The sequence below is a fragment of the Lonchura striata genome, chromosome 1A (assembly GCF_050655825.1).
Source record: "Lonchura striata isolate lonStrDom1 chromosome 1A, ASM5065582v1, whole genome shotgun sequence".
Classification (NCBI taxonomy): domain Eukaryota; kingdom Metazoa; phylum Chordata; class Aves; order Passeriformes; family Estrildidae; genus Lonchura; species Lonchura striata.
This window is the reverse complement of record NC_140741.1, coordinates 48,596,234-48,712,611: the sequence shown is the minus strand read 5'-3', so window position 1 is coordinate 48,712,611 and position 116,378 is coordinate 48,596,234. Positions and strand designations below refer to the sequence as shown.

The window sequence follows — 116,378 nt, the reverse complement described above, 5'->3', positions numbered from 1 at the left end:
CCTACATCCCGGACTCCATCCCTCTGAACCATTGGATTTGGGCCAGAAAATCCAGAAACATTGGTTGTATTAATGTGATTAGGCAAGACACAGACATAAGCTGAGGCTAATAGTTCAGCCTGCTGTTAGCAGGCTCCCTGATGTGGTTTGGGCCCACACAGCACCCGTCCCAGTTGTGTATGGTGCTTTAATGTGTAGATCAGACACTGTTCCTCAGATAGTTTATGGACAAGACCATTCTGCTTTAGAGGAAAGAGGGATTGGAGTGAGTGTGTGTAGCTACACCTGGATGATGCTTTGAGGGCAGACAAAATCCCCAGACAGTTTAATTCATAGTCCAGCAATAGCTGCCATGTCTAGAGGCAGGTGGCAGGTTGTGTGCTGGGACTCTGGAGCCAGAGGAGCTCACAGAACCAAGTACAAGCCTCCTGGCTTTTTGCTGGATGGAATGGGACCCTGGAAATCTTGAGTACCCAAAATGCTGAAGAAGGGATCCTGATGCCTTTTGCTGGAGGTAGCAGCTGGGCTGCAGGCACTGCTCAAGTGGTCTTTCTGCTGAAGCTCTGCAGTGCAGCCCACATCTCTTCCTCTGAGCTAGCATGTCAATCTTCCCAGGACTGTAGTGTTTAAAGAACAAGTATTTAAACAGTTACATAGGGTGAAAGAGGGGATACTTTCTTAATACAATTATTATTTTTCCATAAACCTATAGAAACTGTGGTGGTGGTGATGGCAATTCCAATCTCCATTTGGAGATTCCAACCTGACTGAGCAGTCAAATGTGTGCAGATGGAGGTACTTTCTAAGACATTTCTGCTTTTGAGGAGTGGTCATATGTCCTTACTGTGATGTGCCCACCACTGCAAGCATTTAGGTTGTGCACATGGAGCAAAGTCAGTTGCAGTATTGACCATCTCCTTGGCTTCTCCAGCACACTTTCTAATGTCCCACCTGCTGTATGATTTTGGAATCATGAACTGTAACACATCGATAGATTCAGGTCATCCCTGTCCTATCTTCAGCCTTCCAAGTACCCTAGATTTAAAGCTTACCTTTTTAGATAGCTGAAGAAAACAAGAATATGGCCTTTCATAAAATAATAAATACATAGATATAAATAACAGTGTCAATAATTTCCTTGATTTCCTGACCATTCTTCTGTATGGACATGGGAGTCTTCTGCACATGATTTCTTAGCCACTGTTTTCCCAGATCTGCTCGGCTGGGGTCTGTTTTCTTTGCCTTTGACTTTCCCGATGTAATTTTCCTCATGATGATGAGGATGCTGATGAGATGCTTTTCTCTTATAACGCTGGAGTTCTTTGATGAGTTTATCAGTTGATCTATTCTTTGATTGTTCCTCTTCTGCATGTGAAAGGTTTTGCTGTGACTTGCAACCACCTTGCTGATCAAGGATGCTGTTTCAGACTGGAAAACCATGGAGGCTGAAGGGCTTCTATTGGCAGCCTTTTGTCCATCTCCACCACCACCAAGGCAGCAGAGGCTTCCTCAAATCTGCACGGGGAGTTTTCTCAAATTGTCCCTCTGAGCCTTTCAGAAAAGGGAGGACTCGCTGAATCAGAAACTGTAAAGGAATGTTTCCCAGCGGCAGTGAGGCACGCGTGGGCACATGGTGGCACTAAGTGCCTGGCAAAAAAAGGCTGCCGTTCTCTGTCCAAGCAGTTAGGGCTGTGACCTCAGAGCTGCATCCCTGATGCAAGAGGCAAAAGGCTGAGTATTGCAGAGCAACACAAACTAAGAAATCTAAGCTTCCAATAGTATGTCTGGGAATACTCTCTTAGCAAGTATCTTCCACTGTCTGTCATCTGTCCTGCGAATTCTGCTTCTGGTCATATTACACTCTCAAATCCCTTAGAGGAACTTTCCTGAAGTGTTTTCTCATGTCTCCCTTGCAAATAAAGCCAGAGCATGTTTCTGCTACCTTATTAAAACATCTATGACATTTATTGAAAATTTTACTCACATTTTAAAAATACATTCTTTTTAGAAGGTGATGGCTTACTTTTTAGTCTGGATCCTTCTTCTGAATATTTTAATGGCTGGTTAACATCACACTGGCAGCCTAAACTTCTGAGCCATAAAAAGTGAAACTTTAAAATTTTTTCCTTATGACAGAAGTATTTGGGGTAGAAAATCTGAATGACACAAAAGGAGAAATTTGCCAGGGAGCTCTAAGGGGGAAACAGAGCTGAACAATCTTTTTCTAATTATTGTAATAAGAGTGCCATTATCAGAAATGTTCTGTGCTCTACTGGGAAAGAGAACTATGTTAATAGAAAACAAAGATATTTGATCCTTCATAGATGAAACCACTTTTAAGGTGCTGCTGTCATTATGAAAGGCTCTTGGTGTAAGAATGTTACTTAGTGGACAATAGCTCTATTGTTTGTCTTATATATAAAAAAAAAAATAGACCTAATGTTTTATTTATGAGGGCCCAGATTTGATGAGAAGTGCTTCCCTCTACCATAAAGCAACACTTTTTAGGAATATGCTGTAGTTCACTGCCTACAAACGTGAGAAATTCCACTGTGCAATGGGAATAAACATTTGCTGAAATCCACTGAAGTGAAGAAATTCCTTGGAAAGCTTCTGAATTCTACACTGCAAAGGCCTGTGGCCTTTTAACCCATTTTTCTGCTTTTTCTTTATACTCACTTGTGTTCAGGATATATCTCTGAGAGCTTCCAACTAGGATTTTTCTTTTTGTGCTTTTGTAGTGCTTAGAGCAGATACTGGTCTGAGACCAAAGCTCCAAAGTGCTCTCCTAACACATATAATAATAAAAGTAGAGAGAATTTGATAGTGAAAACAGTTCATTTATGGCTCACAAAATTGATTTCTTATTGCTGTTAAATCCTCTGGAGGGTGGGGGGAAATTGCTTAAAGACCTGGAAAGTCCTACATACACCCTCAGTTAACATACACCCACAGTCTTGTATAAAGAATAGTGTCAAGAGAGATAATTTTTTTCAAGGCAAAGCCAATCAGTTTTTGTAGGTAGAAAAGCAGTATTCAGGGATAGAAACTAAATTATAAATACTGTTGTTTTACTTTGACCTGTATTTAATTTCTGTCCAAGCTGGTATTACCTATTCCTATTTAAGTGGAGTAAATATAAGTGTAAAGCTATTTGAATTTTGAATAGTCTGTCAGTTCACCAAACTTAACACTTGATGAACCCAATAAAACACAATTATTTATTGTTTTGTTTTCTACCATTTCTGTAATACAAATAAAAGGTATAGTACAATCCTCCCCTGTGTCCAGCATAGGGCCATACACAGTCTGCCCACTGTCATTTTGGTTCCTCTTAGCTGCTTTTTTGAATGAGAAACTTGATGACTGGGATTTTTAAGTGCTTTTGCTCCAGCATCTTCAAAGCTCTTTTCTTGTGGGTTTTTTTTTTTTTTTTTCCCCACAAAAAGAAACTCAATCTCTATACAACCTCTCTGTGTTTGCTCCCTTAGAGATGGGCAAGCTTATGTTAAATGCTTTGCTTGTGGTACTTTTAAGCCCAGAACAAGGAGGGCTCATGACTTTCAGTTGTAAAGTGGCTTTTTTCAGGAAGCCACAGAGGCTGCTTTCAATTCCAGAGGTGGCATTTCCTGAGGCAGATATTTTGGCACCACTCATTGCACAGACAGAAACCTCTCACTGGAGAGCTTGGGCACTTTCTCTGAAGAAAACTCCAAAAGAATATTTTTCTGATATGAAGTCTCTATTTGTTCTAAGGTAATTGCACAGGTATTTTGATCCATGGAGATCCTACAGTTTCCAGTCTGTTGTGACTTTACCTCCCTACCAAATTAAAGTGTATTTTTCTCTTGGCAGAGCACATTAACTCCTTGTCTTTGTGGTAATGAATATATGCCAAACCCTACTGTCAGTGTTCCTAGCTTCCATCCTGCGTGCTTTATTGACGTATTTCAGCTCAGCAACAATGTCACTGTCCCTTAGAGACATATTCTTCAATGCCCTAGGACTTGGTGTCTTTAGCTCTCCAAGTCCTCCAGAACAGGATGGAGAAGGCCTCCTGGGTGGCCAGGTTGAGCAGGACTGGGTATCCAGGGGAGTAGAGGCTTTTCCAGAATATGTCCTGTTGTCCAAACCTACTAAAAAACACAGAAAAACCACAAACCCCAGCAAAACTCCCCTAACAAAAAACTCATGGGAAATTCCAACAATTAGTAGGATTATCAGTATACTGGGATAAATTCATTTTCATAGCCAACCAGTAAAGAGACCTAGAAGGACTTCCCAGAGAGCTGTGGCACTTCCTATAAAAGAAGAAACACCTGTTTTGAGTAGAAAAATCTCCCCTATTACTTTCTTCTTAGAAGGCTGGGAGAGCTCCTTCCTCCAGGAATAGGTTAGCTTATGAATGGAAAATGCTGATAATAACTGCAGTGACCTCTATAGATAGTCCTGAGAAGCTGTTATGTATGGAACCAAATTAATAACTGCAGACACCTGTCAAAACAGAGACTGCATATAGAGAATGACACCAGATGCAGAAGAAGTTTGAAACTTGCTTCAAGAATTAGTTTTGGAGTCCTGAGACCTTCAAGGCTGCCTGCAGAAGACTCTGGTATGTGCATGTATAAAACTTAGCGGAAGTATGTAGATTCACAGATGGACAGTTTTCCTCTTGTAAACAAAGCATATATTTTACTTGACAAGTGGAAGTAAAGGTGACAAGTTGCCACCTGTGAAAAAATTAAATAGGGATTTTAAGTGGACTCTTTGTCTGTGGGTAAGTTTTTTAGAAAGACTGGTAATGGGCCAGCTTTCAAGAGGAATATTCTTAATGTTTGTTTTTTCTTAGGACTGAGATTGGAGCTTTAGATAATTTTGAACATGTCACAACAAATTTTTTTATGGAGAGAACATACTCACGTTTCCTATGTCTCCAGAGTCACTGGAGCACAAGTCTGTGATTTTCATTATATGAACAAGATGTTCCTAATGTTGATACTGCCTTTTCTTTCCAGTATATTTGCTGGGGTTAGGTATAACACATGGAATCTCTTCTGCTTTATATATTAGCATGGGTAAATTTGCATTTTCCTTTAAAATTTCTAATCACATGTAGCTGGGATTCTGTTCAAGGACATATAAAGAGATCAATCAGTTTTCTAGGCTAAGCTTCACATTATTTTTCACAGTAACATTGTTGCAGAAGGACAGACTTATCCCTTGTTTGGCACATGTTAATGAAAGAGAACATGAGGTGCTTATTATACCTGGTGGAGATCCTGGTCCCTCCCTTGCTGGTGGAAGCAGTACAGCTCTCCTGGAGTTTGAGAGCTGTCTTCTGCAGCACCTGAGCACAATTACTGTGCTTCATGGATCTGGAAAGAATTTTGACACTGCTGCTGCTGCGATTCTGTTTTTATATTGTTAGCTTTTTGCATCCATGTTCTTACTCTTCTGTCTCCACTACCTTGTCTTCCAGTGTTTTCCTAAGGAAAACATTACTTTAGCTACATTTTAAATTATTTGAACCCTTCATAAGTGATCAATCAATGAAATTTTCCACATCTTACCTTTCATATAGCAACCTAAACTATGACAGAGAAATGTCTTATTATGATATTTTTATTATAGTTTTACACAACAGTAACAGGAAAAAAGTGGTGCCCCTGACAAATTGAAATTCCTGTTGCAGATGATCTGGAGTTTGGTACTTTATATGGTAGCAGCTTTCTTGCTGTCTAGTATATATAGGTCACTACTACTGTATAGTACATGTACATCACACAGATAGGAAGCAAATACAGAGCAGCAACAACAGCAAGGACTGCACAAGTGGCTGGTCGCCATTTGAGATGACCAGATTAGTCAGGGATATTCTCCCCTCTTTTGGGGGAAGAGACTGAAGCTGCATGTCCACCTGGTACAGCACTGCTTATGTGCTGTCATTCTCTGTGCTTCTCTGCTAGTGTCTGCTAAGGCTTAGCCTTTATCCCCATCCATTATTTTACAGATAATCCCATCTTCTTTATGGTTTTCACTGTATCTCTGACTAGCTCTTTTTTCTTGGCCATCTGCAACTTCTCTGAGAACTGAGTTCCCAAATAAAACTCAGTAATGTATCTAGTGAGCCAGAGTAGTGGCATGCTCTGTCTGGTCTCCCTAAATAACCTGTTGCACAAACCTGCAATAAACTCTCCTTCAGTTGTTACTGCAGAGGACACTACACCTCTGTGGCCCAAGTGCTTTCAGAAAGAAGTCCTCTGTGCATGTGTGCTAGCACATTGCCCAGAACACTGATACTGTGACCTCAGGCACTACTGCTTACTATTTGGTACATAATTAATAAAAGCCTTTCTTCCTTGTATCAAGATGTATAACCTTGGTGCCTGTTTTTCCCTTCTGCATCAAGGCTTTCACCACCCAGCTCATTCTTCCTTTGTAGGTATTCTCTTTCTCTTCATTACTCAAGTTGTACTAACTTCCTCCTAAAATAATGCAATTTCATTCTTCTTCCTTATGGTTCCTGGCTCTAATATCACTTACACTGGTGCAGACATGCATGTGAAATCATCTTTACTTGCTTGTTTTTTTACCATTTCAATGTCCTTAGCCATCACAACATTTCCATCTTTTTGTATCCACTCTGAGCTCCCCATTTTTCACAAAACTCCTTTATGCTTCTTAATATCTCAGAAAACTCCACCCATTTGCATCCTGTCTTCTGAAGGCCTTTGTCTTCCCTGAGTTATGCACTCCCATATGCTTTGTCATACTTTTGTTTTTTTGCTCCTAAAGATAATGAATGACTTTCTTATTCCCATTCTCTGCTGATCCTGTCCTATCCCAATAAGACAATTCTAAACCTCACCCACACAGGCCCTTGTGGCTGAAATGACCTTCCCCAAAGTAGCCTCGTCTATCATGAGAACTTGCATACTATTCTAAAATCTCTTTAAATATAGGACAATTCCACTTTCTTTAAAAAAATCTTTGCAATTCATTACTTGTCATATGAATTCCTGATGAAACAATTGCTTTGAGAATTTTTGCTTCATTAGCAATTTACTTCTTTCTTTTAAGTATTTAATAGAAATTACCTACAATCACCATCTCCAAAAACCAAGCAGGTGTAACTGTTCCGTGCTGCAGTCTCTTAACAAGAATGCATGCCCTGTTTCACCTGTTCTTGTTGCCTACAAAATGACACAGCTGTGCTTAGCTGCTGCCTGCCTTTAATCCAACTGAGCTGGAAGTTCTGGTGCAGCCTGTGCAACTTGGCTCTTGCCAAGTCCCCTTTTAATCCCCAAGTTTCATTTGCCCTTAGCACCTGCATCCATGTCATACCTGATGGTGCTGCTGCCCCTCTGCCACGTATCAGATGAGCTCTGCCAGCTGTTTGCTTATCCCCTCACTGGCTTCACCTGCCACATTAGGGGTCGGAGAGAAAATAAGAAATGATGTGGGAGAATTCGCTGTCTTATTAGAAGCAGCAGTATTAGAAGTGCAGCTGAATTGCACCTCTCTTGTGTATGGTCTGCAGGTTGTAGGTGACTTGTGCCTGACCTGATGCTCACCCTTGTCACACAGCTGGAGGTTGCTGGTGTCACCTGTGGCAACTGTGAGAGGTTATCAGTGAAACACAGCAGTGTGCACAGGGAGCAGGATCTCTTCATAAGGGTCTGTGAATGAAGTTTTGGTAAAATATTTAGGTATTTAGTCTGTGTTGAAATGAAACACTACTATTCTTTTTCATTTTTATATATATTTTTTTTTAAGGCACAGAACCTGTAACTTAGATTTTGTCAAGAATTTCAGACACATAGGGAGGTTAGTTTAAGTATTGCAATAAGTTGGAAAGGATTAATTGAGAATGCACACCATTTTGTGAGGTGTTAGGTCACAATTAAATGCTCTTTACTGTGTAGTTACATTTTATTACAACTTACATATGTTTGGAACACTGATAGAAAAGAAAGCATGTCACCTATTTACAATCACTACACATTTACATTATATTATTTACAGATAATGAATCTAGTAACATATATGAGCAGAAAATATAGCAAATATCAATATGAAACTGTACAGGGCTTAATCTCATGTCCTTTACTGTAGTTGCATTTCACTGTAATAATAAATACAGTTCTATATTTACACATTTTACTTTAAAAATCTGTTAAATGAATTTTAACAATTTCAAGTTAAAAATATCTGATCAAAATATTTCAAACATGCTTATAAAAATAAGACACAAAGCCTTTAGGACCTTCTGCAAGCTAAAAAAGTTATGATAAAAGAAGCTTTCTTTAACTAGTCTTTAGAATTATAACAGTATTTTGCTTCTCAAATTTCTTTACAAACTCCTTAAATATAGCAAGCTGAAAGGAACCTCAATGACATTAAGCAGAGCAGCACAGATGGACCTCAGTTAAATTAAAGCTAAGTAAACACGGTAATAGGTATTGTGCAATGGTTGACTGATCCTCTGTTTAATCCAAAGTGGTTTCAGGCATCGTTTCTGCAGCTGTGTGCTGCACTGCTTCAAAAGCCACAACAGATAAAGGATTAAGATAAGTACCCAGCTGACTTTATCATACATAATTTCGGAATTGGTTCATTTTTTTTTCCCTGAAGGATTAATATGTCAGCCAAAGTCAACTCATGCCATCTGTAACTGCAAAATTAAAAATATGCCAGTGTGAATGGACAAGAAAATTAAGGCATACACATTGTTGGCAGCAAACTCTTCATTGTGAAAATCCATCCTTTGAGTCCCAGGAAGTTTTATATATAGGAACAGATGAACAACAGAGATCATCTGTAATGGATTACCTTAATTGCTGGGCCTTCCTAATATTAAAAAATTAGCCTCATTCACCTGGAGGTTGAGTGGCCATTAACTGAGCAGCAAATACTGGGCTATTAAATGTTACTCCTCAGGGAGCTCTTTTTAGCAACAACAAAAACAGGTAAATTTGTGCATTTTTCTGTCTCAAATGATCAGCTTACTCAAGCAAAAGCTGCCAGCTCTGAGAAAAGAATACTGGGATATCCCCTGATGGCTCAGATGAGGTCAAAGAATTATGTTCTAGGTGGTTCTGTTGTCTGAACTATTTTAGCAGTAGACTTTGCAAGGACTTCAGTCTCTTCTTTCTAACTAGGATGTTTCTGATGTGTAAACAAGCACGCCTTGATTCAGCAAAGTATTAACAGATTTAACGTCAGAGAACTCTGTTAACTTAATCAAGCCTTTTCCTAAACTAAAGCAATCAGAAGTCCCTGAATTTCAACAGCTGCTCCAGTATCTTTTTTGGCAATATATCCAATATGAATTTAGAGATTTTTGGTGACAGTAATTTCACTAGCTAATGACCATCTCTATCAACAATTTTCACCTTTATTTCTATGCTGCATATCCCTAATGTCAATTTCCAGTTGAGCATACCAGATTCTTCTCCTTTCAGATGAGTAGTCCTCTGCCTTCAAACTTCTGTATCCCAGAAGCAGCTAAGTATAAACTGTGATCAAATCACTTACTTCTGAAGTTTTAAATTTATGATATTCATATCCTTTCCAATTTCACAATGTTCTATACAACATGTGAATGCAATAAGTGTTTGAAATATCCCAGGAGTGCTTGCATCAGTGCTAAGAACACGGATCACACAACCTCCTCACTCTTACCTGATATTGCTTAGCTAAGGATATTGGCTATCCTTATCCAAAAGGACACGGTGACCTCGAAACCTTCAACTGAGTAGTGACTAAGAACTAGCAGCTTTCTAGAATCACTGTTTCATGAGACAGAGATCATGCCATGAGCAGGATTACAGGTTTTGTTCCTAAACAAATTACCTTAATTTTAATTAATTAATTAATTAAGTTTCTGAGTGCCTTTGGTGTCCTTTAATAGTTCTCAGCATGCCAATTTTTTTATATTGCTGACTTTCTATGTAGTATTTTCCACCTTCAGATTAAACAAGTCATCTGCCAATTTTATCAGCAGTAATTCTGGGAGTAATTCTATTTGCATGAAAGCAATTCAGGAGCAAACTGTGCAGAACCTCATTAAAAAAATACCCATGCGACAATGCCTTGGCATTTACAATTACATTTTCAATGCTTGACAGGATTTTGATTAACTTCTTTCACATCATGTTAATTTTTTAGCTTTCACTGACAATTAAAAATGTTTTGTCAAGTTAGATGACTTCCAAAATCCAAACCCAGTGCCAGTTAAACCATTTAATCAGCTTTATCAAACATGGAACTTCATTAAAGGGTATTCTAGAGGACTTGAACAGGACTACTCTTCCATTTAGATACCTTGCTGAACAAAGGCCATACACAGATGCTTAGAAAAAACAATCATGGCACTGAAAAACTATTATTAAAACTAAATTGCAATAAACAGGAAAAAACAACCCAACCCCTGAAAATATCAGGTGATGCTTTGACAAAATATTACAAGTTTAATATGCTATTTTTGTTCTTGACAAACTGATGCCCTTTCTGATTAGTACTACTTCAAAAGAGAGCAGCTGATACAACTGCACAAACTTCAGCATCTTTCATTTCCTCTCTTCATCCCAGCATTTCGGGAGCAGGCTGAGTAGGTTCAAGTGTTGAATTTTCAGCCTGCTGCAAGTTTTGTCATTGTCTGATTTCTGAGGCGTGTCATAATAATTTAGAGGCACTCTACACTCATATGCACACATTCACACTTACTTTTGGGATTAAAAAATTTGTAAACAGAGGTATTTTCTGTACTATTTCTGCAACTAGTGACAGGGAACAAATGCGACTGAGGAAAGAGTGCAGCCTTCTGTCACTTGATAAGAGGGTGGCATTAGTGAACTGCTGGTGGGCATATCATATGATATGCTGGCACTTGTGAAGGTTACCAATGCCTGTGTTGAGTCACAAGACTGTTTTTCTATGTCTTCTGAATTCACAGAGATCAAACTGGCATGTTTTGATCTCCTCCATATCAAAGTTTGCTTTCGCAGACTTCCCAAATCCTCCTTAAAATGTGGATTGAAAAGTATATAAAGTAGTGGGTTTAGACATGCTGGCAGTGGGACAATCACTAGAAGTATTGACTTAATCACTTCTGGGCTGATAAAAGTGAGGTTTAGTAAGGAGGAAAAAGATAAGAAGGCCACAGGGCAATAAAGAATGCAATTAGTAAAAAGTAGCAAGGCTATATGTTTGACCATAGAGCAATCCCAAATGTTGTCTAGTTCTCCCCTTTCTAAACTACAGTAGAGCTTCGTATAAGCAATAGTCATTACCAGAAAGCAAAGGGAGTTCAGCAATACCAGTGCTACCATGTAGCCCATAGCAGTGGATTCTCCAAATGGGAGTGGCAAACAAAGCGGAGAAACCCCATACTCACCTCCAGTGAGAAGGGGTATCACTGCAATGATTAGTGCCAACGTAAAGCAAAAGGAAATGGCAATTTTTACACTAGCAGTGGAGTATTTTGTTTCAAACTTTGTGGCATGCTTTGCAGAGAATGCACGTTCGAGTGCAGCTAGGGTAAGGAGGAATATGGAAGCCTCTGAAGCAAAAATAGAGAGGAGGCCAGTTATTTGGCAACCAATTCCACTTTCCCATTGTGCTCCATACTGAGCAAAGCTACCAAAAGTGGATGCATCCACGCTAGCCAGTACTCCACTGGCCAGGCCCATCATGGCATTTACAATGGCCATTAAACCAATCAAAAGTTTTATGGAGGACATATACAATGGAGATCTGAAAACTGTAGCAGACACCAGTGCATTGCAAAGAAAGGTCAAACCCACTATGGTCCACACTCCAACTCGGATCAGCCAGCTACCAAACAGATGGTCACATGGTTTGAAGGGACCTGAAATGCCAAAATAAAAAGGGTAAGGGAAGCCCATGTAAACAAAAAAATCCTCATGCTTTCTAAGACACTAAAGTTCATACTTCTTGCAGTTCATACTTCTTGCACAGCTGAAGTGTGAATTTTAGTATAAAAAGGAAGCTGGAAATTTGATCTGTCTCTGAGTAATCTGAGACCTTGATAACATGCTGCTAAATGTGTGATGCTTATTGCACTAGTGGTGCACATGAGTCTTTGTCCTTCATCACGAATAGTAGTCTATGTGTTCCTTTTTGTAACGTGAATGTCAACTCTTGTAGTTTCAAGAAATGCAGTGATATTTGTGAGTGTGTGAAAAAAGCTGCAAATGTTACCTCTAACTAAATTCAAACAAGTTTCTAATGAGTCCTGGTGGAGCATGATGTAATGGATACAGACAGATGTACATTGGCTACCTTATAACATGTCATTACACAGTCCAAGGAAATTGTGTCTCTCATTTGCATTTGGGAGTGCTGCTTTTCTGGATCTCCTGTGTCAGAATCTGAAGTCAGGTCATTATGACTGAAGCTTGCTGAATACTTGAAGTATTCTCTATATACTGAGGTGCATATGCTGTGCAGTTGAAGCTGAATGCTCTGCAGTCAGAGAAACATTAGGTGTCTTGGTATGAGCCACCAAGGCAAGCCCCTCACAGTGGTTTGTGCTTTTCCATGAAGACATAAACCCTGCAGCTGAAATGACCTCTCTATGACTACACCTGTTGACATTAAGTAAGCATAAGGATCTACTGTGTCATTTTGCAAGTTTTTCTAAGATACTATTTGAAAAATTCAAGCTAAAATTTCCCACAAGCCTGGTGATAACTTACCTTGAAGATAGCAATGTTTTAATGAACTCAAAGCTTTAGGCCGTTGGAGAATATGTGACAAGCAAATTATTCTTTAGCTTCCTGCCTTTTCTATTCCTCTTTATAGAACTTTAAAAAATTTGCTATTAGTTGCTGTTGCAAACAAGAATCATGGCTTAAAATGAATGCTGAAGTACAAGTTGTCACTTGGCGTTTTTTTGTTCATGTTTCACAATGAAAGAATGGCTTGTGAAAACATTTGCTGAATCAAACAATCAAAACTTATGACCATGACTGGCTACATTCTACAAAGAAAATGATAGTGCTGGGTGTCCTTTGTGAGGGAATGAGCACATCAGTGCAGCAGTGATTCGTATTTCCTAGGTATAGACATAAATTGTGTGTTGTTCAAGTTGCTTGCGTGTAAAATAACTCTGTGACATTCAGAAGAACTATTTTAGCTTTGCAAAAGACTGAGAAAGCAAAGATTCTGCTGCCTTTATCACCTGTATCTTAGTAAAAGAGTCTTTCCTCTCTCATTTTCTTGACTGGGTATCAATTCTGGTGAAAATGGGCCCAGAGCTTGGTCACTGGGCAAACTTTTGCTACACTCACAGTGGCTGAATAGTTTTGTGGAATTCAATGCAAAACTGTATATTGCATATTATATTGTATATTATCATGCAATATATTTGTATTACACTCATCATCATGTTGTTGTCCTAGTGTCTGATTCACTGTTTGTTCTGCATCTCGAATATCCACTAACACTGTCCTTGAATTCCTGTCTATCTGGCAGTTTCATACCTGGAGAAGGTGAGCATTGTACGGAATGATGAGATTTCAAATCTTCTTCAAAGTCAAGAAAAAAGTCCTCAAAATCACGTTCATCTATTGGGGAGAGAAAAATTCAAAATGGTTACTGCAATTTTCAGGAAAAGGTTTTTTAGTAAAAGTTGCAAAAATGCCTGTGGTATTTAAGGCCTGGTCTTGTCTCTTTCCCTGCCAAACTGAGCAGAAGCAGACATATGCCTACTTGGTTTTGAATTGTACTCAGGATTATTTTAAAAGTTGGCTTCTTTACTTCTATGAAAATAATCACCTACAGATACATTCTCTATTGCCTAATTTGCAGTGTGATGACTGCTTAGGAAGGAGTTTAAAATATGAATTCTGCTGTTGTGCCATACTATTAGGAATGAATCAAGTTTTTTGTGTTTCTTATGTGTTTCTTATGCGATAACTAGCACATATTCTTTACTCTATTCTTGCTCTGAGACCTACTGGTTTGCAGGAGCAGAGACAGCACAGAAAACAACAGGGTGGTGTAAATGTATGGGTGTTCCTACATAACAGATCCAGTAAGAGACCTAGTGCTGAAGGGGAAGAAAAATGCAGTAGTCTCGTGTCCTAGAGAACAAGAGCACTCTCTGGCAACCTTGGTAATGTGAATAGACTGGGGAACAAGATGCTGGAGAGCAGCCCTGCAGAAAGGGACCTGGGGTCCTGCTCCATGGAAAGTGGAACTGCACAGCAGTGCACTGGCATCCAGGAGGGCCAACCCTGTCCTAGGGGACATCAGGCACAGCATTGCCATCTGGGCAAGGGAGGGGGGCAGTTTTGGTTGCCACAAGATAAGAAAGATATAAAGCTAAAGATATTAGAGAGCTTCCAAAGGAGGGCCACGAGGATGGTGAAGGGCCTTGAGGGGAAGCCATATGAGGAGCTGAGGTTACTTGGTTTGTTCCCTGAAGGAAAGGAGACAGAGGGGAGACATCATTCGAATCCTCAATATCCTCACAAGTTGAGGCAGAGGTGCAGGTACCAAACTCTTCCTCTCATGACCAGGGAGAGGACTCGAGGAAATGACATGAAGTTAAGCCAGGTTTAGGCTGGATATCAAGAAAAGGTTCATCTTTGGGCACTGGAACAGTCTCCAAAGGAAAGTGATCACAAGCACCAAACCTGTCAGAGATCAAGAAGTGTTTGGACAATGCTCTCAGGCACATGGAGTGATTCTTGGGGCTGCCCTGTGCAGGGTCAGGAGTTGAACAGGATGATCCTTGTGGGTCCCTTCTAGTTCAGCAGATTCTATGATTCTACAATTATATGAAAAAATATGCCTAAGTAGCAACATATTTTGGTTATTATTCATCCTGAAGTGTGTGGGTAAACCTAGGATGTGCTAGGATTCTGAGGCTGGCAGGAAACTACATCTTTGCTGGCCCACTCTTGTATGGAGTTAATACCAGCTGAACTACCCTGTCTCTCACATAAAGGGAAGATTTAATTTACCACATTATTATAGCTATTATTTGGATGAAATTATGAGGGCGTGAGATTTTTGAAGGGCAGACCTAAAATAAAGAGTTTGCTAAGCACAGGAATACTTAAATAACATATTATTGAGTAAAAGACAGAGAGGGGCCATGTCTACGACTGTAAAGAGGATTGAATTTATTTAAAAGCAGAGGTTGCTCACAGCCTTCAGGTACACTTAAAAGTCTAAGATGATGGTTACCTTGAATTTGTAACAGTCCAGCATCCTTTCTATGAAAGTCATCAAGGCTGCTATTATCATCTTTGTTCCATTGGCTGGAGATTCTGTAGTGGCTCTCACAAGCTCCAAAGGCACAGCACTGATAGGCATAAGGCATTTCCATGACCCTGCAGAAGAATGAGGCAGCATGACATAATAGTGGTTAAGCACCAGTTACTAGATTGTACTGCTCCTCTACAGTTAACACGGAGTTTTCTTATGTGTTTTCATAGGAGACATGAAAATGGGAGATCTATGTCTTGCTGTTGAGTGAATGTTACTCAGAACTATATTTCTGTGTGAACCAACGATTTCTCCAACAGCTACTTTCTTAATGATTTCTTAAAAAAAATAAAACCACATCCAAAGATTACAACCTGTCTACTAGACAAAAACAAAACACTTCCCAAAATTGAATTTCTCCACTTTAGGAAGAATGAGATCTTTTGGAAATCAAGCTTTATTCACCTCTCTCCACTTCAACTCATTTCACAGTAAGACAGCAAAAATAGGATTGTTTCTTGTGCAGAAGATCAAGAAAGCAGTGCTCTAAACCAAAAGGTGCGTGAATGAGGCACTGTGTGTAAAATGTCACTGAGAGAAAGTTTTTACTTTATTAATTATCTTAAAAAGGAGAACACTCATTCTTAATTCTTTTAAGGTAATTTCTATTCCTAACACTATTACGTGTCAGTGAGTTCCAATGATTATGAAGGCTCCTGTTGTCAGAAAATTGCACATTTCTGATACACTGTGAATTTAATCTTTGGAGATGTGCAAATTCGGGGGGAGCATACAAGAACTACTTTCTGAGTTCTGTAGACTACTTCTATTCCATGGATATATTTTATACTTTGGAAGCAGATCTATTTAACTTGCACAGTTCACCAACAGCAATAGTAAAACCTAACAACTCACCTTAATTCCAAAAGCCCGATATACCAAAAAGTTCAGAGATAAAGAGGTGATTAGAAGTTATTCTGAATTAACTTAAAAGGAATAAAGTAGAACTAGACTCTCCTATTAGATTACTTTCAACAAGTTAATTATGTAAATTAACATAATGAGTGTAATAAGCAACCTCTAACCCCCTGGGAAATCTGCAGAGAAATCAAGCTGAATCAGGCCCAGTGCCAACAGGACTTAGACTTGTGCACTAGCCAAAAGCTTGGTACAAAGGGGAACAAATGGAATCTTTAGTCCTAAAGTGATTTTTTAAATTAGTGCATTTGGGGGCATTTAGGTTCTATAACCTTACATTTCTGTTTGAAATTAACCACAATAATCTGTACCCTTGTACCCAGTACAAAATTTTTAGGGTGCTCAATAGAAGTTCAAGATAATCAAGATCCAACTGAGATCCAAGCAATCTCAGGCCAGCAGATTAAAATATTTAATTTCTAATGCATTCATCTGCATGCCATCCCTTAACATAAGGAGATTATCTTGATTAAACATTTTTGAACACATTTTCCACAAGCCCTTCTTAAATAAACTAGTATCAAACCCATTGATTACTAGACTAGCCCATAGCTAATAATCTGGGATAAAAACAATCCCAATCCCCAAATAGAAGTTCCCTTTTTTTTTGCAACAACTAAAACAATTATCAAAAGTAAAACTGACAGTTCTGCTAGGTGATCCCTGCAACTTGTGGCTTCAGACCTTTGGAAGGACATTGATACAGCTGGGGGAAATGAACAGTTAGTGGATATTTTAGGCACAAGAGACTGATAGAAATGTATTCTATTCTCTGATTATTCAAACAGCTCTATGACAGATTTCCAGATCTTGTGCTTTTCTCAGCCTGCTGGCCTGTCATAAACTGGAAATGTGGACTTCCCACATTGCACTGGTCCACTACTTTGATGATGTAACCAAAAACATCCGTGGCTTTTAAATGATATTTAAAGAGCAAGACTCACATTTCTTATCCTCTCTGTAGGTATTTCTAGCATCCATTCTTAAATCTGGACAGTTTTATGTTTGTTTTTCCCCACAGCCTGTGTTATTAGGATATACACATAATCCTTAAATTAGCAAATGCTGCTTCATCTGTGTGCAAAGCCCACCTGCACACAATGGCTGCAACCCAGAACACAGAGGACAAAACATATCTTGCAAAGCAGGGAAATAAGTATCAGATCTTCTTGGTGACAGAGGAGGTTTTCTTTCTCACAAAAGCTACATTTAACAAAAAAAAAAAAAAAAAAAAAAAAAAGGAACTTTCAGGTGTACAGTGCTGGAGGCATTCCTTTTTATGGCTGGTACTTATTTGATGTGGGTGATTAGATTTGGACTTTGTCAAATTAAACTCTCTTAGAAACACTGCCTAACTTTATTTTTATATACTCCTTATCTTACTAATGATATCTGTATTCTTGATAATTTTTCCTCTAGCAAGGAATGCCTTTTTTTTCTGTTTTTAGATTAAGCAGCAGAGAACACAAGGTCGCTTTCTCCCTCACAAAGGTGTGGAGTTAATGGTGAACAGGAAGGCACAGTTATGATGAATGGAGCAAAGCACTGAGTTCTTTTCAGCACTGAATCAAAGCATCAGATAAAGAAGGAAGGAGTGGCTGGCAGCCTGGCTTTGCCTCCCCAAGGCTTGCTGCAATAGGCTGGGTTCAGATCTGCTGAGTGTACTAGTGCCATTGCTGATGATGGGGAAGGGGATGCTCAGCTCTTTGATGTGCCTGTTTTGATGAATTTAGATGAGTAGGAAGTTTTTATACAGGAATTTGTCTTTAATGTAACCACTGGCTAGTTACAGCAATTGCAAACTGTGAAATTTCATTTTGTTTTAGATTTCTGTTTAAGTTTGGTGCTTTGTATATTTTCTGTGCAATGATCCTGTGTGAGATCTTGACCTCATTTTGATTTATAGTAAAAGTCATGCAGACTGTAGGTCTGGTTTTTACCATATTCTCTCCTGACTGGGTATAATTTGTTCTTACAGATGTTAATTAACTCTAGATATCATACTTTGAATGCATTTTTACAAAGAATTAAGTTAGTTTGACACATCTATGTTAACAATTTGCTCAGATGAAATACACTGTACTTTCATTTGAGTAATGTACACAGTTTTGCTGAAGAGAAATTCATATAGAGTATAACTTTGAGAAAATAATTTTTTAAATCTTATACATAATTCAGTTGAATAATGGATTATTCTAGGATTACTGCAGTACCTCTTATATCCCTAGGTCAAGGTAATGCATCATGATATATTTGCCAGGTTGGAGTAATCACTTTTCTTGTGTTTACATTCTTTTGAAAAAATTTCAATTATTTTAGAATTGTCACCTGCCTCAACATTTGGGCAAAGTCAATAGAGAAGAAGAAGTATGGTACAAGCTCAGTCTCAACCAATCATGATTTTCATGGTACTTGCTCCCTGGCCTCTGACACTTATCTCAAGATCTCTAATGTAAAAGAGGTTTAAGGCCTCTAGTACTTTGAATGTTACTGCTATAGTTTCATGCACTTGATGAAGTCACTGCCTAATTTCCTCTGTGACAAACTACCATTTTTGGGTTGATTAAGGCCTTTAAGGACCTTGGAACAATTTTTTGCAGCTCTTATATCAGTTTGTGTTAACATGCCATTACAGAAGTGTTCTAGGGTGGATCCCTCCAGTGCTGTACACAGAGCCTTAATCAGCTCCACACTTCTATTCATCGTTCTCTTACTGATGACTCCAAACACTCCAGCCCTTTTTGTTAATGCTTACATCTTGAACTGTCTGCCTGCAAGGACTCTTGGGCCTTTTCCAGTGCAAAAGGCAAATCTAGTGAAAACGTAAGGATGGACTCTTCACCTTTGGAGATACTCAAAAGCTGTCTGGATGTGGTCCTGGGCAATGGGCTCCAGGTGCCTCTGCCTGAGCAAGTGGTTAGACAAGACAGCCTCAAAGGTCCCTCACAACCTCTGTGATTTTCTAACTATGTGCACACTGTTTGTTTCATATTTTCATTTTTTCTGATACCAAACTTTTTACAGTGAAACATGATAAAGTATATGTTGCACTTAGCATCTTCCAATTAAAATATAAAAATGAAAGGAGAGTTAGGGGAAACTCCCAAAAATCCTGAAGTGAGAGACAAAACTCTCTTTGCTTTGACCCTGAAATTAATTTAGTTGGTTATAGCATTGTGCTAATAATGCCAAGGTTGTGGGTTCAAGCTCCATACAGGCCATGGTCATCCAGTGACTGGAAGAGCTGCACATGGTCTCTAGAGGACACTTCCTTCCTGTATCACAGAGAACCCACAGAAATTATTAGTATCAAAGTGTGTTAGTAATACTGGCAAAGAATTATCTGAATCTTAATCAAAAAATTACAGAAAAATCATGTTCAAACAGAAGAGGTGAAATCTTTTGGTCTTTCAGCAGTATATTCATCCCTTGTATTTACTGTGTTCTCATTATGTGTAAGGAGAGTTCTGTAAGCACAGTCAGTAGAAGAAGGACATATCACTAAGCTGCCAGCGATATTATTTTAACAGCTTTTGAAACATATCACCAGGAAGCAGATGTGGCTCGTACTAAGCAAGTACTGGGGTTAATATTTCAAAACCTTCATAGTTTCTTCAGTTGGAAGTGAGCATAATAAAAGAAGTCTATCATTTTTATCATATTTGCTTTAGTTTTAATGGCACAGATCAAAGACTGACAATACGAAGTAACATGCGTTACACGCTGACACACCTTCCATTGCACATGAACACAAATGTGGCTTATTAGTTTTAATGATATACTCACTTGAGTTCTGGAAAATTTTCAGATGTTATCAAACTTTGTAGGGCATGATTTCCTGTTAATTTTAAATGAGTTAAACCATGTAGCCCCGTCACAGGAAAAGAGGACAAAAGGTTGGATGACACATCCCTGCATAACAGCAAATAAAAATCAGCTTATGGTTTTCATTTTTTTTTTCAGCACTAGAAGTGTCACATTGAAAAAATAGGTTAAAGTTTTCTAACTCAATAAAAAATGTATTAAGCAGAGGCCCCAGTGACTGCAGCAAAGCTGCAGCACTGCTCAAGAGTACTCACCTTCATGTCTAGCAGAAAGCTAACAATAACATCTAGTAGTTAGTTGGGTCTCTGTTCCCAAGTTTTGACTCAAAACATTCATAGTGCCAGTTTTGAGACTAGCAAATGAATTTAAAAACCTTCTCCCTAGACTGTTTGAATTCAAAGGAGCCGAACAGCTTCCCACAGTTTAAAAGATTAGGTGGGATGCTACAGGGCATGGCTGTCCTGAAAGCTGCCCAAGGAGCAGGTCAGGTGTGTGGGAAAGATGTGCATTTCAGGAAGGGACAGGTCTGGGCTGGAGCAGAGGGAGATGACATTTCCAAGCTGAAGTTTGTCTGAGTGGCTGATGGAAGACCTAACAGTGCAGATGAACACAGATAGGTAACTTGGGGAAGGTAAATCAGGTGAATGAAAATGTGGCAAGTGATCAAGAAGATATGGCAAAGTAGTGAAAGAGGAGGAGTCCAGAGGTACTGTTTTCTATTTTTTTCTCTCTCTCTCCAATTTATTCATGAGTCTTTTCAGTCTTCCTCAGAATTATCTACTCTGCAATACTTCAAATGTCAACAGTCAAGGACAAAGAAGCAAAGTCTAATGCAGTTGAAATGCTTTTATGTACAGGAAAGTCTGGACTATACACTGAATCTAAGGCCTAGGCATAAAATAAGGTATGTTGGTGGACTGGGCTTCTACCTCTCTGGTTCAGTGTGCGTTTTCTTGCACACTGCACTATTAAAGACCACAGGTGAAATTCAGGTCTTAGTGCAATGCTAAAAATGACCACTGACTTGAGGTGGAGCAAGGTTAGAGGTCCACCAAGGTCAGGAAACACTGGCACGTTGTGTTCCTGTTTGTGTTTAAGGCTTTTTTCTTTAACCTCCTCTGACTTTTGTATGTCATTGTCCAAAGCTACAATTTACTGGTCACTTCACAAACTAGGTAAGTTCTGAGAAGGACCCCAAATGGGATATTACAGACAAAGTTGTCTTTGTAGGCATTTGTCAGTGCACAATTCAGAGGACTTTGCACATCAACAGAAAAGAATACCTCTCCGAATCTGGATTTAGCAGCTACTGGATTATCTGTGAGCAAATGCTCAACATCATATTTTTGTGATAACCATGCAGCAAAATTACTCCAGAAGAATTTTTTTCACATCTTCCCCATACAGCCAATGCCTCAGCAAGTCATATCAAAAAAGTATTATAGTGATAGTTGGAAGTAGGAAAAAAAATTAGTAAGCATTGAGAAGTGCTTATGAACAAGGCCTGCAAAACTGGCTGTGAATGTTTTGACCACTAACTGCTCTGGCTGAACTTACTAAGGAGGAAAAGCTATTTCACCAAATGAGGAACAATGAAATAGAGATGAATTCTGGGAAAAGTTTCTTATTTAGTTTTTAATCCAATTCCTGAGACCTGATACACAACTAACAGGAAATCTTTATCACTGCTACAACAGATTAACAGCTAATAAATTGAATGAGAAGAGGCAGATGCACTGATAATCTTCATGGACCCCAAATGATTACACAGTGTTGTATGCAGCTTTGCTGTAATACCTACATGAATTGGGGAAGTACAAGAAAACAGACATTTAGATATGGATTCAACAGACCAGATGATGAGAACAGAGAAACCCTCAATTTCTGCTGGGGCACCAAGTTATTAAATTTTTGTATGCTCTTGGAAGAAAAATGCAAAAATTGAATGTATAAGATATTCAAATACTTACAGTTTGATCAGAGATGGTAAAGAGGAGAAGGCATTGGGGTGAATGGTTTTAATTTTGTTCCAAGCTAAATCCCTACAAGAAAAGTAAGTAGAAAATTACATACCCACTGAGTGAATAGGGAAGCTTTCAAACACTTGATTAAGAGGCCTAAATATAAAAAGGGTGTCAATTACATGCCAATATTTTCAATAAGCTCCTGCATATCTCGTAGTGCAAAGTATTTTTTAATTTTTTGTTAGTCAGTTGTGGTGTTTTTAAACTGGCAACTTAATATGTCTCAATGCCTGCCACAGCCCAAGGCATTTCAGTATGCTTCACAGCTTCCAAAGTCAGCAGAAAGAAGGGTGGGTTATATGGACTAAGTCTTCTAAAATGTTCTCATGTGACTAAGAGCAGCAACCCATGGTCAATAGGTTTAACTTCCTAATCTCAATTTTCATCACCCCCAAAAGAGATAGAAAGCAACTCTCAAAAAAATGTATGGCTTCAATTCTGCAAAAAATTCCAACCATGAGCAATTTCTTGACTCCTCTAGCACATGAGTCTGTGTGAAAACTGGAAACCTGCACATGACTGGACTCCATATCTTAAGATGCTGTTCTCTGTAAGAAGACTCCCCACTCCCTAGAGCTGATTATAATGTGAACCTGACAACAGGCTCTGGCCCAGTAAGTCACTCTACTTCCATCAGAAACATTTAAAAGTGACAGTTTTTATGGCTGTAAGCTTATATAGTTTAATTCATTGCTGCAGGTGCTAAACCTCACGTTTGCTCCTCTTCCACAGTTATGAACTCGTGGTGCAAGACCACAGTGAGCAAAAACTGAAATAAGGATCTTTTGGGGTACATCATGAGCAGACATTATGCAGCCCATATTTTTGAGAACCTGTGTGAATGTCTTTTAGGGGGTACTCACAGAGAGCGAAGAGCAGCCAGCTGCCGAAATGTGTCTGCTTTGATTTCAGCGATTTCATTGTGATGCAAGTCACTGAAATAGCAATAAGGATCTCCTCAGTTTCAAAGACACTTGGAAGGCACTTTGGGGTGTTTTAGATTGTGCTTATGATCCACTTCAATAAAGTGTATCTGGGGTATGTCAAATCAGCCAGCAATAACCAAGTTAATAATACTCAAACACACAGAGATGCTTCTTTTTAAGCTTTTTAGGGTGTTTTAACACTTACATTTTTTGGAGTTTTTTACATGCAGTAAAACAGGGTAAGTCTTCCAGCAGGTTATAAGACAGATCCCTGAATTATACAAGAAACAAATAGATTAACATCAAAGGAATGTTAAAAGTAAAATAGCTTTCATTGTGTGCCTTCATGCTCAATTAAAAATAATTTCTTTTTATCCTAGTCACAGAAGAATAGAAGTATACAAACTCACTTATTTATCATCTGTCACATTATGATTTCTAACTGAAGAGGAGAGAGGAGGGGAAAAGGCAAGATTTATTAACTCCATATCCACATTTGCAAATTCCTTGTATTGTCTGAAGATTTCCTGCCTGAAGTGTAGACTTCTGCTGAGTGTTTTACAGCAATGATATTGATCATCTGGATTTATATCAGAAACTTCATATTTATAATATTTAAATTCTGATAAATATTTTAACAATTTACATAATCTACTAAGCATATATACTCATATTTTTTCACAGAAGATCCTGTATTTTTCTGACAAGAGTCACAATCAGCTTCCTATTGTACATTTTTAATTAAGCAATATTGCCTCTGATCCTTAGGCTGCTACATCTTATAGCTGAAGAAAATGGTCAAAAAATATTGGAACTAACTTTGAAATCAATCACTACATGGGGGGAAAAAAGCCTTAAACAGACTTGAGCCAAAACTCAACAAATTACAGAATAACTGAAACATCTGGATTGATTTACAGTATAATATAACTAATCAAAACCAAGCCCAGGCAATTTGCAGAAACTGAAGGGGGAAAAAAAAGGAACCAGACACCAGCCCCCACCACCCAAGAGTCACATCCAATATATACATATATATGTGTATATATATGTGTGTGTGTGTGTGTGTGTGTGTGTGTGTGTGTGTTGTTCAGGGAAAACTAAATGGGAAAGTTGCATATGAAAAGAATAGAGAAAAAAGCTTATGGCTAGAATTTAAAAAAAATGTCTTTTTTCACAGTTATCCAGAATTATCACAGGAAAGAGATTCAATTTTCACTTTGTGAAATTCTTCTCACTTATCAAATTCTCTAAAACTGGTTCATCTCCACCTATTTAATCCCTTGGTAAAACTGTATTTTCACTGTAATTGTTCCTAGAGGGGCATTTGGACTATTTTATATTTGAGTAGTGGAAGTAGTGCAATTAGTAATGGTGTGTGTCTTTAATGTGTTCTACTCTTATTTTACTCTGGAGAAAGGCAAATATGAATATGTTTGGGTGTGTGTGTTTGTTTGTTTATTTGGTTGGTTTTGTCTGTTTGTTTTGTTTTTGTATGTGTACAAAAATAAGGCACACTGTGGCCCAAATCAGACATTACAGAGGAGGGTTCAAGTGAGCTAGAGGCTTTTAGGCCAAGATAAAGGATGTTTTGTATGTCTGGCAGGCACTGGCTATTCTGTCATCCACAGGTTTATCACTTAGGTCTTCTTAAAAATATGTTACCACCTTGAATTTTGTACATACTGACACCCCCTCCACACACATGGAAAAAAACCCTGAACTTGACACTCTTCTGCCCTCAGTTTCTGTCAGAACTTCAGGAAATATTTTATTTGTTTATTTTTACGGTCTTTTTTCCCACTTTCTTAATACACGAGGCCCTTGGCAGCAGCAGGGGGCGAGTGCATTGTTCCCTGTGTTGAGGTGCCTGCCCAGCTGTGCTGGGACCATGCTCTCACAGACACCTTTACTGCAGGTGAGCACACATCCCGGGAGCTCGTGCACATTAATCTCAGCAGGATGCACAAATTGCCTTTCAGAGCAGTGTTTGCACTTGGATTGATTGTAAGTGTGGCTGAGCCAGGGAGCCCCTGCAAGGTTGCAGTCTCCAAGTAAGGCATGGGTGGGTTCAGTGCACCAATATCCTCGCTGGCACAGCCAGAACTGATGAACTCTGTAAGTTTATTGATTGCTGTATTACTTGTTTGCACTCTGTTTTGAGATTATTTATTGGTTTTGAATGTTACAGGGCATATTTAAACTGAATTCTGCGTGGAGACTTTTTTCTGGCAGCAGACTGTTTTTTATCATTCTGGAAATGATTATATTTAGTCTATTAACTTAAACTTAATTTTTTCTGGAAATGGTCTTGACATTCACTCTGGTATTCAAATAATGCATTATAATTAGTGCTATTTCAATGTTGGCCAGAGAATTAATACCAAATAAATTCCTAATGATGTAATACATAAAGTGCTCTTGGCTTACTCTCAAAGAAGTGGACACAATGATTAGTTTCGTTAGTGATTAAGCAAACTCCAAGGAAATTTCCAAGCCAAAATAATATTGTGTATTTAGTACACCAAATATGCCTAGGTATGTCAAAGAATCCGCTATTTATGTCTGGTTGGGAAAGAAACTAAAAGAGGAGCATAACAAGGATTCAAAACTGCCATCCTTACTTATCTTTTCTATTCACTTCAATGAATCATTTGCCTTAGTAAGAAAAAAATCCAAAATTACTGTAGGAGAAAGAATTAATGAAAATAAGGTAGTTCTATCTTTTTTTAAACAAAATCAAGAACCTTTTTATCTTTTCCTAAAAATATGCTAAGTAACTATCTTTCTCAGCAATGTATGAGAAATCCTGGTTGGTAAGTGGGTTGTTAACTTTTTAAATAATACAGGGGCCAAATTCCTGAGCTGAATTCTTAAGAAGTAATGTGATACACAGAAATAGCAGTAATTGGGTAATTTTGAAATCATAATAGTTTCATTTGTCTATTAATCTCTTGCATTACTGTCATGTTAATAATCTTACTGAAACATACAGCACTTGAAGATTAGGTAACTGGTCACAAGCTGATTTGGGGAGAGAGGTGATCTGTGCTCCTGTGAGTGTCCTGTTGAAAGAATTTATAAAAAACAATTACTTTTTGAAGACTGAAAACCAAAATTTTTTAGCACATTCTTTACAATATGTCAGTATACAAGAAAATATAGCAAAGCAAAAATACTTCTCTAGCACTTACAAACTCTCCAGACTTGTAGTCCCTGTCAGATCAGGAAACTCTGTTAACTGTGAAGCACCATTTAAAGTCCTACAATTAAAAAAAACAATTTCAATAAAATTATGGTGATGGAAGTGTGGGAAAACTCTAGTATTGCAATAGAAAAAGAAAACTAAAATAAAAAGTAAACACATACAGAGTCCTTAGTTCTGGTAAGTGTTGAAAAGCAGATTTTCCAACGAGCTGGATAGGGTTATCATAAAAATGTCTGAAAAAAAGGATAAAAATAAATTTAATGACAAGTTTTTTAAAATATTCTAAATATATGATTATGTTATAAACAAATGAGTAAATTCTCTACGATGAATCACAGACTGTGCCCCCCTGGCTGTAGCAGAGGTGACCTTCTGGGCTTTTCTCACCCTCTAATCCATATTCACCAGTCACATGCCACATTTTGAACATTCAAGTAGCCACTGTTTTCCTGTTTTAATGCCAGAAGCTAGTCAACAAAATATTTTCTCTTCCTCCCAGATTTGCGAAGACAAAATTTCACATAAGAAGAATTTTGTTATGACCTGAGACAAATGTAAGGATAGCACATGAAGAAGTCAGGACTTCTGCTATTCATAACAGATTCCCTTGCTCTTTTGAAGTCATGCTGCTTTTGCTCATGGAATATTACTCAAGATGAATCATTATTTTTCTTACGCTTATTTTACAATTTATTAATTTGAATCTGTCCATTAAGTGCATTTTCATGTAAGAAAATGGGAATTCAGAATGGAGTCCATCAAGAGTAATTTTTACCAGCTTTTATGTTGCCAGTAATGCTAAGAGATTTAGAAGTAACCATTCAAATAAAAGGTCAGAGGCCAGAGACCACTACTTGCTTCCCTTAATCAGGGGTTGAAAACTGCCATTCTTTCCACAAAGCTGGAAAGATATGAGCTTGTTTGGTTGTATGGTGATGTGCTACAAAGTGTACTCACAAAATTAGCCACAAATACGATCCTTAGTTCCACATTCTCTAATACAAAGAGTCATTGAAAAGATTCTTATCACTTACATTGTAATAAGTGAAGGATTACCCACAAATGCACGCTCAGGTATTGACTTGATGTTATTGCTATGAAATCCCCTACAAAGAAAAACCATTTATATGGTAAGGAAAAAAAAGAGAATTCTCCATCTGTAATCACAATGTACAATGATGGTTACTGTTTGTAGTAAAAAAAAGTGTCTGTATGTAAAATTATATCCTTGTTTTCTGGAATAAGACAGAACTGAAAAAAAAGCAAATAAAAAAAGGAAGAGAAGAGAAAAGAGAAAGGAAGAGAAGAGAGAAGAGAGAAGAGAGAAGAGAGAAGAGAGAAGAGAGAAGAGAGAAGAGAGAAGAGAGAAGAGAAGAGAAGAGAAGAGAAGAGAAGAGAAGAGAAGAGAAGAGAGAGCAAAATTGCTGTAATTTTGTGCTTCTCTAAATGAACAAAACCATTCAGATGAAGTAAACTTCAAAATGGCATTTTAAAATTCAGGGTATATGCATATTGATATAATGTAAATATACGCAAGTAAATGAACTAAAAACATCAATAGTTAGATATTAATAATTAAATAGCTAACAATATATTTCCTCCTGTGCTTGTTAAACTGCAACTATTTTTTTTTTCTGGATGGCACAAATTTATCAAGAAAATTATTTTATACACTATATTGTAATGTTGATCCTCACAGCCACCTTTTTGTTGAGATACTTTAAATGTGGACACAAACAAAATATAATTGTGCCTGCTTGATAGAAAGCCAAATCTTTATCTCATCATTAATTACTGGATTTCATTCATATGAGTAATTCTCCATTGTGAAAAACAAAAGGAACAACTAAGATTTCAAAAGAACAATGATGATTTGTGTGGGAAACTCCCATTAGTTCAGTCGGGTATGAAGAAGGCTTCCCAGCTTAAATTTATGCATTACTAAGCCTTCAATTGTTCACTGAGGCAAGAGCTCTTGGCCATTACTTGAACAGGTCCCCCATTATTGGTTTCAGTTGTTTAGGCATTGTGCTACTGGTGATGAGCTGCAGAGCCAGGCTTTACATCCCTGCTTGCCTTGCTTGCAGGCTCTAAGCAGAATGAGCATCTCATCTAGAACCAGTAAACAGACTGGTTTTGAATGGGATCTCTTGCACGGCAGGAAAACCCAAGGAAATGGCATGACTACCTCCCAGAGCAACATCTGCCACTTGCTGTGCACAAAAAGGTCACAGTTTGTGTTTTCAGCCCAGGCATAAACTCTGAGAGAGGCACGGTCCCACCATAAACTGCCTTATGAAGGTGGCCCTGCGATGGGCTGAGCCTCTGTGGGGCTGGGCTCCCACAAGGGTCTGTGGAACACATCCCTTTTTTATAGGATCAGCTCCCAGGGCCCCCACAAAGCACAGAACCACATGGTCTCATGGTCTGCACTGCATTTGGGATGCCAGGTTGCAATTTCAGACCCCAAAAGTTTCTTGCACATAGTTGATACTCAGAGATGAAATCCTGTGGGGGACAGTACATAAACTCAGGCACATCAGGCAGCTTGCTGGAGCATTTGGTGCAAACTGGGTTACCCATTTTTGGCTACTGATGCCAGAGGTCTTCAAAAAGGCAATCTTTTGAAGTCATTGGATTTCATTCCAAATATTTTATGGCATAAACCTCAGCTGAGAACATTTGGGCTGGGAAACTCATAGCCCTGCTGCCTCTTCCAGAGCTGCATTCTAGCCACACTTGCTCTGGTGCTGAGCAGGAGTCCATGGTATCTGGGGATACTTCGGAAAAAATCTCAGGTGGCTACTTAGAATTGGTTTTTAGGTCAGTCTGTGATGTAGCAACCATGTCCAACTAGTATGTGATTACATATTTTTGTTAAAAATCTATGCTAATAGTACCATTAACACGGTAAATAAGTCAAATGGAAAGAATTCAGAGCATACGCATTAATGTGTACATTGTGTGTATGATGTGTGAACATAATTTAATTACTTTCAATTTTTAATAATTCAACCATTTTAAAAAATAAATTTGAATATTTTAATTGAATTGTTGATTTTCCTGATGCAAACTATGCCTGTGCATAGAAATTTTTTTTCCACAACATTATAAACACATGTATTAAAAAAAATTGCTTTAATTTAATAGAGGTGAGGGAGGGAAGTTAGTAAAATTTAATTAAACCTGATGGACTAATAAAGATGTCATGCCTTCTTAGCTAGAAGAAGCTAATACATTGGATATTTTGCAAAATCTAACTCTTGTGTTTGGGACTAAAAGTGAATTAATTGTGTTTGTTATTTACTGTATTCCATAAAGGGAAATCCCAGAAAAGACCCACTGCACAAGGCAATATAAAAATTGCCAGAACTTGAGTGGTATAAACTGAACACTGAAAATGATTTTTTTATGTATGTTGGCATGCTTATTAGCTTTTTCTAGGATATCAGTTTTTAAGGATTACTGATAAAATCACCAGCATTAAAAAAACACTAGACAAAATACTAGACAAAACATCCTTCTTCTTAATATGAGCTCTGTACTTACAGCTCTTTTAGGTTTGTTAGTGTCCTGATAGCAGTGGGGAACTCGTCCAGACTGTTGTAATTTAAATCTCTGTGTGAAAATAGATATTATTATTTCAGTTATGCACTGCATAGCAGATAACATAGCATTGTTGGCATTTGTAATGAACTATCATCTTCTATGCATTGAATAAATACATACAGCAAAAAGACAGGAAATCCTCAAAAGTATATGGATATTTTCCAACAAGTCTATTTAGAGCACATTATCGTTCCTATTTTTTTATCAACATTCTATTTTTAGTTACATTTTAGCTATTCTGTAAAAAAAAAAAAGTAAGTAAATTTGAGTACTACTTAGGGATTTGCTGTTTTATAAATTGCCCTCCATTAGCATTGCATTAAAGTATTAGCAGGGAAAAAAGTCTTTCAAAACAATATTCAATGGTTTTGGTGATCTGTGCCTTACATGTCTACTACATTTCTCTATAAATATTTCTAACTGTATTGTTAATTTTAAGACTTGATAACAGTCAAGAGAATAGTTCTGACCACACAAATTGTAAAAATGATAGTGCACCATAGTGACCTCTGGTTTAAGAAGTGCTCATGCTGCAGCAGTAATTAGACTTTATTTTGGTAGGCTGAATGGATTATAATCCTACTTCTACTCAGCATGACATACGTATCTTTTAGCATTTAGGAGATGGCTGAAACTAAAATTGAGATATGCCAGTTTACTGTGATGCTCTCTGGCAACGCTTTGTGAGGAAAATAGTCTGAAAAACTGGAGCAAAAGCCTTTTTAAACAGGCAGGCAAAACCCAAGCCACAGTTTACAATAGATTGAAATTGAAATAGTATCAGGCTGAAGTAATGCAGGCAGGAAACTGCTGTCTGAACTCAACAAGGCTTTCCTTCCTGCTTGTAAATCTCTCCTGCTTATTGACAAAAAGAGATTACAGGCATGTACGGTTTGGTTTTGCCCTCTAGTGATATGTGATTTCCAGACCTATGCCTCAATGCAAACAAATGATCTTAAAGCTGGCGTCCATCATTTACACCAAGATCTCTACAGATTATTTTGAGACTATCTGGGAACTGCTCTATACATTATGCAATTTCTGTGCTTGAGGCAAGTGCTACACTGTCCTGTTGCAGGGAAGTGGCTGCACCTACATTTTATTCCCAGGTTTGTGACTGTCCTCTGTGTTTTCATCTCTCTCGTGCCAGGTGGCTGGGACTGGGTTTGCGATTACTTATTCCATTGTTCTGTTTTTCCCCATTTGTGACCAAGTGCCATGTGAATATCACTTAAATAAACAAACGAAACCATTACATTTTCCCTCTTCCTTTCCCGTCCCCCTTTCCGGTGCTACACTGAGGAACTTCCTCTCAACTCACAAGCGGCTAAAAGTCCAAATTGTAAAATTGCAATTCAGTGGCAAGGGATCAATGCACTCAAACTGGTAATAAAAAAACCCCAAGAAACCCAAGCCTCCTTGCTTCCTAATCTTAATGACAGATGAAAGTGGGCAGTAAGCAGGTTAGTGGATGGGAAAGCAAATAGTCAACTTTAGACTAGTAATATCCATGTCTGAAACTATTTGCTTCTTGTAACTGGGTTTTTAACCTCTGTCCCAGTTGGGTAAAACATCCAAAATCACTGAAAATGATGCAGCTGACTGCAGCAGGTGTGGGAGGAAGCACATGCAAAGTTTTACTATCCCTGTGGCATTTCTGGGGTCTGGGTGACTCCAGCAGATAACATCTGTATTTGACTAACTGGAGCAAAATAATTTCTGCTAACCATTAGCATTGCATTCCTGTTTGGTATTTTATGTAGATTATGTTTTTGCTGCAAAACTCAAGAAAATTTGAGTTGGTCTAAACAGAATTACAGTGGAAACCTGATGAAGTTTCAGTTTTTACCAGTGCTATTCTTTATCAGAGCTCTCTAAAGATGAAAATTTGGACGTAGGAAACATTTTGCCCACTTGTAAAGCATATGCATAATTTGACTACCTAGAACTTTTGCTTTTCCCAGGTTTTAAAAAATTAACCCATCTCATAACTCTCCTCTGTGGTAAGACAGTTTCTTAATGTTCAAGCTTTTCACTGTGACAATCTCCCAATCTAGCTATTAGCTTTATTGATTGAACAAGACAAATAAATAGCACTAAACTAGGCAACCATAAGTTCATGAATAGTCACTTTTTTTTTCTATGCTCAACACAGTTTTCAAGTCTTTCAAACAATTTATCAATTGACAATGTTTATTAAAAATGCAAACTAATTTTACAGTCAAAAATAGGATTTACTATAGAGTCACTGTGAACTATCACTTAGATCCTGTAGCAATTAGGCAAACCAAAGCCCACATCTGGCTTTTCAGCTATTTTTATTCTTTCAGAATATTAATGAAAACACTCTAAAAAAGAGAAAAAAAATAAGAGGTCAACTCACAATGTCTCTAGGCTGTGGAGCCCATCAAAGCATTTCTTTCCCAGGGAATAGATTCTATTGTTATGGAGATGTCTGCAGGGGAACATTAAACATGCAGTCAGGAAAGCACACTGCACACAGTGGACTAAAGCAAAACATTTTGATGGTTAAATCAAAATTAACTTATTTTCAGGCATGCATTGATTATATGCAATCCTGTTTTTGAAGGAGTATGTACAGGTGGCACCTCTACCACTGGCCACCCATTCTCCAAATACCTCTCCATTTGGTTTCACAGAAGGGATCTGTTTTAAAACCACCTAGATTGTTCAAAAGTGTTATATCCTGTAGTTCCAGGCTGGGGTTTGCATAATGAATATACATATTTTCAATAATAGCTAATTAGTTAAATAACATACCTGAAAAACTGTGTGTGAGGTGTGAGGTGTATATTTGGAAGATGTATATTTAGAGGGTGTTAGAGGGTAGGGCCCAAAAGAGCAGCCATTGAGGAGATGGATAACACAGCAGGCAGGTAAGGGGCATTAGGCTTGCAGAATGCAAAAAGACACAAAGCCATAACACAAAAAGTTGTAGCTCCCCTGAGATGAATAAACAAAGTAATATTAGAAGTGCTGTAACTTGCCTTTCTTTGAAATGATGAAAATCAGTAACTTCTTCCTAAAATATTTAGCCCTTGAAAGTAATTTTTATGTATTTTAACCAATTCTACTGTCTCCTCCCTGCTACCCATCCCAAGATTCTGAGTTCTGCCTATTTCTGTCTTTTAGACTGACATGGAAAAAACCACTCCAAGTGAAGCTCATTAATGTGAGTAGATTTAACTTGTAGCCACTTCAGGTCATTTGATTTAAAAATAATGCCCTTTCCTCAGATTTTTCTCTTTATTTTGTCCTCAAAATCCTACCCCTGTAGTAGAGGGAACTAAGGGAGAAGGGCTTTAAGAGAAAAGAAAGGCTGTGAATGAGTGGCTGCTAGGTCCTTCATTATACTCTGAAAATATTGTTAAAGATCACAGACTCTCTGAATGTTCTGCAGAACCTGGAGAAGTTGAGTCTACCTGTCCGTCAAAGGCAGGGATTCTAACAGCAAAACAAAAATGTTCTGTGGGTTTTTATTTTCTAGGAAGAAATCTAATCAACTCTGTATTTTTAGTGACTTTAATGCTTTAGTTAGCATGAAGAGTGTATCTTCAAATTTCAATTATGTTTAGATCTTTAATTATAAAGGTTTTGGCTTGCTCCAATCAACCATGAACTTTTCCACCATGTTGAAAATTTGCCATACTGTATAGGGTTGCAATCCAATGAAAGTAGGACCACACACAAAGATTTTGATGAGCCAAAAAGATCAGCTGTTGTAGGTTGTGAGGAATGATTCAATTATTAATCACTATGAAGCCCAGAAATTAGAAATAAGCAAGGCAGAGCTAAAATAAGGAAACCTAAGTGAGCATGGCATGAAAATAAATTATTTTCTCCTGCATTTCTTAACTGTCCTCTTACCACTACATTTCTGTCCGGGGTCTAGAGAACAATGTTCAAGACAGCCTCTTTCCTTTTCCATTGCTGATATAAGTCTGGAAGGTCAATCAATCACAAGTCCATCCATTCTTTAACTTGAATGGGATTGATATTTAATGTAAAGAGAAGGCAAAGGCTTTGCAGCACAAGTCAGCTGTTCATCCCCATTTCTAGGGCCCCACAAAGGCAGAGATAGTGACTACAGCTATCAGTGAAGGACCCTGATGTATGCCAGGTTCAATACTTACACTGGGGCTAAAGTATGCTACAACATGCTAAGTGTCTTATGTAAGACCATGGTTTCTGACAGCCTGTACACCTTGACTATGTAATTCTCTCTTTAATAATGTTAATGTTTTCCAAAGCATCCTGAAATTACTTCTCCATTAAGTTTCTCCAGCCAGTTTAGATTTTTTCCACTTCGTACATTCTCAGAAGATAAGAAGCTGAAACCATGACTAATAGTATGACTTCCAGATTTTGGTGCCAGCCGTGCATGTCTCAGTCAGTTGAACTGGTATGTAAACGTAACCAAATACAAACCAACATATACTTTCTATGACAGGAAATGCATATTTTTTCTACTGGATGGCATTCTTTCCAAGTTCCCCAGAAAGATTTCCATTCATTTCCTGTTTCTAATCTTCCCTCTTTCAATCTTAGACAGCACACAATGCACCCCTTCCTGTTTGTTTTGCTGACTAGATAGGGTGATTTTTAATTCCTTTGAATATTTTTTATTGAGATGGAAACTTTGAAGCTAGATCAAAACAAGCGGTTTAGCAAAGGCTAGTCAAACTGTACAAAGATGCAAAAAAATCTGTTTCTCAAGAGGCCAAAGCCCTGCAAGATGACATTGTGTATAAAAAAGCAATCAATAAAACTTACAGAACTACCAGACTGGAAAGGTTTCCGAAGGCATAGTCCGGTATGTAATGAATTTTATTCAGTGCCAGTGTCATGGCCTGAAGTGCTGGTAAACTCCTAAAAGCTTGGACGGGAATTTCTGTCAAGGAATTATCATCTAGCCAGAGGTGTCTAAGGGAGACCAAGCCATTGAAGCAGTTGGGGGGTACGTAGTTGATGTGGTTGGCATCCAGACGCCTAGGAGAAGAAGAAAGAGAGAAAATTGACTTTCAGAAAATAAAAATGTCTTTGCACAATGGCTATAAGAAGTTATCATCATGAACATAACCCCAAAAGATGGACATGGGTTGCCACTTCCAGTTTTCATTTCCTGGAGATTCTACATTCCCCGTCTTGCTTACAGCCCCATCCTTGAGATCTAAAATCATGTTTAGAAGTCTGTTTGTCAGCTGGCTCTGCAGAGACAGCCCTCCTTTGGAGCCGTCAACTCACTGAGAGCACACACTGATAATTTTTGAGCAGAGTCTCTCTAAAGACTGGGTATGCCTTTATTTCCTTTCCCAGTTGTTTGAAACCATAGAACAAAAAAGTGCAAGAAACTCATCCAGAGATTCTCTGTCAGAATCTACAAGTCACTGAGATGCAAGACAATTTGGATTTCCAAATGCTAAACACCCATTCCAAGACCCATATATAGAACTCCTGAGTCTCTGGAGGTTCCTGCTTTACCTTTTCTTTTATACTACAGAGTTATAGAATCACAGAATAACCTGTGTTGGAAGGGACCCACAAGGATCATTAAGTCCCACTCCTGGCCCTGCAAAGGACCATCCACAAGAGTCACATAATGTATCCAAGAGCATTGCCCACACACTTCTTGAACTCAGACAGGCTTGCTGCCGTGAACACTTCCCTGGGGAGCCTGTTTCACTGCAAATATTGTTTATCCTAATGATTCTAATGAGAACTGATGTTTACAACTTTTTAGTAGTGGAACATAATGTTTTTTACCTAGAGATTAGTATTGCCAATGTGATGCATTTACTACTAAATGTACTTCAGCTGCTGCAGAGCCAACAGAGGGAGCTCAACTGCACGTCGTACCTTTGCAGAGTCTGCAGGTGATGCTTTGTTCTTACACTTGCATAATTAAGGATTGAAGCTAGCAAACCTTTTCAGATGTGGTGCTACAAATATAATGTCATCTATTCACTGGCTTTTGTTTTTGCTGTCTTTGCTTTTTCATTGTGATGCTCAGGGAAAGATTTAAAAATGCACTTCAGATTCTGAAAATTTGTGAAACACCCCGCTGGGGATGTGAGCCCTGATAAACATTTTCTACTTTTAATGTATTTCAGTGACTTATACCTTTTCCATAACATGAAAGCTGTGCCCTAAAAATTTTCATGAAATGTTTAGCAAGTAGTAATTAGGTGAATGGTAAAACAAAAATAAATTTAAATACTACAGAATAAACAGCCACACCTGGGGTACAAAAAAGTAATTTTGTACAACCTGAATTTGGTCTCTTTGAGAGAAATGCCACCACTCTTTGTGGTGGGCATACTAATCTCTTTATTTAAAGCTGCTTCCTCATTTACAGTCATGTAAAATGTCAGGTTCATTCTGTCTCCTGTTCCATGCTGGCCCTACCTACTTCATGAGAACAAATAATGACTGCTAAGGCTCCATGCCAGGCTGGCAAATAACTGAGACAAGGTCAGTTGGAACAAATTTATAAGGTTCAGTGTCAAAGCCCTTGTACAATTAAATTTTCAATATAATAACTGACATAGGCAGCAGAGACAGAGCTTCCAAAATAACTCAGTGGTCTGTCAACAAATGGGTAAGGCTGGAAATGTTTAGAAATACTCATGTTTTCCTTCCTCCTTTCCTCAGGCAACAGCCATGTTATGCCTGTGTTTTCAAATAAGGTATAATTTGAATGAGTAGATGAGATTTCTTTGTGTTCAGTCAGAAGTAAATTTCTTCCCTGGGTGATGCTGGTATGTAAACTAAGAAGTTACAGTTGCCTTAGTTTGACAGTTTCACTGATTAAAGAATGGAGGCTTTATTCAAACTACATGTGCTGCACTATTGCAGTTAACATCTCGTTCAATAGGAAGCCTGCCTGTGCAGCCCTGATGTCCCTGCTCACTCCACGGGAGTCACTCACAGGACGCCTGGCTGGGTGGAGAAGCCAACAGTTACTTGTTTGTATGTAACCCTGTGGCTGAAATGGCAATATTTCTGCTGTCATCAGTGAGACCAGGATTTTGAGCTTACCAATATTTCGTAGCAAATCAAGGAACTGATTTTTTTTTAATAGCTGAAGTTTACAAATATAAACCCACCACTGGCTATGTAAACAAAACCCACAGAACAGAAAGAAAGAGAACTGCTGTACTGTAAATGAAATTCCAGGTAGTTGAATTATTGTTTAAATAAAGCTTGGAAGAAACAAAAAAGCTGCAATGATTTGTGCTTCAGGTTCTGTAACTGGATTACATATCCTGCAAGTACTTATAAGAAGTACTGCCTCAAGTGCTCTTTTGTTATCTAATCTTTTTTAAATTTCCAAGAACCGTTTTCCCTCTTGCAGATATTAAAGGGTTTCAGTAGTGGTTATGTTTCCTGTCATACTGTAGGTAATGCACACTGATGTATAAAGGACTGATCAAAATCACCCTTTTCAGCCAATAGTTTTACATGTGTTGATCAAAGTTTTGGCACTTTCAGAACTAAACCCATTAACTCAAAACATGACCCTATTTATAACTGAAAAATATATGTAGATAACATGTGGTGAGTTTGAAAGCTGCTATTATATTCCAGAGAGAGCTAATTTAGGGAAACAGAAAAACTTGGATCTCTTCTGATAGGCAGCATGTAAATAAAGCAGCCACTATGAAATTCACCATGAGCTCACTTAAAATGTCTAAATTTTCAAAGCAAATGCTTGAGCTATGTGCACTGTAACCCACTAGTGTTTCCTGTGACACACTGTGAATTCTGTGACCATGTGCACAAATGATGAAAATATATTGTCCATACAGAATGAAAACCTCATTTACTGATACAGACAAAGACAGTTGTTTGAAAAAGATTTGATTTGCATTTTTAATCAATTTAATATGAATGGATGCTAAGTTTCATGCTAGTGGTAGGTTTCTAAAAGAATATATTTATATATTTTTTTTTTCCCTCAAAAACAGCTACAACATGGGTATATCTCACAACCAAGAAATTCCTTAATATCTTGTTGGACCACCTTGCCCATTCACTCAGGTTTAAATCAAATGCTAGATAGGAGATCAGGAAGGATTTCTCCCAAGCCATTTTTCCCTCTGAAATGAACAGTTATTACATGCCTCATCTTGAATGGATGAGGGCCAGAACACAATGAAAGGTCTGGAAAAGAGGGAAGCTACACAGAAGTCAACGATAAAATGTTTCTTTTGATGTTTAAGTTTAAAGTAGGAGCGGTTAGACCAATGGAAAAGGGACTGTACCTAAGAGGTAGGGGAGGCAGAGGAGCACAGGAGGACTAATTTTGAGCATGGTGGATTAAAGCAGGTGGCACTTCTCCCTCTCGTATCACTTTCCTCTTCTCCTGACTCAGCTCTGTTATGCAGGGAGCCTCGGTCAAGTTTCCCCATGAAGTACTGAGCAATGATGGACAGGGATTGTGGACAAGGCCTGTCTGGGGAGGGCATAAAGGCCAGGAGAGGGTCACTTGCAGCCCAGTATCTTTGTTAGTGTGTCAGCACACAAACTCTCTCAAGGGTTTGCTCACAGGATTGACCGAAGTTTCATTTAAGTAATGGCAAGTGACATCTAAACTAGCTTTAAAAAGTGGATGTAATAAAAATAGAGCTGGCTGTTGTAAGACATGTTTTTCAAACCTGATCTTTTAAGCAGGATATCCCCTTCAGTCCACAGGGGAAAATGCTAGGACTATTGTAAAAAGCTTAATTACAACACAACAATCCAGCAGTTCTCACATCTCAGTTTTACAGGACTGGTACAAAGAACCTTGCATGGCAACAAGAAGACCAGAAAAGACAAATCATGTCACAGTTTAGGAGCATTTGTTTCTGTCCCACTGCTCAGTTTTACTTGAGGAGTTTTCTGCAGCCCTGGGAGTTTCTCAATCCATAGTGTTTCTCTTCACATTCAGATGTGCTGTTTAGGGGTATTGGAAAATCTGCATTCAAGATGATGGATTCTATCATGCTGCATACAGACATGAAGCCACATGCAATACTGTATTTATACAAATGTTGGCTCTGATACTGGGTACTTTCAATCCCTACAACTGGGAAAAAGTGGGGGCTAGCAGCTGTTGGGAACCTGGCTGCAGACCCGGATTATGACCCCACAGATAGACAGGCATGTTTGATGTGTCTGGAGTACCCTCAAGTCCTCAGCCACATGGCTCAGAGTGACCTGTCCTAGCCTCCCAGGCAAGGTGTCACCTGCTGGGGACAGTCCTGGGGCCATGTGATCTACCAGATGAACCCCAGGAATACATTCCCCAGTTCAGGGGAATGTTCTTTGGGATGGGTCAAAAGTGTGCCAAGGACCCTGTTAAGAGTGCAGCCGGATGGGCAGCCATGGCCAGAGGCTGGGAGGGCTCTGGAGCATGGCCTGCTCTGCTCAGCCCCAGGACCTGACTGGAAATCTGCTGTAATCCCCTGCACTGCCAAACACTCCAACAGCAGCTTCTTGCCTCCCACATACCCATGGCTTCAGCCATGTAGGATGATTTCTGTCTAGGAGTTCTGAGGTTGAGAAATTTGTCTGCCTTAGAGATGTGATAAACCCCCCCCTCTTGAGATTGCTCATGAGCCAGGAAAGAGTTGGATTCCTGGTACCTTCTATTGAATTAAAGAAAACATCACCAGGTGGCCTGGAACTACTGATCTAATACAGTGTCTTTGCACCCCACTTTGAGAGCAACTGACTGTTGAGCTGGAGGCTGCACATTAAAATAAAACAGCAGCGAATGCACTTTAGGTAACCTTGCACCTCTGCCTTCCTTTTCTTGGTTATCAATCCAGAAAATGTCTGTGACTGAGAGGGGTGGTCTGATCCTGTACTACTGCTTGATGCTTTAGTCACTCTTCTGTTGCCCAGTGCCCTGGGGCTGTAGCAGCCCAGATGGTGAAGGTGTGCAATAAACCAAGGAAACTGCAACAGTGAGTTTTGAGACATCTTTGTGTATGTGTAGACATCTGCATGGGTACAAACAACCACAATTTCAAATGTGGGACATTCCTCCTCTGCGAGTTTGTGGGTACCTGTTGAGGTACCAGCTTTCTCAAGAAGGATAATACCTTCTGTAGCCTTCATTATCATGGGGTGTGACATGGAAAACCACAACTAAGGCTCCTGTCTTTTCATGAAAACAGTTCTCTGGAGAGAATGCACCTTCATCAAAGTTGTTTGGTCTTTCAACTAAAAATCAGGATTATTAACAGTAGCATCAAAGTGAAAAATTATTGTTTAAATTTAACATTCCTGGGATGAAAAAAGTGCTGCTTTTTAATTTTAAGCCTGAACTGGAAGAGTTACAGAACTATGTGCCCTCAGTCTTCCAGTGCTTTTTCAGGCTAAGTATGGAAACTTCTCTTGAAATGTTTAATACTTGGGAGAGTAGGGAGACAATGACAAATCCATTTGCTAACCTGTTCCAGACAGGCAACTACTGAGAACATCTCAGATAAATTCTAGATAATACTTTGTGTAAAACTTGGTGTCACCATCAGGTGGTCTATAAATACTGAAATACCTTATAAATAAAATATAAGAAATCTACAAATTATGTTGGAAAATTCTAAAAAAAATTAATTTATGCTACTTTGCTGTTACTTGTAAAGTCCAATTAATTTGCTTCACTAAATTGGAGCTTTGCAGGTTGTTAAGGGAGAAAAGATAGTTTATTTTTTCCCTCTGTCAACTGTTTTAAGTGCTTTGTGGTCTATATTGTATTCTTCCCTATTTTGCACTATGAAAGCAGAAGTCCTTTAAATTTCACAGGAATGAGAGCAAATCTTACACTAAATAATGCTTGCTTTGAAATGTTCTTCCAGACTGGTGGGGCATGGGCAATGAGATAGCACCTGACCTGTTCTTAATTTTGACTATTTGTGTCTGACAATGTGGCAGGAAGAGATGCTCAATTAACGATATCTAAACAAGAAAATAAATGGAATGGAAATTTTATCTATAGTAGTCACTACAAAGGGTTGTGTTACAATAATCCAAATAAAAGAACAGCAGAAGCTTTTCTTTTCCATTGGCAATGCCAATTACCCATTCCTCCTTTACTTAGCAACATTTGAAAATGGAGGTCTGCAGCTTTTCTGTGGCTAGTAATATCAAATATATGTTTGGGAAAAAAGTAAAAAAATATTATTGATATGTCATTGCCATCTTTTGATCAATCCCTGCTTGTTCAAAAATACTGAAGTTATATGTCAATTCTGTTATATAAAGGGAGTAATTAAAAATAAGATGATTGTACTAGAGAAACAAAGATGCCTATTTAAACAAATACCTGCATTAAATGAAAAAAAGTTTGACAGAAAAAACTTGAAAAACATACCAATATAGATATGTAAGAAGTTTTTGAACTATACATATGTATTAAAAATCACTAAGTTTTCTTGATTTAAACACAGAATTTCCTGCTTATAGCCTACTTATAGTCTGTTCTAAAGAAATACATTTGCTCAAGGTGACTAATAGGGATGAGTATTCAAATGCCTCTTTGAACTCTGCTGCCAAGTACTAAGTTGTGACACATGAGTGGCTGTGTGTTCCTCCCTTTCAATCAAAGTACCTGCACACTCTTGCTCTTGACAGAAATAAATGCCATTTCAATTGTTAGGACTAGCAATCTGGATAATTTGTGTTCACACTATATTTCAGAGGAAAATTATAGCCTATACAATAATACAGATACCCTTCTGCTCAAAACCACATCTCAAAATCAGCATGTGCTTGTTACTTCCTTGATCCACCTGCCACATAGGGAACTAGAGACGTACGCAAATATTGCCCAAGCTCTGGAAGCTGAACTCATTTATTAATCAAAGCAGCACATCAGCTCAGGGGTTTTTGACTACTGAGCTAAAATGACTTTTATAAAATTGGAGAATATTTTAATATTGTTCAGTTGTATTTTTTTGCCTCAGTGACAGAAAAAAATTGTCATTCATTTTTTCAGGTATTCTCATTGATTTTTCTTGTCAAAGGTGAAATTCACAAATCTTACTTTTTTTTAAACTTTTGTGCTATTTCTCATTTTATAGTAATTATTAATATCTGCTGTCTGAATAAGATTGATCTGTTCTAGAGGTAAGTCAAGCCTTAAGAAATTTATGAGTATTTGTCACTCAAACTTGTGATACCATTCTACATACTGGTAATAATACAACTTGGACAATAAAGTGGAAGAAATTGTTGCTTGTTCCTGCAACACATCAACTCTTATTCTCTGTACCACAGGCCATTTAACATTGATTAATGATTCTATCAATATTGACACCTATACTGTCATTTTTCAGCCTGGAACTGGATAATAGGGAGAACATTTCAAAAATACCCTGGATGCAAAAGTTTGTGATGAATTTGCATTATGAGTGCATGTGGAATATTAATGTGTGCGTATGTACATATTGTGCACAATTAAACATGGATATGTCTATAAAAAGGATTTTAACATAATACTCTTCACATTGATTAAGGTATCAAGGTAGTTGCTATGGCTTACCCCTTTGCATGACTGCCTTTCTTGAGGAAAAACCACAAAAGGAAGAGGTTTGAGTCCCATCACCAGCTTTTCCCCCCCCACATATATATGCTAACTAAAGCAAAGGGTTAATGAGGCTTTGAAAAATCATGCCACCTGCAGACCTAAGCATAATAAATAGAAGAAGTTGTTATCTTACAGAAACTGCTTTTGAGAAGGCTTTTAACCTCTTAATTACACTCTTGAAAAGACTCCTGCTATTTCAAAGGCTTCAAGAAATAATTCCTATTGTAAATCAGAAACCAATGCAAAACAACCTTGTGAACAGAAAATTCCTAGACTATATGAAACAAGAAATTGAATCTGTGCATACCTTTATCTGGCAGGCACAACCCCTTTTAAGCAAACAAAGGAATAATAGTTTTCTTTTCCTCAAAGAGGTCTCTTTTGCCAGTGATCGTTTTTCAGGTGATAGTAGTTTTTCTGTACAAAACCGTATCATTCCATCTTGGGTCTGCTAGGCAGCTGTCTAAAGCTTTCTACTGACCATTCCTATTCTCCCTCTGTTTTAATTCAGTCCTTTAAATAGACTGCATAAATTCTAGTTTACTTCTTCAACTTTTTCACCCAAGGAAAAAAACATTTGCAACAAACCCTGAGTGAGACTAATTTTGTTTAGCAACTGTATTGAAAATTCAACAATCTCTTTCAGAGTAACAAAGGAACTCTTGTTGGCTTGGCTTATCATGTTTTGGTCCAGAATGTGTATAGAGTGATGTGATCTCAGCAAGATTTTTTTGTTTGTTTAGCAGAAACAAAACCTAATATAGTCACTAGACCAGAATTTTCTCATGACTTTTTCAAAGATCAAAGGAAAGAACTGTAACCTCAAAAGTATATGGCTGAGATATTTCTGTCTGTGTCTGGTCAATAAAGAAAAAAGGCACTGACCAAATAACAATTATAAGGTAATTAATTCTTAGGGCTGTTTCACCTTTAGAAACCTTAACAAACGCTTTGTATATTAAGGAGGCAAATGTAGTTCAAGACAGGCATAAGAACATGGGAGCTATTACAGTGTAATGTGAGTCTTTGTAGTATAAATTATACAAAGATTACATTATTTTTCTGAAAATGAACTAATTTCATTAATTCTGGTCTTCAGATTTTGGCTGAACAAAATGTATATAAAATATATTAACGTTCTAGTGGAACTTCTTTACTTACACAAAAAAAAAAAAATTCTTCAACACAGCACATTTCTCAACCAACACAACTCTAACCAGATTGGTAAAGATGCTCATTCTATCCTTGCCAATGTTAGACTTTTACCTGTGATGCTGGTGATCAGCACACATAGTAGCAGCATTTCTTGTGAAAGCTATTTGAACTTCTAGATTGAATTCTCTATTTGGATGTTGTAAAATTTAAGGAAAATAATTTCACTTGAGAGTAATTCTGTGACAATATAAGGTGGTCAACTAAAGCATAGAGAAGAGTCATTTGACATTTTCCTCTGAACAAAGAAATGCTTTTCTGTTTTCAATCATCTAGCTATTTCATGTTGCTGATTCAAAATGAGTAGCTCCTCTAGAAAATTTTGTGATTTTTTTTTTTTTTGTATCAGGCAACAATACAATTTTGTGGGTAGTTGAGAAACTAACTCAGTTTACTGCATCCTCTGTTTAGACAGCAAAAACATCTTTGTGGTTTCAAAAAATGAACTGCAAGTGTAGCAGAAGAAACTCTTGCTGCCGAAGTGCCTGAACAAGAACATTGGTAGATGAAGTCCGGTATAGATAGGTGTCAAGAGAGACACTGAGGGAGAATTGCAATAAGAATGAAAATAACAGCTTAGTATTCAGAAAAGGTTAAAAAAGTCACACAAAACAAAGTTTTGAATTAGTAGGAAAGCAAACAAAAACCCATCAATTTTTGCCCTCTATAAACCCATGGTGACAAGCACTTTAAACACTCTGTACAGGGCTTATCTCTCCTTCACTCAACTCAGATCAAATACATGAGAACTGAAAAAGAGTTCAGCAACATGACAAGGATGACAGAGGAATGGAAAACTTCCACGAGAGACAATCCTAACAGATTACATCTGAAAAATTGACTAATGGAGATACAAGAGAGGCATATAAATCTGGTGTATATGAATACTGAACTGCTGCTTCTACTTTGTCCTGATGCTGCAGAGAACATCAAATGTGGTGAAAAAAGTTCCAAGTACATATCAGAAGGTTCCTCACCATGCTACCCAATCAGCAGATATGATGTCCCAAAAAATCATGAGTGTTTCACTGGCTCAAACTGCAATGGTACAAACCCATAGAAGAAAACTCTTTAGCTATCAAAGCCACAATAGACTCAGTGAGTCCCTGAGCACAAATCTCTGGCTGCTGAACAGTTTACCAAAGCAGTATTATACTCTTTGCTGTACCTTCTTGTTTTCCTTTGGCACCTCTTATTGCAGGCTGGATGCTGGGCTAGGTCAGCTACTAGCATGACCTGGTGCAACCATTCTTATAGGGCAGAAGCACATCAAAATAATTTTATTCATACCACCAAGCAGCTAATCTTCACTCTTGGTCTAACAGTTCTGGCAGCAGTTCTGTTAAAACTGAAGCTTGTGGACTGAATCAGCATGGACAGTCAAGAGCTATAAAATACAGAGGCCTGCCTGAAGCACAGAATATAATTAAGTATCTTTCAGTACACACTGGTTCATGAGTTATTAGCATTTACCATAGTGCTTAAAAAGAAAAAAATTACACCAAATGAAAAAAAAAAAAAGGAGTAATTTGGGATTCCTTCTCTTCCCTGGAAAAGAATACTAACAAGAAACCATGTTCTTGACAGAAAGCATTGCAGGCCAAGGAGTTTCTTCTCAGATGTTGAACCAGTCTATAATGCTGCAATGAAGCTGCCAGTGACATGAAATTACTGGAATGAAATCAATCACTTTTGATGTTTAATTGACAGTACAATTCTCTTGAATAGCAGCTCAAAGAGAATTAAAAGAAAAGGTTGATTCAGCACATTACAAAGCAATATTAACAGATAATTATTAGGTAATTGCGTATTACTGCTCATGCAAGGTTGCAAATTGATTAATCAGGTGTACTCACAGAGACTGCAGGCTGCGCAGGTTCTGCAGTGCTTCGGTGGGAACCTGGCGTAGCTGGTTATTCTGCAGCATCCTGCATTTTGAGTAGCACAAAAGCCAGAATCACCACAGTAAAGACAATTTCTTTTTACTGCAAATTTCCTTCCATGCTTACTTTCTTTGTACTAGTCCTACTTCAAGATTACAAAGAAAGTTACACAACAGTTCATTCCCTTGCCCCTGTCAAAGGCCCACTCTCTTCAAAGCAAACAAATACCTGTAGCATATTAACTTTGTTAACAGCCAGCCATCAGCTTTGAGCAGGATTTTCAAAGCACCTAAGTAAGTTAAAAGAATAAATCTCATTTGCTTTCAATAGGGCTTAAAACTTCCTAATTGCCTCCAGTGATTCTGAAATTTTCATTCTCATGCACTGATATTGTTCTCCTTCTGAAGTGATTCTATTCTGATAAAGCTGCCAAGGACTGACTCTTGAAATCCTTACTCAGGAAAATGCAACAATGGCAAATTCTTACCTATGTGAGACATTTATGATTTAGTTTGAATAAAATTTTAGGTCTATAAATAGATTTCTAATATTTTTTCAGTGAAATAAATTTTCTCAACCCAAAGGTTGCTAGCAATGACTTTACAAATATTTTTTATCAAATATCACATAATTTACCTTGCAAAGATTGCAAAATCACTTTCCACTCCTAAAGAGTATTTTCCTCCTTTTGAATATGGTTTCATTCATACTACCTAACACCCTGGTTTGGACCAACTCCTACATATATAAATATTCTATGTAGATAAATCTGAAGTAGCATGTGTTGCTTCAAAAAGAGGCATATTCAATGGGTCATTGTAAATGAAATAATTTCTGTCAGGCCTAAATCTTCTTGGGCCAATAAGAGCTAGAGCTTGCCAACTTAGAAGTAGATGGAGTGGGAATCTCTTCATACTTCTTTTCCTGCTAAGTATTTTTTCAGTAGAGATTTGTGCAGTACAGTAGAATCAGGCCTGGCTTGACACTGCCTAAGAGGCTGGTGTTCTTGCTAATAATAACAGTTTCTATATAATAATACAATTTACATGGGCAAAGATCCCCTCTAGTGTAAACACTGTGACATGTAGCCTGCTAGTATTTTTAGTAAGTATATCTTATTACTCCAAATAATACAATTTTGTAATATTTTATATAATTTATCTAATAGTCATTACATTGCAAATAACAATATATGAAATATGAACTGTTTTAAATTACATTGTGTTGTATACAATAATGTTTTTTCCCCATGTCTTTCAAGAAAAGAAAACCCCCAGTTTTATGTGATAATGAAAAGTTCAGCTGAAATCAGACTTTTGAGATAATTAAAGAAACTATTAATTGAATCAATTTTTACCTTTAATATTGTACAGAGACATCTCCTTGATGAGCAAGATGTTTTTAGAAGGCTATTAATGTTTTCCAACTTTTATTTAGGATACTTTCTATTTGAAAAAACAAAGATTTAATGATGTTCATATGTATCTTCAATTGAATTGTTCAAAATGAGTTGATCAAAATATGTAATTTACATGATCAAAACTTCACTGGTTAATTAGTTCCCTAGAGCATTTAGGAAATCAGAAATATATCAAACAACACGCAGTTTACTTACAGCACTTTAAGACTGAAAAGGCCAGCAAATGCTCCCTTAGGAATGTATGTCAAGCCATTTCCTGCAAGACGTCTGCAAAGTTTGAAAAAGGAAAAGAGTGAATAGCTTTTCTCTTCATGTGGAATTAATTTGGTTGCTAAAAAGTGCAACACAGCTATGTTTGAGCCACTGATGCCAGAGGAAGTAGTTTAAGAGCCTAGTTTTGTCATTAATACACTTTAAAAAATCCCCCAAAATCCCCAAACAAACAAAAACACCCAAACAAAAAAACCCCAAAACAACAACAACAAAAAAGAGAAGTCTGTAACTTCACTGCTGATCCACTGAAAGCTGGACTGCAGAGAAAAAATTCAATTCCATTGCAAATTGGGCTTATGGTTTAGAATGTACATTGAATTATTCATATTCTTCTCAGGGTTTAGAATAATTCCAACTAAAATACAGACACAGTGACAACCATTAGCATCACATGATTTACAGGCATGCACTTTTGGAATTGCACATGTATGATTTCCATGAACCTTTCACTCATTTGCACAAATATAAAAATATATCTACAAAGCAATGATTAGAGTTCATTCTGAAATAACTACACATAAAGCTGCTGTACTGGTGGAATAACAGTTTTCTCTGTGAGCAGATGTGTAATAGGTTGGCAAAAAGTGCATTTGTTAAAATTTGTAGGGCTTTTTTCCCCCTACTTCTACTGCACCTTGTTCTCAGATTGCTTGAAGGTATTTTACAGATCTAGGTATGTACACCAAATACCTCTGTAAAGTATATTAGTCTGACCAAAAAAAAAACCCCAAACCAAAACTGAACTGCATCATTCTGTAAGGCTTGTGTCTAGGACAGAGAGAATCTATTTGATATTAAATAATGGCAGTTCCATGTTCCCCATCAATGCAACTCCAGAGGATCAATTACCCAAAGCCAGGTTGGATGGGGTTTTGAGCAACATGGTATATATCCCTACCCGTGTCAACGGGCTGGAATTAATATATGATAATATAATTAATAAATATATCTGATATAATTAATAAATAATGCCCCTTCCAACCCAACCCACTCTGATCTTGCATTCAGCCTTCTGACATCACAATTCAGCCTGAATTTGCTGTGATATCTGTACCCCACTTGTAAATCTCACTGGTAAGGGGCAACTTCCTAGTAAAGTTACTTTGAGTCAGTAGGGCCCCAGTGTCAGCTGGGGTGGGTTTTGTCAGCTCTTGGCTGACAAAACCCACAAATTTATATGATGTAACCCTCTTTGCAGAACAAGTTAAGCTAAGTGGAATTGTACACCCCATCAGCCAAGATACTGCACACCAGAATTGCAGAGCCCAGCTGATGTGATACCTGAACTGACATTTGATTCAGCCTCTGGCCCCTTAGGAAAGAACATGGGACTAGTTCCAGAAAGCTCTTTAGGTACCAAGCTGCCAGAGAGGAACTTACAGCACTGAAATAGGCACCAGATTTACCAGTACTGTTCATGGAGAAGGATGAGTACTTTTGACTGGAGACTCAAGGATCCAGCACTGACTGGCCCTTAAATGCTGTTTTCTTTTGGGCTGAGTTTTCCCTGAACTAACTACAGGGTCCTGTGCACACCTTGCTTTTAGCCACTGCTTTCATACTGGAAATACAAAGATACATTTGACTATATGTTGGAAAAAAAAAAAAAGAAAGAAAAAGGAAACATCTAGATCTTAGCTCCAGAGACTTTTCAGGATTTTTCAGTTAGTGGAATAGGTTCTTTCTTGTACAGATATCCCTGCTGAACTATGTAACCTGTAATGTTGAGCTAGCTCTTTCTGTTACATGAAGGTAATCGTGCTCTGCCATGACAATCGGCATCAGGCAGAGCTGCTGGGCTTGTCTCTCACTGCAGTGTAGTGGAGTCTGATCTCCAGACATCTGAGAACTGGGCACATGCAGCTGAATTCCTGCAGGCAGATGTACAAATCAAACCTGGTTCACTCTTGCTCCAAGATGAGGCACTCACAGGCTCAGATGTGAGGGCCTTTTTTTCAGATGTCTGAAGGCCCTCTGCAAGCTTCAGCTTTCATTCTGAACGCAAATGGGAATTACTTTTGGGTTCTTGGATCAAGCAGGCATCTGCAAGGTTAGGCACAACAGACTGTGCTCCTGAAGTAAATGCCTTTTGTGGATCACTAACCAGTAGAGTTTGGGACCTGTCTTATTCTGAGTTCAGTTCTTGTGATATGATTGTTTAAAAAAAACCTACTTCACCCCTATAGCAGCTTTTTGCTCTGCCATCTTAATGATGTGATTGGACACAATTCTGGACATGAGCTTGGCATGGACCAGAAAGTTATGGGTTTGCAAAACCTTACTGGAAAAAAAAAAAAGGTGCAGGTGGTTGCACTACGACATGAAATAACTCGCGCATTTACTCAAGATGTAAAAGAAGGAAAAGAGGAAGTTTTATTTCTGACCTTCCAATATATAGAATTCTAAAAGTGACAGTGGATTGGAGGGTGAAATTGCCACCTCTCCAACCACACTGGTTAAACTAACAGTCTATCAGTTTTCTTTTTTTACAAAAAATAATGCAAAACAATCATTATTTACATGAACAGTGCATGAGAACTCCAGTAGAAATATGTAAACATCAGAAGGCATAGAAAACTTCTTTTAAAAGAACTTTAAAACTTTTAAAAGAACAGGGCGACATGCAGGTATTGAGATTTTCACTTCAGTTACTGCCGTGTCATATGAAAAACTTGGTAAACAGCAGAGAACTGAACCCACTTGTCTGAAGACTCAAGAGTGTGCTCTTTCAGGCCTCCACCCCTTCTTCACTCACAACTGAGGCAATGCAAACTGCCAAACCAACATGTTAATACCCCCTGTTTGAACTAATACTCTTCATAAAGTGGGCTAGCTGAGAAAATCAGACCTATTTAAGAGGTCCTGGAGAAGGTCTGTGCCAATTACCAAACATGCATCACCTGGCTGTAAAAGCAGGGCTGCGGCAATGTGATGGGACACTGTGCAGCTTTAAAGTTTTACTTCAATGGCTAAATACTCACTTTCCCCAGCTTTGGAGCATCTTTGTGGCTCTCCACAGCAAGCCTAAATGTTTGGCAATTTTGGAAAGTGTACAGCCATGTTCCTGAGCTGTTCTGAGTGGTAGCTATGCAAACTGTTAATCCGAAATGTAATTTTTAATACTTGGGGTTTTTTTTCAGATTCCAACACTTAAAAAAAAAAAAGCTTCTTTTCCTTTTAGATCACAACTTTTTAATTATTAAAAATACCTTGTACAACTTAGATAGATGTAGAAATAACATATTAAACTTTTTGTTAGGCACAACTGCTTATGAGTTTTTTTCAACCTTAGGTCATGCTTGAAGTTCTGCTTTGAATATTTTTCAATTTGAAGAGAGCTCTCACTGATTTTGCAGACGGTACTTAGAACTACCTTATATGATATTCCTCTGATGATGCAGCAGCATATCATGCTCTTCATGCACAGCCTTATGTATTTCAGCATAGGGCTACATCAAATATATCACAAATGCCATGTCTCTCACCAAGCAACCTGACAGTGTCAGAAAAGGCAGACATCTGGCAACAATTTTTTTTTTTTTTTAATGTAATGATGTTGTCTGGCCTTCATTTGCCATGCTAAACCCTTTTCCATGATGCACTTTCCATGATGCATTTTTCTCTGGAACAAGCTCTGCGAAAGCACCTATCTATTCCCAAGACATACTGTGAAACCACTTCTGACACAATAGCAGCATCTTCCCAGGACATTAGAATTGCCCAGCACTGCAGTATTTGGTAAAAATCAGAAAAAAATATTCATTTGTATGGTTGTCCAATTCTTCTAGTATTGCTGGATAAAAGTTAGCATATCAGTCCTTTGTGGCATGCCTCAAAGCTCCAGAAATTCAGTTTATTTATTCCTGATAATTTTTAATGTCTTCCTTGCATCATTTTCCTGCTATTACTGTGTTTCTATTCTCAGCCTTGGCATAAGGGAAAAATCATCCCTTTGCTGACATTATAGTATGTATCAGGTGTCTACCAGGGTTCACTCTTCTCCACTTCAGGTAATTTGTTTTCCATTACCTAAGTTACTTCAGGGAAGCTGTGCAGTATTTTACTGAATTTTGGATGTACTTTGGACAGTAATTTTAGTCTGAATGGATAAGTATAATTTTCCCTGAACAAATTAAAATGGACACAATACATGTTTCTATAGATGAGTATTTAGTAATTCAGTCTTAAATATATCACATTTTTTTAATGAAAAAGTAATCAAAAAGGATCCTATTTTTTGCATTATGTTATTTCAGATTTAGATTTTACTTGCACTGCTTTGAATAATCTTTCAAATTAAGGGAGGCTGGAAATGTTTACAGAGAAGAGCCACCACATATGTCCTTCATCACCTGTTACCTGCTACACTTGGAGTCAGGATACTTTTGGCTTAGGCATAGTTTTTATACTACTGCAAGTTTCTTTCTAAAAGATCTAAAATAAATGAGCTGAGAGAAAAGCAAGTGGCCTCCATATTTTTAAATTACAGTAATTTATAAAATACCTTTCAATGCCACTGACCTGCACTGGCAATCAGTGCTCACTGTTGGAACTGTTGTATGCTGAGGTCATGTTCATGACCCATTGTCAGATCTAAGAAAAGGTGTGTCTGGTTCTCCTTTGAATGCTCCCCATCTGTTGACCCCTTTGACAAATTCTAACCTTTCCTGCAGTGTCATAGTTCTGAGAAATGGTGGTCATCCAGTCAAAAGAACATTCCCAGCTCCAAAAATTATCAGAAACGTCTTTCTTATTTTCCTTTGATTGTCTGAAAAGAAAAACTTCATTCATCAGAAAGAAGCAAATCAATATGAGTTGTGAGCAGTCAACTTTACATTTCTAGTACAATAGTTTTTCTTTGCAACTCAAACCAGCTTTTTGTGTGGATGTTTTCTGCACCAGGACAAACCTTACCTAGTACCAAGCATCTCTTCTGTAACTGCTGGGATTAACATGAACTTGAAACACTACAAAATCTTCTCTACAGATAAAAAACTGTGGCATTTAATAAACAAAACACATTTCCACTAACTGTAGGAAGAACCTGTGGGAAATCTGACCCAGCTACTTCTCAGTCTGCAGATGACACTGACAGTACAATACTGGTAGTGGCTGCTTGCCTTCTCTGCTTAAGTAAGATCTAGTCCAGCAAATGTTGACCAAGCATCTGTGAAGTGTATTTCCAAATCTAGTAGTATCAAAACTAAAGAAAAGACATGAAAGGGAGGTAACTCTTTCCTTGGGAAAAACATTAATCCATATTCATGCTGTGTTCTAACAGGATTAGCACAATGGAATTTTCTGGGACAACTTGCTTATCAAATACTGCAAGGCATTGAAACATAGGAGAATAGATTACACTGGATCTCAGTGTGACTCAACATATAGTGGGAATAAACAATATAAAAAGAGTTGAGCTTCATTATTACAGTAAAGTGAAAAAGCAGTGAAACTGTTGTATTTCAGAACAGATACAATTAAGTAGAAATTCATTACGCTCAAATTTCTGATAAATATATTTGAGTCATAGTATTGGCCAGTAAACTCTGATATGAATACCACACTGACTCAATGTTTCTAGACTAATGCCAGTGCATGCCCTTTAATACAGATTAGGTTATATGTCATTGCATCACTTGTGTTGCATTATATTTAATCAGTTCCCATGTAGTGCAATTCCTATCCTGAATGGAATTGTGAATGCAATGTGAAATCATTCCTCAACTGTGCAAAGATACAGAGGGATTTCTACAAGAATAATTCTGAGAACTAGAATCCTTTCTGTATGTCTCTGACTCTGCATTTTATTCTGTTCACTAATTGGTTTGCTGATTTTATTTAAGGAATGAGAACAAAGGCTGCACATGCTTGACAAATCTATCAATCATCACGGATAGGTTTATATCCATGTATCTATCCTGTATCTATATATATGACTAGGTTAATATCAACAGAGTCACAATCCAGTCAATTTTATATGTTTTCTTGGAAAACAGATGTTCTATTCATAATTTACTCCATTATATGCCCCAGCTAACAACCTCTCCAGACAGAAAATTGAAATCACATAGGATAATTTTCTTTTTGTGAATAAAAATTGAAAATTCAGAAGGCCTGAGACAGTGAAAAACCCCAAAAGAAGGGACTGTTCTGCTGTGTGTGATACCTTCCTGATTTTCGTGCTAAAACACTAGTATGTAGAAAATTCCATTAAAATGATTGTAATAATGGACTGTGTCTCTTATACCTTGTGTACCGATAAGAAACTCTTTTGTAATTTGAAACTTGTTTCTTAAAAGGCTGATCTGCCTCCTCCAACTGCCATAATTGTTCTGAATACCTAATAAAGATCCATGGTGAAATATCAGTCTCATTGAAGTCTGGGGAAATATTTGTGCTGACACAAGTAGAAATGGGGCTCTCATTTGTATCCTGCCACAGTATCATATTTGCCAGTAATTTACTTCTCTCTGAGGAGCTGCATCAATAACATTAATATCAATCCTAAATATACAACCCAATTTCTAATGGAGGAAATGGCTATTTGGGGAGAAACAACATGGAAATATTACAAGAAAACATAAATTTCCAAATCTTTTTCTAGAATAACTTGCTCTGGTACAAAAAATTGCCTTTGTTCGAGGAAGAATTTACCAATCTTGAATCTTGCCTTAATTTTGTTTCCTGTCAAACTTTGTTAAAGGTACACAAGCACACAACTACACATATATTTACTCCACTTATATAAATATATAGCCAATATATAATTTATATATTTTTATTTCTAATTTTCTTCAGCTTGCATATACATCTACAAATAGGTAACATGAAACATTTGTGCTACTTACATCAGAAAAGCTTTGACAATATGGATATTCATATAACACTTAACCAAAGTCAACTAAAACTTGAGATTAGAGTTTGATTTTACATGTATTAATGATTATTCTCAGGCCAACACAATAGAAATGTATGAATTAATAGGTGATTAATTACAGTGTTAATAATTCATGGATGATATCAGCACATACTTCAAATGATTTTTAAGAGTTACTTTGCTAGCCTAGGAATTTAAATGTTAGTTTGTATTTTAATTATCTTTTTAATTATCTTTTTATATTTCAATCTGTCATCTTAATTAAAGCTATAAAATTACTGTCATATAAAAGAAATGTGAGTCAAATGATCTATTAAAAATCTGATGCTCAGAGAGATCAAAGAAGAAAATGTAGAAAATATTCTCCTTTCTTTAAATAAGGAGAGAAGAGCGTGCAAGTCATAATTGTGCTGTATGTTACGTTTATTGCTACTTAGAATTTAGTTGGAAATTCAAATATAACACAGTCTGCTCTTGCTTTAGGGCCTAATTGCCTTTTAAAATGCATGCGCCAAATTCTCACAGGGTGTAAATTGGAAAAACTCCAACAGACCTAAAGCAGTTGGAATGAAATCAGTGTGTATTTGATCTTGAACTGGCTTTGATGAAACAGATCATAGATTTCTGTCAGTTAAGAATACGGTTCAAAACATACTGTTTCTTTCTCCAGTTAAAAAAGGCATAGACTCTTTCAGCATCTGGCATGATTGTGATCCAATCACTGCTAAAGACAACTGATCTGTTCCTTTGTGAAGCTGTCCTTAGTCAGCACTGACAACAGTAGGTTCTTCTGCTGAGCAGGTATCCAACCAACTACCTGCCTTCCAATCTCAGCAAGGACAACTGTCAGAAGGGACTCCAGCACTGGCCAGGACATCCCCCACTGATTCCTGCCAGTGGATCCCATGGATACAATCATTAAGAGGCAGCACTTCCATGTTTGAAGAATGTTGTCACCAAATCACAACTCTCAGAACTATCTCAAAATTGTTAAAATTTCTTTCTCAGTATTTAAATGTTACAGCAAGATACAGCAATAAATGGTGGATCATATACACAATATTTCGTAAGCTGGGTCTCCCAGGTGTCATTCATACTTCTGATGCTGGTTTTGGTTTTATTCCAGTAGTGTCAGCATCATCAGAAAAGGGAGGAAATAATAATCATTAATAGCAGATAGTGGCTGAAGTGTACTGCAGCACCATGCAGTATGATCAAACTGAAAATAATGAAAAATGTGTTACCTGTTTAGTAATTACAGTGTGATAGGCAAAGAACACAAATTGTGTAGATCCAGGTTTTGAGATTGCTGCTGTTTCCTGAGTGGTTCAATGAGGCAACAGCAATTAATGACTGGAGGAATTACATCTACTCCTCTTTGTAAATTCAGATAAACAGCTTAGAGGGAAGAATTTGATTCTACTGTGCTTCAGAACCTATTAGATATAAATGTGATGTGGTCTGAATTCCTTACCCATCATCCTAAGCAAGTAAAAAGAATTGACCCATGTAGGTACCAAAAGTTCTCACTGCACTGAAATTAAGCAGTCTACAAAGAGGTTGAACTTCCACTGACAAAAAAAAAAGGAAATTATTTCTTCATACTTGCAACTGCAGTACACACAGAATGTGTAAGACTTAAATTAAAATCCTGCCTGAGGATCTACAGATATATAGCACACTTCACCCTAGTTTAATTAAGTGTAATGTCACTATCTGTATCGATCGCAAAACACAAAAAGCACTTGCAATGACTCTTTTTGATGTTCTAAACTAGTTCCAAATGAATATTGGTGAATAATAAATTACAAGTACCAGAAAGCATTTATAAGCTGCAAGCCAAAACCAAACCTCAACAGACACTCAATAAGAGTAACACAGCAGCACTGACAAGGTTTCTTGGATATCTACCTAAAACATTTATTGCTTCTGCTTGCAAGCATACTTGAATGTTTTCAGTTTTCTTTTATCTTTTTCCTACCCCACCATCTCCCCTTCTTCCCCTTTACCCCCCAGATGCACAGCTGTTCTAGTGTCAAGATTGCTCTGTGAAATTTGCATTAACATTTCCAGAATAATTATCTGTCAGCACAAGCTATTCAACAAACAATGCAATCAGCTCTGATTTAGTAAAGCATTTGCTCTGTTGTTTTTTTCTCTCTTTTTTTTCCCCCTCCCTGTTCCTCATCTTGTTATTCTTGATAAGATGGCGAAAAGGGCAGTTTGAAGGATGTCAGGCTGACACATCCACATGGGCAAGTTCTTTGTTGTTACTTGCTTTGGTGGCATCAAAGGTATGGCATCAAAGGCAGTGAGAGCTCCAGAACACCAGGGCCCTTGCTTTATGGATGTAAAGGTTACAAGTTGTTAGCTCATACAGTAAGAATCCTCTTTGCTTAAGTTTGTTCTTTTTTAGTAAACCTAAATTGTCCATGCAAAAACTAGGGGAGAAAACTTGTCCTTGTTTCCAACTGATTAACTAGGTAAACATCTCCTTACTGGTTTTACCAACGTATTTCAAGACAACTGGTGCACTTCCCTCTGTCAGGACTTTGAGTGCATCTCTATATTAAAGCAAAGTTGGGAAACCACAGTCCCCAGGTATCAACAAAATCTGTGTTGCAGCAACAGAATTTACAGTGTGCTATGGTCCATTTGCTGGGCTGGTGACAGACACCATGTATTGACCACAGTGACAGAGTTTGATCTGCATGATGCACACATAAAGTGAAGAAACCAAATTTGCCATTTATACGAAGAAGCTGAATTCACAACTTAGGTGTTAAATTGTGCACGGCTCTGAAATTATCTGGGGGATCACAAGTCATTTAGCAGTGGCAGTTCTTTATCTGAAAATTTATCTGATGGAGGTGACACAAACCACTTTCCACCAGGACAAGCTCCACTAAACCCTTCAAGAACTGTAAAACTGGTATTGAAGTGACATTGGAATGTGTGGATAGTTTGAGACCACTAGATGATACTTTATTTTTATTTTAGGTCTGCATGTCAGTTGCCAGCATTTTTACTCTTGCCTTAGGGTTTTTTTAATGTATGCAGATTAACCTTTAAGAAATATTTTAATATTTAATGATAACATTCCAAGATTGTTGAAGTAAATTACATGATTCCCCCACTTTCTCAAAAAAGTTTTAGACTACAGATGCAGTACTTTCGTGTTTTCTACCAGCTTACGTTATAGTTAAAAGTACAGAATTTGTTTTCAATGCTAGTCCCAATATGCCTACACCAGTACAAAACTAAAGACTGTACAGGACCTCAAGAGCAAATGCTTTCAGTCTTCAAAAATGTACATGACCAGAGATCTTAGTTCCACAACTCAGAGTCAGAGGGGAAAAGAACACCTAATTCCCATTAACCCTTTGAAAACCACTTTGCAGCAAGAAAGAGCAAGGGAGGGAGAAATAAAAGAAAAAACCACCAGATCATAATGGATCATGCCTGGTAATTTAGGACTTTATTTTCACATATACAGTGGCTTTTTGACCCCTTTGAAGTGTAAAGGGATTTCAACACAAATCATGGTAAGATTCATATAATACATCTCTTCCATACTGTATCTGCAATTTTGCACTTCTGTATTAGAGTAAATTGTACTTTTAAAGGCACATTTGCCTAGGAGATCACTATAATAATGCCAAGACCAATCTACAAAGTTTGTAGGTATATTTATTTGATTTCAAGATTATTTAAAAATAACTATGTGTGTCAGAAAACATTCTTGGGCTTGTATATAGATTGCAAATTATTTGGGGTGACTTTATTGCTTGATTTTGTAGAAAGATGTTATTTGGGACTGTCCTTCTCTGTAGTAAAGTAATTGTAATACAACAGTCTTTTGTTCGGTTTTACTAAAATGCCCATTTTAAGTTGCTAATTTACTAAATATCCCTTGAAGCTTTGCTTATCTGTGGAATGTTCCTGTGTTTAAAATTAAAATGAAAGCCTCATATATGTGTATGTGTGGGTGTCTGTGCATATATTTATACGTATATATTTATATGTGGATATATATCTAGTTGGAGAGATTTTGTAGTTTGGTCTGATTCAAAGTTTTAAATTATTACTGGCTTTCTTCCTCACATTTCATTGAGACATTAATTTCTAAAATAAATAGTTTCAGGCACTGCTTTGAAGTGCAGCTAATCACAAAATATCAGGTCTGCACTCAGATGTAGTTGCCTCTAAAACTGTTAAGTCCCACCTTTTAGATTTTTAAAAAAATCTTTTTTTCCTTCATTACTCTAATTCACTGCTCTATTAGAACAGACATTCTACACATTCTATATAATGACATATGTCTAGAAATAATCACATGAGAGTGAGTTTTGGATTCAGTCAGACTGATAAATATCTGCAGTTATTTAGAATTTATAATGAAGAATTTGACTTAATAGTGTTTTACAAGTTCATGCAGAGCAACTTGCTGATAATCAAGCAGCTGAAGCATACTTCTTTCTTGGTGGGAGTTCTGTCATATATGCTTTAAGAGAAAATTAAATCTGAAAGGCCATCATTTTCACAAATAAAAGATTGCTCATAATTCATTACTTTGAGAGTTAGAAAGTCTCAAGTATTTCAATGTTTTCTAAAATTTTCAGAGGAATATGCACCCGAAAAACACTTTCAATATGTTTTACTTTGGTGATAATAGTCTTTGGTTAAGAATAAGTACCAGTTGTGATCATCAGGTTTGCAAGAATGCTGCATGTAGAGGTGCTTAACCTTGGCTGCAAAAGTGGATGAGATTCAGCCTGGAAGGTCAGAACTGGATAAACAGACCTGTCTTATATGCCACTGCTTTGGAATCAAATTAATTTAACTGTTTTAACAAAACCTCAGTTCTTTCAGGATAATCACTTAATAGTATTGCCAAACCAGGCAGTAAGGATGTCACATCCAAGCTAAAATTCAGTGGTTCAGTCATGAGCTTTTAACAGATGTTCGAATCAGATCTCTAATAAAGGGATTAGTAGGACTTTTTTCAACACTAAAAAACCCTAAAAGCTGCATTTCAAGCTCCTGCTGTTGTGTACTTCAAAGATGAGATAGACATTTCTAAGATAGATTTTAATTTTATGAAACATTGCTTTAGTAAAGGTCTCATAAAATCTTACTTTAACAATATCTGAATTATGGGCTAAGTTATGTTTTTCAAGAGTACCTTTTAACTGACCCACGCAAACAAAACACAGAATTCTTAGGTAAACTAGAAAAAAATCATGTGGATAGGAAAAAAAATTTCAAATGTATAATCACTGCTCAAAAAGCATGAGAACTACAATGGCTGTTCTCCTCCATGTCAAAACTGAATAAAATCAAAAATTCCCTTCCCAATGTCTATAGATTTTTCTACATAATACTAGGCTGAATTGTCTTGCATGCTTCTGAACACCAAACAATTTCTCAGCGCAATGAGAAGTTGCCTCACATCAGTTGCCTTGCATCTTCCAAGGCTTTAGTTTTTTAAGCTTTTTATAAAAGGGAATACAAATTAGAAGGATTTCATGCAACTGCACTAAACTAATGAGAAATAGAAGTGATTGGCTGGTGTGAAACAAATGGAAGAGTTGATTATGTATATGTAGAACAAAACATAGTAAAAAAAAATAAATACCTTGCTGGTACTACCAGCAAAGAAAGATGCAATTACTTAATTTGGAGCAGAGGCTTATAAGAATAAAGATTTAATATTTCCAGTGAAAAAGGTAGGCCCAGCAAAAGGAGAAGGCAAGAACACTTCAAAGGTCTTGATCAGGAAGATGATATACAGCACAGATCAGTTTCTAAGGCAGTGACTTAAGTTTTACAATTTGGGCCATTTAGCTGCCCAGGGAGGTGGAGTCACCATCTCTGGAGGTGTTTAAAAAATACTGGATGTGGCACTCAGTGCCATGGTTCAATTGATAAGGTGGTGTTAGGTCATAGGTTGGACCTGATGATCAAAAAGGTCTTTTCCAACTCCACTGACTCTGTGATTCTGTGATTTAATCATAAAATGAAAGAGTGAAGGTAACCTGGGTGTATTATAATCTCCTTCCAGGAAAAGCCCAAACTTTTGTTTAAATTCTTTCCTTTAATGGCCAGAAAGCAATTGGGTTGACAGGTTTTTGTAGAGTTATTACAGTTGACAGGAGATTGGACAAGCAAATGTGAACATGATGAAGAACTCCACAAGCAGGGGCTTTTAGGCATGATTCAGTCTATATGCACTTAATATTGTTAACACTTGTGTGACATTCCTCTGTGTTATGTTCCTGTTTGTTACATTATTTGAAAGTTGCACTAATGGCAAGACAGATATTGATAACCAAAGAAAAGGAGTAAGTAAAGGAAGAGAGACAGACTAAAATGAAATAAAGCTTTCCAAAAAGAAGTGCTGAGAGTAATAAAACCAAGACAGGAAAGGAAAACCTGTTTGCAAATAGGGTATTGTCCGAAGTTAGCATACAAAATGGTTTCAATTTGTTTGGTTTGGTTTGGTTGGTTGTTGTTTTTGGGGCTTTTTTTGGTAGATGCTGGCTGGAAAGACCAGGTGGCAAAATTCAATTGAGAGTTAGCAGGGATACTGAAAGTTGTCAGTGCAATACCCACTTAAATTGCAGAGGACTGTACACATTTTATAGCTTAAAACAGACCATATCTTTGCAAGAAGGGTAGCACCATGACTTTGCACATCATACATGGATTTTATGGCATGTTAGCAGCTAAGTGTAGTAAAAAAGGCAGGTTTTATGAAATGTGGTTAAAAGCCACATTTCATAAAAGGCTTTTAATCAATATTTAGAGGTACTCATGCAAATGCAGGTACCTGCTGTTTTCCACAAGATTTATGGTGCATCAGTTAAAGAGTCTCCATCACTACTCAGAAACCTACATTTTGTTTTAAGCCTGGGCCATTATAACTAGAGTCACTGCCAAATCCAGGTCTCATGAATGCACAATACTTTTCACTTTTGATTAGTCACAATCACTTCAAGCCAACATTCCTCTTTTGATGTTGTGCTTGATCAGCTAGTTTTCACAATGCACTTTTTCCCTGTGGTGGACGTAGTAGATAGCGTAACTAAGCTTTTTGCAGGATTCTGCACTCCACAGTCAGCCTTCAGGGATGCTAAGTTTAAGAGTAAGGAAACAGTAATTAAAAATGATTAGGACAAGAAGTCTCCATACTATGAAACATGGACTCAATTGTCCTTGACACTGGCAGAACAAGGCAGCAGGTTTTGGTTTTGATTATAGCTTTACTTGGGATTGTAATAAACATGAGCCAGTATTCAAACTTTTAATATCCTGCTGCTTAACTATTTCCAAAAAGCAATCCAGCTCTTTTAAACAGTCCTTGTTTAAAAATTTTAATTTGTTTGGCTCTGTCTCTGCTTAGAGAAGTTGTAGCCTCATGGTAACTCCTTTATAAGTTCATTTCCAGAATCACAAGCAATTGTTTTTTTTTCAACTAAGTGTTTCCGCATGTGCCAAAAGTGTCAGGCTGACAGCTTTCCTGTATCGTTTTATCTGGTTCCCACAGTAAGTAAGAGAGACAAACACAGGAATGTGCCCAGCGCTGACTAGGCCCATCAAGGATACAATGATACTTACAGCTCTTCCAGGAAGCGGAGATTGTGCACAGGGTTTGAGGGCAGCTTAGTAATGTTGTTCATACTGAGATCACTGTAGGGGAAAACAGACAGAGACTTAATATGGCATGCCACAACTGTGGCATCCAGCTGTTCATTCCACACATTTTTAAGTACTACATTAATAAAAATTAGTTCCTCTGACAGAATTGATGAATCATTATCTACTTAGCCCGTTAAACGTTCCTTTTTCATATGAACACAGATTTGTCAAACCAATACAGGCTGTAGCATGTGCCTCATTTCCAGAGATTTTAGAGTGTTTTATCATGCTCTATAAATCAGCTAGAACATTAAACAACACTTTCAGTCGACATAATTTTAATAAACCACCGTACTGTATTAAAATGTACTTGGAGTAGTAAAGGAAAATTACTATGCTTTTTGTTGCCGTAGTGCTGTAGTATACTTGGTTTACTAAATCAGACAGGCAAAAGCAAACAGATACAAATATCTACATCATCCTTAAAATTTCATTAATATGGTAACGCTTTGCTTTTGTCTACAGCCTGTTGCATGGTCATACTGCTCTGCCTTGCCTCACACAGGCACATCAGATGTCCCCAAAACCCAACTTGACTTACAGAAATGACATATTTTCAAATAATAAACATTCCCTTTTTGAGTTCTCTTTTGTTACAGGTACTCAAATTGCATTAAATAAGTGAAATGAACCATAAAACAAGGGTGTAATGTGATCCTGCTCTGTAACACACTTCCTGGTGGGGTTCCATGGTAGTTCCTGGTACAGGAAACTACCAGCAATATCAGCTTTGTCAGAGCTCATTCAAGCTATATTTTAGACTAAATTTAATGTAATACCCTTTGATTCTTTACTTGCATTTTTACTGTTTTCCACTGTCTTCCCCATGCCCTACAGTATCATTATAATTGCTTTTCATTGAGCTCCAAGACTGTAAACAAATTGCATAATAAAATCCTGTGTGGAAGATACAACTGACACAACTGCATCAAAATTTCTGTAGATTCTTGAAATAAAATTAGAAGTAATCTGCATACTTTATGCAAGCATTATACAGTAATTTAAAACTCCCCACTACTAAAACATATCTACACATTTGTGGCAGCGCTTATAGTTTCCAGCTACTTTGGGTACTATTTAGATAACTTTATTTCTTCCAGCTGTTGAGAGCTTACAAGGTAAATAAGTTATCTATACTTTGGTGGGTAGGCATCCTATTCCTTCTCCATCTAGTTCTTATTACTCACAGTCTGTTTCACATTAGAGAATATATGCTTTTAGTCGCATAGTTAATTCAGATGTTTGATCTTTTGGTGAATTTTAAAATGTATAATTTAAAAACATACTTCACATAGAGATTTTAAAATAAAGGAAATGTGTTAATACTTTAGAACAATTATCAAATAATATTGAGTAAGGTTTCTGCATTCACTTCAAAATCGAAGTATAATTTGAGAAATGTGTACTTATTAAATTCATTTTTTACTGTAACACTTTATCACCTAATTCTTTCAAACTGTTTAGCTGGTTATTGCCTTTTCACTTTGATAAAGGCTCAAAGGATTTATTCTGGCAAAGGAACAAAACCATGAATTTATTTGGCAAAAGAAAAACTCATCCAGGTAGTGAATTATACACTACTGAACATTAAGATAAACCAAATATTTTAACAAGATCATTTTGATTATAATATTTTCAACACATATCTTAATGGGTTTTGAAAACATGCCAAATCACATTTTAGACTTAAAAAATCAGCCCTGGTGGAAGATGGGAATGATTCATTTTCAGACACACAAGTATTTAGGGCATTCTACAAAACCAGCATTAACCAGTGCTCTGGCTGATGAGACAAACCTGAAGTCTGCTTTTCTAGCATATTAACTTCTATTACTAGTAGACAGTACTTGTCTTCTTGTATCACCCACAGGACCCCATGACAAACCAGTCATAAGCAGTCTACCCAGACTCTAATATCTTAAGAGGATTAGAATAAGAGAAGGTGGCTTTCATTAAGTGCTTTGATGACCAAGGAGAAAATCAACAATAATTGCATTTTCCTTAATAACATCTTTAGACCCAAGAGGTGGATTTGTTTCACCAGTGAACTGCTATGTCCTATTCTCCATTTTGGACTCCACTCATGTGGTAAAGTATGTGTACCACATCATATGATGGAGGAGAACCTCTCCTTTTTCCCAGTGTACACTGCAGCAATTTCTAACTATTTTTAAACCTATCAGTTAAATAATTTCCTTCTGTTAGATTGGTTACTTTTTTCCCCCCACATGATTCTTTTCTTGGGACATAACATACAAAGGTGTTTTTGTGCAACTGAAGTACTAAACATTACCTATGAATATTTCACAGAATCATGGAATTGTTCAGACTGGAAAAGACCCTTCAGGTCATCCAGTCCAATAAACAACCCAGCACTGCCATGTGTTTATCACTAAGCCAAGTCCCTAAGTACCACATCTATGTATCTTTTAAATATTTCCATGGATGGTGGAGGTAACAGGAATTATTCCCCAAGCTTGCTCAATAATCTCTTTTTAAAGTAGCATTTAAGATACCAGCAACTAATACACAGGACATTACAGTCTATATTGGCAATGTGCTATTCTTGTAGCTGTAATGGTTTAAGAATATAAGGCAGACTATGGTAGTGAGAGGCAATATATTTGATGAGGCTAGCGGACACAGTTGGAAAAACTGAGAAACTTTCAGTCACAGAAATCAAAACTCTCTACTTCTTCCAGGTGTACCAGTTGGCTAAATAGGTGACATTATTTCTCCCTAAAAAACCACACATCCCTTACACTGGCAAAGGAGTAGTTTGTCTGTGCTCACAATTTTTAGATTCAGAATATTCTTTTGTTTCAGAATTACCATGGATGCATTTAATCAAATTTTTGTTCACTGGAATGACTAAGGGAGAGAAGTATCATGGCACAAAGTTACTTCTGGGGGGATGTTCAGAGAAGTTCAGAGACAAACAAAAAGAGTTAATGCAATGCAATCGGTCACTGCGTCTTGTGCGAACAACACTGCAAAATTTGGGCTTCTGGACAGAAATTCCTCACAATGCTCTAGAGACAAATAAAGAAGGTTCTCAGCATTTTCGTCTGTTAGCATTTTGGACCATCCTGCCAAGAAGATGTGGTTAGGATGAGACTTAGAGCCATTAGCTAGATCAAGCACAGCTAACAGCCAGAAACAGCTAGGTGGTAAACTCTAGGGTTACACATCATTACGATGAAAACCAAGAACAATTGCAGAGGACATGTCTTACATACTGCACATATGATGGTTTCTTTCCTTCAAATGGGTTTTCTGGTTTCTCCTTTCAGTGCTGGCCTGTAAAAATTAGCAATTTGCTCTCTCTAGGAAAGAGAAGGGCATGAAAGTTGGCTTGCACATCAGCATTTGCAATGTAATACTTAAAAATATTAAAATCAAGGTACTGGAACTTTAACTATCCTCAGCAGAATGGTTCTGATTTTGTATCAAATACTGGTAGACTCTTACAAACTAGAGTGGTGAAAAACTTAGGAATATTTGAATACTGAAAACGTTTAAATAACTTGGTGTAACAGAAGTACTTCCATCTCCCAGAATCACAGCACATACAAATCCCACTGATGACAGTAGGAGCAATATGGTAAGATTATACCCTAAATTTACAAATGCTCCAAATAGAGTCAGCCATAGTCCCACCTTGGTGAAAAGCACCATGAGCTGCCATATCAGACTGAAAAGGCAATATGTTATTTTGAACATTGAGATGAATGCATTGTCCCTTCTCCCATCAGTATTCCTGCAGCCTGTTTCCAGCTGCTGATTACAAAAGCAGCATACAGGTAAATGAAACTTTCATATTTTCAAAAGATAAGGAGCTTTGCTTTAGTGACTGCTTTGGCAACACAGCCCACTATAATGATATGTCTGTACCAATCACCGTGCAGTGGCTCTGGTGACTTGTTAAAGGAGTCCTAGCTCTGATTAAATCTTTGAAGACCAGAAAATACTGAAAACTGCACATGCATTTGCCTGTTTTCTTTCTGGGTGAGTGGATGAGCAAATTCTGAGCATTTGCAAAACAGCATCCAAGAGGGCAAATATGACAGGTCTTTGTTTCCCCCATTTTTATTGTCCGTAAATAAACACACTGAAAAAACATCCAGCTACCATCTTAAAAGTGAGTAGTTCACAATGAATTCCAGAAAGCCAGTAAAACAAGTTAAGTGAACTACTTCTTAACATATAATAGATGAGTCTGCAGGCCACATTACTAACCTTTTATTAACTGTTATTACAAGAGATGTTCAGTGACTATTCATCATGGACGATTGGTTTTTCACATTATATTTATGTCTTTTAAAGGACAACAAAAGTATACTTAGCGATACATGCTAAACTTCTACTAGGCTAAATGTCTATTATATTGAATAGTATAAAGTTGTCTATCCATTCCAGGTCTAATACAATAATCCAATATTAAAGATAATTATTTTTGTAGCCAATTTATTTAAACAGTTTAAACCTGTTTGATTAAAAAAAAAAAATCAAGACTTATTATTAATTTTAATTCTTCTAAGCTTGCCTTATCCAAGATGTATTAACAATTATTTTTATGGAAGTCTTTGAAAGATAAAGCACTCTCATAAAATATTGTCAATAGACTGAATGTAGTCCATTGTAGTTACCAGCTGAGAACAGTTTCTAAACTAAGACAATTTCCTTAATTCATTTAGAGCAAAATTTGACACTAGCTTACATGCAGTAAAACAAAATAATGAAAACAGGTGAATCCTACATCTGCTATTTCCTTGTTCTGCCTATCCTTTTAACAGAGCACTCTTGTTTCTAGTACTGGCAGGATATAACTAATATCCACGGTACGATGGAAGAATGTGTTGGCTATTGACTACATGCCATCTACTAATAAAAATGCTTCCTCCTGTATGGAAAATATCTCCATATGCTACAAAATATCTCCATATTTGCCAAAATTGTAGTAATAGAAGCTCCTGTTTCTTACAAATAAATTGCTATAGATGTTTTCATTTGAGGATATCAATAAATAAATAGAATAATAATTACCATAATTTTGCAGAAAGGAAGACACCTAATGCAAAGTGACACGTTCACAGGCAAACAGATGTTTATACAACACAGAAGAAAACAACACTGATGATGAGTTGTCCAGCACTGTTTTCATTAGATTACACTGTCCAATCATGGCATTTACACAAATTTACCAAAGTTCAATGTATAAGCTGTCACCAGACTAAGCAAAAAGACAGTATTTTCATTTTAATGTTCCTAGATTACATTATCTTTCAAAGTCAACATGAAAATTGCTAGTCATGTATTTGCATGTTTAATACACCCATGCAGAGCAGCACAGGGCAGAGTATAAGCATGCATAAATAAGCATTTTAAGTGTTTTCTGACAATTAAACCATAGTACTTCTTTTCTAGCTTAAACTTCATCTGTGATTCTTTGAAGGATCCTATTGCAAACTCTGATTAAGATATGAATTTCCAGTAAATGATTCACATTTGAAGAGTACATCTTTGTATTTGGAAACATCTTCTACAAGAAGTAGTACATTAGTAGGAACAAGCAGTAGAGAGAGCCATTATAGACATTACACAGAGTAGGAAATGTCGCTATCAAGGTATTCAAGGTATATAACCAATGGCAATAGCATGGATATTTCTGCCCTTTTGCATATTGATAATGACAAATGCTATTATTAAGTATTTAAAAACTCATTACCCTCTGTAATATTATTTACAATAGCAAATTAAAGAGCAACAGATCCCATGGTACAGGTTTAATTAGAAAGGGTGTAAGGATAAAAGAGGATCACTTGTTACACATTTGTTACAGAAAATTTTTGTTACTTGACATTGAAGCTCACTCTTTCCAGGGACCCAACTCCTTTGTATTAAAACATGCCCTGCCACAAGCAAATGATGTGTGGTCACATAAGAACAGAACCTGCAGTGAGCCTGTGTGCCTGCACACCTCACAGAGAGTTTCATGCTGTAAATGGACAGTACTCCCTCTGTCCCTCTCACACCTTTCCTAGTCACACCAGTGGTGCTTGTTCCAGCCATCACAATTGCAAATAGATATACATGGTAAGATCAAGCACCTTGAATTTAGGGAAACCTCAAAGGTAATCCACTAGGGTCAGGAGGGCTCTGTCTATATCTCTTCTGTGCTGTTGTGTATTGGCCCATATAATACCGGATCCTGGCAAGCCAGGCCGATAGGTCACATCTGGATTCAACACAAAGTAACAAAATGCTTTGGGCAGACTTTTGCACTCCCAACACCTGTCACTGAGTTCCTCTGATGTCACAGAGAGCGAAATTTGGCTTATTACTGCAGAAGGTCTGTAACACAGTGATTTAAGCACCATGCATTATTCTTGAACACAGGCAATTCTTCCATATAAACAACCATCAAAGTCTTACTTATATCTGGACTGCAGAACATTTGTAAAGCAAACAGTATGTGCATGATTAATCTTTTCAGGAAACAATTTTGCCATTCAGTTTATTCAAGACTCCAGCAGAGGGAGCAGGTCAGAGCAAACAATCAGGGTCAAAAAAAGAAAGTAAAGATCAAAGATCAGACCAAACACACCCACTGCTGAATTAATCTGAAAAGTATCTGACATATCATTTTAGGTAAAAAGATCCTGGCTCTCTGTTATTTCTTTTTTTTGTTTGTTTGGTTTTTTTTTTTTTTTTTTTATTAAATTCATGATGCTCACTAGATAAAATTAACCATTTTCTTTCAAAGCTTCATGGCTGTTCATTTGAGGTTGAAGACTCAGTTTGCTAAGGCATAATTACCAGGATAATTTATGAAAATATTCCAACATGTCAATCATTTGCTGTAATTAACTCACATATTAAAAAACTTAAATAGCTAAAGGAATATTTTATAACACAGAAGACAGCAGAGGCAGTTGAAAGAGGACTGATGGAATTCCTCTTCCACCCATGCCCACAGATTGTATTAGTACATTTTTACTTCGTGAATTACTGCTTGTTTCTGCTGCACTAGTTCAAACAGATTATATGAGTACTGCATACATCATTAATCTTGTTTAAATACTGAAACAATATACAACAGGAAAATAATATCGGTTTTTATTGTAATGTATGAAGACAACTGCCAGCATGTTTATTGTATTTTTCATTATTTGTTTGTTTATCAAGTACTGATGAAGAATAGCACAGTTAAATTGACAAGAGATATTTATTAGATGTGACCAAGTCTGGGACAAAGAAACCCTTGGTTTCAGAATATTTTCTGCCACTCCAGATGTTGGTTATTTTTACAACTATTTGCTACATTAATGAAAAAAAAAAAACCTCAACCTTTTGTTTTAGTTATTATTTTTGTTTTTTTTCCCCTTCTCCTGAATGACTGGACACATTCATACATTTTAGAAAGTGGGGGTCCAATTTTCTTCTAATTCCCTGTCTATAATTTCATTCTTCTGGTTTCAATGAGGCTGTTTCTGAATTAGTGTTATTTATATGAGAGGAGAAAATGTACAAAAACCACAGCATAGTTTGTCTGTTGACATCCTACATCATGTCTACAGCAGAAAATAATTCAAAATCTATCTGAGTGTAAACAAAGATATAATCCTTTTCAAAATATTACCCAGAAGTTATAAAGTGCAAATTTCTAAATTAACTGTTATGGCTCACCACTAGTGAATTGGTCTGAATATCTAAACATAAATTATGTACAGCACAGATTACATGTTACACAAACCAATTTTAAAACTCATCTTCACCAAAAGACCCAAGATAACTTCTGTGAGCCTGCTGAGGGTGAAAATTAATCATGATTAGCCTGATTTCATTTGTAACAAGATACAGTGTAACTAATTTATTTTTTGCATTTTAATTTGCCTGAACGCAATTCCACAGCACGGATTTGAAGAATTTAAACCCAAAGAGCTTTGAGAAAATCTACGATAAACACATTTCAACACTGATGGTGTAAGCATGAGTATCTGGAGATCTATGCACAACAGATCTGTGCATGCAGGGCAGGAAATACATCTCCTACATTGCACAGTGCAAAGGTCCCCAAGGTACAGATGAGTGAGCTGGGTCCAGAGCTGGACGATACATTACCACCTTAGGTACACTCAGAGAGACTAATTATCCCAGGTACAGCAGGATGATGCTATGGCTGCTCCAATTTCACACCTCAGGATCTCTGCACAATGCCAATTTGTGTGATATAATGTAGCAGGTGTTGTAGATATATATACACTGAGTACTCCCAAAATAGTTCACTGCAAAATACACATACTCTGTGTGAAATTCTGGTTTGGAAAAGGAGATGGCAAAAATAAAAGTCAGCAAAGACAAGGGTCTATGCCTTTAATCTCAACTGTTTTTTTTCTTTTTTTTTTTTTTTTTTTTTTTTTTTTGTCAGCAGTAAAATGCTGGTAAGTTTCTTTCCTATAAGTTTCCACTTTCCTATGCATTGGTGCTCATAGAACTGTTTAGACTCAGAATCACAGAACTGATTAGGCTGGAAAACACCATTAATATTATCATGTTCAATCATTTTAGCAGAGTCCTGTCACTTCTGCTTTTGCTACTGCTTAGCTGTACCTTGTGTTGTTGAACAGTAATTGAAGAGTTTCAGCAAAGAAAATTACATCTACTAGAGTTCTACTTTGAAGTACTAATTTGATCATTTTTGTGCTGTTGCTTAGCTGAAATAATTATTTACAGAATCTTCTCTTTATTGCATGGATAATGCAATGGCTGTCATATCATCAACATACTCAGTTTCATTCAATGTTGCTACCAAAAGAATTTCTCCTGATCTCTCCCCTAATCCAGAACTCCTCAGTCCTTGTAAAGATGCTATTTAATCAGAGCTGGCAACTGATCTATATTTAAAAATATATCCAGCAGGAAAAAAAATTGGTTTAAATTGAAATCAGTTCCCTGACCTTGGTGTTCGTGCCTCCACAAATGCAAACACATAGGAAAGGTGAAGCAGAACTGGTTTATTTCAGCTGGCAGTTTTGGCTTGGACTAATGCAGGCTGATCTTATACCTAGGATGTAAATATTGTAAACATTCCTCAGATATAGGAAGTTGTGCATTTTTTATATGCACATCTTCTCTTTATGTCTGACAGTGCTTGTTTGCTGAAACACAAAAGACCTTTAGATCTGCCAGCTCCTGGCTAGCTGACAGCCTCTTCCAACACTTCCTACACAGCTCAGAGGAATGACAAAGCTGTCAGATCTTTCCGTTACTGGTTGAACATCCACATTTCTGCAACAGTAGTGCCAAAAAATATATAGTTTGATTCTTACAAAGATAGTACACTTAAAAACACTTATCCATCAGGTAATGATTTTTTTTTCTTAAGTAATCAAAATTGACTTTCATCATGAGATACCTTCACATGGACTGGTATAAAAGTAGACAAATACCAGATCCTTAATCTTATAGTGACATTACTTGTAACTAGTCTCCACACATTTTCTTTGCTTGTAACTTATCAGCTGCCCTTCAGATAGGCAGACTACTGAAATACCTGAGCCAGCTTTAAACAATTCAGGTCAAGGAGCAGGGTTGAGATGTTCTAAGTCACCCTAACAAGCAGAAATTTCCAGTAGAGAGACTTCATGTGTTATACTGGGCTGGCACATATTTTTTCATGTGCTTATACCAGCATAATCATACTTGAAAGAGCTGCACTCTTTCTAGTACAAAAATGTGTTATTTCAAGAAATTGTTTCCTTTTGCAACTTAATGGGATCAGAGCTTTTCAATTAATATGTGTTGACAAAATATTTCAGAACTATTTCTACTGAGTTCAGCTGGGCTGTTCAGGGGATAAGTCATTATTTAGTAGAAGCAGAGGCAGCACTCTGATCCAGAAAAAAATGATCCCTGTTTCCATCCTTTTATTCACACAGTTTACATAGTCCACTGTTTGGCAACCTAATTTTGAGGGCAATGACACACACTTCTTTTGATTGTTATGATGATCAACAGAAAGTTTCTCCAGGGCAAGCAACTAACTGTTGGTGCTCTTCAGCCCATTCCTCTGCCCTGATTCAGGCTTCAAATATGAGTTTTGGATCTTCCTGGAGAAAATATCACAAAACATCAGTAGCCAAAACAAACCTTTACCAAATGTAAACTCTCACTGCCAACTGTATTGCACCTGTGTGCACAGTGAAATAGTGTGTCCTTACTGCACCTGTCTGGTCTGCCTATTTTGCTCACAAAATGAACTTTCCAAGATCTCTTTTTCTATTCCAAATTATAAAAATGTTGGAAACAATCAGTTACCCTGTTATTTACAAGTCTTAAAACCTCTAATACAGCAAGTCAATGTCAGCACTAGAATAGTGCCTGGGGGTAAACACCTGGCTCCACTGATGCTGGCAGCAAAACTCCCAGTGACTCCCATGGATGGAAGACATCATCCCAGGCCTACAAGTTCCCAATAGGCAGTATTTCATGGTTGTGGAAATGATGCAACTGCACACTGGCTTGCCTTAAATAGTGCATATAGTACTCATAGGTTCACGGGGAAGTTTCCAGTGTATTTTTTTCAGCCATTTTATAATTTCTAAAATCTGTTGAGTTAAAAGCAAGATGTCGTGTTAGTCACTAAAGAGTGGAAAGTTTAAAATTTTCAGCTGTTACATTCTTTTTTTGTTTTCTTTTGGTTGTCATGTCTGATCCAATTTTTTTTTGTTACTTAACTTTTCATACATGTTTTTTCTAAGTGATGAGCTGATTCTGTTAATTTTTCCCTTCTCACCCTGTCTTTTTTATAGTCTTTGCTCAATTTTTCTTTAACATCAAATTCAGGTTTCTAATCAGCTCCATCAGAAAACCAGAAGGATTATTCAGAATAATGTATGTACATTGTGATGGAGTGACAGACTGAAATGTTAATGGTCAAAGGCCCAAACAATTGGCCATTTGCAAGAAACAGTGGGTGTTTTGCTGACAGTGTACAAGGTAACAGCCCAGGGGCAGCGGGTGTGAGCACCAGAAGATGATCACCACAAATCAACCTTTGTTTAGCAATAAGCTGAGATTTGAGCCAGGTAAGGGAAAAGGCTGATAAGCAGCAGATCCTGAGAGGTGAGGTAGTGCTTTTTATCATGTCCTTCTTTAAGCAACTGGCTCAGATGTAGAACTTCCCTCTGGGGGAGATACTGGGACATTCACATGTAGGTCTGAAGGTGTTTATCTCCTCTGATGGGGTGTAATTAGCTTAACTACTCTAATGAGAAGCAATTGTCATGTCTTAGGTGTCATAAACCATCAAAGTCCCGCAAAGCACCCCCAGACTCATTTCTAGGTCCTTCCACCAGAAGACTGTACATCATCCACAGAGTTGCATCCAATAGTGTAAAATTCAGTGCCCCTCGCCAGAGGAGGTACCTGGGCATTCCCACTTGAAACTCACCATTTCTTAACCCATTTGACTTTGTGTTTCATGGACTTTCCCCACCCTGGCAGACCAAGACGGTGACCATCACTTTGACCAGTAGATATCTAAATTGTAAAAATCAAGTTTCATTGCTGGATCCACACGTGGTAATATCTTTATACTCTTACCCTTTCTTTCTCTCTTCTTCTAATTTCTTCTCAAAATACATTTTAAGCTAGACAAAAGAATTCCAGTCAATGCCTTGTAAATGCCTCTTATTCATATCTGGGTAAGTTCAAGTTGCCTAAGTTTATTTAAAATTTGCCAAGTACCTTATTTTACCTTAATGTTCTAAAGTTTGCAAGTAAAAGTTTGGTACCGAACGCCCTGAGAATTTTGCTTTCTCCCATGCATTACCTGGAGGGAATCGAACATTCCCCTTAACCTGTGGAGAGGAGTGGGGTGTAACAGATAGTTATTTCTGGGCGAAGATGCACTATCCTTTTTTAAGAACTAGAAGCCTTAGACAATCTGGGAGCTCTCCTTTAGACTTCATTTGCTTTGCAATGAACAAGTAGCACGGATAAAAACCACAACACCCAGCTACTACATGACATTGGTTCTTATGGCCACTGGTCACCTCACATGAGACAGCACCTGCCACACACTGTTACTGCTGCTCTCCTTCCCCAAATGGATGCCAGCATGAAAATGATGCAGACAGAAATGAAATATGGGACAGAAGTAAAGCCAAAGCACTGAGATTCTGCAGAATCCAGTCAGCCTTCCTTTCCCTTCATGAGGAGTTTGGAGTTGGTGGGAAGCACAATGATGTTCTTCATACCACACACTGGGTATAAAGAGACTAAGCAGCCACATCCTGGCTTTGTTCACCTGTCCCATGTGGAGAGTGATGTCAAGATTAGAGGTGAAGGATGCCCCCTCAGTCATGGCCTTGGCATTTGAATCTCAACTTTCACATACTCGTGACAGACTGGAAGACAGCACCGCAGTTTTACATGCATAAATACTGTTGCTATTAAAAGGAACACAGAGGGGATTTTGTGGGCATTTGTTCTGACTGAAAACTGCAAATCTCTCAGGAACTTAATGAATAAAGCCCCAGTATATCCTTGCATAATCCACCAGAGATCCCAAAGATCCCTTTTCCAGAACTGTGCAGCAGGTTCTACCACTTTTTCATTTGTACAATTTCATTAAGCAGTTAAGAATTTTCATCTTGAATCCTGCTGATCCTGAACAGCATGGGCAAAAACAAGGACTTCAAGCCATCCCAATCTTAAATTAAACCTCCTTTAACAAAACATGATCATCTAAGGTTCATCATCATTTTTTCCTAACTCAATCCCATAATGGATAATTGAATATAAAAGCACATGGTTTGAAAATGAATTTTTAAATAACCAAAGAAAAGAAATAACATACAAACTGGTTTTAAAATTTCTGTGGAATAAAGGACATTGTTTCAAAAAATTAAACTCAGGTGATTTGTCTTGTCACATGTATAATGTATGAAGATCCTTTTCTTTGAAAGCCACTATTAGAGAAGGATATGGTTGCATGGTTAACAAATGCTATAGGGCAGAGAGACTTTCTTGGTAATTTTTCAATTCACTGGAATTTTCAAACTCATATTTCACCATTTCCAGCTCCCATATTAAAAATCTATTAGCAGAAAGCCCATTGAAAAACTGATCATGAGCACAAGAGACTTTTTCTGGAAACACTTCTATTCAGTTCTCATGCCTGAACAAAAGCAGATTGGCACATTCAATTATATACAAACGCCTTTCAAAGGGCCACCCCCCCTTTCCCATAGCCACGCGTTTCAGGGCTCTGTATGCTGAAGGAAGCCACTGAAAGGTTTGAAGGGGTGGGGAGACCAAGGGCTTCCACCAAGATCCTTCAAAGTCCTCGTTCTCTATAGTGGGAGGATTTCCCTCTAAAACCCTTTCAATAGCATATTGATGGCTTTGAAAGCTTAAATGGCATTTGTCAACCATCAGTAAATCTTGAAAACTGTTTCTGCAAATAGCCCAACTCTGAGTCTCAGATTTTCTCATTAATCTGTACGTAAGGCCACTGAAGACTTTTTCAGAGCCTAGATAATGCCTGGATTAAAAGGTCCATTCAGAAGGGAAAACTTTAGCATTCACCTTGTGTACATAGCCATTTCACCAGTGGTATTCATGGGTTGTTATTTCAACTCTGCATTTGTCCTGCAAACAAGACATTTTGCCACAAAGACTTGGTAGAGACATTCTTCAGTGAATTACTGAAACCTAGCCCCACTATTTGTCATGGTTTGTTATTTTTATCAAGTGTAATCAGTTCAAACAGAAACCCTAGACTGACAACTTTACAATTACGTTACTATTTTAAGACTGGAAGGTATGTTTCTTCTAATTCAACAAAGAAACTGATTAAAGCACAACCTGATTGCTTTATCTAATGAAACAGTCTAAAATTTCACTTAATCAAATGTCAGAAGTTTTTTATTTGTTTCATATTTGAAGTATAGACAAGAAGTTGATATTAATCCTTATTAAACATTCATAATTTATATTTTATAAAAAACGTTTTATACTTGCAAGGTTTAATAATTTCTAACATGTTACATACTGCTTTGTGTTTTTTTTAGGACAATCAGTTTTAATTTAACTTTCTCCAGATAAAGCTAATGGACAGGCTTTAAACCCTCAAAACCTGTGCCTCCTACACACAAAAACATTTTTGAGGCTGCTCTTGCATCTCAGGGACATTTTTATTCTTTTCTCCTTTTCTTTTCTTTTCTTTTCTTTTCTTTTCTTTTCTTTTCTTTTCTTTTCTTTTCTTTTCTTTTCTTTTCTTTTCTTTTCTTTTCTTTTCTTTTTTTCTTTTCTCTTTTCTTTTCTTTTCTTTTCTTTTCTTTTCTTTTCTTTTCTTTTCTTTTCTTTTCTTTTCTTTTCTTTTCTTTTCTTTTTTTCTTTTCTCTTTTCTTTTCTTTTCTTTTCTTTTCTTTTCTTTTCTTTTCTTTTCTTTTCTTTTCTTTTCTTTTCTTTTCTTTTCTTTTCTTTTCTTTTCTTTTCTTTTCTTTTCTTTTCTTTTCTTTTCTTTTCTTTTCTTTTCTTTTCTTTTCTTTTTTCTTTTCTTTTCCAATAGCTTAAACCAGATCCAAGGTATGAGCTACTTTGACAGAAACAAGGCATTTTATCATCATCATTATTATTATTGTTATCATTATTGTTATTATTATTATTATTGAAATAGTATGGTCAAAATGTATAGGCACCAAATAAAAGAAGAAAATCAGAACAACATCACACATTGGAGACCCTAGGCAAAGTCTGAGATGCCAGTAATGGAATGCTAGTCAAAATTTTCAATATTAAAAGAAAAAAAAATTCAGACCCCTGTCAAACTTCCCCCAATTCAGACAAAGCTCATTGTTTGAACAAATAGACCTTTCCACCATATTAGAAAGCTTATTGTAAATGTCAAGGATCCATAGCCTGGGGATCACTGGACAACCCTTACCACAACACACAAAGATTACCCTTTCCACTAGTGCTTTTGGAAGGGAGAAGCTTAGTCACGCCCTTCCTTCCTTCCTTCCTTCCTTCCTTCCTTCCTTCCTTCCTTCCTTCCTTCCTTCCTTCCTTCCTTCCTTCCTTCCTTCCTCCCTGCAGAAATTGAATTTGTAATTGAATTTGAATTGTAATTGAAATTTGAAAACTCTCTGCAACTTGGATATGGCATAACAGATCATCCACACTCAGCCCAGCTTCATATGAAGCCTGTCACACAAATTGAAAAAGGTATTTTTCTACTCCAAATCTCCCCCTTCAAACAGGTTACTGTGTTAACAATACTGCAATTCTCTGTGTGTCTTTAAGATTTCTGGGGGAACCAAGCCATGGCTCTGGGCTGACTAAAATAAACTAAACTGCCAGATTGTTTTAGCTGTGGTTCATCACTTGAGATCACTTGCCTGGCTCCAACCAATGCTGTTTGCACAGCAGAGGATGCACTTCCTGTAGAGCCCATATCATATGTATCCCATGGAGACACCCCAGATATCCTGGAGTGTCTTACATGGCATACATAAAGCAGGTATGGGTGACCAACTAAATTAGAAGACAAAATGTAGGCACAATATTTATACTAGTGGTAGAATAAGGAAAATAAATTAAGAAATCTGATTCCTAATCTGCACCAATACAAGTTTTCTGACATCAAAAGTCTACTGGTTGGTTATTCAAGCTTTTCTTTTAGTGAAAGAAACTAGTTTTCTTTACATGGAAAAGTGAGAAGGTGTCTTTACTTTTGTCAGTACATTTTAAGACTTGTGACTTGATTGTTTGGCCTTCTTTTATAAAATATAAATAGGTAGATCTTTCTAGAAATATAGAAAACTTAGTAAGGAGGACTTAATAAGAATTAGTAAAACCCTAATGAAAGTGAATGCAATTTAGGCTGTAACAACAATTAAAACAGTTTTAAAATCTTTCATCTCTGTAAATCAGAATGTGTTTCCTGAAAGCAGAGCTTAGAGAGTCCAGTTTCATGTAGGTTTCAATCTTGTATTCAGACTCCTTTAGGCCCAATGAGGTGGAACAAGTATTTCTCCCATGCAGTTTCTTAGGTGTCTCCAGATAAAAACCATCCTTTTTGGTAAGGTTAGTGTTCAGGTAAGGTCAGGCTCAGTGCTTTGCTGATGGTTTCCAGATGGCTCAAAACAAGGACAGAGCTCACACATATCTTCCTAAAAAAGTCTACATAGATCTGACTTCATACATGTGTTGAACTTTTTAGGACTAGGAGTGATATTACAAAATTGTGAAACATGTAAAACTGTTTTTCTGCACCATCTTGATAATTGTCTATTTCCATATTAGCACAAGAGAGCGGTAATAGCTCAGCCTCACAGTGAACAGAACACTATGGAAAAACACATTCATAATTAGAGTCAGTGTTTTCCTCCTGTAAGAGTTACAGATAGTCCAATTTCCTCAGGATTTTCATGCCAAAAAACTCTAAGGATTTAGGAAACTAATTTCTGTGCACCTGAAAAAGAGGCACAAAAGCAATCTCCAGTCTTTCCTCAGGTTTGAGAATAACAGCTGTAGGAAGCTAAACTCTAGCTCATATTCCACAAAAAAAGTGATGTAATTCAAAAGTCTGAAACAGAATTGCTAATGTCTTTTCTTGAGATGGTCAGGGGAGCAACTTCTGCCCACCCATATGCAAGAAGGATATTTACTGCCAACACACACTTGCTATCTTTTCCCTCCTGCACTTTTTATACAGCAATATTCAATTATGTAATAGTTTTCAAATTACAACATAAAGAGTTAACTGCTAAGTAAGAGTTGAGGAGACTGTAGTGTAGAAGACAATTTTGCTGTGGCACTAAGCAATGCAATAAGGAAATGAAAATGCAGGTTTGAATATCAAATCAATACTTTATCTGTGAGGCGGTGCTGCCTCCTTAGGCAAAACAAATAAATATTCCCAGGCTAAACAAAACTCTCAGTGCTATTTCAATGAATGTTTCTACTTTTTTTTATAACTCTTACATCAGTTTTAATTTTTGTAACCATATTTTCACATGGAAACTAAGACAACTTTTGCCATTATATGTTGGAATACAAAAGCTGAAGATTATCACAATGTCAACATATTTTAGGATGTGGAAAGACAACTGAAAAATTTGTTATATACCTCAGTTTAAGACTGCTATCATACAGGAACAGAGCTTTTATTTTTCCTCCAAATACTATTCAATGCATCTTGCCGGCAGGGGAAATTAATTTTCCAAACTCTGTCTTTAAAGGATATTATTTTTTTAATAGGAGCGTCTTTGAGATAGAACACATGCCCCTGTTTCTCTATCCACACCATAAAATGTTTTTCCCATTCATCACCAATAGCTCTTTTCTTTTTTTTTCCTATGAAAGCTTTTATAGATCCTGAAACTATACTTTAGCTGATCCTGACATAGTGGATCCACAATCCCAGTTATGGTTGTGGACTGCAATACAACTGTAACATAAATGATAACTACAGTCCTTAAACTTTGACTTTTTAAATAAAACTTTGAAAATATAAAGAGGAAGGTGGACAGCAAGCTGGTTGTGACTGCCTGTTGAACTAATTAATTCATATAAAGATGAAGAAATGTAGGGGAAGACATATATTAAAAATGAGGGATTCTGCAGCCTATGGAATTCAGTAAGATCTGAATGAGTAGTTTGCCTGGATAAAGATGCCATGCCATTATGCCTGCATATTAAGGGATTTACTGTGAAACTTTTGCAAGACATCTTGATTTATACTGAAGTAGAATGGCCAAAGCCAAGGAGGAGTGACAACTCCCAGGAAACTCAGCTGAGGCATACTACACCACAGTACATATGTCAAGCTAACAGTCACAGTTCAGGCCCACAGAACCATGCAATTGTTACCTAACAGAATTAGGAGACTAGGATATCCAGAAATTTGGCTTTGGCCATGGCTACAGAGTTTTTAATTTCACTATTATGGCCTCAGAAACCCTCATCTTGAAGTCTTATGACAGCAGTAGATATAGATATTAATGAACCACTGAATAATTCTAATGCAATTGTGGAAAAATATATTAAAATGCCTTGTGAAATCAAACATCATCCTCTCAGAATGACAGATGTATTGTTTACATGGAATATGCTTTTTCTGTAAAAGAGAACAGAAGCTAAATATACTAAAACTCATGTGAAATTAGTCTTCAGAAACATATTGCTGTGTAATATTATAGATCATGGTGAACAATGATAACCCAGCCCAAAAAAGCACCTTAATAAGGGCCTCTCTCCTATGGCACCATCCTATTTTCAATTAACAATGTTTTCAGATGAGCCGAAAAGGGGTACTTTGCTCCCACCATTATAATTTCTGCTATTCTTTTCTTTACCCTTTACAAAAGCACGAAGGCACTGGATTGCTAATTACTTCTATCTAGCCTATAGGAAAATTAGTTTATCTTCCTGATCAAAGCAAATTAGGCAGATCATGGCTGATTAGAATGCAACAGTAAAATCTCCATACTTTCTATTCCACCCCCTTTTCTCTCAGAAATGGGGCCTGTGTCAAATATGTAGGTATTTCCCACGGCCAGTCTGGACTCGGTTTCCAACGAGCTCTGGGGCTGGGACAATGGTTCTTACACAGACACTGAAGTTCTTTAGTTCAGTCATTGTGCAAGGAAAGAACTGGTAACCCCTTAGCTAGCATTTGATGAAACATCTAGATTTACATATTTCCCTAATTGCATTTTTTGAATGTGAGTGAGATTTATCTGACCAGAGTTAAACATCTCATTTATTATACTACTGAAAATACAAGCCTGTGCAGAGCTGCACTTGGTTCTAACCCCGGCATTAAAACATTGGTTTCCTCTACACTGGGACAAAGGGATGTCTACTTTTATTCCTCAAAGCACTATCTAAAGAAGGCTTGATCACTTGCTTCCAAGGTGGATACTGCATCACATTGCAAAGATGAATACCACTGTTCCTTCTAAGTAACTGCATTTTTCATCACTCTAGTATTTTACCCTTCACTTTTTACCCTTCATAACTCATTCCCCTTCAGTTTGTGCTCTATGGCTTTAACAGACGAAAGCCAAGCTATATGGCCACTTTATTTATAACCAATTACTATAAATTAACAGTAAATCTCACATTTAGCTCCATTTAAACATCACTATGCAGCTGCCCATTTGAAAATAAAATGGTTGCCTTCTTTCACTTCAGTGGGCACAATACAAAACATCCATTGAGCTTCTCCTTTATTGCAGCTGCCAATGCCCAGCCGACTTTTAACAAACCAACCAAGCGGAATAACAATGCAGCTGCAACATTTTATGGTATTTCTGTTAGTTCTCTTTTGAGACTGAAGGTGTTAATTAGGAATCAAAGAATACAACCCTGCCAGCTTTCTTTCACAAACTATACTCTGGCCATTCCAGTTTTCTGAAGGAAAATAAATCTAATAAAAGGACAAAAATGTTGTTTGTCACACCAGTAACGTGTATTTAAGATCCTTTGATCACAAGCTTTTTATGTAGTCTTGTCAGACAGGCTGAAAATATTTTTTCCTCTCTTTTCTCCTTTCTTCAAGCTTTCCTGAATACTGATTCTAGGATTGTCTGAAAAGGTGAAAAAAACAATAGAAATTGGAATGTTTGATGGGTTAAAATGGGTTTGCTGAGAAAGCCAGCTTTAGATCAAATAAAATAAATTGCTCACTTTTCTGATTCAGGTGTAAGTTGTTTTGAAATACAAATGATCTGTTCCTGTTACAGAGTTTAGTAATTCTGTAATTAAAAAGTATCATTTAATATTTCAAGCACTTAAATATATGCAGGTGTTTTAATATTAGTACATCAACTGTTTTGTGTAATCTCACTTTAAACCCCAAAATATTGAAAAATACCTGCAACATACATATATTCACACGTACCGTATAATATATATTTGATGTTTTAGTTACACTTATTAACCATAATCATGTTAGATACATTCAAAGGTAGCAGCATGTGTCACTATCTTTAATCTTTAGTCAAAGTTAAAACCTTAAAATAGGTTTATGAAGTTAGCACAACTGAGAATTAGTCAAGCTTGCTAGCTTACCCAGCAAGAGCTTTCACTGTTAAATACACAAATCATGCCAAAATCCATTAATCCTGCCAGGGAATGGCAGAAAGATCTGATTGTTGAATTAATGATAAAGAATTGAGCAGGCTCTTAAGGCTACCTGCAGAATTTGCTAAATTGTAAAACAAAGTCAGTTTTAATAAAAAATTTTTACAGAAGCATATATAAGTTTTCTTTGCCTCAAACACCACATAAGAAAAACATACAGGTGTACTTACCTGGTTATACATTTAATATAGTTTCTTATAATGTTAAGTATATACAGAGGGTGGTGATTCTAAAATGTTTCTGAGGGTTTTGATATTTGATAATCCAGAAATAGAGAACTGCCTTGAAAATGTTAGAATATAAATCTTAGCAACAAAAATAAGTTCTGAATGCTGTCATGCTGTATGTCTCATTTAAAGTGCAGTTTCTGCCTACTGTAGGAGACTCATAATGAAATGATTCAGTTATAAAGGTACATGTTCTTTAGTGTCCCAAGCGTACAATTTCTCACATTCTGGAATGTTAGAAAAGCAAAACATAAAATTGAAGATTTAGGGGATTTTTGTGAAAAGCAAATATGTGTGCATTCTTTTTTTTTTTTTTTTTTTTTTTTAAAGGGATAATATGAGATTATAACCTGTTAATTTGGTTGATTGCTGTAATTTTATCTGTTTTACCTGTTGAGCATTTGTTGTGGATGCAGAATTTGGTTGATTTTCATAGCAAGAAATGGCAGCTGGAAGACAAAAGAGAATATTGCCTTTCTGCATATGTAATATGGTAAAACTAGCAAATATATTTGAAATTGGCTGCTGCAATCACTTCTTATAATGCTTTTGTTCTGTTATTGTATCATAATAGTGCTATGGTATCCAAAGGAATGGAATTATTTTTGTAGCAAGATATCAAGTATATACACATAAGCAATACTTCTTTCTATAGGGTTAATAATTATTGTCAATGTTAATAATTTGTTCTGGATGATATATTTCATGGCTTTTTCAGAGTAAAGTGACATTTTCAATGGTAAAGTCATATCTGATAAATCTTTCACTTTCTTAAATGTGGCCTTGTGTGCTCTATAAGCTAATGATATGTATGTCTGGGGTGAAGTTTGCCACTAGGCAGACAAAAATGTTTTCCCCATACTTCAGCATGGAATAAAGAGGATTTCTTTCCTTATTTATGGAAAAAGCTCAGTCATTATTTTGAAATTATCTGTGTGTATGTATCTGAAATTTGGTGTATATATTTCACATTTACTAGACACACAAATTCAAGAACTGTGACTTTTAGAGATATGTCTGGGTGAAAACTTTTCTCTTGGTTGACTACTAAATTGAAGCACTGTAAATGAACTCAGAGTCTCCGAGAATGTTTGGCTGCTCAGTTTTTGCTAAGTTCTAGATTCATCTGGAATAGTCTCAAGAATTTATATTGTGTCTGTTATAAGCATTGCCAATGAAATTTTTACAAAATATTGTTCATTAACTATACCAAATTAATAAAGGGAAAAGACTTTTACTAATGAGCACATTACTACAACTAAATCAAAGATAAGAAAATCCTGTCCTTATGGTTTTCTGTAGAGTCATTTTTGCATAGGAATCTGGAATGGTGCAAGGGTGCTTGAAAAGTTTTCTGATCCCCTTTGTCTGCTCTCTGTACTCCCAATCTGTTGTCTCTGTCCATTCAGCTCTGATAGTCTGGCTGTTTCTCTGGCTACATTCTAAGGTGTATCACTGAAATGAAATACATACTTTTCAACCAGAAATGTGTTTCTTTTTAAACTAGATTATTTCACAGAACTGTTTAGGAGCACAGTCCAACAAACAGCTGAATCAGCACAGCTGAAAGAGATGGAGCCTAGAGCAGGAGTAGAGGAACAACAGGCACCAAGGGGAGGGGAACGCCAATATGAATGTCTAAACATGTCTCTGTTTCAGGGACTCTTAATATGGAAGCACATTTTTTCCTGAGTTTCTTCTTCCAACTCCAATCTTCCAGAAAACTTTGAGCACTGTCTTCTTCCAATTCTGTGAATTCAGAAACTTAACTACTAAAGACAAGTAACTTCTACACAGGGAATTCTGCTACAAAAAGCAAGTTATTTTACCAGTGCCCTGCCCTGCAAAGTCATCAAATGCACTTGAGCCAGGACTCTCAGGAGTCAGCATGCACACTGGCACTTTGGAAGTTCACTTTTGGTGGTCTACTTTTTCAAAGTTTTTTTCTCCTCACAGATCTAGCCAGTCCTAAATCTGTTTCCTTTCATGTTTGGAAAAAGAGCCCATTTTGGTTTCTTCTGCTTTTGAAAGATGAAATTCTGTGCTTGTGGGACAAAAATGAAAGTGTATAGATTAAACATATCAGACAATAAAGCATACAAATCATGCTTTTCCTGCCCTCTTTCTCATATCTTTCACAAAAGTACTAATGCTGTAAGATTTCATTACATTCCCTCAAGTACAATCTTTGGACTGAACCCTACATGTCCTCAATGTCTTCATTCTGTTGTTCTTTCAGGCAAAGTAATTAGAGCAAAGAACAAATTGGCTCTCAAAAGTAGCTTCTGCAATGGTGGCACTGATTTCAATTATTCCCTATTTTTCTCCGTTTGGTAGGTAAATGTTTTTTACAAAATATATTCACTAGACACTCACTATTTATTTTGAGAACTTTAATTTAAAGGAATGTTAAAAATTCCAAATAATTTACTGTAAAAGCATACAACAAAATAAATATTATAAAACTCAAACAGATGCCAATAAGCTCTTTCCCAATCTGTAAATAGGCACACACAATATCTCCATGTAATCCATCAAGTGCAACTTAGAAAGGAAATAGTCTTCTTTATCTTATCAGATAATGTCTAAAAAATAAGACATCTAATTCAGATTCAATAGCTACAAAAATCTTCAGAAAAGTCTCTTCCTAGATCTGGAATAGTAATCTGATAAGCTTGAAAAGGCTTTGTTTTCTGATGTAAGTCATTAAAGACTATAAGGATAAAGGTTGTAAAATCTGTGTAGGCACTTAGAGATGCAAAGGGCAAACAGACATACTAGGAAAGGGGCAGAAGATACGGGGGTAATAGTCTCTGCAGCTGATTGCCTGATGTCACCCCAGTCACAGTACAATCCATCTTTCCTTCCAGATACAAACCAGCTAAGTCAACAGCAGTATCCAAAATAATGTCACTGCCAGACTCCCATGAACACCGGATATCTTTGTATCCAAGGAAAAAATTAATGTACAGCTGAGCAATATTTCCACTTTGACCGAATGAAGGATTCAGATACTGAGAAAAAATACACTAATTTTTGTATCTTAACATATTTTAAACTTGAAAGATAGGACTTAAAGGGTGCATAAAGGCACTGCAATATAGAGAGGCACTGCAATATAGAGAAGCACTGCAGCTGAACTCATTACCCTGAAGATACACACATTGGTATTAGCCTACACTTATGTCTCCAGAAAACATAGTATGTATAACAAATCAAATAAATTTACTGGTGAGCTTTACTTGGAGCTAACAAAGCTTGTAGTTATGTCTTCTGCATGTGATAGTTAAGAACATAGATGTAATGGTTTTTAAGATCCAAGAATAGCCACTGGCTTGAACAGCTGAACTAAACTTAAAGTTCCGACAGACCGTCACTTTTAACAGAACCAAGGAGGAGTGGATCAGTCTGGACAGACCTCATCTGCCTGCAGCCCCCTTGGGACCAGATAGTGGTATATGGCAAACTTCCTCAGAAGCTAGACAAAGACATTTTAAATTCTCTGATTAGTGGAACAATTCCCTATCTATACATGAGCTGACTGCTTTTCTAAGAAGCACTGTAAGGCTTTTCTTTGTGAGCTGTGTCACTGTCTTAAGTGACCTATGAGGAAAATATTTTAAAATAGTAAAATATACCTCTAGCCACCCTTGCTCCTGAATTTTAGAAGCACTATAAACTCTACTCCAATATCCCTTACTGAATTCTTCTTTGTAAGTAGCACAGTCAATGGCATCACATGCTCTATCAAATACTGATAGAGTAGCTTGAGGGACAGAACAGGTATTCAAACTGGTAATCAACCTTTTATTAATTTTAATATCACTCAGCCTTATGTATATACTTCTCCAGTAACATCTCAGACTTGTTTCTCTACAACAGGAGTCTTGCATTTTATTAATTTATTCATAGAAAACTGCACATATATTTAATATCATATGTTTGAAGATACTATTCTATTGGTCTAATGTGCACTTTCATTTGTCCATTTTGAATATTTATCCATCAATATTGTGTCTCATGTTAATTAATATGTTACTATTCAAAATATTATGTTAATACAATTTATTCTCTGAGGGCTTGATAATAATTTTAAAGTTAGTTTATGATGCCATGCCATCAGTAAATGTAACTATTATCTTGCCTACCAAAACATTTAATTACATATCTTTAATAAAACTGGCAGTCACAGACAACTGCAGTCAGAGACAATTGCATGAACAAGATTATTATGAAAAAGAAAGAAATAAAACCAATATTCACAGGAAATAAAACTCTTGATTTTACATGGTCTGCATTATCTATTTTGGTGGATGAGATAAAAGGGAACATAAATATCTGAATATTGGGGGTTGAGGTTTCTTTCTATACTTTTAAAATACTGTGTTACTGACATCAATCCCTGTAGTTCTTTCTTTATACTTCACCTGACACAAAACAAAATATTCAATATGTCTTTTTTAACTAGAAGTGAAGAAATACATCATTAAAATACCAACTCAAGGATTATATGCTCTGAAGCAGCACAGCAGAATCATCTTATGATGCAACTTCAAAGCTTCTATCTCGCACTCAAACTACTGAGAAATTCCACCTCATATTTAATCTTCATCAATAATTGTGCCATAGTGTATAAAGAAAAAATTTGAACTCACTTTGTCCTCTGTTATTCTTCCACTTGGTTTAGCCCTGCTTTTTTTGTGTCAGCTTGCACAGCCTTGGACCATGCATTCCCAAAGTGCACCCAGGGACACTGCAGGAGCCACAGTCCTGCTCTAATTGCACCTGAGGGGACTGACTTGGGCATTTGCTTGTCACTCTGCTGAAGACTTCAGTTTGCACAATAAGCCAGGAGCTGCTCTGAGAGTTAAGCAGTGTACAGATACACCAGCAGCTTGATCCACTCCTTAGACCCATCTTCTAAGGTGTCCTTTGGTTACTGCTGGTCCAAGGCTTTTCACTGTAAACAGACTCAGCAGTATAGAGGAACACTCAGTTAATGTCTAAACCTGCTAATAAATGTTAAATTACTACGTTTTTTAATTTCTGGATTTTTTTTTTTTCTGAGAAGCTACACTATTTTACAGGTAGAGAAAAAGCATTTATCTATAATACTCATAGTGATATTACTAACCGAAAGAACACAGACGTAATCCTTTGCTGGCAAGGTGTATTTTTTCCCTTAAGTCTTTCTGTTATCAATCTCCTGTGGCTGGAACATCCATCCATTTACCAAAATCATATTGTTAAATGGCAATTCATAGATTTCTTATTTTCATTTCATTGTTATTGAACAACCACCTTAATACTGCTTTACAAAAACTGTGAACACAGCTTAATGGAAGCTCTCCATGCTAAAATAATCCAAGCCACTAATGAATATCATTAACAATTAATTACTATCATTGATACTTTGGTAATTACTCATTCACTAAATACCAAAAGAAAAAATCTACTTGTGTACTCAACATATGGAGATATTTGGATAAAGAGTGAGTAATTTCCATTAGATTATACTTATCTCGTCCCAACAGAATCCTCTACAATAAAACTAACCGTGACATACCAGGGATTCCATCCACATCACTGAAAAGAGTTTCAGTTCTAGCTTCACTGGGGACCAAACTGGGTCCTAATTAGTTTTCATAAATCCTGATAAGAAGGGATTAAACCAGCAGCACATTGAGCGCAGGGAGCATTTCCTTATAGACTTCCCACACAGAGATACAACACTGCAAATAATACCATCCAGTGAATCTGGATACTACAAATTCCTTGTGAAATCTGATGCTCTTCCAGCACTGCTTTAAGGAAAGACAGACAGGAACATAGAGCTGCATGACTACAAGACACCGTATCTCTGATTGATGACAAATGTAGAAAACAGACCACATCTGGATTCAGGTTTATGGGACTCTTCACAAATTGACCAGAGACAGCCACTGAAGGCAGAACAGCTGAGGCACCAATATGTACAGATATGTGATTTTGATAACTCTATTTGGTATGACAGTTGTTTCTACCTATGAGTGTAATGAATGTACTACAGCACTGTGTAAACTGAATAAGCATCCTCCAAAAAAAAATTCTGTTGCTCTGTTCACTTAATGCTATCAACAATAGCTGCAAAAGGACTGAAAAACAAAATAAATTCCTTCCTTCCTCAAACTCCGGCAAAAGCTGTACAGTTGACACAACTCCCTGACACAACACAACTCACCTGCCAGAGTCTGCATCCTGACGCAAACAAAGCAATAATGACAATCACTCAATGGCATACCTAAAATCTTTTTTTCAGAAGAAAATACTGACTTTTTTTTATTTCAAAAGGATGGACAGTGTGCATACTAATGATACAATTAAAGCTTTTTGGTCAAGAGTTGGTACTTCAAAACCAAAGCAAATGCTTAAATTGAATTATATTAATACTTTTCAAGATCTTAAAAATTTTCAAATTAAATTTATTTTAGCAGTACCAATTCCATGCAATTAAGTTCATTCCATTAGTATAAGCATAGCAGAAACTATATGAAGTCTTCCTTGGCATAAATCTAATTTACCTACATGGAATGGCACACAGAAATCTGTGTCACAGGTGGGCATCTTAGGTTGTTCAAAGAATCACTGGCAAAAGCAAGTTTAATATTAAAGTGAAAGCATGACAAAGCTCATTGGCAAGGTTCACTCTACTGCTAACTAGATGGTTAAAGCATACAGAGAAAAATTATACTAATATCTAAAAATTGACAAAAATTATCTCTGTGGAAGCTGAGGATGAAAAAAAAGGTAAGGATTAAAAGGAGTAAGAGAGACTCTTCCTCTTAGTCCCAAAGTTTAGAGCAAATCTGCCTGCCAAATTTAGCCCTAGACTTGACCAATGGCTTAGACCTAAAGATTTTAACTACATTTAAATTTAGCAGCACTTAATAGCCCAATTTAAACAATTTGTCAAAAGATTCAATAGAAGTGAAATAGCAACTCATTTATAGAGCTACCTTATGAATCTAACCCACTTAAAAATCTAAGAGAGAAACATTTGCAGCCCATTTGCTTATAGCATAGTCAAACTCACACAAACACCTAAACAAGTATGTACAAGATATAGATCTGTGAAAAATCCCTGTTTAAGTGCAGTACTCGTATCAGATGCCTTTCCATCTTCTCTACAGGTGAAGGTCTGAGCCTCAAGAAGTGGGGATATTGACCCAGGTTCTATGGGTGGCATTTGGCAGTGATCCTCCAAGTATAGCAAACTTAAGAGTTTGCTGGCTCTGAGAGATGTCCCACACAGAGAGAGACTCCTGGTCAGAGCCTGCTGTGAACATGGAGAGCTCAAAGGGTCCCACTTAGGACTGCTGTTCATAGAGTCACAAGGGAGCTGGCTTTAGTTACTTTAGTAATTGCATTAGTTGGCTTTAGTAATTTTCCATCCTGGTCACAATTTGGGTCGGTAACTTTCTTTGAAAGTTTGATAGCAAAAATATACAGTTACACTTGAATTGTCATTCAAGCAAGAAAAATAAGTTTCCGTGGCTGTTCATTAAAAAACAGGAGCTCATTAGACAGAACTAGTTCCTAGGAGCAGACAGGGCTTCTGATAAGAAAAAAAGGAGGTTATCCCAGGTGCTGTTCATCAAGGCTATGGGCTAACAAGCATTTCTAAGATCATAGTGCATACTGAGTAAATAGTTTTTTTATTCTAAAAAAAATATGTACCTCAAGATTCCAAGGATGTGTTTAACTATGTTCTGTACTGTCTTTGGCCTTCAGGTAAGTCAGGGTGTTCCAAAGGGGCTGTCCTGGTCTTTCTTTTCACATTTTCTGTCTTGGCCATAAGGAAGTAAAGTTCTGGCACTTGACAGTTCACACTACTTTAGATATGTGCAGGTATGAGACAAAGAAAAGCCTCCATACGCTGCGGAACTTACAGTCTTTCCAGATGCTATTCTCTGATCAAGAGCTTTCACCTTGTCCTGTTTCAGTGCTAGGCCTAAAAAAGACCTGCTACCAATTACTCTTCCACAGCACTTCACACTCAAGTTTTAAAAACATCTATCAGCAACACTTCACACTTCCACCACAACTATATCCTCAAGTTTTATCTCCACTAAGGAAATAAACGTTTCTGATAATAACTCTGCCACAGTAACTATACGCTACAAAGCCTTACTGCATACACATGGCACAAATGCCATTGTGAATTTAGGATTTAGTGCTAGACTAGAGTGTCACTCCTGCTGAGGGTTTAAAATGTTTAAAATTGGTTGAGCTGCCTGATGAGAGGTACATGTCACTACTCTATGGCACCAATACAGGCAGATTCCCAAGCAACATGTTTTCTCTTCGTTCTCCATGTACTTTTTGCTGCTCTGTTAAGCCTCCTGTAATTGTGTGTGCCTGTTGAAGGTTATAGTCAATACAGTGAGGCTTTATGCTGGGACCCTCTAGGACAGGAATGTACTCCTTGAGACCCTTGTCAGGTCACAAAGTTGAACCTGCACCTCTTTTGGACTGCTTCCAATTCCTTGTCTTTGCACATCTTCAGCACAAGTGCAGGCAATACTTCCATATTGCACCAAGTGTATGGATCCTGCATTTCTTGTCAGCAAGTCAAATATAACTCTCAGATGCCTGCATAGACTTTACTCATTCTAATAAGAAACTTATATATCACTGAATTCAGGTCACATAGACAGCCAGGAGCAAAACTGAAAGGCAGACATAGACCCTTTAGAAGAGAACAAAATTCCTTGGGACCTCCCTTATTTTACTATGTCATACTTATAATTAGCACCCAATTAAGTATTCTTAATCTACAAATCTCCAACTTTTTACAGCCACCACCAAAGTAGTCAAATTCAGATGTACGTAGTTGTCCCAGGCATCACATTTATGGAGTAAGACTAGGGAAAAGTTGCGTGATTTACTTGAACCCATAAATTACTATATCCAGGAGCAAAACTTAAAGGTCTCTCCATCTGAATCCCAGTTATGGCTGATTGTAGTCCCTGTTCCCAGAAGCAGTTTCTGCCTTTTTCTCATGCTTCCAAAATTACAATCTCTGTGAATTAGGGTGCTTAAGAAACTTTGGTTTCTATGCCTCCATAAGGATAAATCTTCTGAACACTGGACAACTTGGTCTCACCCTCCACTACAAGCATAAATGCAGCCTCGTAATTTGCGAGACCAACAAGAGAAATATTTAATTTCTGAGGCAGCCTCCACACAAGGCTGATTAAGGATCAAGCTCAAAGGCAAGTTACTCATCAAGGTGGTTCAGAACATATAACTTTCGATTGTGGATGAGAGAGAACTTTGTCTTATCTTACTTGCTTCCTTTGCCAGCTGTGACTTTCTCCCCTCAGGGTACACAGAGACTCATTTACAAACTCACTGAATGCCAAATCAGTGCAGCTACACTTCCCTTGATGCTGACATCATCTCACATCTGTTCTTTCATTCACTTACACTAGCATTTTTATTATCACAGGATCCAGAATGCATGGTACAACTGGCATCGTACGATGCCTACTGCTGCAGAAAGGAGGGCCAGGGAAGTCCTATTTCTGTGTAATATCAGTGCTTTAACTGTTCTATCCTCAAACAAAGCAGGCTGAAGTGTTAGGTGAAGAAACAAATAGAATAAAAAAAAGATACAAGTAATAGTACCAAGCACCAGCTTTACTTTTCTAGTTCCTACCTCACCTTCATAAATAACAGCATCAAATTATTTTAAACTTTTCATGGGAAAATCTGTATGACACAAGCAAAAAAAAAAAAAAAAAAAAAAAAAGGTTAATTTTATTCACAATTATTATGCACATTAAGTTCCAGCCAAAAAAATACTTCTGCATTACTCAAGTAATTAATGCTTAAGTTTAGTAATTTCACTAAGCATGGTTACTCTCAACAAAATAGAAAACATTTAATTAAGTGTCATCAAAAGTGGGGAGAGATTTTGTATGGTGGGAATTATAGTTGTTTGTGCTGCTTTAGACTGATAGATACTTCTAAAAATTTGTCTGACATCTGTCTATGCACAGACATCTCCCTGCACACAATATTATAACACCTGCACAAAGCCAACTATACTTCTGAAGTATAATGCAAAAAGTTTTAGCAATTTTTAATCAACATATGTCCTCAAAATTATTTCACTGCAACTACATAATTTAATACTGTTGGAGGATGGAGGATGGAGTATTCCAGATAAAACTAAATATTCAGATCAGTCCAAGATTTTGAAAATTTTTGAAAAATAATGGTACTAAATGATTTATGATATACATAATGCTTTAGGCTGTGCAATGAGACAGTGGTGGTAATGAAACTATTCCCCACAAATGAGCTGATACCTGGGAAAGGGATGATTGTTTTAGAATTATTAAAGGCCTTGATCAACAAACATTTGCACATGTGATTTCAGTGGAACTATTCCCGACACTGAAGTATCTGGATAAGTGTTTGCAGGACTGAAGCCAAATTATACAATTGGACCCAAACTAAGAGCCCATTTGTTGTGAATAAAATCCCAATCTGGGAGTGTCTGATTATAATTATCATTGTTGGATAACACTACATTTCAGATTAATTATTTTTTGCAGCAGTGACCAGGCATGAAAATATAACTTGTCCTTTCAGGGAAAGACCTTAGTGCTGTGGCCACAGCCCTTAAAACCCAAAGTTCATAGCTAAAAGTTAGTAAAACACAGCAAAATAATAAAACTGGAAGGTGATGCAGAATGTACTGTCTGAGCAAAACTGGATAAAACTGCACCAGTTCCTGGGAATTTGCATTGCAATCCCATTTCATTACTACTTAGAGATCCAGGGATTGCTGGTGCTTAGTATAATATAAGCTCGCTAGAGGTCTTTTACATCTAAATGGTAAAGACATTCCTGGACAGTACTTCTACTTGGGTGCTGCAGCTTCTTTAATACTCATTCAGAGGTCTCTAATCCAAAAATTAGCAGATACTGCCTGTAGACTTTCAGGGAAAAAAAAGCACTAGGACTAAGTCAGGGATACCATCAGTTGCCACCCTATACAGTTGAAACACTTCACTATCTTTGTACATTTTTTATTTTAACCTCTATTCTGAGAGATAGGAGAAGGTAGCAGTCCTTCAACAAGTGTCAGCAACAAAATTTCAAGCCCTGCCCCTCCCCAGCCACATTTATTTCTTTTATGGTTCTCCGGGCAATAAATTTCTCACATCTGATCAGTAAAATTGTACAGGAGAGTCTCAGATTTTCTCAGCAAACAGTACAGAGCATAAAGCATATGGATTTGCCACATGAATTGCTAAATCTCTGAGGAGTAAGCATGCTTTGATCACATCTTATTTTTTTTAAAGATGTTAAGGTATTTTCTTCCAACTGAAGTCTAAAACTGTTCTGGTATGTCAAAAACACCACATCATGTTCTGCCTTCAATCAGTTTACTTGGAGCCAAAGGAACCACACCTTATTTACCATGATTTTTACTGGGAAAAGAATCAGATCTGCTGGACAGTTCAAGTACGGAAATAAGGGAAAACACCATAAATTGTATTAATCAAGACCATTTAAATAGCCAACAGAGAATTAAGAAAGCAGTGCATGCAGATGAAATATTATTTTGGCCAACACACAGAGTAAAAGAAAGTGATCTGGACTACTGAAAGATTGGTAGCAATTTTAAGCATTTGAAAGACAAATGACACTGCAGAAAAGGCTGGGTTAACAAGGGAGCACTTGAGGGAAGTCTAATCTCTGCTGGCATGCTGACTGGGAAGGTCAGCCCAGTGCACGCGTTCTCAGCTGGAGTCAGGCTCCCTCTGCCCAGCCAATTGTCCGATGTGCTTCAGATACCAACCAAAGTGAAGGTGCCTTCACTCTGTCAGTGCCTTCTATTCTCCCAGTTTAAAGACAGCTTCCTTTTCCCTGTCAATTTATGCAGTGCTTCCACAGAGCAAATCCTAAAGGAGAGAGCTAATGTGTGAGAGCCTTTTTTTCTTTCAGAACAGCAAAGGATCTTTAAGAAGCAGTGTAAAGAGTTATTTTTAACACTGTGAGAAGAATGATATTTCAAAATACATTTTCAATCCAAATTTTTCTCAAAGAAACTGACTTTGACTTGGCACACTATATTTTAAAATGTAAAGCAAATCTCTTGAAAACTGGAAAACATGATACTTTACATAGTTTGTTATTTCAGTTTTTGTTTACCTCTAATTTATTGACAGGTATATTTCATATTTGCATATGTCCTATTGCCACAAGTAGAGAAGGAATGTTATGTTTCCTTTTCAAAAGGGAGATTTAGCATTATATTCTAAATCCAGAACCTGGATTCACCTTCATCCTCAATCAGGACAAGATTCAGATTACTAACTACAACCACGTGACAATTAATTAATTTGAAGTCTATAAAGTTCGTAGCTATGTAAATTAGTATCTCCTAGAAAAGTCATTTCATGAAATACCTAACTCTGAAATCTTGTCAAGGGATCTGGAAGGTGTGAGAGACTTTATAACTCACTTCTTCGTAAGAAGACATGCTGCTGTTTGATATCTTTGAAAAACGATGGTCATTCTCAAAATAACTCTGATGAAGACACAGACAAGACCTGAATTTGCAATGTGAGATCAGAATGACTAAAAGGATGCAAATTTACCCCAAAATATTGTTCTTAATGATTTTGGGTATTTCTGACACAGAAATAACTGTATTTTTTATTTCAGAAGCATTGTTAATTTTTGGGAACATACTTCTTTACCTTCAAACTAGCAAATAATCTTTTCATTCAGGTTCATTGCATTTTTTTTTTCATTTTTTATGTTTAGTAGCCTTAAACACTTTCAGAGTCTTTTTTGATTGTGCTCTGCAGGAATAGTTATCATCAAATACAATAGTATAGCAATGAATTAAGTGGAAGGACAAAATTTACTTGAAGATTTGAAACCTTATAATATGCACTGATTTCTTCTTCATAGGTTCTCCTGTAATATCAATGTTATCAAAATTTTGAGAAAGAATTTTTCTTAATAAATTATTTATATGAAAAATTAAAAATTATGAACAACTCACCAAGTATTAGCACACATATTTGCAATTTACCTAAATTTAAACTTTTTAAGTAAACTATAATGTAAAAGGCAACATGCTGCAATATTTATATTTTTATTCATTTATGTCTCTGTCAATCTATGATGTTAACATGTTGCAACATTTGTTAACATTCTGCTTATCATTGACAGGTTTTGATCACAGTATATAATACAGTATATAAATTGTTAGACAGCCCTGATAGTTATAAGAAATTTACTTTTTTGTATTGTCCAGGCCCAAAACAAAGAACTTAAAAATCTGTAATTGCTGTCTTCTATATTGTCATCACATGAAATTGAAAAGAAAATCTGTTTTCATTACTTGTCATACTAAATATTCTTGAACAGGAGTTTCCAGATTTCACGCAATTTTTAAGGAGTACTTATTTAAGTAAAGTAGGACAAGTGGTTAAACAATAGAGTTAGGATTTATTTAATGGCTGGCTTTGTCATAAACTTTGCCTCTAACTTTAAGCAAGCCCTTCTCCACTTCAATTTTCCACATCACAGCAAATTGTAACAATATTTCACTTAACTCAACAGTTTAGTTTGAAAATTAATGAGGGTCCCATGTGCAAAAGACCTGTAGATTCTGTCTTCTTTCCACTGTGAACTGATAGGAAAGTGACCTGTTCTTAATTTGAAACAGAGACTCAGTCCTGCCCTTCATCAGCACATGGAATTCTCATTTATGTCAACAGGAGTTGCATTGAATACACCAAATACATTATTTAGCCTAAAAGTAAATGAAGAAAAAGGAATGGAAAGAAACTCATTGATTCTCCTTGCCTGCTCTTAAAAAGTCTAACAGTTCATGGCAGCAGACACATGATCATAAATAACAATATTTTTGATGGGAGGAAAGAATTGCTGCCTGGGATTATAAATGATAATGGAGAAAATTGTAGCAGGTCCATCTGTAGAGTACATTTAGCTCTGCTGCAAGAGCACCATAATAAAAAAATGATGGAACATGCAAAATTCAGTCACCATAATATATCATGCTCTATAGACATTTGCCTCAAAATAAAACAAACCTTTAACAGCCTCAGCATTTCAGCTTTTCCCACCATCTCCAGCGCACACCGAGAAAACAGTTACCTTTCTCTCCTATGTGAGTGTTAAACTAAGATAAAAAGTTCAGAAATTAAAAAAAAAAAAAAACAAAAACCCAAAGCTTTAAAAGCTCAAACTTAATCCAAGGTAGTACTAAACACTGGTTTTGGTCAGATATATCTATGGTGCAAGAACAGAATTGACTGAAGATTATTTTTTTCTTGAAAGAGATTAACTGTGAGCATGCAATTTTAATCTCTTGCTTTGATCAGTGGTACAAATTCAGCAGAAAAAAATTTTTTTGGGCTTTTTGGGGAAAAAAAAACCAAACAAGAAAGGACAATAATCAAGAAGCAGCTGATTGGCCATTACTAAGGGAGACAAACATGCCTATAACAAGCAGGCATGTTTTAAAATTTGCCATTGCTTAGGCATCTACAGACAAAGAGACTTGACATTTCTTTACAGAAGGCAGGCAGGAGCTACAATTCTGCATAATTAGGCAATAATTAATCAATCCAAGGATAGCAGCCTTGTAAATTTGGAAAACGGTAAGTGTAGCTGCCTATGTGTGTATGAACTAATCTTTTATACTTTATAATGTCCACATGCAGTCCTGGTCATTTAAAAGTCTGCCTGTCCAAATAACATTTTTTCACTTCAGGGTGTATGTTATTGAACAACAGAGGATTTTTGACTGGAGAAAGACATTCCTTTTGAGGGACAGAAGGATTTAAAAACAAAAGGGCAGACTAGATCACCATCCTCCCACAAAGCAGGTTATCAGAGGCAGAAGAACCCCAGCAATGGTGTTTTGACATCACCATGCATATGCTCTCCTTTTCTTCATAAAACAGTCGAACAGTATATTGTCTCCTCTTTTTTCTGGTTTTAGCATTCCTCCAAGCAGTGAGTAATTTAGGATGTCTACTTCTTAACACAGGATGTGTTAAGAATGTACAGCTTAAGTATGCCTTTATTACATCACTATCTATCTTTTTGCTTATGGCTTTCTAAAGTACCAGAAAACATTGTATCTTATGTACCCAAAATCCTGACCTGCTACTTTTGGAACTAGCGGCAGACCTTGTATGTGTCTTAAGGACTGTATCTTTATCACACATAGCCAAAGTTTTGCTCTACTGTAAGTGGTCGTTCAGTAATGCTGACTGCTGCCTCCTGCCTCCTAACATTATCAATAGCTTTGAGTTTGAAATGTTTCTGATAAAATATGCTAGAACTGATCTTAAGAAAATTTTCAGAATAGTATTTACATGCATAATATATTAAAAAAAGGTCTTTCAGATGCTCACCCTCTTTATAAATGTATGTTATTTTCTTTAAATTAGGCTTTCCCCTAATATGTACTTAGATTCGGTTGGTTGCACTTAATTTCCACCTTGTCTATTTCGTCATGTTTATACTTCTTATAGAAATCAATTTCTAACTTACTTTGTTCTGTTTTTCAGATGTTTTATGTCCTTTGAAGCATGGTATTTACAGAGAAGTGCGCTCAGAATGATTAGTACCTCAGACAGATAACGCTGTGAAAGCATCTTCACAGTAACTATAGTAGCAAGCATGTTAACAGCATGTCAAAATACGGAGATAGACACGTTCAAAACCACACATACTTTATGCAGGGTACGAAGAATAAGCTATAAATTAACAACCTACTGGTCATGCAACCACAAAAAACTACGGAATCGGTAAGGAGAACACCAAAGGAACAAGTAGAGCGCCAGTACTTTCAATACATTATCATGTGGCCACAAGAGGCTAAACGACGAACATTGAGCCAAAAAATAAGGAAACAAAGAAAGCTTCACCACAGTTTTGGGTGGCTTTTTTGCTACCACAAAGCTTCTCCGCTCCCGCTGTAACTCAGAGCGCCCGAGACGCAGCGCAGCCCGCGGGCAGCGCAGCCCGTGCCGGGCGATGCTCCGTCCGGCGGGCACCGCGAGGCCCGGGCGGCCTCCCGGGGGCGGGGTGCGCCGGCCGCAGCCCGGGTCCGGACACCGGCACCTGTGACCGGACCAGGCACTCCGCTCCCCGAGCGCTGCCGCCTCCCGGGAGCGCGCTCCGCTCACTGCCTCTGCTCCACCCGAGGGGAGATCTGTTAACGATTAAATCGGCAGCGGCCGCAGTTCAAAGCCCTGTCCCGGGAAGCAAAGGTGAAGATAACGTCCCGGAGGATCGCATCGAGTTTCTGCTGCTGCAATCGCTTTTAATTACCCTCCAAACGGCACATCACACAGCGATCCTCCGGGCGCCGGACCGGGCACCGCGATAGCCAGACAACTATAAACGCTTTACAAGGCGCCCGCTGATTAAAAAGCGATTAGAAACTTATTTGAAGTCGGGCGTTCTCTCCGGGCACGGAGCGCCTCCTGTCAGCGCCGGAGGCCGGCCCGAGCCCTCCCGCCCGCACTTACAGGTAGGAGGTGAAGACGCTGAGGTTGGCGGGCACGGCGGTGAGGCCGCGGTCGGAGCAGTCGGCGCGGAGCAGCGCTCCGTCCAGCTCGCAGCGGCACGGCGCGGGACAGCCCCGCGGCCGCTGCCCGCCGCCCCGCGCCCCGCGCCGCAGCCCCGGCGGGCACAGCAGCAGCAGCAGCAGGAGGGCGCGGGCAGCGCGGGTCGTCGCCATGGGGCCGGGGAGTGCCTAGAGCCGCGGGGCGGCCGCTCTCATGCCCCGGGGCGCGGCGGGGGCGAAAGGCGGGCGCCCGTCTGGGCTCGAGGAGCTCCTGCGGCCGCCGCCGCCGCGCCGCTGTCTGTGGTAGCATCTCAGCTTACACGCTGCTTTAAAGCCCTGGAGCCGGCACCGCGCGCCCGCTGACGCCGCCCCAGCCTTGCCCGCCGTAGCGCAGCGGGCCCTGCCCGCGCCGCCGTGTGAGCGGGCGGGCGGGCGGGCGGGCGGAGAGAGCGGGGAACGCCGCCCTCCGCCTGCCCGCCGGGCGGGCCGCGCCTCGGCGCTCGCCTCGGGCCCTCCGCGCACATTCGCGGGGCGGGCCGGGCTGCAGGACGGCGCAGTGGGTCACCCTGCCCAAGCAGTCATCCCAGAGCACACGGCACAGGATTGCATCCGGGCAGTTCCCGAGTACCTCCAGTGAGGGAGACTGCACAACCTGTTCCAATATGAGTGATCTCCTGCTCAGTAAAGAAGTTCTTCCTCATAATCAGGTGGAACTTCCGTGCATCATACAATCATTGAACCATAGAATAACCGAGTTGGAAGGGACCCACTGGCATCATCGAGGGCAAATTCTGCCCTTGAACAAGACACCCCAAGAATCACACATTGTTCAACTTCTGCCCATCGCCTTGTGTCCTAGTGGTCGGCACCAGCCTGACTTCACTTTCTTGGCATTCCCTCCTGCCCATGGGGTATTTATACACATTTATGAGATGCCCTCTCAGTCTTTTCTTCTTGAGGGGGAGTCCTCCCTCCGGGTAGGGATGCAAGTGGTGGGCATTTCTAGAAGGTGGGAGAACAGGCAGTTGTGGAAGTGGGGGTATGGTCCTGAGGCCATGGGGTGAGGGGTGGGTCTCTGGGGTAATGGGACAAAGGATTGGATGCTCTAGTGGGCTAGATCTACTAGGGTGATCTAACCTTTAAGACCTTGTTTAGTTAGTTGGCTGTCCCAGCTGCAGACCATAGTCCTGGTCAATGATGGGGATCCACTCTCTTCCCTCACTACATGTTAAATCACAGGCTTGCCAACAGGCAACAGTTTTCTAAAGGAGACTGGCTGCTGAGGGAAACTGAGTTCACAGTGAGGCTGCCATTGAAAGCTCTTGAGAAGTCCCTCACTCAGCTTCTTGCCAGAGGTTTTTCCTCAGATAGTATACAAACTTGCCTTTGTGCTTTGCGTCTGTGACTGAGTGAGGAAAAGGTGAAGATTGCAAGGTTTTTAAAACCTTTTCCCTCCAAATCACTTTTCAGTGTGAACAAAGTTGGCCATCAACTCTAGATTTGAGACTAGCTGTGAGTGCTAGAACCCAGTCCCAGCCCAATTCCTGTTTAGACTGGTAACTAAATTGTTGGTCAGGCTACTCAATATGCTTTGGAGAGCATTAGTTAAAGGTTTTCTGCTGCACTCTCTTGGAATCTACAATTAAGTCTGAAATGAGAGCCTAATGAAAAGGCCAGCAAAATACATGCTTTTATACTTTACCCAGTTATAACACCTGTTTTCACCTCTGGACCATAATCTGGTGTAATCTGAGTGAAGAGTGACCTTGTACTGGGATTCAAGTGTTTTAATTGAAATAATAAAAAAGGAATCTGCTCTCTGGCTAGTTAGACCAGAATATTTTGGCCTATGGGGCTGCTGTGAAACTTTTCCCCAAGCAAAGATTGTAAAAACAGTGGTTGAAAGCATAAAGTGCCTGTGAGAAGTGCCCAAAGAGAAAAATTCTGCAGGAAGAGGATTTTTCATTCTGTGTTATGTGTCCAGGAGACCTCTTTCCCCAAAAGTTCTAAAAGTTCTGGCTGTCTTTTGCCCACATCTATAAGCTTATATTTTTCATAAGTGTAGTTCATTTATGTAACTTGAGGCTTTTATACTTTTTTTTTTTTTTTTTTTTTTTTTTTGGTTCTATAAAGCCAAGTGTAGTATATTGTTTCTTCATTTTCTGTTTTGGATTTATCAGCTTGCACAAGATACCTGAATTTAGACAGACATACATTAATTAGTAGTGAGGGTTCAACTGCAAAAATCTTCCTCTGTATGTTATTTTGCATAAATATATTTGCTGAGCTAGTAGTGTTCTTTAAAATACCTAATGTACTTCTATATAGTTTTACTTACAGATTTTTTTGAAAGTAGCTTGAAGATTAAAAGAAGAATATTTTAGGAATGGATGTAGATAATTCCTGCCTTTGTACATATAAATTAGTCTATATAGATTTTTCTTTTCATGTTTCTCAGAGGTCTCTGGTTCTCCATGAAGGGAAAAAGAAAAACAAGGGTCTGTATGGTGATGTCTCTGGGAGATGCTGTTACTGGTCCAAAAGGCCATCAGGACTGTAAGGTTTCCTGATGGTTCTATCATCTCACCATAATGTCCTGGTCGTTTAAAGTTACATCCATGGTACAGTCATCAATGGTCTTCAGCATTCGTCAAGGCAATAAACAAAATCCCTCAGGGATTTCAGCAGAATGTTCTCTTGAACCTGTCTTCCTGATACTCAGGCAAAACCTCTGATCTTTTTAATATGATATAAGATGTGATGATGCTCTACCCTAAAGTTTACCAGTATAAAAGGTATCTTTATGAAATATTACCTACAAGTAAACAAAATTATATGTTGTGTTATATGTTCTTAACACACAAAAAGTATAACAATTCATATGCTAAGAATGCACAGCAGGTATATATTTTTATTTTTTTTGTTTGAATATATATATATATTTAACATCATTACTTACAGCATGACAGATTTTAGACTTTATGTGAAATTTGGGGTTAAAATATAGGACTTTCTTTTCCTAAAAGAAAACTGTCCGTCTAAACTACTCCCTGCTACTTCCATATTGTAAAATTAATAAAATTATTTAAAAAAAATGTGACTAAAACATTTGACAGTGAAAATTATACTTAATCCTGAAATGATCAGTTGTCCCAGCCAAAATGGAATTTAAGTCAGAAGTGTTAACAGATCTTGCATTAGCAAAGGTAGCAGCTAGTTTAATTATTAAAGCAAGTCCAGTACAGAGCCAAAGTAAAAAGCACAGCAGCAGAGAAAACAATAGTTTATACCTGATTGTAGCATGTTTTTCCTTTCCTGCCTATGAATGAAGGGTAGGTTCCTAGAAGGCAGTAAGTACAACTGTGTTTAGACTGTGGAGAAAACAAAGACCCTGTGCAGGGTGGGAATTCTTTTTCTGCCTATCGGGGTAAGAAATTCTTCATTGAATGTATTGAGATGCTTATATTAAAAGGGTTCAGTGGGCAAGTGTGCAACTCCACAGCCCTGAGGCTGTTCTGCTGGAGAACAGCACAACAACTGCCCAGTGATCTGAGCAGAAGGATCCTTTCCTCCTTGAAGAACACCTCCTTTGTCCTTTACCCCAGCTAGCCTTGGAGAATGGTGCATGCCTTAAGTTTTATTGCTATAGAGACTTTTTATACATACAGCAGAAGGCTTTTTATGTGCTGTGTCACACATAAAACATATTTACCTATTGGTATATGTTCCTGTTCATTTGCATCACATTATCTGTCCTGTTTCGTGAAGGACCTTGAACTAACACAGTATTTACATCCCTTTATTAAGCCATACAATGCTCTTCAAATCAAGGCAGATGGCACTGTTTTTGTTTTACATAGTGATAAGAGCTGGTACCTGAAATGTAAGGTGGTTAGGGTAGAGTCACTCTTTGAACCAGAATGAAATACAGGATTTTTAATTGCCCTGGCTCGATATACCACCTGGCTACAGCTTTTCAGACACAATAATGTTATGGACAATTTTATTTTATCATTATGGATTTGATTTTTTAGGTTTTCATGCTATTTAAGACATGCTATGTCATGCCTTATTAGAAAGTCAGTCATATTGATTCTTTAATTTGGCACACTGCCATCTAGCAGCACACTTCCCTCGGCATCACTGTATTCAGTGTGGTGGAAGAACTGAGGTGAAACATCTGACAGCAAAGATTTACTTGGATTCATCTGAAATATGCTTCAATAGTCAAGTTTCTAATGGGAAGAAGGGATAAAACTAGAAAAAAGAGGTTTTTTACTGTTACAATTCATATGGTGACAGCTGTCTTACATGTATAATTTTGAAGCAAATGCTGGCAGGAACATTATTTTTAGTCTGAAAATATCTGATAGTAAATTTGGCAACATTAGTGCAAAAGTCAGCTTTACCTAGGCACATTTTAATAGAAATTTGGGAAAGGCACAAGGGGAAAATATAGATATGAAGGCTGCAGATTTACTGAATGTTTTTTCGAGGAATTGGCAGCTGATTGTTACAGCAATTCTCTGTTTAGTAAATAAAATATGTGTGTTAAGGTCAAAATATGAAAATAAGGTATATGAAAAGAACCTCCTATTATTTTGAGTTGGGTGGATGTGAAATCATTCAGAGAATCACAGCCAGGCTGCAAAAGTATTAAGTGAGTATTTCACAAACACAGAAACGATGTGCTTTAAACTTTACTTTAAATGAAACTTTTAAACTCTAGCACTTACTGGTCTGTTACCTTATCCTTGTATGTCTCAGGCAAAGCCGGAAGAAGAAGAAGGAGGACAACATGTAAGTTGTGTCTAAAAATGCATGAAGAATGGTAGGCATTAAGTAAGATTTTTACCAGAACAACTAATATTTGAAAATAAACAAGAGCTCCCCTTTTGGCTCACCAAATCTTATTTTTTTCAAAATATATCTAACTGTCCATTCAAAGTTTGTCTCACTTGTAGCCCCAGACAATCACTGTTTCCTGAATTGCATAGTCTTGGGTCTCCACTTTCTCACCCCACAAAAGTAATCAACTACTACCTGTTCCTTATAATAGCAGGTGTCAGAACCAAAGATTTTGAAATGCATTAGTGTGCATTTTAGCACTGTAGTTAAGTTCAGAGAGCTCTGTATTCTAGGGTATTAGTCAGTGGGACTTTGAGGGAGGTCTTCAAAATATTGCTCACTTAATGTAGCAAAAGTTCATCACTCCTATGGAAAGTCAATACCTCCACTTCTGTGAGGAAGCTGACTCCAGGTCAGAGGGGATTGCAGGATTGTTTTTGTTTTCCTTAAATGCTTGTAAAATGTCAGACCTTTGAATTTGTGTGCATGTGGAGAGGCATGATGTATTTCTGTGTCCTGTATGTGCTTTGTTAATCTGCACTCTGCTCTGGGTAAAAGACAAGAGTACATGTGCATGAATAGAGTAATTTTTTAATTTAACAGCACCTATAGAAATTCTGTCCAGTTCTTTCCTCCTTCTCCCGCTGTGTCTGTGTGGCAAACACCCTGGGGTTCCTGCGGTTTTGAAGTATATTTGCATGGTACTATATAATGAGTGATTACATTGTTTTGTAGTTGTTGAAGGAGGTCACAATAATATTTTTTGTACTTGCTTTTCTTTTTTTGTGGTGGTTGTAATAGTCATTCTGGGATCAGCTGCCATGCAAAAGGAAGAAATGTATATAGGGAAAAAATCACCTAATTGTGACAAATTGTCAGAAGGCTTTAGATGTGGTGTAATACTGTGTTTTCCTATAAATTCCCCTCCAGAAGGAGGGAGAGGCCTGTATTTGTACTTCTTTCTCTGTGTATTTGTCATCTGAAGTGCAAGCACAGAAAAGGCAAATTTCTTTGCAGAGGGGGAAATCAAGATTTTTTTTTAATGAGTAAGATGAAAAGATTTCAAACATCTCTGTCCTCTTGACAGCAGAGCTTTTTCTATCATGGACTGGAATAAATCAGATGGGAAATGCCTTATGGGACTCAATTTTTCAAGGAGTTTTTGAAAACTATTTGCATACTGCCCAGTGCAAAATTAATTCCCAAAGCTTTATAGTTAATCAGAACAGTTGTTGAAGTGTCCTTGTTTCTTGTGACTCATGTGCTTCATCCACACTTTGTACCATGGTGATGAACTGTCAGGATACCTTATCCACCTTTTGAGTCTCTGAAGTTGATCCAGTCCCATCTGCAGTCATGAAAAATGACACAAAGAGAGGGAAGGAGCAAAATACAGATCTGTGAACTTCAACATATCCACAAAGCCTCCACCAGTACCTGCCAGAGTTACATAGATGTACAAAAAAATGCTATTTGTTTTGCATGGCTGGCAGTCATGCAAAATACACCTTTACTGTAGGTGTAGGAATGGAATTGGTCAAGAATCTGAATAGACCAACCATCAGAAAGGAAAAGTGGGATTTCTACAGCTGCCAAGGAGCTGAAGAGAGAAAGTGCCCTGTGAAGGCAGACATGAAGCAAAGGGAGGAAGAATGATTGCAGCACAAATGTTTATAGGAAGATAAGAGTGAGTTGGATGAACACTTGTATTTGGAACAAAGAGAATGGACACTCAGAGCAAACAGGAGTTTTAGAGCAGGGGAATGACAGGGAGGTCTGTACAGAGAAAAGAGAAGGTGGCCCACCTTGAAAAAACTTGCAAGAGAAAGAGGCAAGAGGCCTTGTTATTTGCAATAAATTCAGTCAGCTGAAATACGTAACTCCCAAGTTTCTATGCTCTTTCTTCTACAAACACTACTCCAATAGTGTTACTACTCTGTGAATTGCTATGTATTTGGGCTAATTTTTGAAAGATATAGAGATATATTTCTGGACAGAATGTCAGAATCAGGGCCTTACATAATATCAACATGTTTATAACATGCTTTGCATTGCATTGCTCTTCTGTTCCTTGGCAAGGTTGGTTAGCTGACTTCAGGGCAGGCACATTTGTTTTGGGATGTGTTTGTCTTTGAAGCAAGCTACTTAATTGAGGGAGTTTTATATTTATAAATCCCATCTCAACAGAGAGCCAGCCCAGGCCCATGACACTAACATTTCCACAAAAAAGAGAGCAGAATATGGCTTCATTTATCTTCATCTGTCATCATTGAAGACAAAGAGGTACCTGCTTAAGGCAGTTTCTGGCTTCTGGCTTCAAGTTGGGAGAACCCTTTTCTCTGTCCATTGAGATCTCCCAGGGAATCTTAGAGCCTCTTCAAGGCTACTACAGTGTCCCATGCTGGATGGTTCAGATATCCCTCCAATTGCTGCCATGAGAACTGAAATTTCCTAATGCCTAGTTGCTGCAGGAGTTTTGTTTTAAAAGACTGCCTGGAAGAAATCCAAATTTATATGGACCTGGACCACAGAAGCCAGTGTATTTATTTCTGTTAACAACTTGGGTCTCTGAGGGTTTGGCTACATTTCTTTAGCAATTAATGGAGACAGTAGGATATGAGGAGAAAATGTCTGTACCACCCAAGTTTTATCTCCCAGGCATCTTTCTGAAGCTGATTAAGCGCAATAGACTCCTCCAGAAAGTGGTTCAAAGCACCTACATTAATGATTTAATGTATTTGTGGATAGTTAAATCACCATGCCAAGTATCCTGGCATTGATTACAATTAGTGTTACTGCTGCAATAGATCAGAACCCTGAGAAGCTACATACAGGAAACACTGACAAACAAGGACTAATACAAAAAGCTCAGGTTTAGTATGTTCTGTTTATGCATATTTTTTGATCTACATTTGGCCCAATATATGAGCCCCTGAGACTGGTGAAACAGAAGACTGAAAGTAAATCAGTACTTATTATTTTGGTCTAATGCCACTTGGAATCTGGCAGGAGCAGCAGTGGTATAGAAAGGAGCAGTTGGTCAAGTTTAATTTTACTCTGAAATATTTCTTTGAACTATGGTGAAAACAGATGGAGTTAAAAATTGAAAAAGAGAAAGAAAATGACAAAAGAAGAGAGCAATGCATGGTATTGAAAAATAACTACTTTGGCCCCTTGGAATGGATTTTGAATGCAACAAGTCAAAAGCAATGTATTTGTATGTTTTCACTTTCATTTCCATTCTAAGTTTTCCTTTTCAGGAAACACATCTTTATACACACACTTAATGCACTTAATGATAATGATAACAACAACTACAGCAGCAACAACAGCTACCACTACTACTACTAGTACTCCTCATCCAGAATTTTAGTAAATCTTATTACAGAAAAAGTAAGAAATGTCAGGTCTGTTGGCTAATGAGCTTCAAGATTATTTCTTTAGACATGGGCATTTATTACAATTGAAATTATTTGAAAGGAGAGGAAGACTGCAGAAGAGATTTTGTTTTGCTTGCGGCCATGCAAAAGAATTAAATTGTCCTATTATTTTGCTTCAGGCTTCTATTCCCTCAACAGCTTATAGTTTGACCTATTTGTAATATTCTCTAAATTTTGTAGAGAAAAAATTTCCCCTTCTATATAGTGTCAGAAGTCAAGAATAAATTGTCTGATTATGCATTACAATATGTATATATATTAACATTGCATTAAACTTTATTTAGGGCTGAAGCATATTATTTACATGTGAATTAACAGGTGAATACAGGTATCAAATCAGACACCACTCTTTAGTAATGATCATTTGTGCTTAGAAATCTTCAGAGTGTGGTAATTCTATTTATTTGCAGTTTTTAAATCTGACTGCCAATTTTGATACAAGCAGTTTTTGCTTTCTAACTCTGAACAACTTAACTAAAAATTAAGAACAACTTTAAAAGATTTTCAAAAGTTAGACTAAATAAAGGTATTTTTAAATCCTAAGTTCAGATTTACTGCACTGATCGAATTAGATTATTTAAGATACATTTTATTTTGGAGTGCTAATATTTAGAATTTCCTCCTGTTTTACAGCTGTCCAACAGCATATCAGCAAAGTTTTTCCAACAGCATTTTTAAAGAGAAGCTTCTTCTATGCAGTAAGAACTCTTAATTTATATTTTTTGAGAATATGTATCTAAGGAACTGCATTAAATTTAATACTAAGTTAATTTTATCAAATTATTTTGATGTGTAGGAGTTTGGAGTAATGTGAGTTGTTTCATCTCTTACAGCTACTTTGAGCTGACAGATACAATGAAAATGTTATAAAAGGTACATAGATGTTTCTCAAATGCAACTTACTATTTACTGAAGTCTTAGTTAAAGAGGCTTTTGTGTAGTTCCATAACATTTGGTATACAAAGTTATTATTTCTATCTCAGTACCTTGCCCCAGTAAAATCTAGCACATTTAGAAATATGTTTAAGTGAATTGAAACTGTTCAGAGAAACCTCTGTAAAAGCATACCCATAATACATGAGAAGTATGTTTATTGTTGCTTTCACACAAAGATTATGTTGCAAAAGGAGTAATTGAAAAAAAAACCCAAAAAACTTAAAACCAAACAGCATAAGCAATTAGATTTCAGTAACACATTAAAAGGATGAGCTCGTTTTTGGGAAAGTCACAGGCATATATTATAAATCTGCTTCTTGTACATTGTATGACTTCTTTGGGAATCCTCATATAGACAAAATAAGTGCACAGATTTGCTTGCAGCACTGGAGTCTAAAGCTGTGGTTGAACTGAGGAAGATGCAATAGATGAAGTCATTATTTTGACTTTTGAAAAAGAAGTGACAGATGAAAAGGCATATGAGGCCAAGATGAATAGATTCCAACCATATCCCCAAGCTTATCCATGAAGTTGAATTGTTTCCCATATGCTTGTGTATTCATACCAATTTTTTAACTGCTTATTACTGGAAGCTGTGAATTTTATTTATTGTTTTGCCAAAAGCACACACACTGCAAGAGATAGGTACTTCTGCTGGAATGAAAAGTAATTTGGTTACCATCTCTTATCAAAACTTGAGTTTATCTGTACGGAATCTGTACACTTGATGTTGCCTTTTCACGCTACTCCCGCCGTCAGTGAGACAAGACCAAGCCAAAAGCATGAGCTCCCTCTCCTGGTTGCTGCTGGAGCACTGAGCCAACGCCTCCAGGCGTTCCGAGCAGAATTGAGAAGACGCGAGTTGAAGCTTATTTCAACCAATTACACTTTGGGGCAAAAATATAATCAAGTATCTATTAAATTAGATTATATATAATCTTCAAAATTCATCAGAAGTATAAAAATTTCATTTGAAAGGCGCAGGCACTCTGAAGTAACAGTAGTTTTATGGTGAAAGAGCATCAGATAGACCAGAAAAGAAAATACTAGACAGAAACAAGTTTTTACTTTCTGTGATTGCAGCTAGTGAAAGAGAGGAGCAAGAAATGGAGAACTGAGGATGCACATTAACTAATCCTAGTTCTTTTGTATAACTCATCATCTCACTACTTTTTAGCCACCCCCAATCTGTGGATTTATCTCAAGATTCATTGGTTTGTTTTAGATCTCAACAGAATAAGCCATGAGACACCTAATCTAAATTAGGTCCTTGAGCTGGAGATTAAGTAAGATAAAGTCTTTATATATACATATATATATATAAGCAGTATATACTGCTCCGTGTTTCTGTTTTTTATGTGAAAGATTAAACTTTTGAAAAAGAGTTTGTATAACATAGCCTTTAACCCCATCTTGTAAGGCCTTTCAGATTCTAAGGTAGAAAATGGTATTCTTCTTGTGTAAAGAGAGAAGCTTGGGTCCCCTTCCTGCACTTTGACCCTTTCCATACCAGCAGGCCTTTACAAGTGGAGAGGTGTGACAGAGGTGCAGAGGACAAGGCTGCAAATTGGGCACCTCCCTGGGCATTAAGGAAAATGGCTGCATGTCCTCTGTACTAACTACTATCTATTAATAAAGCTGTGGAAAATCACATACAGCTCATTTCAAAAGTAATCTTGCACATCATCTCTTAGAGTGGTAGTGGTCTCTGACATGCCTCTAAACTGAGCAAAGGCATCGCAGTCTAGATGACAGGGAATGGTTTTAACCCCCTTCATTGTGACCAAAAGTTATCACAGACCTGCTTGACACAACTGTTCACTGCATGGGAAGAGAGCAGATGAATGTGAACTCTCCTTACTCCCCAAAAACAGTGAACAAACATGCAGAATCTTTTTGAAAGAGAAGTTTTCGGTGTCAGAGGAAAGCAGGGCAATGTAGAATACACCAAGTGAGAAGATGATACAGAGTAGAAGCTGTTATCTAGGTATTCTTGATATTTCCTCTAGTACATCTCACCTTCTTCTGTGAACAATGGAATTAGTTTGAAAGTCTGGTCTTTGAAGGCTAAACTTTACCTTTGTTTCCTTCCCTTCTCTCACTCCAGTATCCAGCATGTTTTTCTCATTTCTTTATGCCATGGGTGGAGATGGAGTTCGTTTTTCACCTGATGAGTTTGAATTATATGTAAAAAAGCAGTGAGATCATCTTGACACAACAGATTCCCATAATTCTGCCATGGACATGTCAGGTTACAGGTGTGTTTGGGCTTGTGCTGTGATTTCCATTAAGGGTAACTGTCAAATAAAAGACACGCTTTTTAAACAAATCTTCTGGAAAACTTCCTTTATGTATGTGATGTTAGAGTTATTATGAGATATATTTCAAGATGGTTTTTTTTGGGAGTTACTAAAGCCAAGCCTAAAGGGGCAATTCTGAAGGAACCCTCTGAACTTTTTAAGAAATTGGGTGACTAAATCTAAGTGACTAAGTCACATATTAGCAGTGATGAGCCCAGTTACAAGGTAAGGACATAGGTTAGAAAAGGAAGGTTAGAAAACACCCTGATAGTTCTGTGATGATAGTCCTGATGAGAACACTGTATCCTCAGATAGCCTGGTCACAATTCCTTTGATTTATTAGACGGTTTTTCAGAAAATAGAAAAAAATCGCAATCAAAAGTTACAGAGGTAACTTGGAAAAAAACTCATGAAATTATTTTCGCAAGTTACCCCTCAATTTACCTCGAGGAGCTGGCATTGCAGATGTCATTTATAAAACTGACTTTGAAGTCAGTGTATGTTTTACAGGTTGCTTTGTTCAGGGATACTTGCTGAAAATGATGAACCTACAATGTAGTCCATGGGATTTATGGTAGTTCTGGCCCCAGACGGAGCCTATCAGAGGAGTGAAGAAAGGTGTGCAGCTGATATTACCATTTCCAGATGCTATTGTACACCTGCTATAACAGTTCTTAGATTGACTTTGTAGTACAATGTAAATGCACTAAAAATCATTTTAGTTCTAATAGCACATCTGTAAATTTTTTATCCTTTTGATACTTAAAATAGATATGATAGCAGTTGATAGTACACAGAAACCAGAGAATGAATACTCCTTCAGGTTTACAAACCACCTGCATCTTCAGTATCTCAGCAGGCACCCAGATGTTGCCAGGACAACAGAATATACATATAGTTAGTCTGCATATTTCTTATATGCATATATGGATTTAATAAACTGGAGATTTTTAGAACTCACTGCTGTTATGTGATTACCTTAGAAGCTTCCAAAGAATTTATTAGATAGCTGTGCATGATTCACTTACATTCAAACCCTTAAGGCACCATTTACCAGTCTAAGCTCTATGCAGGCAATGAATGGGGAAAAAAAACTGCTTTGAAAGCACCCTCACCCTAGGTACTTCTTTGCTACTATACCTGGCTTTGAAACACACGATGGAAAATACTGGAATTTGAAGGGTGAGGTTTCAAGGTTTTGCTTTTCTGTCACTGGAGAAAAAAAATCTAATAACTGAGGTGGAATATAGTTATGAATGGTAGGGCTCACATTGAGAAAAATATAAGTTCAGGGAATAATTTCCTTCAATAGTTTTCTTAACTCTGTAACTGTAAGGGTCAATCTTTCAGGCCATACTCTATTATGCTAATTTTAATTTACATCTGTGGAAATTTTAACTCACAAGGGCTGTATTATGACACAGAATAAGGGTGTTTACATGCCTCTATATTTCTATATTGAAATACCTGAGCTGGCTTTGAGCAGATAAATCCTTCAGGACAAATGCAAAACTGAGCTAGCTCATGCCATAGAATTGTAGAATCATTTAGCTTTCAAAACACTCTTAAAGTCATTGAGTCTAATCATTAACCTAACACTGCCAAGTCCCACTAAATGATGTCCCTAAGCACCACATCCACAAGTTGCAAGTTGCCAAGTGGCTGCATCAAATAGTTCTGCAGAGTAGAGATGCACTTGAAGAATCAAAGACATTGCTTTCTGAAAAAAGAAAAGGAGCACATCTTTAGCCAGTAGATTTATTTGGCTTTTTATTTTCTGGCACGTTTTGGAAAACACCATACTCTGTTGACATGAACCCTGGGTTTTCAAGATATGTTGTAAAAATATGAATATGATTACCCTACTTTCAGTTCTATCTGTGTTTTAGTGTATTTGATCCTATCACAAGATGCAAAAGAAAAAAGTATTCCATATGCTGCCTGAATAAAAATCCTGTGAGAAGCATGTTCATTAAAATACAGTATACATTCTATGAAATCTAGGTTTTTCCCTAGCTTCATTTTATATTATGTGTATCTGCTTTGCAATCATAAATTCTTTTGAAATAATTTCTTTTGCACATTGTGTTTGTCGGCTGTAATAATAACATGGGATAATGTTTGCTGAAATGTACTGAATCTCAGCCAATAGCTTGTGCCTTTACAGTCATCAAGTAGGTCTTCCAAATTATGAGTAATAGGTTTCAGGGAAGAAGGCAGGTGAACCAACACCACTGGCTTTCCTAAGTAACTTCTTTCAGAAGAGACAGAATGACCACATTTGGAGACTGAAAGTGTGCACTGCATCCTTCAGCCAAGACAAGGAGAACCAGCCAGCTTCTCAGAAATACCTTACTCAAATTATTTAAATAGAACTACAAATAAAATATTCTTTAAGCTGTAAGTAGCATGGATAGAGTTAGTTACAAAGTTACTTTATTGTTTCCAGATGTAAATTTTTAAATTCAGAAAGGGCAATTAGCATTTGGGTTCATTAAAAGTGATGTAGTTCAGGACTCATGGAGCCTCATACTCTCTTTTGGATGAAAAAGGGAAAGCAGGAATGAGAATTTAGTACATTTGAAGGCTCTAGGCATGGATGGAGTCATAATGTGGAGTTTGGGTAGGATGTGTTACTTGAAAAGCAGCATCTGGACGCATACACACACAGCAAAAGTGATCGGCAGTACTCTACAGCTAAAAAGAAATTGGAAAAAAGAAGTTCTTTCAAGCTGACTTTTTTTCTTGTTGCGTCAAAACTAATGTACAGAGAGCTGTATTCAAAGGAGGCAAAGTGAGACACAGCTTACCATTTCCCACTGGAATTCAGAGCCTACTTCTCTCCGTGTAAACAATTCTAAGGAAAATTACTGTGAATAAACTCAAATTCACAGTAATTGTGCACTAAAAATGATTCATTTTTCCTCCAATTGTTCTCCTCTGTTATCTGCTGAGCTTTGCCAGCTTGCTGTGCTGATGTTGAGTGTTGTCTCTAGAGGGTCATTCTCATGTAAGCCACAGGGCCACAACTCTCATGGTCTATAGTTATGGGCTTCTTCAGGGTTTGTGAAGGCATGGAAGCACTGATTAAGGAACCCTGCAGCCTAAAATGACACACACAGCAAGGCAGAGCAGGGCAGAATACAAGCTGAGGTGCCACCAGGCAGGCCCTGGTAAGCAGCCTGCAGCAGAACCTTCTAACCTTCTTCAACCATATGTGAGCTGAGTGCTTGCAGCTCTTCCAAAGGTAGCACAGCCCTTGCCAGTATCTTTGGCTGCTTTTTTTTTTTTTTCTTTCTTTTTTCTTTTTTTTTCTTTTTTCTTTTTTCTTTTTTCTTTTTTCTTTTTTCTTTTTTCTTTTTTCTTTTTTCTTTTTTCTTTTTTCTTTTTTCTTTTTTCTTTTTTCTTTTTTCTTTTTTCTTTTTTCTTTTTTTTCTGGAGAGCCAACAAATTCAGTGAGAGGGATTTGATTTATTTTCAGTCTTGCACAATAGCATTTCTAATGGAACTTCAGCTGTGAAACATCTTCTGCTGGTGATAATGATGAGTATAAACTTGAGAAAATCTATTTTGACTTTTACATTTCAGGCCTAGTTTTGAGGGGTGCCATTTACAAAAAGAAGCACAAACATATTTTAACTTGTAAACTGAATAAAAGTTTTACAAAATCTACTAGGTCTTTGTGAAATAAAAACACTCAAAGACCAGTGTTTTACAAGGAGTATTTTAGTCAAGGACTGCTAGTGAGATATGTCTTATCCTGTGAATTCTTTCAGGACACTAAGGAATATATGCTATATTCCTAATTCTGTGACTGTAGACTCACAATTGTGTAGTTGTAAAGGGGGTGCCACATGTGGAACTGAGTAACTCAAATTATAGGATTGTTATAAAAAGTTCTCTATTGAAGTGTTCCAGCTTTTAAAGCTTGTCCCTTGTTTCAGCACATAAATTTCTATGAAGGCCGATTTTGTCTGTAAATGGATGCAGCCAAATGTGTAGCATGTGTACATATATATACATTACTTAACCAAAATAAAATTTTCATGAGTAGAATTTATTTTGGCTTTTCTTTATCCTTAATAATGTTACTAGTTTAAAAATATTTAACCAAAATGCAGAAATTGCAGTTCATGTGAGACCCTCAGAAAATACAATAATGCACCACAGGAAAAGAAAATGAAAATAATTAATTAATAACTCATAACACTGCATTGCTATAGCCATATCTGCTATTAAATTAATAGAACAACCAACTCTACAAAAAATTTAACAAAAATGTTATGCCAGCACTGCCTCTCCTGAAATCATTCTTGGATGACCTTCAGTGTAGTATTTTCACAGAGCAAGCCAGACATCATGACATATCTGACTCCATCCTTTTGCTGTTTGTTTTGTGCAACTGTCTACAGAAATCTTTCATTTCTTAATAAAAATATGATTTTACTGTTGACAGTAATCCTACTGAAGTTGGTGGAAATGTTCATATTGAATTCAGTAAGACCTCACTGGTCCTTCAGTCACACAAATATCCATGTGTTTTCTCAAAATAAAGCTGTGTTTAAGGATGCAATTGTGGTATTTTCTGATGCAAAAGTTAGGCTCATAAAATATATGGCTATCAAGCTTCACCTTATGAAAATCTGGACTGCAGTGCAAAGAGATAGGGAAACTTAAAGGCACTAAATACTTAAAGGCACTTCTGGTTTAAAGATGACCGTGCATTACTCATTTGTGGCTTTACTTCATTCAACACCCTGCCCTTTTATGCATAAAGTCATCCAAGAGTCACAACTAAAAAGGACATATTCTAGGGGGCCACAATTCCTTTGACACATCTTTAAAATTATACTATAAATATAAATTGCAACTGAGAGGATCTGGTAAACATGATGCAAAAATATCTAGACTGCCACACTCTCCTAAGTACCTTCAGATGGCAAAAGGCATTTCTGGAATTAAATCTTTCTAAGCTAAGCTATTTTGCATTACCACCACTTAGCTGAAGATTGCTTAAACTGCATTAAATGATGTGTCTAGTTCCTGAAGAAGCAGCCAAAAAAGCTGTTTTCCACCATTATCACCGTTGCATCTTGTGCTGCTTAATGCTTCTTCAGTGTGACCCTGATTGCCCTTGAAGTTGCCACCAGGCCCATGCAGAAGTTCCTCCCAGGGTGGGTAGGAGTTTGCCTCATCTGAATTCTGCTGGCTTGCAGGACTTTGGAATTCCTGCCTCATACAAAGTCACCCTTCCATTTACACTCAGTGGTTGCACTCTGACCTCTTGTCCTCTAGAGCACCACCAGTGCTACTGTCCTGTTTGCTCACCGTATTCTGCCAGGAGGTGAGAAAGAGGAGCTCCAGGCTCCCTGGAGTCACTGGCTGTCACTTCCCCTGGGAGTGCAGCAGCTCCATCTCCATCGTCAGTGCATGACAAAAGGAGACCTCTTTAGTTAAACTCAGATTGCTGTGCTCCTGGGGATGCAAGAGATTGCATCCAAGGGGAACCATAAAGCATGACTTTGCAGCTTGCCAAGCTGGGGAGACGAGGTCTCCTTGATTAGGAGAGTGCACACAGACTAATGCTAGCAACAGATCTAGGCTTGGAATAACTGCTTTGTCTGATGGAGGCAGCAAATTGTCAGACTATACAAGAGCTGCATATCCTTTGTTTGGCAAAGACATGTTTAGCAAGAGAAATAAGAAAACTTCTGTACAGCATGCTTTCAACTCTTCAGTTAATTTAGATTATGTTTGGATTTAAGAGTACAAGTGGTCTCTCCTTTTAGAGAATATGATACGATATTACATGAAAATTAATTGCTTCATATAGCTTAAAATTATTTTCCATCCTGGGAAGACTTTCAAGATTGTGATGGTCCTGTTCATCCATTATTAGAGCACTATGTTAAAATTTCAGGATGGTTGTGAACTTAACTATTACTTTGACATGAGCTGTTAGTTTTGATTGTTTCTAAATATATAATTCCATTTTAAAGGATAGTATTTCAGCTATTGCTGCCATATATTTTAAGATGACATCTTTGAAAGGAAGACTGAACTAAG

The 116,378-nt window shown here is 37.4% G+C and overlaps 1 protein-coding gene across 4 annotated transcripts; it reads right to left on the bottom strand.

Annotated features, from left to right (window-relative positions):
- Positions 1-7,910: 7,910 nt before the first annotated feature.
- On the bottom strand, positions 7,911-99,098 carry LGR5 (leucine rich repeat containing G protein-coupled receptor 5). 4 transcript variants are annotated; one of them, XM_085569824.1, is made up of 18 exons: positions 98,751-99,091; positions 61,697-61,768; positions 47,122-47,193; positions 45,480-45,551; positions 34,608-34,823; positions 32,197-32,268; positions 29,754-29,822; positions 27,239-27,310; positions 26,366-26,437; positions 26,191-26,259; positions 25,990-26,061; positions 23,202-23,267; positions 22,934-23,005; positions 22,017-22,088; positions 20,008-20,133; positions 15,223-15,368; positions 13,509-13,595; positions 7,911-11,872 (listed from the first exon to the last, which is right to left on the bottom strand). In XM_085569824.1, the coding sequence occupies exons 1-18, from the start codon at positions 98,960-98,962 to the stop codon at positions 10,782-10,784; spliced, it is 2,730 nt and encodes a 909-aa protein (XP_085425950.1). In that variant the 5' UTR covers positions 98,963-99,091; the 3' UTR covers positions 7,911-10,781. The 4 variants fall into 4 exon arrangements, with proteins under 4 accessions (XP_085425950.1, XP_031363755.3, XP_085425952.1 ...); XM_031507895.3 differs by having other exon boundaries at positions 13,509-13,592; positions 98,751-99,089; XM_085569826.1 differs by lacking the exon at positions 32,197-32,268 and having other exon boundaries at positions 98,751-99,098.
- Between the last annotated feature and the right edge of the window lie 17,280 nt (positions 99,099-116,378).

Bases quoted from the DNA above. Each gene is read 5' to 3' on its own strand.
- LGR5 (XM_085569824.1), bottom strand. From the start codon at position 98,962: ATGGCGACGACCCGCGCTGCCCGCGCCCTCCTGCTGCTGCTGCTGCTG. The intron at 29,823-32,196 runs GTGAGTTGACCT...ATTTTCACACAG, and splicing joins CTCCACAGCCTAGAGACATT to AGATTTAAATTACAACAGTC. The intron at 23,268-25,989 runs GTATGTTTCAGT...TGTATAATTCAG, and splicing joins TTACCTAATCTTCAAGTGCT to GGATCTGTCTTATAACCTGC.